Source organism: Semicossyphus pulcher, unplaced genomic scaffold (assembly GCF_022749685.1).
Source record: "Semicossyphus pulcher isolate SPU_LCO1_2020_fin unplaced genomic scaffold, fSemPul1.0.p SCAF_10, whole genome shotgun sequence".
Lineage (NCBI taxonomy): Eukaryota > Metazoa > Chordata > Actinopteri > Labriformes > Labridae > Semicossyphus > Semicossyphus pulcher.
In genome coordinates, this window is record NW_027211604.1 from 13,638,987 (window position 1) to 13,745,965 (window position 106,979).

Here is a 106,979-nt window from a genome sequence, read left to right on the forward strand (position 1 = left end):
CGACATGAAAACTGAGATGCAAAGCATTCCTCCATCCTCTACCCCCACCCTGACAGACTCTCAGCACTCCCCCTTTGTCACAAAGCTTTTTTACCACTGGAGACGGCTGCAGCCCGTTCCACCACAACCGAAGCCTAACCTTTCATTCTCAGCCATTTGAAGATTTGGTGTTTCTCCAGCCATCCTGTAATTGTACACTTGCGGAAAATGTCACGAAAATGATTTTTATAACACTTTAAAAAGGCACCAAAATGACTGTAAAAATGTATTTTTACACTATGTAGAGCACGGCATGACAGCATGACATGCATTGCAAGAAAGCTGTTATAGCGACATAAGAAGTCCTCCAGAATTCTGAGTTTTGCAGCTGGGGATTTGAATATGCAAAAGCAAGACTGCATCCAGTGTCTTATATTTCTGATGTTAACTTATACATTTCATTTTGACAGCCTCTCCTTGTATTCATTCCCCTGTTTGACTTTACTGTCAATCACAGAATATGGCCGATGTTTGTTCTGGGTGACAGCTAACCAGTTGCATGGCTGAATGAGAAGCTGCCAGCTATCTACACACAACGCCAGACCTCTCAACCGCTGAGGAACGAGCTGAATGCAAGTCTTTGCAGTCCCATCAAAGCACACAAAACATAGCTAAGCAGAAGAATGGCCTTTTTTTTTTTTACACATTCGTGACTCTTGGTCCTGTTTAGCTTGGCCTCGGGTCGCTATGGCGTGCCCAGCTAGATCTGCTAGATCCATTAGAGGGGATGGACGGAGGGAAGGAGGAGGGACGGAGATGGGAGGGATAGTGAGATAGAGAGGCCTGTTAAGAACTGGCACTGCATAAGGAAAAGCCATACCTCAAAAGCTCGATGTGACAGCATAAACACTCTCACACACATCCTCGTACACATGCTTTTCTGTTTGAGACGGTCCCGTCCTATAGAACACGCTATGGTTTTCTGTTATATGGCAACAACACTTACGAGTGGAGGCCCATGTTTGAGGCTTTGAGGCTAGCGCGCAGCAGACGCAGATTATGGGGGTGCAATGCCAGATAATAATGTGGCTGAGACTGCATGGAGCCCGCCGGGTCTGCCCTGCCTGTCAATGTGGTCGCACAGAGATGATGTCACTGCTCGTATGCACATGTGTTGTGCAGACGAGTTAATGCATAGACTTACCTATGCAACCAGACTAACAGGTGGAAACTTGTTTTAGCATTATGTTTGGATAAAATTGGAGATGCTTTAGTTCAAGTTAGGAACCAGAAATAGCATAATTATCAGAGTGTTTTAAAGCATGCCACTAGAGGGAGTGAATCAGGTGGATGTCTTTTACTCCACAGACCATCTGTTCAAGCCAGTTTCCTTTCAGCATGAGTTATATTTTAGCTCTCCATTCCTCATCCGATTGTGTTGTCCAGAGAAAACACAAGTGCATTACAGCACATGTCAAAAGGGAGATGATGTCATGGACTGACTGCTCATTGACATTGACAGATTGCAGCCGAGAGGTCTGTTCATCAATATAACCTTTCACTGACGCTCGACTGAAGTAATGAGGGACGGAGAGGACGTAAAAAAAAAAAAAGAAAGACACACGTATGCACCCACACACTTTAAAGTACACCCTTTCTGACTTCATTTTTCAATCGCATGTTTCATCTGCACCGCTCAGTGGTCCCCGAAGCCGCCAAGCCAAAGCAAACTGTAATCACTCCTCAGAATAAACCTTTTTCTATTGTGTCCTAGATCCACTTTTTCCATGTCTCCGCTTTGTTCTTTTTTTGTTGTTCTCCCTGGTGTTCTCAGTGGCTGTATCATGGCACAGAACTGTGGGTTCATGTCGTCAGAGCGGGGTCTCCAAAGGCTCTGACTCAGCAGTTGGGTCGTAGGGTTTCTTTTCATCATCACACCCTTAATTGTCCCTGTCAGACCTCTTCTTTCAACTGTTCTCCTTTTTTTCCCTTTGCCTTCTGCTCTTGTTTAAGACAGACAGCCCAATAGACACAAACACTCCCAACTACTTAGACACGCAAACAAACACAACTAGAAAAAAGGGTGTGTAGGCAGACTCGGGCTCGGTCTTTGTTCAGCTTCTCCCTTTTGCGCAGGACTGCAGCAACTGTCCAGAGCAGCCGTCTGAACCACATGTAGAGGTCAGGGGCCGGTATCAGTGTCCCACTCCAAGTCCCAGTGGAGCTATAGCCTTTATTAATCTCTCCTCCTGAAGGCCTCATAAACTACAGCAGGAGGTCAGGGATAGGGGAGCTGCTGGTGGGGGTGGATGATTGCAGAAGGATTTATTGGATATAAAATAATGTGTTTTTTATGGCTTCATACATCATGTAAACTCCGAAGAGTCTTTTAGAACCCGTGTGAATTTCCAATTACTACAGAAATAGCATTCACGCTTATGATCTGAAGATTTGTGTTGCTTATTCAGGAAGGAATTAGATTTACCCAAAAAGTTTTTTTAGACTGCAGCAGTGAGATGAAAGTAATAAGAAACCGGAAAATGAGCAAACTTTGATTAAATTAACCTCAAAAGTAAGCAAATATTTCAGCATGTTTATGTGTGTCACCATCACAGATGGGGCTATATACCCCTACTGCAGCTTGCAACCTCAATTCAATTAACTATTAGAAAGAAGCTTTATTGGTCTCATTCAATATGAAGTAGGAGTCAGCCTTTCCATTGCCCTTCAAGAAGGTCAGTCTATGGTCCTTTTGCACGTGTGAGTATAAACGCTTCAATTCAACCTGCAGAAAAACTGCAGCCGGCAGCAGGCTGGCTTTCTCTCTAGAGGCTGAAGACATTCCTGAAGTTAACTGTCCAGATTATACATGCACACGGGGAGTGATTGTCTGGGTGAATATGGCTGGCCTGCGTAGGCCAAAACCCTCCACTGACAACTAACCTCCCGTCTGCTACTGGCTCTTTGCCTGCATCCCACAAAATTAGAACATTTGTACTAAACATTGGCTCATAGAGATAGGACTCATTCGCTTTAATCTACGGATAGATGTTGTGATCAGTGTCAAAGATCATTAAAGTTGACTCCCCCTGGTCATTCATCCAAACGAGATGAATGAGTTAAGTCCGGGTTGGATGGTCCTTCTCACTGCAGGATGTTTGGAGGACTTATATGCTCACTAAATCTCCCTCTATAAAAACATATGTAAACAACTGATCTCATTTTGAACATTATCTAAATATTTGTGGACCTCATCAAGAGGTAAACTCTGCATCTTTCTCGTGAGAGTTTTGCAGGTTAAATATGCCAGAACACTTATGAGTGTATTTCTAAGATGTGTGGTACTATGCAAAAGTATGTGTGTCAGTCCTGGGTCAAATACCATTTGCAAATAATTACCAGTGTTTGTTTAACTCGCTTCAAGTACCAGATGGTGGGTTTGCTGCAGGATAATTTTGACAGTGTCAGGTGAGTTTTAGATAGCCTTTTAAACTCTTGTGATTTGCTTTCAAGGTGCCATCTGATGAGTCATCGCCATGCTTCTGGCACACTAGGCAGGTTAAGCAAACATACACAATTTATGGCAAAAAGTGTTTGACCCCGGCCCGATGCAGGACTCTGTGGACGGTTGCATGATTGGATCCAGTCTATGACTAATAAGATTGATTCAGTGTTAGCACAAGGACGATATTATCTTTATGGATTTGAGCATGATTTAAAGTTTGGCGATCATAAAGGCTAAGCTTTTGGTCTTAAATGACTGCTTTTCCCCATAAAGGCCCTGCTGAAGCAGCCCGAGACTTACTTTCCCATGCATTCCATGTATTTAGGAGGGTATGCGTGTAAGCGTTTGCTATCATGAAATAAAAATCCTCCAGCCTTAGAAAAAAAGATCTTGATGCCTATTTCAGTATTTTTAATGTGTTTTCCCTTGGGATCCCAGTGTGTGACTGCTCTTGACACATTGAAATGTTCTCACCCAGCGAGTAAAACTTGTTATCCTTCAGATAAATATAGTTTATGATTCTGTCCTCAGTGTGGTAGAAGCCAATGTGGATCCTGGACAGAATAAGACTTCCATTTTCATGCTCTTGCAAATCTTCCTGATCCAGCTGAAGAGTTTTTTTTCCAAAATGTTATATGTATCCCTTTCATGGGGATAAAGCTGAAACTCATCAGGCAGTATCTTTAATTTAAGTTCTGGATTGTAAAAATGTTAGCACGTTGTCACCCAAGGATTTAAGATAAATATTCCACTCTGAGGAAAAGAACAATTTATTTTCCTTTTGTGCATTTTAATTTTCAAGATGTTCTCCAATAGAGAATGTTAAAAGCTGTACAATTACTCAATTCACATGTCATAAAATGTTTCTGTACTTGCAGAAAAACATCTTTTCACTGGCTGACATTTTTTCTCTTTCTCTCTTTTTCCTTCTCTCTTTACTACCTTTTTTCTCTTCAGGTGTAGCAGAACCCAGCCATGCCGATAACAAGTAAAGGGTCAAGACGGAGGGCTTGGGTCAGTGGACCCTGTGTGAGCTCAAGTGTGTGGCGACGGTTGCCACTCTATTATTTCTGCATTGTCCTTGTTCTTGTTCGTTCTACAACCGTCCTTGGAGCTTTGGAACTCCAGCTGGATGAAGAGCAGCCGGCAGGGACCATTGTTGGGGACATCAGCGCTGGGTTGCCGCCTGGTGAAAGTGCAAGTCTTTACTTCATCTCTGACCATGAAGGCACAGGCGTTGGCAACGACCTCAACATCGATGAAACCACGGGAATCATTACCACCGCACAGCGTCTGGACCGCGAGCAGAGGGACCACTACAGCTTTATCGCTGTGACGATGACTGGAACAACTATTGAGGTGTCAATCACCGTTAATGACATCAACGACCATGCACCTGTGTTCCCTAAAAAGAAAGCTGTTCTCAAGATCCCTGAGCACACAGCAGTGGGGACAAGGTTTTCCCTGGAGCCGGCAACGGATGCAGACAAGGACCAGCTGACCACCCAAGGCTACGCTATTCGAGAGGGAAATGTAGGCCAGGCCTTCAAACTGGAGACCAAGAGAGCTGCTAACAAGGTGCTGTATCTAGACCTGGTGGTCAGTGGGCTGCTTGACAGGGAGAAACGATCGTCGTACTCACTCGTTCTTGAGGCCTTTGATGGGGGCTCACCCAGAAGGATGGGATCCATGAGCCTGGAGGTGACTGTGACTGACATCAACGACCATGCGCCGGTCTTCAATCAGAGCAGATACCATGCTATTATCTCTGAAAGTCTCCCACAAGGCAGTAGCATCCTACAGGTAAGCTCTTGTCAGTGTTAAGTGACTCATTTCTTCAATAATAGTTCTTGATTCTGTAGGTCAAGATGCTTCAGGTGATTTTGACTGAAGTGTTTGACTCTTTCATCTTTGCAGGTGTTTGCAGCAGATGAGGATGAAGGCGATAATGGTCTGGTCCTTTATGAAATCAACCGCCGTCAGAGTGACCCTGACCGCTACTTTGTCATGGATATCAAGACCGGGGTCATCACTCTGAATAGGCCTCTGGATTATGAGCTGAAGAGGGTCCATGAACTGGTGGTCCAGGCCAGGGATAATGCCAGCCACCCTGAGGTATGGTCATTCATTATAGTTCTTTAGCTAAACAAGTGCAAATGAGCTGAATGAGTGCTTGTACGGGGAACAATATGTTTCAAATGTCATTCCTAAATGGATTGGAATGAGCCATCCACTAGTATAATGTGACACAACTTGATTAGAGCACAAACTAATGTCATTAATGTATCATTTTCTCAGGTGACCAATGCGTTTGTGACCATTCATGTCCGTGACTTCAATGACAACCAGCCCACCATGACCATCATCTTCCTCAGCGAGGACGGCTCTCCGAGGATCTCTGAAGGGGCCCAACCAGGCCAGTACGTAGCTCGGATATCCGTCACCGACCCTGACTATGGAGAGTACGCCAACGTGAATGTGTCCCTCGAGGGGGGTGATGGGAAGTTTGCTCTTACAACCAAGGACAGCATCATCTACCTGATATATGTTGACCAGGTCTTGGACAGAGAGGAACGGGATTCATATGACCTCAGGGTTATGGCCACAGACTCCGGCACTCCTCCCCTCAGAGCGGAGTCATCTTTCACCATTCAGGTGACTGATGTCAATGACAACCCCCCGCTGTTCGACCAGCAGGCCTACAGACAGACCATTCCTGAGGTTGTCTATCCGGGCTCCTTTGTTCTCCAGGTAACTGCCAGGGACAAGGACCAGGGCCCTAATGGGGACATCCGATATACCCTCCTCAAGGGCAAAAACTCGCACTCTGATTGGTTTGCCATTGACCCTGTCACGGGGATCATTACCACAGCAATGGCTCTGGATTTTGAATCAGAGCCAGCCCCTAGTGTGACTGTTGTTGCGACGGATAGCGGCCGGCCACCACTATCATCCACAGCGAAGGTGGACATTGTGCTGCAGGATGTTAACGATAACACACCTGTGTTCTCTAGCAGCTTATACAATGCCTCTATAAAGGAGAATACCCCAGCTGGGACCTGCTTCTTGGAGGTAAGAGACTTTGAAGAAGTCTTCTCTTCAGCTTTCTTTCCCTTTACTATATCCAGCTCTCTTCAATTCTACTATTCTTTATGTAGTAGGGGAACCGCTGTTTTTAATTCTCAAGGCGCTCAATCTTGCAGGGTGTTGGCCACAACACCATTGTCCTACTTAGGCAGCCAAAACAAGTATTCACTATCTCCCTTGTACTCTCATCCCTTCCTTCACTCTCTCTTTTCACTTACACCCTCCCTGTAAGCCCTCTCTGATTACTCCCCTGGCAAAAGCCCGATATACATTATTTCACATGAGTCTGGAAATCAAAGCCATGTCTGAAGTGAAAAGCCGCTGCAAATTCCTATTTCAGAGGAGGATGGTACACTTGGAAGCACTGATGCATTGTGATGCGATTCATAAAAAGTGAGCTATGAAAGGAGAAGCAGAGCCATTCAACATGTCCATTCGGGAAAAGAGATTTACAAACGTAGCAGAAGAATGAAACAGAGAGAAAACGGCAGGGTGGGAGAGTTCACCTGCATTCCTAAAGCTAGTGTGAGGAGATTTACTCCGTGCCGCTATGCCCTCTCTCTCACCTCGTATGGTTGCCATGGTAACCAAGCCATCAGCGTCGGGTGAGGCATGGGTATCGCGGCACTATCTCACGGCAGCGCGGCTGTCTCGCTTTTATCTGGATTCCTGCAGCTCTCATGTGTAAGGAGGACCTCTCTTGAGAAATGAAAAAAGGATGCCTGGCTGTTTGTCTTCCAGCAAGGTCTTAACTTGGCATCATGAGCCGTTTAGACCAACTGTTTTTACAGGTTGGATTTGCCCCTCTGCCGTGAAGAGGATGAAAAGAAAACGAAGCATTTCTGTTTCTCAGCATTCTGAGGAAAGCCTGCTGCTTGAACTTAAAAGGGCAGTGGTTCTAATAAAGGGCTTTGGACCGCTCATCGTACCAACCGAACTGGAATTAGATAAATAGTTGAGCTTCACGTTCTTGCAGCTTCATTGAATATGTATTTGGAAAGGACGGCTGGATGGTATTCTGTGGAAACTGGCATATGGGCCTACTCTTTAGGGAAGACGGTAGATGAGGGAAATAGGGGAATGTAATGAAGATGAGTAATATGAAATGAAAGGAGGAAGAGAGCATAGTTGACCAGACTGAGGATAAATGTGGATAAATATAGCTATTGCATGATTTATTTCTGAGCTGTCTTTACAATCACAGATACAGACTGTCCGTTCGTGAATTATTGAACCTTGTAATTTGCTCCTAATTAGGCTGCTCTGTTGAATTATTGTATCCCTCAACCAAGTTAATCAACCCCCTGGACCTCGATTCCAGTTGTTGCAACTGTTGTAATCAACTGTTGTCGTTTTTCTAATCCTAGCCGGCAGTTATTCTGGCGCTAGGTGCAAGCGTAATCCCATGCCAGACATCACGGGTGGTTTTCCAGTACGCCAGAGTGAGTGAATAAGGCTTGATTTGCTCATTCCGGCACGTTCCTCAAGGCTCGCTCGAACAGAGCCAAGATTCTCAGGGCGAGAGTCTCCCCACAGGGACTGTGATTTGCAGGATAATTGTAGTTGGAGTAAACTTTTTTTCCTTCGGCCAATGGACTATGTGGCTACTCAGATAGGACACACACACAGAAATGATGTTAGACCTGACATCATAGCCTCTTAATGGTACCAGCTTTTTCTTTAGTTTCTCCATTTGCTTGCCAACCAACTGTCGAGATTTGTGGAGCATTTCACATTTACTCCGTCCAGATAGTGACAACGTGAAGAATTGGGTCAGCTGGTCCTGTAGGCCCAGCTCACATTTTTGTGTGATGTTACTTGGCATGAAAATGAGCTTGCATGGTTTTGTCATGTTCCCAACAGGGCGAGACGAAGGCACAATGTTCTCAGAATTGTACCAATATTTACAATAGATAACAATCACTACTTGGCTTGGGGATTTATTATACTGGCTTTGGCAGGCTCTGTTTGAATTTTGGACACTTTATGAAATAGAGTAAAATTAGCAAATGTTGAATCTCTAAACAAGGAGATAAAATACCAGAGGGTAGAGTTTGAAGGGATAGGACATATGATCACATAAGGTAAGGAGTGTTTTCTTTCTCTTTGCTGCCAAGCTTGTCCTCCCTAAGTTCAAGTTTCTCTTTTCTCATTCTCTCCGTCTGTTTTCCTCCTTTTCTTTTCCTTTTGTATTATTTCCACGATGCCTTTCTTGCACCCTCGACTCAGACACACACACACATATGCACATGCAGCAATAGTGTGTAGGAAGTTTCTTATCAGTTCGGCTACTACAGTAGTCTGAAATGTGCTGCAGTGTTTATGTAGTTGCAACACAAAGGAGTTATTTATTTCTTGGTTTCCCTGCTTTCGTCTACCTCCGCTTCCTTAAAGTATTTCCCAGGCAGGAGAGGTTATTGTGCCTGTGTGTGTGTGTGTGTGTGTGTGTGTGTGTGCACATCCATCTGATTCAGGTTCATGTCCTTTGAAGGTAGAGAGCATGAGAACTGCGTGAACTGTGTCCTGCGATGAAAATTGCCAAACATTTAAGCATGGCGCATTTTCATTGCTCAGCTTATTTGCATGCAGAAGCTGCTGAAATCATCTGATCTATGTGCGGTCTGTTTGAACGATCGGATGTGATTACTTCTTCCTCTTTTCTTGGGTAGAATGTCAGATTTTCAGAGTCTATATGCATATGTTCCTTCCTGTGTGGGTTGTGCCTCGCAGAGTGTCTTTCAAATCCAATGACATGCTCAATTCCGGCATGACCTGGCCGCTGGGAAGTCACTGCAGATCTCTCACACAGTGATATGCCAAGACTCGAATGCAGTACCAACGTACATGAATAGACGAGCTGCAAGCTAGAAGAAAAATGTATTTAGGGAATAAATAAAAATCTGTTTAAATGGAATACAGAGAGACAACAAGAAGGCAAAAAAAGATGTGTGTATATGTTGAAGTGCATACCTATACGTCAAACATCCGCGTATTTGTACATGTGTACACAACTGAAGGCATGAAACTTGCTTTCAGCAGGTGATGAATCTCCCCTGTGATGTGCAGCATGTGGTTTCCTGGTCAAGCCTGTTAAACAACAGTCAATCATCTTGACAGACACACAGATGTGCTCACCTGGGAGATGTACAAAGATGTAGAGAGCAGCTTGCTGGCATCGCAGCACAATAGTATGATGGTAGAGTGCAGTTTAACACCATGCTTCAAAATGAATAAGAATCTAAGAGGAAAAACCTTATGATTTTTCTAGGGTACGTCCTTGATAGTCTTGAGGATGGCATTCAGTGAGAGGGTTTGTCCAAATGAACCCCAACTGGCTCAGGAGAACCCAGAATAGAAATGGTTCATCCTCTGGCGAGCATGTGTTTACAATGTTCCCATTAACTTAGTGCCAATTTGGAGACCAGCACTCTCGGCACTGCATTTCATGGAAATCTGGCAGTCCTATTCAGGATATTTTTTCATGCAACAAACCACAGGTCAAATGGAAATTCTGACCTGATTTCACAATGTCCTTCTTGTCTCAATAGTCAGATATAGCAATGTCTTGTCGCCTACTGTGCAGGCATTGCAAAAGGCGATGTGAGTGTGCTGTAAAGGTGACTGAAATAGAGCAAAAGCATGTAGGAGACAGGTTTCTTTTGACAGGTGGAGTTAGTCCTCCTGAACTTCCCCCAAAACCGCTTATATAAACACAGCCCGTCTGCCTGTCGGAGCAATCAGCCCTTTCTGGTTTGAAGTCCAAAGTCTGGGACCCCTTGGCTAAACTCTATATAGCTCTATAAGGTAAGAGAGATCATATTTAAAACATACACATTTATACACAGTGAGACTAATAATATCTGATAAACCAAAAAAGCCGTAGACATCAGGTGACACTGTAAACAGGAAGGTGTACAGCTTAAGCTTCCTGTAACGCCGGTGCTGGTGTCGCGCTGAATCTGGCACCCCTGAAAACCGAGCATGACCAAACCAGAGCTTCCAGTTTAAGCTAGCACGCTCTCCTTCAGCCTGAAGACACCAGACTCTATTTTTTATTTAGCTTGAAATTGTGTGTGTGGGGGGAGATTGAATTTATCGTCCACTTGATGTCTTCCCGCCTGCTTGTTCTCGTACAGTGGCAGCTGTGCTTTGATACGGCCCCGCTCTGTTGAAACTTCATCTTGTGTGTTTTAATTAATCTGTCAGTGTGTTTAATTTGCTACGATCAATAAAAGAGAGAAGAAAGGCTGCAGGTTGGAACGATCCCTGTCACCACGTAAGCCTCGGTTGCAGCTAACAGGTGATCATCGATGACAAATGGTCGGGTTCACACACAAACAGACACCGGCGAGATTGAAAATTTGGTGAATCGTTTCATGCTGTTAACAGCTGGCCCCCTGTTCTGACACGCTTACTCTCTCAGGTTCTATATTTCAGTCTCTCGCTTTCTCACTGAATCTCTCAGCTGCCAGCGATGTTGACAGGAAGTGTGTGACGGGGGGATCAGGATGGTGTGTCTGCTATGTGAACTATTCTCATAACATCCATCAACACTCGCTGCGAATTCATCACCTGTTTGCTACCAGAGGCTCAGATGCCACGAATGAAAAGTAAATCTTGCCCCAAATATGCCCCAAACTTTTTACCTAATGAGGTGGGCTTTAGTCGTTAACTTTATGGTGTTAATGTCTTTCTTAAGGTCTGAATGTAATCAATCATTTCATTATATGTAACCCCGATTTTTAGTCAAGGTTGGAGCTTGCCTGTAGAGGTGGCGACCACGGTTTTTGCTAGTCTGTCAGTCTTCTACTTTGGACCAGACAAAACTATCTCAACAGCTATTTTTGGATTGATTTCCATGAAAGTTTCCACCAACATTCATTGGAGGATAAATCCTACTGACAACAGTCCCCTGACTTTCCATGTGGGGCCACCATGAAGGTGAAAGTTGTTGTTTTGATTGGAATACCTCTACAACGATTGGAGGGATTAGCGAGAAATTTCATACTAAACATTCTTGTCCCCTTAGGCCGAAATATAATAACTTTTGTGATCTCTTGACTTTTCATGTAGCGTCATAGTTAAGTCAACTCAGGGCTCCGACCTCATCACTCCTCAGAAATTTGAGGGTTGATGAGAGAAAACCTTAAACCCCCTGGCTGTAGCCTGCAGGTGGATGCTTGGTGGCAATGACAGAGCAGAGGGAGAGATCGGAAATCTTGCAGCTTAAGGGTCCGACCAGAGAGAACGCATTTTAGCAGTTAGGGGCGGCTTTTTTGTCATTGTTTTCAATGAGAGGGATGCTTTTTGCGCACTGCTTTTGAGCTGCAGAGCGCCTCGGGTTCCTAGTGTTTTGGAGGAAACGCTCTGAGAAAAAACTTCAACTCAAAGCAGAAAAGCTCCCGACGTCATGGGCGTTTTTTCTCATTCTCCAATCGGATGAATGTAGAGGCGGGCCTTCTGTCAGTTTACAATATAACTGTTAGGTTAATGACAGCTAATGATTCGGTGGTTGCCTTAACAAAAAGTAGAAAAAAAGGCGCAGTGAGCTGCTCTTTTGTTAACCGTAGGCTTCAACAAAAAAGGCAGTGCGGTGCGCCTCACATTTTAGTTTCTGATCAGATCTTAAATAGACCGCCAAATTGGGAGGACCTGTTTGTCAGGTGACTGTGCAGCATGTCAAGTGTGAAATCAGTGCCTGCCTGAACTAGCTCGCAGGCGTTGCTCCATTTGTTCAGTAGCTCACTCTTGTTTTGACCAAATAACTTCAAAGCTAACAACAACCTCAGCTGTGCTTTTAGAATCCTGACATGCTAAGGTGAACATGTTCTTGTATACATTACACCAGCTCAACATCAGGATGTTAGCATTCTAAATTTTGCTCAGCAAAAACTTTTCATTCTGTCTCATGTTTTTATGTTGTAGTTAAATAAATGAATTACTCTTCTTCTGTTTTACACCGGACCTAGCAGCCCCCTTAAGGTTTGCCCCCCAAGTGGTTTATTCAAACGCTGACAGGAACAGAGCTCTTGGATGCGATTAAGTAAAACAAACTAGCTGTTAACTCCAAAAACAGGTGTTGCCAATTCTGCCAGAATAAATCTACTCTATATATCACATAAGTGCAGGTCCCATATTCTCCACTGATCTCAACAATATCTCCTTTTCTGCTGGAGCGTGTTCAGCTGCAATCAGCTTCAAAATGCTTATCATAGAGCCACTTTCTGCCAGAGCATTTTTCTGTGCTTTGGTGGGTGTTTGGTTCGAAGCCCAGGTTGGATAAATGATTCCTTTTCCTTTCTTTTTCCCCTTCAGAAGCAGTAGTTTGGTTCCATATCACTAGCTGTTGGCATATGCTGTGTTTGAAACCTATCACAGTGTTCATTCATGTGTGATCTGACTGGCCGCTGCCTCTGTGGAGAGGATGGCCTTACGCCTCATTAAGCACAATACTCTGTACCATATGGCAGCGAGGGGTTTTCTTCTCTCACTCTCTTTCTGTCTCTCTCCTGTCTGACTGCTTTCTATTCCATTTATTCATCTCATCTGTTAGTGAATATCGCCCTTTCCATTCATTTGCTTAAGGTTTTTACGTCATGTCTCATGGTCTCTAACCGTAAGTCTCCTCCACTCGTCTCAATCCTAACTTTTCCTCTGCCTTTTAGAGGAATCAATCCCCTGTCAGTGAGTGGGACTAAGAATGGAAAGTATTTCTTTCTTTGTACTGTGCTGCTTTTCATTGTTGATCTGTTGCTTTGGACACCAGAACACACAATATTCTCTCCATCAGGGTGAAGTGGCGCATAGTCCCAAGAAACAACCTCTGCATCTTAGCTACCAATATTATATACCTAAACTCCACTTTTCAGTCTTTCTTCTCAAAGGACCTTTTCTTAATACCGTCACAATTTCCCCAAAGGTCAAGGTTGATATTTCGTCCCACCAACAGTACAATAGATTTCTTAACAAACCACAAAAAAGCAACAAATCCTCATATTTAAAGAGCTGGAAGCAGTTAGGAGGAAACATTTTTGGTCGATGACTTTCACAACTGATTATCAAAATTGTTGCTGATGACTTTTTAACAAGTCAATTAATCATCTTATTGTTTCAGCATTTCTAAATACACCGAACCACGCAGCACTATTGACTGTGTAAGACCGATGTAATGTAACCAGAAGGGTCACTGTTATTGATTACAGTGTATTGGAAATAAATTTGCAATTTGCAAAACTTTTGCTTAGTTTTGTCTTGTCATTTGCTAGGTGGACACATTCAGCTGTAGCAGGAACATAGTCTAGACTGTGTCGGGTAACAATGCTTTTAAAAGTAACTCGTTGATTATGAGATTACTGCCATTAAAAAGTAACTTGTTGTGTAGCCTACTGTACGTCTACCTTTCAATGTATTGACTCTACCATCATTGCATAGCCTCGTTTACGCCCCATACTCTGTAACTCTGCAGCCTAATAACAGGAATGAAAGACACAATATAACCTTTACAGCTCTTTGTTAAGCTAACAATCTAACAGTGAACTGGGCAGAGGCATACAGTATTAGGTACAGCTGTTTCAATGACAACAATACAAGACAGGCTCTTAGCGTCACCAGTGTTAGCTTGCAGATGCTTCTTCAAATTTGAAGTAGAGCTCTTCACAGCTGACGAGCACTTATTCTAAAGACACATTTTACATTTCACGTGATGTTGGTCTTTCCCTTTCGGCCAAAAATTCTAAATAATGGGAATATTTCCTTGAAGTAAATGCTTTCCTCTCTGCCTTCTCGCTAGCTGAGTTAGCTAGCTGAGTTAGCTAGCTACGCATGCGCACTGACACAGCTGTGTTTACCTTCTGCTGAAACGCAGCTACCTGCAAAGACGTAGGAGAGAAACAGAAACAGTGCTTCAGGGATTTTCTTTTTTTGTGGTGATAAAAGGAAAAGAGAAAAACTTTTCCAGTAGCGGATTACTTTTTATGAAAAAGTAACAAAATAACAGATTACTTGACTTGCAAAAGTAACGTGTTGCGTTACTCGTTACAACAAAAAAGTAATCCGAGTACTATAATGGATTATTTTGTAACACATTACCCCCACCACTGTTGTTAAAAACATATATCAAACAGCTGCAGGCACAGGCTGCTCCACACTCGCGTTTTTCCGTCTCTTCTCTTCGCCTATCTCTCTATTACAGCTCTCCCTTTCTGCTTTTGCAATGTGTTTCTTTATCTGTCGTCCAGACGTCATCCTTTCTCTGTCCGGCCTTTCATTTTGTCGCCGTCTCATTTCCTATTGCTCAAATCCTCCTCCTTACTCCTACGGTGGAATAAAAGGAACACACCCACATGCGTGTACACACACAGTCACGCATCGTAATTGAATGCACACACTAAATTGAACACTTGCAGCACACGCGAGCGGCAGGTGATCCCGGGGCCCTCCACAGTTCATTCGGTCACAATAATCTAATTTCATGACACATTGAGTTAAGTTGGTGTAAATTAGTATGCTTCCTGTGTTTCTTTAGATTGGGAGGGGTGGTGCAGTTTGGGACAGCAGGTGGTCAATAAGTTAGGGGTTGAAGGGCGGCAAAAGAGCTGGTTTCCCAGTGTATCAGATTCAAGTCGTTTTGGGTTTACAGAGCGATAGATGTTAAGATTTGAAGTCACAGTTGGGTGTGACCAGACATTTCTCTTTAAGTGCTGAGTTTTAGTGCGCTAAAAAATCTGAGTGATTCATGCCGTTTTATTTTGCACTAGTCCAAATCATGGCTTCAGCTGTTGTTTGTGTGTGTTAGCGTGTGTGAGTGTTGTAGCGGCAGCCTCGGAGCTGTTATCAGGCCGACTTCGTTCCGCTGGTGTTGTGTCTGTCCCGGCTCTCCCCACACTATTTATTTTTCCTCTCAGGGGTCAAAGACTGCGCAGACTCTTCAGATATTTGTTTTCTCAAATGAATCATCCATTTAATCATCTTACCCGTCCTCTTCTTCATCCCTCTCACCTCAGGAACTCAGGCATTGAGCGATGCTGCGAGAAGCGCAAAGAGTGGGAAACGTTAGTAATCCGGTTCTGGTGTTTCGTTTACGGTGCCAAAAAACACAGTATTAAACAATACCGCTGATCTCGCCTGGTCTATATATGAGATCACAGAAAAGGCACCGACTTACAAAGAGGATTTTATATTCAATATGGTCCACATCACGTCTCTCACTTTCTTTACATCTCCCAGATGCATTTCTTTCATGCGTGCACCTCATATTGTCTTTTCTTTAGACTTGAGCTTTTATAAGGATAGTTCTCACCGTGAGATGTCTATTAAAGGTTAGAGCAACACCAGAGAATGTGAAAGAAAGTTTCCACTCGCCCAGTGTGGAATATTTTAAGAGAATCTATTACTACTTCCCACCTGCCGACTATAACCTCCACTACTGCCCACTTTTCGTCTGCTGGTTTCCCTGAGCTCTGGATAGGAGGGTTGAAGCACTTAAGATCAGTCTTGGTCTTAAGAACAATCTCAAGACTACTTTTTGAAGGTCTCAGTCTACAACTAATTTCTACTCGGCCTTGTAAATGGATCGTACTCGTATAGCCCTTTTCTAGTCTTGTCTTGTGACCAATCAAAGCTGCTTTTACACTACATGTCACATTCACCCATTCATACACTAAAGGCAGAGGCTGCTACGTAAAGTGCCCAACTGTCAATCACATTCACACACTGTTGGCTATGCCACTGGGAGAAAATGTGGGGTTCAGTGTCTTGCCTAAGGACACTTCGACATGTAAACTGAGGGAGCTGGGGATTGAACCGCCAACCTTCCAAATGAAGGACACCCGACTCTAACCACTGAGCACCTGGTCTCGACTTCCAACAACCAGTTCATCCTCGCCAAGACTCGTCAATACCAAAACTGCTGAGGTATTTCTAAATTACACATGCTTTGTCTGATATAAGTCATCATGCAAAATGCTTCAAATTCAAGCAATAACTCGACTCATTTCTAATTTGAAATCTCCTTTGAAATTGAAATTTATTCGCACTGGTCTGATCTTGGTATTGATTAGTTCTGGCGCTGCCTTGGTCTTAGATCTCTCAAAGCCTTGGTCTTTTCCCGTCTCAACCCATTCTGGTCTTAGTCAGGACTTGGTCTCGTGTTAGGGGCTCTTGACTACAACACTACTACATATAATACATACTTTATAATGTACAATGCATATTTGTGTTAAAACAAAATTAGATATAGATGTTCAGATGCATATAAGTGCATGTACAATGGCAAACCAAGTACAGGATGAAACCTTGGCTTTAGGGATAAGAACCACAGAAAGTCTTATTTCCACTGTGGGCCTCCGTCCATGTGAGCGTACATGTGTGTTTGTGGTCGCTGGCTGTGGTCTGTCAGACAGCCCTGGAAGGACTACAGGAGTGGAAATAACTCCACTGTTTACATGGGCAACTAGTGTGATTTGTTTCGATGAACTGTACAAATCTCGAGCCGTGGGGAGCGACGGGACGAGAATGAATGAAAGAGTGATGACAACAAATGGAGAGGTGATCAGACGGGGGATAAAAATACTGGAACCGAAAATCAATTGACCGAAGAAAAATGATTATTAACTCGTTCTCCGTCCCAAACTTCTGTCGTTTTCCCGTCAGCAGAAGCGTTCCCATCTTCAGACACTTTGGAGGTTCCTCTGTTCTGCAGCCCTCTGGACTCAGTGAACCCATCCACGCAGAACAAACGCAATATTAATTTAATAAGCAGCATTCAGTTGGGGAATAAAACCTCAGAGTCTTTTTCCTGTCAAATTGACAACCGTGTCAGTGTGGGATGGACGATTTAGAAGCTACCACTGTGTTTATTACAGTCCCGTCTAGCCTTTCTCTAAATTTATCCTAATGGGGCCAAGGTTTAACATATCAATCATTTCAGCACAAATGGTGATGATATTCTCTTTAATGAATGCTCGCTGCAATATTTGTTAAACACCAGACATTAAGACTAATAACATACCTATAAATACATGCCTTCCAGATTTCCGCCATCAATAACGGCTTTGATTATTTCTCTAAGCTCTTATGTTAAACATGCTCGACAACTCCAGTCAATCAAAATTTAGCTTCAAGCTACTTTCCGCTACTTCAGGGTGGTCGATCTTTCTGACCGACCTTCCTGTAACTGGGTATTAAGGGAAAAGGGATTCGTCATCTTGCCTGTCACTTTGCCTTTGAGTATTCCAACCCTGCAATTGGGAGAAAATGCTTATAAGGACTAATATATGACAGAAAGTTATTTTTTATAAGAGCACAGTCAGATTAGTTTGTGTTGGAGTCGTGTAAGGCATCCAGGATGAATCCCTCTGACATGAAACAGAAGTCGCTTTGTGTTGTTTTAACCCCACACTGAGTACATTCACAGGCATTTGGCCCGAGCGATAGGTGTTGGCTGAGGTTATGTAAATCATATGTTTTGGCCTGTCTTCCATCCTGCTGTTGTAAGTGATTTAACTTTTACGGTAAGGATGTGTCAGATTTAATGTCAATTTAGGAGAACCAACATTTCTGGTGCATGTGGCCCAAATTCAGCTCTGTGGTTTTGGATCAGATTTACTGCGGCCTAACACACCCTGGTGTGCAGCGCTCAGCTTAGGAAGTTCTTTATACTACTTGGAATAAATCTCTTGGTTTTGAAATAACACGAACATCTTGCAGAATTTAGCAGTCAAAGTGCTACTACATGATGTTCTCAAGTCGAAGTGCAAGGTAAAGAATGGTTATAAACATGCGCGTTACTAAATGTACATAAGATACATTGATGTCCCAAGTCTGAGTCTTCATTTTGGAGCCATCAGACTCTCAGTTCCCCTTGCTTTAAGATGTCGATCTGCTCCCACTGAAGGGATCAAAGACATTGACAACAGGAGGGAGTTGCAGCAGCCATCTTTAAATGGAAACATCTGGTGTCCTAGCTGTTGTCACTCAGTGCCGCTTTATGTTTTCACATCACGGCTCAGCAGAGCGCGACTGTTGTGGCAAGAGGGAGCGGTTGGTTGGTTGGAAGATGAGAAGGGATACATTTTTCATTGAATCCGATGTCCTACTCGTGTATTTTTACCCCGGGGAGAGGGAGAAATGTTTTTGGTTCCTTGCTATGTAGGTGGAGTAGATTTGTTTTAGTGCTGCATCTTAAATCATATTAACATCAACTACCTCAGGTGTTGATATCTGCACCAATCTATCCCCAGTTAAAGGCCAATCACAGTTTTGCATCTGAAGAAAAGACCAGTTAAGCAGTCAGTGTACACAAACTTGAAGCTAGAAAAGAGCTGGATGTCAAGTACTCCATTATGCAATCTGCATATCGAATAAATCCAATACATATACTATTAACTGTGTAGATTAAATACCTTGTAAAACCTTTTGCAGATATTTAATTGGTGTTTTGAATGGCAGTTGAGGCAGCTAATTACAAAGTCCATAGGTTTATTAAGAGTATAAGAGTGGTGGTAGTTAAACACAAATTATACAGGATACGATATAAGGTGCGATACAATGCGATGCCATGTTATACAATGTGATACAGAAAGATACGATATGGTGAGGTACAATACAAATGTTACGTTACGTTACATACAAATGATACGATACAAACGATACGGCACGGTACAATACAAACGATACTATACGGTACAAAACAAACGATACAATCCTGTACAAAAAAAACGATACGATACGGTACGATACAAACGATACGATACGGTACGATACAAACGATGCCGTACAAAACAAACGATATGCTACGGTACAATACAAACGATACGGTATGACACGGTACAAAACAAACCATACGATACAAACAATACGGTACGGTACGATGCGGTAAAAACGGTACGGTACGATACAAACGATACAGTACAAAAAAAACGATACGGTATGATACAAACAATATGTTATGCTACAAACGATACGTTATGTTACAAATGATACAGTACGATACGGTACTATATGGTATGATACAAACGATATGATAAGATACAATATGACCTGACACGAAAAGATAAAATTTGGGAAATTTGTCTTGAATTTGAAAAAAATATATATATATATATGTAAAAAATATATATATTTATATATATATGTTATACACACACACATGCATACATACAAAATTGTATCTCTTACTGCTAAGGATTGTACTAACCGTTCCTCTCAGCATAGTGTCAGCCAGCCTTAGTTGTAGGAGTATCCCTGTTCTGTTGACATGCACCACCTTACTAGTGCTGTCTCTTTTTTTTTTCCAGTAGAGGCAGACATTTATATCTCAGCCAGAATCCTCCTCTCTGAAATATATCAATTTATAAAGCTGGACTGAATCTCTCTTGTTGTCAAGTGGTGTTACTCACTCACACGAAATCACTTATTCACATACAAACCCAGACATACACACACAATTATTCATGCCCAGGCATACAGGCTCCCCCACAGACACTCAGACACGCGCACATTGGTAAACACCCACACCACAGGCAAACTGTTGGGAGTATTTTGTGCTTTGCTCCAGGGGACGATTATAGACGAGCTGCCTGATTGCGAGAATCTTGGAGTGCCGGATCTGCCGCTCTAAAGCCGGATACAGGGCCTTAATGTGAATCCATCCAAGGGTCTTTTTCTCCTCTTGAGTCTTTGTTTCTTATCTAAAGAATGGTTCTTTTAAGTCGCCCAGATGGAGAAACTGAGATCACAGGAAGTGCACAACAGATGATACTGGTTACTGTGTGGATAACGTTTAATGCAAAGTAAGATATACACAGAATGTTGTAATAGAGCATGCAATAAAGGTTATGGATTGCAAGTGGCCTACATATGCAGCAAGTTTTTTGGCTCTCTTTAATAAATCATGTTAAATCATATACAAAAAATATAAAAATTAAGGATTTTATGGAGCTACAGATGCCTTAGATTTGCAAGGAATTCAACACTGTTGCATAAACATCTGAATATTTCATAATGAAGATCTTAAGATGCCAAATATATGGCTGATATATCGACGAGCTCTGCGGCGCACTTTCGACAGCGTTCCAGGGTACCACAGGAAAAAGACGAGGGAGTGATGAAGAGGACGGCTGCTGCATGCGGTGTGAAAGCATGAATGCAGGAGGTGCTGATGGTTACCATGACAATGAGAGACGTAGAAGGAGGTCAGAGGAGGTGGGGCCGAGCCAATTCATCACAGCTTACTCTTGTGTGTGAGTGCGTGTGTGTAACTTCACCTCTATCCGTCTGAGTACGCCCTTGAAACAGGCTATGTCTCTGTCACGTACACACACGTTTACACACACATTAGTTATATAAATGTAGTGCAGTGCAGGGGGGAATTGGATGTGGAGCAGACTGGTAGTGGGCAGACCAGCTGTGCAGGTCAGCTAACAGTGTTTCCCAGAGAGAGGAAGAGAGAGACGGAGAGAGAGAGAGAGTAAAAAGGGACAAATATTTCTTCTTCTGGTCTTTTTCACTGTTAAGCAGCCTGTCATTCCCTCCATTGTTTCAATACGTTATCTGCAACGACATGCAGGCTGAGAATTGTATCGCAAAATGCCACAATGCTGCACAAGAAATGCTAATGATTGAATGATTACGGCTGCAAATCTGCAAAGACCCAATGAGAATGACGGCAGAATGGACTGTGTGTGTGTGTGTGTGTGTGCGCGTGCAAAGGAGGAGTCTTCCATTGAAAGGTATTTTTCATGGCTGTCTGGGCGGAGAGCGGAGGTCATGTTATTGTAACTGGGCACAGAGACGAGCAGGCGGACTCCTCATATGAACACTGTGAAGGATGATCGCCATTACTTCATACAGATAGCGTGTGTGTGTGTGTGTGTGTGTATGTGCAGGGGGGGGGCGTGATGGTTTTCAAAAGGGTTGGAGCCAACATGCAGGGGTAACCATGGTAACAAGACTCACAGGACCACAGGGAGGGAGTACAGAGGAGGATGGGGAAAGATGGGGAGACAGAAGGAATTATGAGGGAGAGGGGTTGGCGTCTGTATCTCATGATAAGCGATGATGTAAATTTGAGGCTCACGGGGCCAAAATGGAGTCTAGTTTTGGTTTTCAGGCTACTTATGAAATCAAAGTACATTTTAAAGCTAATTAAAATCAAAGATAAATGAGACTTCAGAAGGAATCGCTTTAAAAATGTGTTTTAAATGTGAAAAATTACATAATCAGCGTCAAAAACCTGCCAAAAACACAAGTGATTCTGCCTGGATCACATGCTAAATACATAAAGATAAATGCATTCACTCCAGATGAGTTTGCAGTCCTTCTACATTCAGCTGCTTTAAACACGAAACATAATTACATCCAATTAAACCTTTTTTACAGCTCCCTCATTTTCTTATATGTCAGAGGGGAATTCTCAAAGCCAAAAAACAACTTAATCTACCTCTCGGCGATCCGGCTTTAATCCTAGGAAACATTCTGTGTTCGGTATGCATGTTGTTGTTAGTTTGCAGAACTTCATGCGCCATTTCAAGACAGATAAAGTGTGTATACGTGCGTAAGCGCACAGCTTGCTTTCCCAGCTCCAAAAGTTAGCTTAATGTGAGGTTAACGATGCTCTTCCAGCTGAAAAGAAACAACATGTGCGGGTTTTTTATTTGCATCACCTTTAAATCCCATGTGGTCCGCCGCCGCTTTGAGGTAAACTGAGGTAATGCTGCTTTCCAAAACTGTAAATACTCCGTGCATGAGCCAGATCGACTGGCACAGCAGTGGGTCCGGCCTGGTGGTTTGAATTAGCAGGAAAGTAAATTCATTCTTGTCTTGCCTGCTTTTACTCGCAGATTCTTTTCTCTTCTTGCTTATCTAAAGTGACGGTTCAGGTTTGCTTCAGCTTCACTTCCTCTTCTGTCTCTCTCAGTTCAGTGCAGAGTCTTGACAAGCTCACACGCAGCATATACGGCTTCCAAACGTGGCTCTAAATGGAGCCCTTTGTTTTCTTAATTGTCAAATTGAACATGTCACTCTTCTTGAATGGGACACTCACATGCCAGCTGCTCGGCTAACCCAACAGAGAATCGGGGCCCTTATTCATTTAATTTAAGACACGAGCCCCTTCCCCCGTAAAAAAAAAAACTACTTAAACATGCTTGAGAGATCCCTCTTTCTCACACACATATGTGCACACATGCACACACAATGAGGAGAGGATGGGGAGAAGTGTGTGCAATCTTTTGTCTGTCACAAAGTGAGGCTGGATGGACATCCCCCCCCCCACTTCATCTGGTAACAATCACCTCGCAGGCTGCCTCAGCCTCTCGCTTGTGTGTGTTTAAGCACGTGTGGCGCTCTCAAGCATGTAGATGTTAGGACAAGCATGTGTGTGCGCATTTGTGTGTGTTTCTAATCCCCGAGTGCCACTAGGAAGCGCCATCCATCCCTGCGCTGTCTGTGAAATATGAAGGAGGACGAGGAGGAGGGAGGGTCCTGCTTCTTAAATGGAAAGCTACAACATGGAATAGATTGGGCGCCTTCTTTCTTTTCCTCCTAGTGATTATTCTTTTATATTTATTTGCCCAGCAGACGTCCAATCACACATCCTCCATTTTGCACATTAGTGCTGCCTCTCTTCCAGCTGCCTCTCTCACACAGCGGAGTGGATTTGAACCCCGTAGCGTGGTCCAGGCTGCCCACAGCTCCACACAATGCACACCTATATTTCACGCCGCAGGAGCAAATTCTCCTGCTTGTTCCCTGATGAATGGTGCGAGATGTTTTGTCGAGGAGGGATCATTTAGCTTAATTAATGTCCTACTGCTGCCCGGCCCCGAAGACACGTAATTAAGGTCTCTGAATTCAGAGCTTTTTTATTCGGTTAAGAACTCAAAAGAGCGAGGGCTTGAACCTTGGCTTGAGGTCCAATGGTTGGCTCGTTTAGCGTTTCTGAAGCAGGTGTTGCTTCTCAATGGGAAAGAGAACCAAAGGAAAGTTAAGTCAGACAAATAAGTCATAGAATCAGGCAAAAGTTATTCATCAAAAGGACCCAAGTTCAAGTCGTATCCTTCAGTTAGATTTAGATTCACTCTATAAACAAAACAGGTTCTCCTATTTTTAGCGGAAAGCTTTCTATTTTCCAAACCGCCCATTTTCACATCATCTAATTTTGGTTTCAGCCATGGCTCCAATACCGCTCAGCCATGCGCACCGTGTAATAAAGTGATCTGGCTTCTCCTTCCTCCTCCTGCCAGTTCATCCTGATGATTTAGAGAACTCTAGTCTGGTCCACATTTACACAAGGTTAGGTTTTTGATGAATAAGACTTCTTCTGGCACGGCTCTCTGGGCGTCTCAGAGTGTGTTTTCGCCTTACATCAGCCAGGCATGATATACACCAGAGAGCATTTGGCTGAAATCCTAAATGAGATACATTGAGTCGCTGGGGTAACAGATAAAATTATGCGCTAGTCTCTTCAGGGCGAGTGCAAAGAGAAAAGGACGGATCAAAGCTGAAATCCTGATCCTGCTTTGACTCGAATATCTAACTTTGAGGTTTTAAAATATTCAACTTTGTGAAAAAGACTCCACTTACTCACAAAAAGAGGAAGAGGAGAGGCTGGAGAGATGGAAATGAGACGGACAGGCGTGCAGGTAGACTGGCAAACAAGCTACACACTCGATTTCATGCTCTTTCTGTCTCAATATCTCGGTGTACGAGGTTAACGCATTGCTGGTGGTCTGCATGGAGTTGGCGTGCTGAGTGTTCCATTAATCGCTACTGCTATGTTGCACGTTGCCCACACACACTCGTGAACACACACAAATTGAACATCCAACAGAGATCTCCAGCCAAGATAGAGGGGAGCTGTGGCAATTATACACCTAATAAATCAGTCATTCACTTATTTTCGTATGTATGCGCTCACTGTGCACCCTCACCCCTCCCCTGACGCCGCTGACCTCTACATGCACATTTGTACACATATAGACACATATTAATGCGGGCTAACAAATAAAGAGGCTTGTATAATGACGTTCATTTAGAGGTCACCTTGGCTCGTACATAAAAGCGCACTTTTTTTGTAGCTGACAGCCGGATTATGGAGCGACTTATCTTTGGTTCCAAAATGCCACAATTCAGGCTCCCTCGTCCCAAGGCCAAGACCGACTCCTTTGGATTCCACTTCTGGGTGGAGCAATTGGAGGAGTGGGTATCTTAAACCTGGATCAAGGGCGTAAACATACTGGCCTGGTTAAGCCATTAGCCTCACCCTCTTTTGGAAACCTACCATGAAAGAAAGAGGGGTGGGGTCCTCCCTGTGTCCCACACTAAGCCAGGGGTTTGGGCTCAGCTGGGCAAAAACAGGATGGCTGTGTCAGATGTGCTGGAGTTTCTCAGGTGTGAGAGACAAAGGGACTTTTACGTCCCGACACATGTGACAGAATTACAGCTGACAGCTCCATCCTCCAGGCTTAGCCGCAACTTCCACCCAGATTCATATTCATGCAGGACAGAAATAGAAATATGTGAAAGAATGCAAAGCTGAGTTTTGACTGACATGCAGGAGTTGGCAGGTTTAGTGTCAACTCAGACTAATAGAGATCTTTAAGGTAAATCCTGTATTAGTTATGACATGGAATGTTGGATTTAAAATATCATGCTCAGATTGATATAGAGTAAATCTGGACCTGCAGGGTGCAAAAATGTGCCTGCAGGTGAAAAAACACTATAAACAGATAGAGACTGATGCATAGATGGGCTTTTGTGATGTGATTCCAGGGTTGTGTTTTTGCATTCATCATTCATAATAATAAGAACTGATTTGAATATTTAGTGAAACTACTGCATGTAGTTAATTGTATTTATTAACTATTACTTATATTTTGTATTTAGTTCTTAATTTAGAAATGTTTAGAAATTTCAAACATTTAGAAACGTAGATAGGATCGATACGGTATGATACAATATGGTATGATACAAAATGATACAGTATGATACGGTATGATACGATACGATAAGGTATGATACGATACGGTATGATACGATCCATACGGTATGATACGGTATGATACGATACGGTACGATACGATACGTTATAATACGATACGTTATAATACGATACAATATGATACGATACGGTGCGATATGATACGGTGTGATACGATACGATAAGGTATGATACGATACAATGTGGTACGTAAAGTATGATACGATAAGGTACGATATGGTATGATAAGGTGTGACACGATACGATACGGTACGAGACAATATGGTATGATGCAATACGATGCACTTTATTGTCCCTGTAGGAAAATTTGTTTTGGACTCAAATGCTGCACTCATTCGTCATTTGTTTCCAGAGTAGCACTAATAAATAATGTAAAAAATGTAAACAAACAACATTTAAAATGCTGGTTTCCAATATAGTGCCCCAGTCATACCAATTAAATTGTTTTGTTGGACAGGCTTTTGCATTTTTTAGCCGATGACCATGCTCATTAGAGTCCATTGTGGCTGAGCTGATTGAATCTCAGATGTAAATTATACAAAAATAATGTACTGACTACAGAGTTGTTCATTTTAATAGCTGTTTTTTCAAATAATTTGTTTGGGTGTTTATGCCACTAGTACCTCTCATGATTCTTGACCCCAAAGTGGCTCCTGAAGCTACCCTTTTGGTGTCTGGACCCTAGTTTGGGTACCACCACCACCACCACCACCTCGGAGAGACAAAGGAGTTGGGAGTCAGTTTTGGTTATCCAGCAGACCACAGAGCCGGGACAGGGGTAATGTGAGATGCAAGCTATAGCAGACCTATGGAAACAGAGAGACGTCCGTTTATAGTCCAGCTATAGAGATTTAATCTGTGCTATTAAGCTGGCCGGCGGCGTCCCTCGGCTGCTCCTCTCTTATGGGAACTTTCAAAGAGAACTATTACTGTGATTTACTGTGGACGCGTCTCAAATAGTCCACACTCTGTCTCTGGGTCTGTTCTTTTTCCTCTTTTGCTCCTCTCCTTCACTTTGTCCATCTTATCGTATACCTGTGCACTAAGCCAGACATACAGTGTGCATGCATGAAACCAGCATGTACATACAGTACGGGGTGTGTTTATACATGCAGTAAACCTCAGGGTCTCTGTATACACACATGGGTCTGGGTAGCATTTCCCAGCAGGGTCTCTGAGGTTAAGGTCAGAATCTCATGTAACCTACCCCGCCTTGTTTTTAACTCCAGTGCCCCCCTTGACCTCACTCCAATGTCCTGATCAATTACAACCACTATAATCACATGAGGCACACCCCTCCTTTTACAACCCCCACCTCCTTCTCTTTGGAGCACTTTGGTCACGGTAAAGTTGGCATTGTAGCACAGCTGCTTTACTTATCTCTCTGTGGTGATTATTTCCGCACAAGACATCCATTTTTCCACTCGTCACGATTTGAATTAGTCATTTTCTTTGCCTCAATTATTTATTTTTTCAACGGGAGAAATTTCCTTTTAAGTAAAAAATTAATTTGTGATAAGTAGCTGAATATTTCAACCATCTTTGCCCCATTTTCCCTCTTGCTCGCACACTTGGAAGCAATCACACACAGCCACCCGAACACTCCCACATGTTCCATCACTCAGTGTTACTGTTCGTGTATTGAATGGTGGGAAAAAGTGAATTATCAACAATGATCTCAGCACCGCCGCACTGTATTCTCCATCTGGCATACAGTTTAATACTGACCACCTCTAGGGTGAGTCAGCTGTGAGGAAATTAGTCTAATTACTGGTCTGAAATCGCAGTAAAAAAGGGCACGAGGAGAGGAGACGAGAGGACTTTTATCTGCTTTGAGGATCGTAGAAAACTTGATTGAGTTCGTGCCTTTGAATTAATATTTCCCCGCTTTCTTTGGTCTTGGTTTGTTCCGCCAGTCATGTCAATCTATTTGTCTGTCCGTCTCATCCTCTCAATCCTTCCTCCCTGAGGGATAGCTTTAGCAGATGTATGTAAATACACACATATGTGTGTCTGGTTTATCCATCCCTCTGATTGGGTTAAGGCCTGGAGCCCGGGGCAGAGACCGGGGTGAGAGCTGGGTCTGAGGCCCGCTACTCACGCGAGGTGGTGAGTGTGGACCCTAAGCCATCTGTCAGCCCCCCGTCTCACTCACATAATGTACCGACACAGAGGGAAAGTGAGGGCCACTGAAACCTTCGGACAAAAACTGCTGTTACATAACGCCAACATTTACTGGAAAAAGCTCCAGTTTGTTCTTTTTCTTGGATCGCAACATCACACGCTAATTTATGTGCTGATTAGGTTTCACAGCCATAATGCCTGTGTAAATTAATTTTGGAGAGGATGTCATGCATCCGCATCGGGGGAAATTTTCACCTTTTGAGTGCTTGATGTTTGTTTTCATCCATCATCAGCGTTAAGATTCACATGCAGCACGTTCAAGTGAGCTGTCTGAACAACAACTACTGTAACAGATATGTGAGACGGTAAAGAAAGTTGGTTACTTGAAGTGTGCTTTTGACACTTTGGATAAAGTGTCGCACATGTTTCTGAGTCCCTGCTGGAGGGCGTCACAGGGTCACACAGGTCAAGAGGGTTGCAGCAACGTCAGTGGATTGGGAAACAGGCAAAGTGGATTTAAGCAGACGAAGGGGTTGCACACTTCTCTGCTCATACTCAGGTTAAACGAAAATGCTGCTTTGCTTGTCTTTATTTTTCTTTTGGAATTTAATTAGTCTCACCTGAGGGATTGTTTATAACCTGCCCGAAGGACAAGATAAGATCCAAATTTTAATAACCCAGAATTTTCCTTGAAATAGTAAATTCTTAATCTCCGTCTGCGTCTGCCTGGCTTCCTAAGCAGCTTCCTTTGTCATAAACACAGCCTATCATGTTCCCCCAGTCATAAAGTTTTGACTTGCATTCAGACCTAACTTCCCGTCACTCATTCCCAGCTGCCATTCAACACCGATCGTAACCTGAGGCCAGCTCAGGCCTGCTTCTGCACAACTGGTGGTACCTGAAGTATACACGCGTGTGGTTTATACAGTAAGTGTTTGGGTTTGAGTTCATTTTTGTGTGTATACATGCGAGTAAATCATGTGGAGCCTGAGCGTAGTGGAGTGTTTGTAAGTGCGGTTTAAGGTAATCTTTCATGTCATCAGCTGTTGAATGTTAAGCCTCACTTTTAGCTATGTAAAAGGTTCATAAGTAAACAACTAATACATAACTCTGCTTGAGTCTCTTAGGATACATACTTAACTGTTATTGCCTCTGACAGACACAAGTACTATTAACGAGACGATGCGATTTATCCTCTTATTAGAAAACCAACTGCTTACCAACTCTAAGATCCATGTAAACCAGTTAAGAAACTCTTTTCTGCTAACATTTACAACCCTTCTCTGTCTCTCTTTCATACAAACACTGGTGTAGAGTGACTGATAGTGCAGTTTATAATGCTGACTGGCTCTTGTGCTAATTGAATACAGTCCCTCCCTCATCCCGCAAGCTTGTGTTTCACTCTAACCCTTCAATATTTTATGCCCCTTGTAGCTGCCAGTGCTAAAACATTTACAGGCCTATTGATCATGGAGGGCCAGCTTAGGAGACCACCCTCCCAAAAAAACCAGACACAAGGCATCAAAGCATTAACCATGGATGTTTACACTATGTCTCCACTTCTGTGTAGCTCTAACCTCGTCAAGAACCGGGATTTCATCCCATCTCCACGAACTTAACCGCTCTGGAAACCATTACCTGGAATTGCCCTCGCTTCAAAGACTCGTCTCGCATCCCGAACCCTTCAGACAAATCAACCCGTTCAGTTCCTCCCGGCGCTGTGTGTTGACTGAGCTGAAAGGAGGAGGCAGACTTTTGGTGTTTGAAGAGAAAGTGAAGGATCATGGTTGTTCCCTGAGAGTTTTAAGGCAGCTAATCTGAGCTAATCTTTACCTTGGCAGGGTAGTTTGTTGCAGAATTAAAGATCATCCGAGGAATCAAAGTTGTGTTGCAGTTCTGTTTCGTATTTCTTTCTCTGTGAAGCTTTTTTTTTTTCACCAGCGTGAGGAGGCCTTTTGATTTGAAAGTATCACAAGTTGTAAGATCTGTCTTCAAACAGCCCTGTAGCTGCTTCGAAGAAATGACTCAGGGTGCTTTCACACCTAAAGTTCGTTTGTTTGATCTCAACCAAAGACCAAATTGTTACAATGTTGCATTTTGCCTTGAGCTTGGTTTGTGTTCACACGGCAGCTTTTACCAGCAAGTTTTGACGTGTGAGGAAACTGCTTTCTGATTGGTCGGACTTTAATGTCTTTTTTACACTGTTAACCGACATTGTTCCACAATTCGATCAACCCTATATTAGGTCTTACTTTAAGTCTGATAATGTTCTCACTGAAACGAACAGGACCCTGGTTCATTTGGAAACGGATCGAGTCCCGCCTTTTCTGGCAGCCCATGGTCCAGTGGTTAAGTCGGCACCAGAGTTCCAAAGCGTGTTCTCACCTGTCCTCAACCAACCAGACTTTCCGACTTAAGTTTGGACCAAGCTGTCAGATGTGAAAGCACCCTAAGGTGTCGGAAAATATCACATGCGATTGGAAGCTAATGAATGTTCAAATGCTAATGATAATTTGTGCATTGTGAGGGATGCATAAATAACAAAGTTTCGGTTAATGTTTTTCTACCATTCCTGTTTCACACACTGTTTTCGTTGGATAACAAGACTGACTGAAAACAGGAAACATAAATTCACACACGAGAAAGAAGGCCTTATATGAAGTCTATAGCTGTGTCCCAATCCAAGGGCTGCAGCCTTTGAAGGCCGTATCCCGGCCCACTGTATCCTGAGATGCATTGCGCGCCAATTCAAACCACATGGCAGACTTTTATGCGGCCGAGGAATACACTTTAAAATGTAAAAGTTTTTGGTTTCAACTCAATCGAATAGCTAGCGTTACACATGTCTAATAGAGTGAAAGGCCCTTGAAACAAATGAATAAGAGGTGAACTTACTCGACATTAGTTATGCTGGCTAGGTAGCCCTCTAGCTTCCTGTTGCTAGGCGACAGAAGCAGCGTTTGGTGATGCAAGGTTAGACCAGACCGTCTCATTTCAGTTCGGCTTTAACGGTCTATGCAGGCTATGAATGGAGCATCCTCCGTTGACCGCCTCCTTCGAAGGCTGCAGCCCCTGGATTGGAACACAGCTTATATTTGTTGCTAATGATACCTTAATACATTTTAATGTTTTTTTCTAGTACAAGATTTACACTTATATGCATCAAGGTTATTTAAATTGTGTCAGATATGTTTTCAAATGTTATCCCTAAATGAAATATCCAAATCTCCCATCATTCTTTAAACCCATAAACTAAGGAAGGTGAAACAACCAGCCAAAAGACATGAAATAAATCTGTTAATATATCTGATCCAGCTCTCTCCCATCAGTGGGACTCTCTCTTTGTGTCTGTCATGTTGCCATAGCAACAGCCACATCAGTGGGCCTTCTCTACTCTCTGTAAGATGACTTTCACCATAAATGTTGACACAATTAGCCTCATTAGCCTGAATCTAGCTGCAGATGCACACACAAACACTCACGCTGACATAAATTAACCTTGTACTGCTTCTGAAGAATCCTACGAGCAGCCAGCTGTTTGATTGAGGCTGTACGAGTAATCCAGATGTGTCCTCCTGCGAGTCGGCTCCCGTTATGAACCCATGAAAGGCCTTTTTTCGTCTCAGCCTCTGTCTGCGATGCTTTTCTTCTTTATTATTTCACACAGTGATTCGTGCAGTCGGTCATGGCTGCTAGAGATTGGTTTTCGCACCCTTTTCCCTGACGCCTTGTGCAGTCTGGCTGCATAAACACGCTTTAACATGTGCACACACAGTTTGTCTGTCGCTGTGGGTAGCATGCAAAAATCCCATTTAATCATGTTCTCATTGACAACCGTCGCTTTTGTCCTTGTTCATAATGAGGTTTGTGTGGTGAATAGAAACGGCAGATCTGGTAGCGCGAAGGCGAGCCAAAGAGAAAGACGCACAAAGAGAGCATGCTCAATGCAGCAAACACTGACTAGCTTGCAGCCATTTGAAGGCTCCACACTGCACGCCAGTTACATTTTCTACATGTCTGACTCTGCGTCTGTGTGAGAGAATTCAGGATGTAGATAAGGAGTTCAAGCACAGCCTAGATGTGGAAATCAATGCTATGCAACATGCGAGAGAAGAAATGTGTCTGTCACCAATCGTTTTATGTGTGTAACAGGAGGAATGAGAGGAGGAGGAGGGGTCGAAGAGCAAAGTAGAGGGATGTGCGTGCGTGTTTCTCCTGGGGTGTTACTGTAAAAAGGTTTAATTGAATCTGTGGAGGAGAGGTGTGAAATGTGTGTCAGCAAACTGTGGCGATTGTGGAGTCAGACCAGCGTAACGTAGCCGGGTTGTCATTATGAATCTGGAGGTTTGGACAAAAGTAAACAAAGACATGATTGTTGTTGTGACCTTGCAACCTTGTTGCATGTGACTTTCTAAAAATGATTCTGTGGTGTGAGAGAAAAAAGGAAATTTAATGTCTTTCCTTTTAAGCAATGCTACAAGAAGTCAACCAAACAATCATGAGAACAGTTTGCTTCACTATAATTGTTCAAGAACATTTATCATCCAGACAAAGGTCAAAGGTCAGCTATATTATATATGTACTGAGCATTTAATCTCTATTTAAAGATTCAACATAAAAAACTAGAATCTGTAAGGATGTGGATTTTTAGTGCGGGAAGTTTTCTGGTTTCAGTTTGTACTACGCTTGTAGTCCAAGTAGTATTGACCAATCACGTGTCAGCAGGCTGCGGCGTAGCAAAAGCAGGCGGGACGTAATGAAAGCCGTGATGACATCCCGGCATTCATCAGGGATGATTTAGCTTCTTATTAATCTCTGTAAACACACATCTGCATGCTAACAGCTAACAATCCACTTTAGATCATTTTTACTATTTACAAATCTGCATCATGATGTTCTAATTAAAGACCTTTTAATTAAAGTAAATCACAAGAAAATCTGTTTCTTTTTCGTGCTCAGACCGCAGTAGTTAGCCAGAGTGCAGCCTCTGAGTGACTTACTGTTTACGATGACACTAAGACTCACTACAAAACAGATGAACAGGCGCTCCTCCGGGGGATTAATTGAACCAAGAAATGAAGTCGTTTATTTTGCTGACATATCTAGAGGGTCGCTTCACTTCAATTCTTCAGTTTGCTAATTGGAGTGTAAACAATGCAGCACGCGGAAAATGAAGTCTTGGGTTTATCGCTATCTGCTGGCTAAACCGGACACGCCCGACATGTTCAACGTTGTCTCCAGAGACTATATCGTTGTCAGACTATAGGTTTTTCTATGTTTCATGTTGGTCAGGGTTTTAAGGTTGTTTTGAACAGAGTCCCTGTGCTGTTAAAATAAGTGTTGGCCCTATTTATTCGGAAGTTATAACCTCTTTTAACCTTGTAACCTTTCAAAGCCTGATAAATGTCAGTTAGTATCTCTTTCACAGCTGATTTTTTTTAAAATGTCTAAGTACAAGTACTGACTTTGTAGCTGCTAATTCAAAACATGCAGTCATGGTCCTTGGAGGAATGTTTTTTAGAGCATAAATCACTAATAGCTTCACATTCTTTCAGAGAAACAGTGTGTGATGGTGTGTGTGCTTTCTTGTGTGATTTCTGCATAGAGGTCCACTTCCTGAGCATATCGTTTCCAAGCAGAACTTCCGTTTTCTGGTCCTAACAATAGTGGCCACTTCCTGGTTTTATCGCATCATTTCCTGTCTCAGTTCTAATACCGTCTCACACCACAGCGTCCGGTCTAAGTGAGACTGGAAATCCACCCTTAACGTAACCAAGAAATCAAGGACAGGGTTGAAAGTTGAGGAATCAGTCAGAGCTAAGTTAGTTTTATGAATTAAGTTAAGCAATTTAATACGCCATAAATCACATGTTGCATGTGCTCCATCAACTGTAGGAAAGACATTCAGCCCCAGGAACATGATCCGGTCATCTTCATGGAATTAGCTGCCCGTTAAATTCAAATGTTATCCTTATTCTGTTCAGTTTCCACTGTGGATCACACTGAAAGGGCATGTAGCGAGGTTAAATTGTGGTGTGATTTAGGTCAACTAAATGGGGAGAATACGGCCGTGTCTCCTCTTTGAAGCCACATTTTGGAATGCTCGTCTGGCTTTGCAGAGTTTTAGGATTTATTACAATGAAATAAATAATAAAACAAACTATGTTGAAGTATAAAAATGGAAGCCATTAATCAATACAGAGCACTATACTGTATATGCGTGATTTATCACAAGAGTGACAGGTGTTATGCTCGCGCTCGTCTCTTGTCTCTCGTGCTGTAACAGTTATCCATGAGGTCATGTGACCAGGTAAGGTTGCCCTTCTCTGACGTCTGCTGTGCTTATATATGCACCTTTGTGTGTGTGTGCGTGTGTGTGTGCGTGCATGGGAAGGAACTTAAGAAGGACTTTGACACGCACTCTTCAGCCATCTTCATGTTTTTGTGGATCAAAGACCACAGGCCGGGCGGTCTGTTGTGACAAGAAGAACACATGAATCTTCTGGTCCAGCTCTTAACTGCTTGCTCCTTTCTCTCTCTTTCTTTGTCTATAGTTTTTGTCAACATAAGCCAAGCATTCAAAAATATCCAACAACATCTACTTTGCTTTGTTTCATCATTGTTGATTGCAGTCATCCCAGTTAGGCTGAATCCCTCTGTCGGGTTAGACTGGGAAGTCACCTGATACACCTGGCCTGGCGCCGTGTTTGAGCGTTATGCAGGCAGCAAAGACGAGCTGTGTGCTAGAGGACGTAATGCAGGCAGATCAGAAGAGGACAGGCTTTACTAACACATTGCAGACAAGTTCATCTAGTCCTGCTCTTCATCCAACACTCACTCCAAAGCCGGGGAAACTGAACCCAGAGGTAAAGAGGAGGACTTTCATGTTAAACTTGACCTTGATTTGATCATACCTCTCCTCAGTCTTGGGACCCCGTCTGATGAAACTGGTCTTCTAGGACCATGTATGACGCACTGATTTTAATCTTTCAGGCTGATTTTAGCTGCATGCAATCACTAAGTTTGGCATAATGTAAATGTAGAATTACTTTGGCTCGATCGAATGCTGGCTCATCAGAGTGGAAAGGCCTGATGGCTCATACAGTATGACAATGCATCAGATAGATTTTGGTAGCCATTTTTGTATAACAAAGTAGACAACAACTCCCACGATTCCTCACTAGTTCACAACACTATTAAAACTACATATTTTGTTGATGTTTTGATTGAGAGACCCCTGGTGCATGAAAATGAATACTGTATGTTTAAGTAAGTAAGTTCATGCAGCTCTCCCGGTCTGGACGTAGGGGGGCCTTTCTGTGTGGAATTTGTATGTTCTCCCCATGCATGTTGTGGGTTCCCTCCAGGTAATCCGGCTTCCTCCCGCAGTCCAGCTCGTTAGGTTCATTGGTGACTCTGAATGTGAATGTGAGCATGTCTGTCTCTATATGTCAGCCCTGTGATTGACTGGCGATCAGTTGCTTCTCGCCTAAATGACAGCTGGGATAGGCTCCAGCCCCCCTGCCACCCTGAGCAGGATATGCGGTATAGATAATGGATGGATGGCAAACAGGATATGCCAATGAGCATATTAGGTTTTTAAGTCTTGAATTTTGGAGGTCATTAGATGTCACTTTTTGCATCCATTGGCACTGAAATTGTGACTCCTAGAGTGATCATAGTTTCTGTTGTTGGAGGGATGCATTCAGCTTCCAGCCATGACAATCTCTCCTTATATTGCCGCCACAGAGTCCTTTTTGACAATGGTTTTATTAATACATCTTGTTATAAAAAGAAAGTTCTTCTTTGTCATTTGTATACTGTCAGTGCAGGAGTTGTAGCTGGAGAGAAGTTTGTTTCAGACTGTATGAATGTGCCTTCTTATGAGACACAATGACCAAAGGTAATCAGCTGTGTCTGAATGTGTGTGTCTGAGAGTGTGTCCACTCAGCTTCTCTTCATTCTCTGTTTTCTGAACCTGACCCCGCTCAGTTCACTGTTCTGCCAAAACACTGAGTGAGGGGAAACCCAGTATCCACCAGCAGAGCCAGTTCTCTAATGGAAGGCGCATTGCAGCTGGCGATCTGCTATGTAAGCCTAAATATGAGTCGTCAATATGCATTATGCTGATGGAAAGATCAGATTTTACTTCATTGTTTTGTACAGAAATCGTTCCGATGTGTGTAAGTCTGCAAGTATCCTCTTCAGAAGTCTCCGTTTACTCTGCTCGCTGTACATAATGTAGCCTGTTATCTGTTTGTATCCTTATCCTTTGTTCACAGCAGTTGCGTGTGTGCAGGACTGTGTACACATGCGGTGTGTACAGTCGCAGCTTGTGTAGCTCTGTGCCAGTATGTGCCACAGAGAGTGCTGAGGATTAGCGAGAGTATCAAAGCAGGGAATCGGTGTAGCTGCGTTCGAGCCTGAGTTTACTGCCCCCTAGCCCTCTGTCATCGGCCACACCTAGCGGAGAACAAAGGAAGCGGAGGCTGGCACTGGCTGGAGAAAACGAGGGAGGAGGAGAGTGGGAAGCAGAAGACAAAAGAGGAAAAACAAAGATTAAAACAGCTCGGGATAAATCGACCTGGCAGGGGAAGGAGTGAGAAAGGAATGAAGGCTTAACAGGGTTTTTCCTGCTTTAAAAGGCTTTTGGCTGTTCCTTTGTCGACCGGGGCCAGATGATGTCACAGAAAAATGTTCATATTAGTAATGGCATCATCTGCACCAGTGTTGGATAATGTGCCTCGTAAAGGTAAATCTAAGCCATTTCACAACCTTGTTAATGTCGCATAGATTGAACTAAAAAAGCAAAGTCACAATAAAAGGCTTTTAATTTGTAGCCCTGAACAGCTTAACAACTGTAACACGGAGCTACTGCAGGATATTCATTAACAGAGACATCAAAATGAAGCTTAAATTTGTGGGAAAATCCCAAACAAAGTTTCCCAATCCATTCTTTACAGCGTGTGTGTGGTTTATGTTTGCTATAAGTGTGTGTTGTCTGTTTTTGGATCTGGCTTGCGGTCCATTTACAAACCGCATCCCCATCCTTTTTTCACTTTCAGTCATCTCTGCATCCAGATACATAACACGCTGAAATGTTTGTCGGAATAAAGCACGCATATGAGTTCATATAAAGGCTAACAGAGCTCCTGCATATGTTTTCTGGGAGAGTAACGACGCTAAAGATTGTCTAATCCTTAAAACGTTGGTTTCCTTCCAGCAGTGCGGTGCCATCGAATGCACAGCAGAGGAAACACAGCGCACCCCAACATAACTGAAATAAAATAAAAAGCACCAGAAATATGTTTGGGTTTTCTTCCCTGGTCAAAACCAAAATGACAGTGGACTGTAGCAAAAACAGCCAGAAATGAATGTGACACACCCTCCTTGTGTAGTAATGGACAGTAAAGTGTAACCAAAACTGAAAACAGGAAAAAAAACCAGCACAAAATTAAATATAGGAGAAATATTGGAAGAAGGCCGAACTAATCATTGCTGTTAATGAAGTTATTAGCCATGGCTCACCAGGCTTTACTCTTGGTCTTGAATATTGCACGTTACCTTAAGACTTCAAGCCTAATGGGGACAAATTGTCAATAAAACAGAGTCAGCAGACAGAGGGAGGCCACGAGGTGACAAGGGTTTTAAAAAGGGATTCAAAGAGGTAATGAAGAAGGGTAAGGATGAGGTTAAAAAAAAAAGAAGCAAGTTTAGAGGGTAATACCCTGTCAGGGCAGAGATGGGCCTACAAGAGGGAACCAGGGGATACTTTAGGTTGGCCTCCACACACAGGGCGCCATTGTGTGCCTATAGCTGCTCTGTAACTGGGTTTGACAGGCCTGTTTTGACTGGCCCCTTGGGGAGCAATGTGTTTGAGATAGAAATGTACAGGGGCGTTTTGTATCTACGTCATCCAAGAAGCTGCTGTCTTTTCCTTCAGTGCGTTCGCTCTGCTTTCATGCTCCATTCATAAAAACGCAGGAAGGTATATTTACCTGGGAGTCGCATGGCGGCAAATCTCGGTCAAGCTAGGGGTTACTTTGTGTTTGCAATTAAAAGTGAAAAAGTGAGCTAAATGTATGAATATGCTCATGTTTTATACCCTCATGCTTGCTCCGTATGAGCTTGATTGTGTGTGTGCATGTCGGTCAAGGCAGCATAGTAAACCCACAGGAGACAAGAAGTGTGCCAAGTCAACACGGCGTGTGTAATGAAAGAGAAAACCAATAAGACTTTAAAGACAGGAGGGACCTCCTTCTCCTCTCCCTTCATCTCTCTGTCATTTTCATCCCTCCGTCTCTGCCGTAGTATCTTATCCCACTTCTTCTTCTTCTTGCAGGTGTATCAGTTGTCCAGCCGTCATCCTCCTTTGTTAGTGCTGTGCTGAGCTAAATGTGACCCCCAGTGTTGGGGGAGCTTTGCTGGCTAAGGTGCGAGGCTGCTATCTGAGCTGACGGGGTGGTGATGGGGGGTTGTGGTGGTTTAGGGGTGAGGAAAACAAAATCATGTGGATGCTTCGTGGAGGTCAAGTAAATACATTAAAGGGGAAGCAAACGGAGAGGAAGCGTGGGCAGAAGGTGTTTTTGGCAGCAGTGCATTAAAGTGGGGGTTGGGTTGGGGGTGCAGAAGGATTCAAATCTGTCGTAGCAGGTGCATGCTGAAAGAACTGTGGGATGGTTTAGTTGGGGTTTAGCTAGGATGGAAAAGTAGCCAATATAAGCCTATTTTTTTACCATGTCTCTGTCTTTTCGAGTTAGGTATAGTGTGAAAAATCCCGCTGTTGTTGCCCCTCTGCAGCTGCAAAATGTGCTGCTTCTGGAAAGAGAGCAACACATTTGGGGACCAGGAAGAACTACATCCGAGCTTTGATTTGTAGTCCCCGCCTTCATCGTATTGAAAACTAGCTAGCAAACTATGCTACATGGCAAAAACCCTAACCCTAACTATCTAGCAAACTATGCTACCAGGCAAAAATGGCCTCCCAGAGTGCTGAAGAGGTTGTAGACCAGGGTATATGGAGCATTTGAAGTGAGGAAGAAGCTGTGCAATGCATCCTGGTACATGCAGGCACTTCCATTAGCCAGACAACTCAATTTCTCTGGTCAATCTTGCACATAATGAGGAATTGATTGCTTCAATTGACTACATTTACCATCAACACTAATTGGACGTCCACATAATACACTGTGAGAATTCCCTTTAATAATATGGGCTCAGGTGCGTAATTGGAAACCAGTTCTGGGTTATGATTTGAGGGTAATTTAACTCCTTTGATATACAGTTGTACTGCATCGTCAGATCTCTGCCCCCTGTTCTCCCCTTTCCTTTCTGAAACCTAAATCCACTCAAATGTGGCTTTGATCAGGGTAATAATCTACACCACCCCCCTCCTCCTCTCCCAGGCAGCCTTGGTGTGACCAGCCCATGTGATAGCTGGGACCCCATCATTTCCCATTACTGTGTGGCTTAGTGCATCTAAGTCCTGGCCTCCTACCTTGAACCCCTTGGCTTACTGTGTTGGAGGTCTGTTTACCCCGTGACTTTAAGCTAATCTCCTCGCTAACTCCCAGCTAAACCTCACAACCCTTCATCGCCTATCCTCCCCTCATTCGTAGGTGGAAATAACTCCAAAATAGTCGACTGTCATCTGCGAAGAAAAGTCACAAAAACAAAGTGTTAATTCTCCTTTAGTCTCTCTGACTTTCTTCCCCTCTGCTTTGTCTTCCTAAACCCTCCGTGTCATATCTCTAAAACACCACATTAGTTCAGCTCCGTCTCCTCCTCCCTTGCTATCCACCTTTCCTCACTCACACTTCTTATCCTAACAATTTCCACTCTTCCCAGTACTTACTGTACGCAGCACTTTCCCTGCACATCACCACCTCATCTCTCAGAATCAACCCCATTAGCGGACTCTCTCTTTCGTCGCTTCTTAGTCCTGACTTCTCTTTACACCTCTTGTCCAATGACAGGTGCATCGTGATATGTGTCCGATGAGTACTGACTATCCAGCTTTTAGCATTTTCTACATAGTGTGTGGCTTGTGTCAGCGTATATTTCGATCTACTGTACAGAAAAAAAGTTAGCTCAAACTTTCCTCATGAGGTAATCAGTCTGCTTCCTGTAATGACGTCAGAGATGCTGTTGTAATGACTCAGCACAATGGGTGAAAGCGGCAGATGCAGATAGCACGAAAGATGGAGTGATGAAGATAGCAATGGGCCTCAATTAATCAGCCTCGCTCGAGACTCATTAGTTTGTCTTTGAAGCTTAAGTCTCTCTATATGACGACTGTTCAGCTTTAAATTAATCTTCATTCCTGCTTATCTCGGCTTCCTCACGTCTGTTTAAGCAATTAAGACTTCCACTTTCCCAACATTCAGATAAAGCGACTGTCTAAACATTCAACATTCCTCCGAATACCTGCGGCGTGCTTTTATAGGTCTTTATTGGAGACAATGGAGTAATCTGTGGCTCCGGCCTTGTCTGCACAGTTCATGTCTGCACTGTTTGTGTAAGAAGCTACTACTGTGCTGTGCGGTGCTTGCAGCGGCTCTCTGTGTTGAGAAGTCGTTTCCCAGCGAGTTGACTGATGAAGTGCGGACGTGCAGCTGATTTAAGACTTCTTTCCACACGTCCGTAGGTGTGCAATGCTAACCCCCTTCTCCCTCCTCTTTTTTTTTCTACTCTCCCACTCTCTCTCTCTCTCTCTTTCCTGCCTGATTTGCTCGCTGCAGGAGTTGGCCGCGTCTCTGACCCCAGGGCTGCATCATGCCTAGCCAACCTGTTTTTCTTGGAAATTCCAGTTGGCTGAGCTAGCCGTGGAGGATGGGATGATAGTGGGGAGGAAGACCTAGCATATGTGCACTACCTCTGCACATGAGTGTGGCTTTAATTGATGCTCTACATCGATGAAACCCTGGTTTACAAAGAGTGCGTTTGGTTTTTATGAGGCCTCCGTAGCTCGCTTTAATCTGATTGGTCCCCTGCTGTTCGGCTGTCCACACGGACTGTCGTTTGTTTGTGCTGAATCACAGGGAGAGAGCAAAAAGGAACAATTTAGTGTGATCCTCTCTTAGGAAACCGATCAGAGTCAGATGAAAAGCGCGAGGATCAAAAAAAAGGGAAAAAACAACAGAGGAAGACAAAGATGATTTAAGCAGCCAAAGTAGCTTCGGACAGAACAGTTTATCCCGAGAATAACTTGGCTGCCACTTCTAAGCTCGGTCAAAAAAATCCGGCTTTGGTCCCACACGAACTGTGATTTAACAGGTGCTTTAGGAATCAGGAGTGACTTTCTCACCACTTCCTCGTCTTCACCTCGCATGTGCAGAGTCAGGAAATTAATTTAACAAGGATAAGCTGCTTTTTCACCACCTCGGGCTGTGTATGAATATGTAATCGCAGTGGCTAATATCCTCTCTGCACACATAGGCCGGCACATGGAGGCTTTTTGTGTCTCCGTGGGTCAATTAAGCAGATCTTAGTTATACTGTGGGCACATGTGTGTTTGGTGTGTGTGTGTGTGTAAAGCAGACAAGGGCTTGGCTCCTGAACCTTCAGCAGAATGAAGTAAATCAATAGACTTCATTAAGATGTAATTGCCTTGACTTCAAGTTGACCATTCAGCAGTTTGTGTGTCTGTTTAAGTGCATAGCATACAAGACAGTAAGTGTGTGTCTTTGTGTGTGTGTAATGAGAATTACGTGTTTGAACAGAACCTTTAGTTAGACTTTGTGACCCTCAAGACCTTCCAGGTAGTTTAACATTACACACAAACATTACATTTGCTAACTGTGTTTAGCTTCATCTCACACTCGACCCCAATGCTAATTAGCATTAGCGCAGACACTAGCATCTATATGTTTCTTTAAACACTCACCGAGCGAGTGACCCATCTCTGACACCGGCTGAGGTTCAGGCCCGGGTCAATGAGAGGCTAATCCAGTTATCATAGCCGCCTGTTCCTTCTAACCGCACAATCAACTCAGCTCCATTGTCAGTCTGAGGTCCTATATTACTGCAGTTAAGCTTGGCTCCACGTTGTTTGACCTGTGTCATGCACATGACTGTTGAAAATGCAAAAGGGCGAGGCCGTGTACAGGACGGCACAACACTGCAGCGTAAATGGAATCGCCTATGCATGAATGCACATGACTTTAGTTCAGACAATATAGAGCGGCCATTTTTATTTACAAGGCTCTGAATTTGTCTGGAAATTTGTGCATTTTGGTTAAAAAATTTGTTTTTGCTTTTAATCGATGGGTCAGCTGAAGAGAGACAGGAAACGTGGGGAGTAGAGAGTGAGGGATGACATGCACCAAATGATCAGCAGACTGGGAGTCGAACCTGGCGAGGACTGTGGCCTACATGGGGCGCCTGCTCTACCAACTGAGCTAAACCGGCGCCCCTATATTTAAACTCTGACCTGTCTTTATTTGAGTATATAGATTTGATTATCTAGTACTGACAATAGAAGGCTGTTTGACTTAACTCAAGGAACTCGGCTTGTCCTAATTAACTATTTTGGTTGGGCTAAAAGTCTGCTGTGTGTTTATCTTGAGCCATGCCACTAATTTTATTTAAATAGCCTGTAAGTTAATTTTGTACAATGAACCTTAAAATGAGCCTTTTTGACCTTAGTTTAACACGTCTGGTAGTTGCACATCCTGACTTATTTTAGGTTATCTTATCAAGTTAGAATAACTTCTTAGTGGTTTACTTATTTATCCTGACCTGTGTTTCACCCTTCTTTAAGTCACTTTCACAGAGAGAAGACAAGTCTTTAAAAATACAGATTCTACCTTGCTGTTTTAAGTATGCAGAGTGGGTATAATACTCTGCACAAACACACACATGGACCTTCTTTTTTGGAGCTGCTGTGCCTCCCCGCTGTCAACAACTATCAGAGTAACCCAACACTGCATGTAAGCTCAAAGCTCAGGGGGTGCTCCTGCTATCTGTTACTGTTGTCACATCCCTGAGGTGGAGGTCGCTAACTGCCTGACCTGGGGCAGAACAAATACAAGATGGAGCGACATGGAGAAAGTACAGACGTAGACGAGGGATTTAGCTGTAAAAGCAAAGGTAGACAGAGAAGAAAGAAAAGCACAAAACAGGTTAAATCTGTTCTGTGTGGTGATTCGACAACACATTTTAAACTAAAAATGTACCCTTGTACTTTTGTACAAAGTTAACAGGTGTTACTCCCTCCTATTGCGTCATGTTCTTTAATGGATGACGTGTTACAAACAAAGAAACAAACTTGTCTCCAGGGGTCAAAGAGGGAGAGGGGCAGCTGGAAGTTGGGCTGACCTTTGACCCTGATTTGAGCACACACACACACACACACACACACACACACACAAACACACACACACAGTTTTTAATGACCCTCATCCCTGACACTAATATTATCAGATGAGTAACGGCTCTTTGTAAGACCACTTCTAGAGGGCAGAAAAGTTGGTTGAGTCTGTCCCTATGAAACCCTAATAACGATAAACACTCTCTGCCTTATTAGCGTGAACCTCCCACATCGCTGCGTGTTGGTTTACAGATCAGGAAATAAAATGACACTGAAACATAAATGTTTATGTGGAGAAAAATCAGGCTCCAACAAGCCTGGAAGCCTGTATGCATTAAAAAAAAGCCCTCTGCTCCACAGAGGGAGACTTGGTTTCATTCAGATTTACTTTATAAACCTGTGATTTAGTTTGCATTGGAAACATGTCAGTGTTGAATCCTTTAACGCAACTTTGGCTAGATTTATTGTATTTTTAGCCCCCGGGCTCAGATAGTAATAGATAAATAATGTAATAAGTCTTTGAGTTAAAGTCTTCCATCTGGCAACTTAGGACAATGCCCTGACCGCGGTTGAGCAGTAGGCGGAAGATACATGGGATTGTTGTGGCAGTGACGAATGATTTTTGGAGTTTACCTCTTTGTTTGTAAGTGGTCGGCCATTTTTATCTGCCATGTTTTCAGCTTCTGGGGGCGAGTGGTAGAGGAAGTTTGTGGCTTTTCAGTGACTATTGTTGTGGTTCTCGGCTCAAACAAGTCTGTCTCACGAAAAATATATTGAAAAAACTCCTGAGTTGCTTTGACACTTTACTGCCAAATTATATTGTAAAAGTGCAGATAAAAAAAAAAGAACATTTAATACTTATGGACAGTAAAAATTATGATCACATCATCACAATATGATCACTAAAAGTCAATTATTAATACTGAATTATGGCCAGGCCTTTAAGGGGGGTTTATTATGCTAATTTCAAGCTTCATATTTCACTCTGTGATACCTGTGGAGTAGCTTAGCAAAATTTACAGTTATAAAAACTCTGCTGCAGGCCCTCATACAGCCTCTGCCTGAAACAACTCAGTCAGCTCTGTCCCTTTAAGAAACCCCCACTTTCTTCTGATTGTCCAGCTCTCCAAAGCCTGCTGAGGCTGCACTTTGTGACGTCACAAAGCGCAGCGTGTAGAAAAAACTGTGTGAAACCTGGCGTTCACAGCAGCCTGCAGACTGAGCTGAGAAGCCTGGGGATTACTCCAACATACTTTGACCTTCAGATTTGAAACTACACCCACGTTTAGTCTGGACATCCAACATTGTAGCATTATATACATGTCTTAAAATAAAAACAGCATAATACCCCCTATTTAATCAAGAAAATGATGATTTACATGAAGTGCACTCTAAGTATCTGCCACAATCAAAATTCAGCCTTATTTGACCGAAGTCTGGTGTTAATTAAACTACATCCGTTGTTTTTATTATTAGAGCCCAGCGATGACATTGTGACTGACGAGACCATGATGAAACTGTCCCCTGACTTCAGGGATCACATTCAGGAAGCATGACTGAATGGGTGGAGGGCTACAGAGGCTTAGAGTCACTATTTTGGTTTAGTGGAGCGAAGCCGTGCAATCAACAGGGATAAGCCTGAACCTTTGTACAGCATGCTAATAAGGTATTGTGTAGATATCTATTTGTGTGTTGACTTGAATCACGTTACTGAGTGGGCAGGGGTTTAACATTGGAACATTAGCTCCGACTAATATATTTAAAGACTTAAAAGCTTTATTAGGCTTCTTGCTTTGACAGAATCTTACTGAGAATATTTTACCTCTAACAGTGACTTTCTCCTCTCCTTCAGCAGCTGTCTTCCTGATAGATTGTTCAAATCACACCTATTGATTTCCTCTTTTGTGTGCCTTTTGCTCTCACAGATGGACTAATCAATACCCATAATCAGAACTGTTCACTGTGTCAGCCCACACACACACACACACGCACTGGGTGTCACAACAACATATAGCATTTTGCAATGTCGACACACTGAAACATGTCTAACAGAGTAGATAATGGAGTTTATTCTTGTACTAGTCTCTCATCCTCTTCCCTCTTCTCTCCCTCCCTCTCCTTCCACGCAGACAGACATGCTTTCAAAATAAAATACAAATTAGAAACAATAACTGTCTACAAGATTGCAACCCTCAAATTCCACGTGCCCGCTCTCAATGATATACTCTTTATGGTGGTCGTGGAGTCACGCTCTCCTCAAAGAGAGACTAAAATCCTGTGGTGTTCTCGTGTAGGAAAAAAACTAAGCAGATTCCACACTCGATCCATCTCTTTGTCATGTTTGTATTGGATAAACCACCAAAATGCCCCAAATTTATACATACACACACACATGTCTGCTCCCATCTTCGGAGAAATGCTGCAGCAGAAACACAGACACACAGAACACATACGGCTGTTTGAGCTCGTTAAAGGATTTGAAATTACCCCAAGTGGTGTCCCCCAAGGCGACCATGGGCCACATTCACTCCCATCATTCATCCTCTCTAAAAGCCAACAGCTCAGACAGTCTCAGACAGCAGACCCTGTCTGAGGTCCAACTCCAGTCCGCCTTTGTGCTCTCTCTCCCCTTTAATTGCTGTTTTCTCTTCTTCTCTGGAGCAAAATTACATCTGGAAGACAATACGTGATAATCAACACTTCTATGGGAGGCCTGACTGTGTGAATCGGAGACGACGGCTCGGAGGAAACTTTTCTTTCTTGCCCTTTTTTCTCATGTTTCTCGCAGCTTTACGTCACTTTGTCGGTATTTTTATATGTTCCGAAGACATTAAACAGATCAGCTGTACGCCTCGGGAACAATGTAAGGGCGTTGAGCTTCATTAAGCTCACAAACGGCGGACTTTGATTGCCGAACAAGGATCATTTACAAGGGCGCAAAGTTAATTTCCCTTATTATAGCATAAATGAACACTGCTTCTCAGCTGCTGTTGAAAAATCTTGATAATTGTGCTCCACATTGCCTCAATCATATCAAATAACCAAAACAGTGAACATATAGTGACAGTTTTATTCATCTCTGTGGGTGGTGAACTTGCACACTCACCCTTCAACTTTGACCCCTGACCTCAAGCCCTTCATTAGCTTCCCTGTTAGCGCAGAGCGACAATATAATCCCTGGTATTTCACAGCTATGCAGATCTGTTGCTGTCAGGTCACTAAGGCCTGAACACCGACAAAGAGGCTGGGTTTTAACGGCTATAAATATTTAACAATAAGTAAAAAATAGGGTTGATTGTTTGCCCTGATTATGCCAGCTGTCACTCAGGGCCCACTGGGTTCACTTTGAAAGCCTTTTAAGGGGTAGATGACAGGGAGGCAACAAAACACACGCATACATTTGCACACCCAGGGTTAAGAGTTGCCACATTGCAGGGCTTTGCACAAGATAACATCACAACCATCGAAATCCCTTGCATTTCTTATCGCTCCTCAGAGTCCAGTAAGGTGATGTCATCCCTCACTCTGCTCCTCTATCCCTCTGTCCATCCCTGTAACCAGCTTTTTATCTCCCCCTGACCTCACTCTTCACCTCCATTCCCAGAGGACTCCCTCTCCTTTCTTCTTCTACCTGTTTTCAGAAAAGAGGTGACAGCTTGTGGAGCTGGTAGTGACAGATTTGTTATAGTTGCTGGGTTGTATAGTGCTGTGGATTTGTGGTTTAAAACTGATTGTTACTCCAGATACACATTTAAATCTAAAGGATTGTTTGGATTGTTTCTGAAGGGTACAACAGTCTCATGTAAGTGCAAAAAAACCCCAAAACATAAAAACACATACTGATTATATGGAAGCATATTGCTGCCAACCCACTAAAAAAAAATGGATCAGTATCATGTTAGAACGTGAAAGTGTATTGTTCTGACAAGAGGTCATTTCAAGATATTTCTCACACATATTTTTAATGATGATTTAAGTAGCTACGATGAGACAATTTGCTTCCTTCTCATCTCTGTTGAGAGTATATATATGTTGATAATATATCTATGGTGTTGATCGTGTGATGACAGAGGGCTACGGAGACACAAGCTACACCGTGCTAGTTTAGTGTAAAATGTGCCAGTTCACAGCCGGAGAACATCTAACAGGAAGTCCATCTTTGCTTGAGACTAACTTATTGTGTTACAAAGTGAAACGTTTCATTTGATAACAATATAATTACAATGTCTTTACAAGAAGCGCTTCATGTAGGAGATACATTGTTACATGATAAGTTTGTATGTCATAGTAACATGAAAATATCTTGAAATATCTAATTAAAATCTAGTTTGAAGAATAAACTTGTAAAATTCTAACATTTTCTTTGATGGCAGGACTAGGCTTCCGTAGGAAACATCAAAAATACACATGAAGTGATTCACCTTTGGAACCAATTGTGAATATGCCCGAACAACGGCTCCTGTGTCCTTTAACATGAGATGCATCCCCAAGATAAACTTGTCTAACGCACACCACATGTCTGCATGTTAAACTCTGCAGGCTAAAGCTGCAACTCTATGAGTGTTTTACATCTCTGTGTGAGTATGTGAATACAACCACGCACATTTGAGTCAGACAGAAACAGAAAGAAGTAGGGAAACGTTTTAGTGGCCTTCACCCCTTATTATGTTCATTAATAACATTAGCGTTCTTTCTTCCAAATATAGAAGTCAATCTCTCTCGCTCCGTCTCCTTCACCTCCCTCCCCTTCTCTTCCCTTCACTGGTTTGATGTTCCTAATCATTTCCAGCCGTGAACTCCACATGAAAGACGACGAGCACTTGCCGTAATAGGGTGCTGAAAGCGAGCGAGGGGAGAGGACAGAAAAGAGGGGAGACGCTAGAAAAAAAAAGAAAGAAGGGGAGGTCAAGGGAGGAATGGAGATTGAAGGAGAAGTGAGATGAAGCCTCGGTCCTCTTCGCTCTCATTTCAAGGTCTCATGTTATCATTAGCCCTGCCTTTTGTTCCTCTGCCAAACTATTTCCCCCTCCTCCTCTTCCTCCACCTTCCACCTTCCCCTCCCTTCTTTTTCTTCCCTGCCATATATCTTAATTGTACCCATAGTGCCTCAACTTATCGGCAACAGAGAGGCAGAAATTGATTTGGAGATCTGAAAATGTCTAATGGGAGGAATGCAGCTCACTGGAGAGTAAAGGAATGTGTGAGTGGAAAAAGAGGTAAATGAATGTTTTAGCTCTTTTCGACACTCCGACACAGTTACTGCCTTTAAATCCAGAGTCTTATTTCAGTCTGTGGTAAATAACTTCAGCTTGTGTGCAATTATCCAACAATGATGCATTCCATTCACAAGCTCCAGGTCTACTTTTTATGTTCGCTGCTGCAGCTTTGAAGGATAATTCAGTGTACCTTTTATAGTTTATTTATATCAGTAATGATAAAAAGTGTGGTGCTCAATTAATTTTCTGAGACCTTGGAATTCACTTCGTAAGATACATACAGGCTAGAAACACAATAAACATGGTAATCAATCAACCGGGTTTAAAAAAAAAAAACAGCCACATTTGCCAAAGTTTAAACAGAAAATGAAGGAAAACAGCAAAAGAAAAGAGTCTAAACTAGAGAGCAGACCACTGTAGATAACATGACTCAACCAAAGAGGAATGCTAACCTGTAAACAAGCAGAGCGCCAAGAAACAAGTTTAGCTAACGTTAGCAGTAGCTAGCTTGTAGCCCCTTTGGACAACAGATTTTAAACATGACACAGCTTAATTCATGGTAGCTGTGACAAAAATAACATTCTCTCCTAGGACTGCACTGTGTTTGTTTGCTATCATAACGTAATAAAATGGTAGGAAATCAGCTGCTGCTCTAAAACAGTATTTACCGGTGGCAGCCATAATACCTCCATGGTGGCAGCATTAGCGCAACTTGTCATGTAGGCTACTGTTTTGAAGGGGCAAGGGATAAAATGACTCGGGTAAAATGATTGGTTGTTCTCTTAGCTAATAAGTTACAGCATCAATAAGCTCCAGTCTAAACTGACCAAACTATGATTTAAATGAGGGAATATCTGTTTAAAAGAAAAGTAAACGAGACGACTAAATGTTATTTTCATGCGAGTACAGTGTCATAACAAACCCAAATGGCAGGACATTTGTAATAATAGGCTTCTTCTTTTTGACCTTTTTGACCTCCGAGATGATGATTGCTTCAGAAAAGCCTGGCACCGGTCACAGCAAGAGTAGATTAGGGAAAACTCTCTGTGTTTTACAGGTTTTCTAAGATAGCCTCTAGAATCTCTTTCTCCCTCTCTTTCACGAGGAGCTATAAAAAGTCCAGGGCCGCAGCAGAACTGCAGCTGCATCCGAGAAGCCGCGCGCAGGCTCCCTCTGACACTAACTGATGTTTTACAGAGACAAACTGCAGAGAACAGCAGGATCCACCTGGACCAGAGCCCGCATCTGGGGAATGATGAGAAAAGAGGAGAGCAGATACAGCGTAGCAAAAGGAAGAAAGCCATGAGTGTAATGAAAGAGAATAACAGAAAAGGGTAAACAAGGGCAAAAAAACACAATAGAAGTATGAAGCCTGGAACAAGTCAGGTGATGTCATACCTGTCACTTAGTAATTTAGTATTATTAGACTCAACCTTTTAATCTGCACCACATCCAAGATAAAAGACCACTCCTCTGCAACATTAAACACCATCTAAAGATGACTTTAGGGGATGTGTATGAGCATCAAGTTGAAAACATATCTGACGAAGGAGTATGGGAGTGACACGATAGAGAAAGGATAAATAGAAAGCCACAGAGAGAGAAAGAGAGAGATAGCCTGCTAAGAAGAAAGTGAGGTAAATGAATGATGAGGTCTGGATCTTTTACTAATGCTCCAGTGAGCGATCGCTCCCCTACTGTCCAAGCCAGCGATGAATGGCCCTCTGTGGACAGAAAAGCTCCAGGCCTGAGTCTTGGCTGAATCGGATCCTCGGCACGCTCTTCCTGACTGTTTTTCACATAGTCCTTACCAGGCTGACGTGTGCTCTGTGAGACTGAGGCTGGGCCCTTGACAGATATATTGTAGCTGGACATTGAACTAAACGACAGGTAAATCTAAGTGCTGAATGAAAACTGAGTCCATGCTGGATGGAATTCATGTTTCATGTATTACAAGTTCAGCTGTTTGGCAGATGCTGGAGTAAAACAGTGTATTTTGAGGGACGTTTGTTTTTTGATGATTTTTCCACTGATAAATGCTCTAAGAGGCCACAAATCAGATCATGCATATTTGAAGTGATAATGAACTTTTAATGCATGGCTTGCTGGTCATTAAAATGCAAGACAGACACATTTAAGCCTTGTGAATATCATGGTTCACATTATCTTTACTGACAGCGCTAATATGTAAAATATATTTTATTTAGGATCTGAGGATCACAACAAACTAATATGGAAATATCCTGGTTTTTTCACAGCAGTTGATTTCACTGGACTGAATATAACATTTTAAATTTTTCTCACCTTGATCACTGACTTCCTTTTAGCTTGGTTATCTTAGCCTGCTGATATCGATTCTTTCCCTGCCCTCACCAAATGTTTTTTCCCACACACTACTGCAGTTCTTGACATCAGGTAGGAAATCCGAGCTCCCACAGGAAACAACCACATTGGTGGTTTTTGCACGTTTAAGCCCATTAGCTACAAATTGTGTTTACTTAACATTACTGCAGACCATTTTCCGAAGTGAACCGCACTCCAGGCATTCACCACCTTCCAGGCAGCCATTAGCTTTTAGTTGTTCATGCCAATAATGTATGAAAATCTACTCAAAAAACCACCATTAGGTAATATAATAAGAACCACCATTGGATGTGAAAGGTTTTTTCTTAGCTGCAGTTGTATCTGTAAATGCTGCATCATCCAAAATAACCCAAAGGGGGTAATGGTGCACTGAAGAGGTTACGTGTCTTGCTCTAAAGCATAAAAAAACATAGGACTAAACTTTTGACCTTTTAGTTAAAAAAAAAATTACCCTTCTAACAACTAGACCACCCTGCCATCAACAAAAAACATGCATCCGAAAAACTGCGGAAATGCTCATGAACAAGCTCTATGCAAGCGTACACTTAAGAGCAAGAGAGATTTACATGTTGAAAGGTGTGGGCTTCTGTCTCTGTATGTGTTGCTATGTAGTTGTATGTTTATCACAGCGGGAAGCCTCTTGAGAGTCCGATGAGGAATAGGTGTGCAGACCAGAGCCAGGCCGGCTGGTTGGCTGGTCATGGATCAGAGAACGAGCTCTCCGGTGTGTGGGAGGAATTCCTCTCTGGCAAACACCCTCGTCTGGCCTAGCAGATCTATAAATTTAAGAAGACATGTTGAGAGTGTGTGTTTACTAGATTATCTTATTGGCTTTAAAACCATAGACTACCTTTTCAATTGGGATCAGTGCTGTAAAAGCATTGGGAGAGAAGTTTTTGGTATGGGATCAGCATGTCAGTTTAATCCAACCTTCTGGCCTATATCGTGAAGATGAACTGTAAATAACCCAGTTTATGTTTAAGCTCTAGAGAAGAGATAGCCTCATAAATGTATAATCTTTTATGCTTTTACTTTGCCTTTGTTACTTCTTTAAGCTTAGTCCTCTCATTTTCTGTTTGATGAAAGGTGCTCTTATTTTGAAACGACTCTAGAGAGACTTCCTGTCAATCGCAAAATTAACGTTGGTGAGGAAAAACGGTAAAATACAAGGTCAAAAAGCGAAATGTTTCATGTTTTATCAACCCCTGAAGAGGCACAAGGTTAGTTTCTGCTTGAATATACAATTTTTTTTATGTAGTTTGTGTTTTAAATAAGTTTTGAACTACAATAACTCCGGCTAACTGGCAGTTTAATCGTGTAAGCTAGTTTTGCTCCAATTAACTTTTCCTTTTGTGCGTGTAAGCAGCTCTTACGTTGGTTTTGGGATTATAAATGAACCTTAAAAACGATCAGTTTAAGTGTCAGACCATCTTTCGGAGGTATATGCTACATGCACATTGGTGCTGTGCTGTCAGACGGATTGACAGGAGGGAGATGCTCAGATGACAGACTTGATCCGAACAAGCTCCTGTCTTTTCAGGCGGGTTGGTTTTCCTCTGCTACACATCTCAAACTCTTGTGCTTTGACAATACTGTCATGTTTTCCAGCTTTGAAGGTTTGTCTCTCTCTTTTTGTTTTATCCTGCTGTTCTTTTTCGGCATTTCTTGCCTGGAACCACATAAATACCGTGCTGTATATAGTATGCTGAAGCACAAACACTCTAGTCATTACATCTTTTATTTTATAGCCCCCAAGGCTTCCATAAAAGTGTGCAAGCATAGGCTCCTTCTTATTGTGTTTGTTTTGCATATTTATTCACAGCATGAAGAATACATACCATACTGCTGGTGGTTTTTAAATTTTAGAGAGCGTGGAGAATCAATGTCCTGCTCTTCTTGTTCCCAGCCCATATGCCTTTCTCGTCCTAGCCTTCATTCAAAATTACTTTCAAGTGTATTTATGTTCACGGTGCCGAAAATATATATCATATAAACAAACAAAGTCATTTCTCCTTTGCTGCTTTATCCAGTGAAAAACACCTTTAACTCGTACTGTGTGGGGTAAAGATGGAGGTGACGATGAAGTCACCCTATAACCAGGTGGGCGGTCATGGGTGTTTAAGCCCCTTTAATTAGATTTAGTGAAAAGAATGGGGTCATCACATATGTCATTGTCTGTGTGAGCATGTACACGCTCCTAAAGTTCTCATCACCACAGGTGGCTAATCCATCACAGACCGCCAGAAAGATATGAGCCACATCCAGACATGAGCCCAGATCCCAAAGATAGTGTTAGTCTCAACACTGTACTGTCTAGGAAATCCCACCAATGACCTCCAATCCCCAGCTGTAAACACTGACCAGAGGCGGAGGTACAGTATGACCCATTAAAACCATAACTGTCTAGCCACGGTAAAGCTACGACTAAAAATCCCTGAAGGGGCCTTTCTTATATTCCCATGTTTAATATCCTATAGGAGCAACGGTCTGAATAAAGGTGGGATGTTTCTATAGCCGGTAGGTAAGTCTGATGGTGTGCTTGTGGGACGAGGGAGGTCTTTGCCGGATGTCTGCTTCGGTGGTCCGTTGCTCTGTGAGGGTCAGGGCCAGGAAGAGTTCAGATGTATGGTTGGACACAGTAGAATACCCTTAATTCATTACAAGATTTTAAACAGTATTCTCAGAAAAACAAAATTAAACACTTTGAGTTTCTAGGAAAACGAACACTTCATATATTCATATACCGCCTTGTGAGAAGACAGTGTGACAGAGGGGGAGTGATGTCATGAAGCCCCCTGGGTCTTGGCTCGGCTTCAAGGCTTCAGATCTGAGGGTGAACGCTCCTTTTAACAAGCTCCATAAACGCCACCAAACAATGTAATGGCTCAGTGTAAAGCTTCAGTCGGAGGCACAACCCCGGAGCACGGGACATTTCCTTTTTGTGTTTTGCAAGGAAACCTTTGTTGTATTATGAGATTTTAGTTTTAATAGATTTCGTTGAAGCATACAATGAGTATATGTGTGAATGTGGAAAGATTTTAAATGAATGAGACAAATGAGGTCAAAGGTTGGGTCAAGGCCTCTGTATGTTGTGTGTCTTTGTTTGGAGAGTTTGAAGTCATTTGTAGGGGATATAAGGAGAGAGGATTAGTGTCGGAGGTGTTATTTTAAGTGTTATTCTCCCTGTCAGTCAGTTTGTATCTCATCTAAATCCCAATTGAAAACCAGTTTAGGCCTCTTGACCTGCTAACATTAATTTAAGTGCGTCTGTTGACTGTTGAACCAGCTTACAACCTCTGTCTCTCCTATCTTACCCTCTACCATCCTCTTCTCTCCTTTGCTCTTCTAAAGGTTACCTGTCACTTCCGTCCCTTGGTTTCCAAGGTTACGCCGCACCACCTGTCCCTTTGCCAGTTTCTCAAACACACCACAGGGGACATCTATATATTTTTTTTTTACATGCAGTATATGTGTGATCCGTAAAAGCGAATTGCTCTCGCAGATGCTCGGTTTTTATAGTAGTCTGGAAATCATAACAAGTAGTGCTATGGTGTGTGATATTTGGACAAGTGCAGATGTATGGGCCTGTGAGGTGACTATATTATGGGACATTGCTGCAATAACAGAAAGGCCCTTAGCTCGTATATAATAATTATGACAGATGTACGTGTCTTTCACGCAGATTTCAGGATCCTGCTGGGTGTGTTGATGCGATGAATCCTCGTGTCTCACGGGCTGTTTGGCGCTGGTGGACCGTCCATGTCTTACCACATATTTCTTTTCCCTCAGGTGTCGGCCGCAGACCAGGATCGTGGTTCCTTCGGGGCTATATCCTACACTCTGGGTTCTGGCTCTGGAAGCACAGTACCAACCCACTTCACCATAAACAAGGAGACGGGACAGCTTTGCACCAGCACAGCTCTGGACCGGGATGAGGGATCGGATAAGTTTGATTTGACCGTCACTGCAACGGATGGCGTAAGAACACTCTGACCATAAGCTAGTTGTTTGCTATGTAACCCATTCATGTTGTCCAACAAGAATTCTTTAATTCTTTTCAGGAAATGTCCTATTTCTTTCTCTTGCCAGGAGTAAGACGAGAGGATTGATACCATTCTTGCCTACAATTAATATCAAGCTATAGCAAGCAGACTAGCTTAGCTTAGCTTAGGTTAGCGCAAAGACTGGATGCATAGGAAAATATATCAGATCAGATAGCCATGCATTCATAAAGAGAGAAACCTCGTAAAAACAATACATTTAGCTTTTAACGCTTAGATTGTGTTAAACCAGGTTATCTGTTTCCCCTTGTTACAGTCTTTATGCTAATCTCAGCTAACCAGCTGCTAGTGATAGCTTCCCATTTAACTTACAAACCAGGAGTGCTATCTGTCATCAAACTTCCAGCAAGCAAGCAAATAACCCTATTTCCCCCCAAAAAAAGATTTTGAAAACTTACATGCAATCAAAGCCTAATTTATTATAACTGAAAAAGACTTCTCAAACAGATCAGAAAGTCACACTACTAAGCACGATTTCTTCTGGATGCTCCATGACCAAACACATTCCCTGCTGAGGGTGTAATGCTCCCGCTGATCAAAGCTTTCAAGCTCCAGGCAAATTAAAGATGTGTACAGCTGCTCTCCAATAAATCTCAGAGAGACTTTCTGGACATGTTTGAAGAAGACAGCGTCCTCGTCTTCTAAAAAAAACGAAGGGGAACCGCAACAGCATGGCAAAGCAATCAGGGCAAACATACAGGAGAGAGAAGGGTTTAGAAGTAAGGAAACAGATCCAGTTTAAATATGCTTTCACTGTAGGATAGCATGTAGTTACTCACAATGCCTTAGTTGACCACATTTACACACTCCTTGTTCTTGCATCTTCCCAGTAGACGCGCATTTAAAGCAATCTCATTAGAGGCATCGATGGAGCTTTCTCATGTTAATACTTTGCTTACATAAATATAAGACGCAGTGCTGTAGAATGGCAGAAGTGTTCATACATTTCAATCTCTTTATTCATACTTTCTCAGGTCTATAATTTACCACCCAAACCTCCTGATGCATCATCTCTCCAACCCCCAGATAAATTCAGCTGGTGTCTCTTCCCTCCGTCTCAACCATCCCTGGTTTTTTAATGGTCTCATAAAACTAAGCCTGCAGATACAGTTTAATGAGGGCAAACTCTTCTCCACGCTGACAAATGCATACAACGCTTGATTGGCTCCATATTTCGGGGATCTTTAGCAGAGAACTCATCTTGGTGTGTTGCTCTACAGCTGTTTCCTCTTTGCAGGGCGACATAAATCTATTGTCTAAGTTTGAAAACATGAAAGTCCTCGACTGTCGCTTTTCAGTAAGGGATGGAAACAAACTGAATGTTGTTTTCAGGGATATACAATGCAGAAAAAAGGGAGGATGTAGGTTAACGTAAATAGCTTTTGTTCTGATTTAGCCTCTCGTCGTTTCTATAGACAAGTCAGTTAAGGTCTATAACAGTATTACAGTGCTGGTGTCTGCTGATGAGACTTTGTATAATCTAATCTTATCCAATGTTTAATTCCAGGGTGGTCTGAGCTCAGTAGCCCGTGTGCGGGTCTCAGTAGTGGACATCAACGACAACCGACCAGCCTTCTATCCAGTCCTCTACACAGTCAGTCTCAGTACCCACAGTGCCCCGGGAACCTCTGTCGTGAAGGTCACGGCGAATGACCCAGATGCTGGGGAAAACGGCAGGGTGACCTACCGCACGGTACCCGGAGGGGGCTCTGCCTTCTTCACTCTCAATAAGGACACAGGTATGAGTCTGTTTTGTGCGTCACATTTTTTAAATGCTTTGAAACAAACACTATAGAGTCTTTTGTGTCCTCTGCAGGTGTTATTTCTCTCTCGCGCTCCCTCCATGGCAAAGCCAACACGGTGATCTCCATGGTGATATCAGCCGAGGACGGCGGCGGCCTCACGGCGCCGGTCAACGCTCGGGTAAACGTGAGTGTGGTGGGTGGATCCGTAGCGTCTCCGGTGTTTGAACAGGCCCAGTACTTCTTCACAGTGTCCGAGGACGTTCTCAGGGGGACGGCGGTGGGAGTCGTTCGTGCTGCTACCAAGACAGGTGAGGAACTCGTTGAAGCAGTTTGTTTGCATGCCTTCTTTTTCTAAATCTACTCCACATGATTTGCCTTTGGGAACCGTCTTCATGTGGTTTACCTGGTTTCATCTGTCTAACAAGTACCAGCACAAAAATGCACTCATGGGCTGCAGAGTGTGTGACGTCTTTGTACAAATAGCTGTAAGAGCATACACTCCATTAAGAAATCACATCCATCACACAGCGTGGGCTTTACTGGGGATTATTTTCACTCTGGCCAGACTTTTATTTCCGCTCAGTTTTAATGACAAAGGTAAAGATTTAGTCTGAGTGGGAGTCTGAATGAAGTGTTCATAGTGGTGTAGTGGACAGAGGAGCCATTATCTCTCTGTCAGTGGCAGCTGTACAAGGCTCTCAGTGATTCTATCTTTTTTTTTAATGATATTTTGCAGCCCTTTTCCCAGTCTCACTCTGATTTTCTTCCTTTGCTCCCTCTGTGTGACTCCCATTTAGGTGCTTCTGCTAAAGATATCTTCTACTCCATCTCCTCCGGGGATCCAGATGGTTACTTCACAGTGGACAGTGCCTCCGGTACCATTCGCACTGCGCTTCCGCTTGACCATGAAACCTGCTCCAGTCTCGACCTGGAGATCCAGGCTCGCTCCGGCTCTCCTCCGGCGTACGGAACCAGCCGGGTACGAATAACCATTTCAGACATGAATGACAACGCCCCCACCTTTCTCCCTTCCTCATCGGAGTCCCTGCTTTTACCTGAAATCACCAAAATGGGGACTGTAATCTACACCATTCAGGCAACAGACAAGGACTCGGGTCATAACGGTCAGCTCAGCTTCGACCTGGTTTCTGCCGGGGCTGCAGGCAGCAGCGGCCAGAGGACGTTTGGTGTAGATCGAGGCAGCGGGGAGGTGCGTCTGATTGGTAGTCTGTCTTACGATAGTGTCCCACGCTATGACCTTCAGGTTGTTGCCAAGGATGGCGGAGCACCTCAGCTTAGCTCCACCTTCACCCTCGTGGTCCACATCCAAGCGCAAGATGCACAAGGCCCCAACTTTGACACCCTGACCTACCGTGTGGAGCTTCGGGAAAACACTCAACTCAACACGCGTTTCCTTCAGGTTCGAGCTCTAAACATAGAGGCTTCTGGGAATGGTGGAAGCTCCTCTTCATCTTCCGCCTCCTCTATATCCTACCGCCTCAGGCCTGACGGTGACGCTGCTGGTTTTGGCATCATGCCGGATAGCGGTTGGCTGTTTGTGCGCAGCTCTTTAGATCGAGAGGTCAAAGACATGTACCTGTTGACCGTCCTGGCCACTTCAGGTCCTGGAGGAGTGGGGAGAACCGGCAGTGCAACAGTCAGGGTGACAGTGACAGACGAGAACGACAATTCCCCGAGACTGAGCCAGGAGAGGGTCTTCCTGGCTGTCAGAGAGAACCTGCTGGCAGGGACGGGCTTCGGCAGGGTGTCTGCGACAGACAGAGATGCAGGACTGAACTCTCGGCTCACCTACAAGCTGCTGCACACTGACAGACACTTTCAGATTAACTCGCAAACAGGTAAACGCCATGATTAACTTTTTATTCATTTGAATCAAGAACAGTTAATAGTACACTCGTAGCAGTTTGTCGTAATTGTGTTGAGCTGGACAAAATGTAGTTACTTTATAAACAGCGCTGATACCAGCATGATTTCCCTTGAGGAGTTAATGATTTGCTGTTTGTCACTTTAAATTAACATGGTAATGACCTCCTAACTATTTCAAGTAATGAGCGCTCATGCCTTCTCTCCTTAGGTGAGATCAGCACCCGCCTCGCCCTGGACAGAGAGCAGCAGTCCAGCTACCAGCTCGTCGTGGCCGTACAGGACGGCGGCACGCCTCCTCGCAGCGCCACTGGTACCGCTCACATTACTGTGCTGGACGAAAACGACCACACGCCCAGTTTCACTCATGCCAGGCCTGACAGGGAGCTGCTGCTTCAGGTGAGAGTGGACAGAAGTTGCTGTGGTGTTAGCTTCCCCTCTGCGTATGTTGGAGTTTCTTATTGTTAACTTCTTTTTCCATATAATCACAATCAAAGTTCTAGAAAGGAAATAAAGACATGATAAGGGATAGATTAAGACGTTATTATAATAGGATTCTCTACATAAAAAAGGCTGTTGCAGAAAGATATTAATCCTTAGGCACTGCAGGTGATGGAGGGTCTCCCATCTGGGACCGTCGTAGGCACAGTGACGGCTAAAGACCCGGATGAGGGAGAGAATGGAACCGTATACTACTCTTTGTCAGGTAAGAGTCATAAATCCCCTTACACTCTCTGAAGTAGGTTTATTTTTGGTTTCATGAGCATTACCTTAAGTTCAAGCTAATATCCATAACTGTTACACCCTTTGTAGGTGCCAGAGCCGAGCGCTTCTCCTTCAGCCCGACCAGTGGCGAGCTGAGAACCGCCTCCCCTCTGAGATGGGCGGAGCGATCTGAGTACGCCTTCACCGTGACCGCTGCTGACCACGGCACACCAGGCCTCAGCTCCACCTGCCAGCTACGGATACAGGTACTAATAATCTGTATACCTTCATATCCTCACCCATCCCCAATTTGCACGTACTTTTTGGTGTCTCCAAAAACATTTTTAAAGGCATCAGCCAACTAGAAACAAAGGTTAATGTGGTGACCTAACCTAAAACTGTCACATCCACTCATTACCTCAGTCCCTTTGCATTCCTCGCTGCGAGTAATTTCCTCAAACTGTGCACAAAGTGAACAGTATAACTGTCGCAGGAACGGGAAAAGGAGGTAAATATGAGAAGGAGAGAAGCTGAACCTGTGCCTGTACAAACACAAGCATCTCTCCAATCTACTGTGTGTTTCCTGCTCCAAAGGTTAGTAGGGAAACCAAAACCCAAGGTGAGAAACCCAGAGCTGCAGGAGGGAGCTGGTCTGGTCTGAGTTATTGCCCTGAACTTTCTGCAGGAGGGTCAATCCTGCATATCGGTGTGCAGCATCAGGAATTCGGTGGGAAAAAAGCCACAGAAGAAGCGCGGTGGTTTGAGTTCACTGTTTTTATGTGATGTGATTTCAGAAAGGAAAAGGATGCTAATTACTGCGAGGGAGAGTTGCCTAGATATCGCCTGCGCCCTGCTTGTGCGACTCTGAGATTAGACAGAGGGGAAACAGGCACCTTGGAATCAAACGCTCCCAGATGAGATTTGATGAGAGCCAGCTGCATCAAATCACAGAGAGAGGGAGAGGGAGAGGGAGGGAATACACCGCTGTACGGTAGCAGGCAGTAATACATACACACAGACAGGCACGCTCACTGCATCGACACATTCAAACGCTCTCATGAGGTAACATTTCCAGATAATGATTTCGAGATAACATTTCACATAGCTGTGGGTAAAATCAGACGCAGGGTGTACCACAAGTACTACAGCGCATGCACCACCGTGCCTTCGAGGAAAGAAGAGCATTGGGGGAAAAAAGTAATGGCTTAACTTGAGCATATGACTCCTCGGAGCTGTAGTCCTGTACAATTCGTGCAAACATTTATACATAAAACACTCTGAAGGTACCATAAATGTCTTGGTTTACTGGTTGGTTCCATTTTTCTAGCTTTTCCAAGGTTTCTCGAACATTTTAACTGCAAGTGTCCGCCCGTGTTGTCTGTGTTTTTAGTCACGTAAGGCTAAATTATGCACATTCCTCCTTCCCTCTTCCTCTGCGTTTATTGTTGCTTGTCGTAAAGATGTAGGAAGGATGCATTACATTGGTAACAAAAGCGAGGGATGGTGCGTGCGTGGATTATGTGATGATGAAACCAGAGCTTGTTAAAATGTGCGTTTGTTTGCCGTCTTCGGAGCTCTTTGATCCGTCCCCGAACAACATTGAACCCCGAAGCTGCCGCTCAGAGCGAAAAAGCAAAAGCCCTCGGGCACCGGACTGCAACATATGGACGCTGCACTTACTTGCTCTGCTGGACTATTTACCCCTCCCATTACACCCTTCATTATTTGGTCACAGGTCACAGACTCTGCCTCTCATCTCGGAGCAAGAACGCTGCAGTGTAGAGATATGTACTGGAAGGATTGTACGTCATGTTTTCATGCACAGTGAGAATGCCTGTTAGGGTTATTATAGTAACAACAAAACTGAAGCAGACTGCAGCCCAAGGCTATGTGTAGGGATGGGCTGGAGTGAGAGCTATATGGCTTTATTGTTCAAACAAACCAGATCCATTTCGCCCTTTTCTCCTATGCGTTGATAAAATAACACAATATAGTTTGTTTCAATATGTTCCGGAGAGATGCGTTAATGATTAGAGCAAATAAATTTAACCAGATTTTTGTGATGGACACAATCTGAATCCTTAGAAGGGAACAACAAATCATGCGAGGAAAATGAGCCCTCTTTTACTCTTGTTTTCTTTCCCTCAGGTTCTCAGCTCCTCCAGGTCCAACGCAAAGCCCAACATGCTCCAAATGACCCTAAACACAGTCGAAGGGGCTCCTCCAGGCTCTGTCATCGGCTCCGTCCGCCCACCCGACCAACATGATTCTGCGTTATTGGAAGGCCAGGTGACCTACCTGGTAGTGGGGGGCACGGACCGAGACGGGACTTTCATGGTGGACCGTTTAAAGGGCGATGTGATTCTGGTACGCGAGCTGGACTTTGAGAAGGGCTCGAGGTACACGCTGCAGATCGAGGTGTCCGACTTCTCCCAGGCGTTTCCCAGCAGCCACTTGGTGCAGCTGGATATCAGCGTGACGGACAGCAACGACCACGCTCCCCAGTTTACAGAAGACCCTGTTACCATAGTGATCCCAGAGAACATAGAGCCGGGGGCCTCCATTTATACCTTCCAGGCTTTGGATCAGGTGGGACACTGAATTATCTGCTACTTGATTTTGTTGCATTGTTTAAGATCAATAACCCAATACTATACATTTAAGCGACATTTTGCCAACAAAGCATCTGTTTTCTTTTTTACAGGATGGCAGCGGACCCAACAGCGAGCTACTCTACTCCATCGAGCACTACTGGCCTGACACGCCTGACCTCCTTGCCCTCGACCCCTCCAGCGGCATCCTCACCCTGGGAGAGAAGTTGGATCGTGAGTCGACGCCATCGCTCTACCTCGTTGTCCGAGCCACAGACCAGGCGGTGGATCCGTCTCAGAGACGCTGGGGTTCGGTCACTGCTCGAGTGTTTGTGACGGATGAAAACGACAACGCTCCGGTGTTCAGCTCTCCGTCTGCGGTCAGCGTCATGGAGGATCAGCCTGTGGGGTAAGCGCCATTACTGTTTTAATGGCTTTAAATTAGTGATCGTCATGTTTGTTATAATCTGATGTTTAATTTCTACCTTTATTGTCAGGTTTGTGATTCTGTACGTGATGGCTCGAGATGAGGATGAAGGCGAAAACGGCAGAGTGTCTTACAGGATCCAGGCAGGCAACAGCGCTGGTCGCTTCAGTCTGAACCCAAACACTGGTAAGCGGATTTTTATGGATAGACATGTAAGAAATATCATGGTTAAAGGGTCTGTGCAGACTTGGGATTTTCCATACATACCCAATTTACACTCCATCAAGAGATGATTAGGGTAAAGCGCACATCATTCAAAGCATTAACAAATCCTGCTTTGAATGATTTAACACAGCAGCATGTATGTGGCCTTTCACTGTAAGGTTTCATGATTGATTTATAATCGGCATCCCACCAATAAAAGCCCCCTGGATGAACAAAACTTTCCAGAAGATCATAATTACCCACTGAAGTGCTGCTAAAACACTCATACCCTCTTAAGTAGATGATCTTTAAATGCCTCATAGGGCAATATTTCACTCGAATAATGCCTTGGTTTTTCTTTTGGACGAGTTCGTTCATGGGAACTGATTTGGGATTTGGACTTGGCCTTTGATATCTTATATATATGTAAGTGAAATCTCTTCATCGGCGGGGCTGGGTGATGTTGGCGAGCTCAGATATGGCTGAGACGGGATTAGGAACCGGGAGACGGACACTTGATGCAGCTTCCAGATGGAGGAAAGTCTTTAATTCATTACTGTCAAGTGTCAGCTGTAGCAGCAGGGCTGGATTTTTACCTCTGGTTTGTTTCTCAGACTGTGTGGCGTAAAGCTAACAGTTAATAATAGCTGTAATAGCGGATTAGCATTGCATTGAGAAGACATTAACCAAAGTGCCTGGCTCGAGTGGGGGGTATCATTAGCCTGATTACTGCTTATAAATGATATGACTGCTCTGCCAACATGAACTTTCTGTTATTTCACATTACATCTGCTTTACTGCTACTTTTATTAACCACTTGAAAGCTAATGTTTCTAATGTTTCCCGCCATTTCGCCACGAGTAGCTTCGAGATTCAGATAAAAACATGGTGTTCATGCTGTTTGAGAGCATTAAAACTGTACTTACAGTTTAAGTAGACACAGCTTTAAGGCTGCAGCACTGCAATAAATGATACAAAACAGCCGGTCTTGACACCTTGAAATCTTAAGGAGAACTTGAATACAAGCTGAGAACATACCACTACCTTTATCATGCGGTTGACACTGTATCCGTGAGTATAACTAGATTGGCTACACAATATTTGTGTTTGGCTGAAACATGGGAACTAGCAAAACCTCACAGGAACATCAGAGCCTAACACACGATGTATGTGTTTGGCATGCTGCTGCATTATTAAATTACAAATGTCTCTTGGGCATCACATGCCAGCGAAACACACACACACACACACACACACACACACACACATATTACCTTTCATTTGGCTCGCCATGCTTGTAGTCAGGGTGATGACAGGGATGTGGGGTGTAGAAGAAGAAGCGTAGGAGGTGTGGAAGAGATGTGTTGGTCTGATTCTCTTTGCTGTATCTGATTTACATAAAGCACACATAAAAACACCAACTAATGCCTTCCAGATTTAAAGATACTTAGACTTTGTAAAGAGAAAAGACAGTAACCTAATTTAGCTGATGTCATATGTTGATGCAGCCAAGTTGTTCTGGGTTTTACCCAAGTCTGGTTTCTTCTTGTGTTTATATTTTCACTGATGAAGCACTGCAGAGTTCTGTTACCTTTTGGATATGTGTCCGAAGTGCCAGAAATGACTGGCTGAGGTAACTGTATTCTTGCTTGCTGTGGAAAGTCTCATAAAGCAGACCTGTAAGAAACAGTTTGTTTTTACTGGTCCTTTAGGAATGCAAATACTGCCTCTCTCAGGTACGCAAAATTACCGAGATTAATCCAAACACACCAACACTAAACATCTCTTTATATCTCTTCAAGGTTCTCTCTCCATCCTGAAAGCCTTAGACCGGGAGGAGCAGGAGGTCTTCAATCTGACCATAGTGGCAGAGGATCACGGGATACCTCAGCTGTCCACCTCTCAGGTGCTGTGCGTGCAGGTGATTGATGTGAACGACGAATCTCCGGTGTTTCAGCGAGCGGAGTTTGAGACCCAGGTGATGGAAAACCAAGGGCCGGGAACCACGGTGTTTAAAGTGAGCGCAAGTGACCGGGACCAAGGTTGGTCAGAGTTTGATATTTCAATATGCAGAAAAAACATGTTGCTCATGAACAGAAATGGGGTTATGTTTTAGGTACGACAAGACCAGAGGCGTTTTTTGCTTTTATTTTGAAATCGCACACTTATTTTGCCAGATGTTCTGCTTCATTCCACAAAGTATTTAAGTAATTAAGTAGATAGTTACTGTGGCTGGAACACACATGTTTCTTTCAGGCAGTAGGAAGGGTTGTTGTAGGTGTAGAACATCATGATGTAAAAGGAAAAAAAGTAGAACGGTTCTTAAATTCAGTGCAGGGGGATGACTAAAAACGTACATCTGATACGCAGTACACATGAGTGCAGTAGTTAGGCCAGCGAACAATAGAGACAATAGGGACACATAAATGGTTTTGAGTAGCCAAATGACTTTAAACCCAACCACATGCTAATGAAAATGTGTGGTTACAATCATCCAGAGCCTTGTAATTCTGCAGCTTTCATTTGGACTGCCAGCGGCTCTCTGCCGCTTTATATTTGTTAACATCACTTCCTTCTTACTTTGAATGTAGCCTATTTTCTTTATGGCTTGTTTTGTAGCGTGCGTAGCCCTATTTCTTATTTGTTTCTGTTTTGCATTTTTAAATGCAGGATCCAATGGCCAAGTGACGTATGGAGGTGTGACCGAGGAAGGCTTCATTATCAACCCTGTGACAGGAGTCATCACCACCACGAGGGAGCTGGACGCAGAGCTGCAGAACCACTACACGCTCACTGGTACTTCTATAACCATTATGTTTTCAATGCATTTAATTCCACAGATCACCTCAAGTGCTTCACTTTAAAATATTGCATAGCATCTCATTAGCTGAACAATTTCCATCTCTCCTCAGTGTATGCCAGGGATGGAGGGCTGCCTCCTAACTTTGCCAAGGCTGTAGTCCGTGTGGAGGTGCAGGATGTGAACGACAACACTCCCATCTTTGCCAAGTCATGGTACGGACTGGAGGTGCCGGAGAACCAGGCCCCTGTCGAGCTTTGCTTTCTCAAGGCCACTGACCCCGACTCTGGTCCCGGTGGAGAGCTGGAGTACAGGATCACTGGTGAGAAACTGTGCTGTCTCATTCAAGTATTTTATGAGGAATGATTTAAAGAGCCGTTTAACTGCACCACAATTGCTGTAATTGCTGTTTCAGGATGTGTTGAATGTGAAAATGATCATATTTTAGGAGAGACAGGGAATTTTTGTCATTTGGATGTTTTTTAGGCGTAAATAGTCTCGTTTAAATGTTTGCAGATTATCGCAATTGGCATTCGGAGCGTACGCGTGTGATGATTGCATCTTGTATTGTTTAGGCCGTTTTTGGTCATATTCGCAGAGTGTACTGACTGCCAGAATAGATGCAGTCTTACCTTGTAAGGAGAGGATACATGCAGCATTTGGGACAATGTATAGCAGAGCTCTATTACTCCCACATGAAAGATGAGATCTGCATACAGCTATCCTCAGCGTTCTTACTTTAAATTGAACCTTTTCCCTATACCGGTCTGGATCACATTCACTCTTCAACTTAAGTGCAGAGTTGGCATGTCTTCTAAGATTATTCTTTCTTTCTTTCTGCCACGTGACCTCTTCATCCAGCCGGAGACCCCGATGGAGATTTCCAACTCCACAGCACCACAGGAGCCCTCTCCACCTCTCGCGGCCTCGACAGAGAGACGAGGGCCGAGTATACTCTGGTGGTAGTGGCGACAGACCGAGGCAGCCCTGCTCTCAGCTCCACTGTCACAGTGGAAGTCAAAGTGCTGGATGTTAATGACAACAGCCCGGTCTTCAATAAAGGAAGCTACTCTGCAGAGGTGTCAGAGGATGCTGCGGAGGGAACCCAAATTCTGGAGGTGTGTAGAAATAGAAATTTTACAGATCAGAGAAACAGAGTTCATGTTTTGTGCGAACATCTCAGTGACATATTGTGTATCTCTTATTTACAGGTGGCAGCCGTTGATGCTGACGATGAGCTGAATGGTAAGGTGCTGTATTTCTTAAGCCGGGAGGCGCATGGAGCGTTCACTGTGGATGAGAACACAGGAGTTATTACCACATCAGCCCCACTGGACCGGGAAAAGTTGGCATCATACAGCTTCCAGGTGTTTGCTGTTGACCTTTCACCTGCTGCACCCAGGAACTCCTCTGCTCAGGTAAATACAGGGTTAGGTGTTTAGTTGACCGATTGTTTAAAAAAGCTTATGATTAAAACTTTATAGTAATAGGAAGGCATTTATCTTTGTTATCTTTAATGCTCATAACATTATGCTATAAATTTAGCATTTAACCCCTGTGTGACCACTTCCTTTGTAGGTGACAGTCACCGTCCTAGACGTCAACGACAACACTCCCTTCTTCATCCAGGATCCGCTAGTCATCGAAGTGTCCAGCAGGCGCACGCAGCGGGTTCTCGCCACCATGAAGGCCGAGGACAAAGACTTTGGAGCCAACGGTTCTGTGTTTTACCGTTTCGCCATGCCGGTGAAGGGCTTCAGCATCAACTCCCTGACTGGGGAGATCCAGGCCACAGAGCCACTGGGGGATCTGACCCAGGCTCAGAGGACCCTGATAGTGGAAGCCATGGACCAGGGCAGTCCGGCTCAGTCTGCACAGGGAGTGGTGGTGATATACGTGAAGGAGGTGGAGTACAGCGGCATTCGCTTCTCCAGGAATGCCAGAGATGTCAGCATACAGGAGAATGCCTCAAAAGGTTTGACAGTGTTTTTAGTGTTAATATTGATCTCTGTCAATTTATACACTTCTCAGATCTCTCTGCTGTCACGATTAAGAAACATTTTCCCTGCTCTACTTCAATATTCAGGCACAGCAGTGGCTCAAGCTCAGGCTCAACACCCAGATGGCACACGCAGGGGTATCAGCTACAGCCTTTTCAGTGGGAACAGGAAGCAGGCCTTCACCATCACCTCCTCAACAGGTGACACTCACAATAAAACAATCTGTTTTGTTTAAATAATATTTCATAGATTTTTAATTACATTACTTTAATATTTCCCATTTTAAATCTGTTTGTCCTCCAGGTGAAATCAGGGTTCAGAGCTCAAAGGGGCTGGACTTTGAAGACACCCCCAGGCTCCGTCTAGTTATAAAGGCTGAAACTGTGTCCTCCACGTCCTTCATGGCTATAAACCTGATCCTTCAGGACGTCAATGACAACCTTCCTCGCTTCCAGCTGCAGAATTACGTGGCCTACATGAAAGAAGCGCAGGGATATGAAATGCCAATCATACAGGTATACTCAGCTGTAAAAACTACAAAATATACAAGTTTATCCAGGTACCTCCTCTACTGCTGTTTCATTAGGGGTTAAAAAAAAGTCTAATTTTTCTTCTCTTTTTCATCATCAGGTGCTGGCTGAAGATGTGGATCAGGGCCAAAATGGCCAGGTGACCTACTCCATCCAGTCATCGGGCATGAGCGGCCTGTTTAAGATCGACCCGGTGACAGGAAGCATCACCACAGCGGCCATCATGGACCGTGAGATCTTTACCCAGACCAAGTGAGAACACATCTGTGGTCATTTTGGAGATGGATATACAGTATATGTTTTGGTCTGAAAATTTGCAAACCAATATCTGCATGCCAGATGTGTCAAAGCTGCAATTTCAACTCTTGTTCACAACTTTTTATGACTCCTTCATAACTAAAAATAAAACAAGTAAATGTGTCATATTCTATTGTTTTTAAGTTTCATCTGTCATCACCAACATTAAAATATAACTAAATGTCAACCTCTTTTTTTTCTACCGCCCACAGGCTTGTTGTTACAGCAACTGACAGAGGCAGTCCACGATTGGCTGGTTCGGCCACATTGACGGTGATCATTGTTGACCAGAATGACAACAGTCCAACGATTCCCCTGCCAAAGGAAGTCCGCATCCCAGAGAGTATGTACTGTAATTTGCAGGAATTTTGTGCTTTCTGGTTGTGTATCTTGTGTAAGCCAGAAGAAACTCACAATGTGTTTCCATTCAATCTCTTTCTCTGTCCATCAGATATGCTGATTGGCACAGAGATCACTCTTGTGACGGGGAACGATGTCGACTCCAGTCCTGCTCTGTCCTACTCCTTGCAGCTGGACCCAACCGCTTTAGGCAAGTTTGGAATTCACCGCTACAGCGGAGGCGTATCGCTCACGGCCCCTCTGGACTTTGAGGAAAAAACGTGGTACACCCTGACTGTGAGAGCCACCGACAGCCAGCACCAAACGGAGGCTAACATTACAATACTGGTGGAGGATATTAATGACAATGCCCCTGCATTCACCCATGATCTCTATCAGGTAGGGTGGCGAGTTGATGTTTTCCACTCGTTTTGCAATACTTGTACCTTAAAAGACAGCAGCATCAGTTCATATCTCTTGTAATTGTTGTGTACTATATTTTCCTGTGCACAGAAGCTGCTGTGTAAAATGAAATCTATTACTTTGTACCTTAGTGTGATAAAAAAAAAAGTGTTTTCTGGTTGAAATGTTCTGATTGTATCACCATGAAGGAGAACATTGCACTTGTAGACATGCCTCTGTAAGAAACACACATGTACATTCCTGTGTTCACTGTGGGGGTGATAAAAGTTAACAGCCTAATATAGACTGGGGAGTGGTTGGGGAGATGAGCCGGTACTATATTTACTTCTCTGTCTCGGGAAAAACAGGGGAAAAAGTGCAATTTCCCCCTCAGTAAGTTTTGTGCCTGTGCACCTCACCGTGAAGAACTTCACTACAGTATTTTTGCAATACAGTGTGGGCTTATTCATATCTTTTACCCTAATGCTGAAATGTTGTTATAAATATCTCTGCACCACAGGTAACTCTGCCTGAACACACACCACCAGGAAGTGCAGTTGTCACAGTAACAGCAACTGACAGGGACTCCGGAGAGAACGGAAAGATCACCTACAGAGTGAAGTCATCAACCCAGGAAGGTTTCTACATTGACCCCAACAATGGTAGACAACCTTGGCTCACCTCCCTCTTACAATTTATTCGCCCAATTAAAGTTTAAAAGTAACCCTCCAAGCTGAATGTCTGACTCCCCGTCCTTGCCCTGTCTCCAGGAACGCTGTTCATCAATCACAGAGCCGAGTTCGACCCTGAGCGTCCGTCAGTCAGCGTTGTTATTGAAGCTCTTGATGGAGGTTCTCCTTCACTTTCCTCCCTCACCACTGTCCAGATCCAAATCTCTGACGTCAACGACAATGCTCCTGTGTTCCACCAATCAGAATACAGGTCAGTCTACTATCATTAGATTCTAGATGTATTATAGTGTAACCTTCATTTCAGGCCTTACATATGTAATGTTCTTCCGTCTGCAGGGCTACAGTCTCTGAGGATACCATCCAAGGGTCAACCGTTCTGACTTTTGAGGCCTTCGACAGCGACCTTTCTCGAGAAAACTGTGGCTTTGACTTTGCTATCGCCAGCGGAAATGAAGGCAATGCATTCCAGATTGAAAGCAGCGTGCGGTTTCTGGAAGGGCGGGGCTTTCAGACGGTGGGAACTCTGCTGTTGGCTGAAGGGCTTGACTTTGAAACAAAGCCACTTTACAACCTCACCGTGGTGGTGTCAGATCGTGGCGTGCCCCAGAGAAGCTCCAGTGTTGCTGCGGTGATAAATATCGGTGATGTGAATGATAATCCTCCAGTGTTCAGCAGAGCAGAATATACTGTGTCACTGAGTGAGGGGGCTGCCGCTGGGACCGAGATTATACGACTGACTGCTACAGGTGTGTCTTCTTTTTTTGTCATCCTCACTCTTACTTTCTTTCCAGTTTTTCACCAATTCTTTTCGTGTTTTGTCTCTCAGTTCATTCATTGTACTGTTGTCTTTTCCCAGACCCAGACTCAACTCCCAACGCTGAGGTCCAATATACCATCAGCTCTGGTGACGAGGTGAACTTATTCACCATGGACCAGTGGACTGGAGCCTTACGTCTCCAGCGAGCACTTGACCGTGAGCACCAGTCCACGCACATCGTCATCATCCAGGCCACAGATGGACAGGGTCACTTCGCACTCGCTCCAGTCATTGTTGACGTTAAAGACATAAATGACAATCATCCATTCTTCCCCGTGGAAGTCCTGACCGCAAGTATCAGAGAAAACCAACCAGCCAACTCTGCTGTGACTGTTCTACATGCCATTGACCATGACACAGGGGTTTTTGGCCAACTGAAATACTACATGGCGGAGCGGTCCGGGGCAGGAAAAGACAGCTTTGCCGTGGACCAGAACTCAGGAGAAATCAGAAGCAAAATCCCCTTTGACTTTGAGAAAATCAACTCCTTTACCTTTGTAGCAGTGGCAGTCGATTCAGGCAACCATTCAGCCACCGTAACTGTTCAGGTGTTTGTCACAGGTTTGGATGAGTACGACCCACTTTTTATATCCCCTGATTTCTCCTTTGAAGTCCCGGAGGCAGCCAAGAAAGGCCAGAGCATTGGCCAGGTTCAGGCAAATGACGAGGATGGAGGGGTGGATGGTATCGTTCTCTATTCTATTCCAACAAGTTCCCCGTTCTTTGATGTAAACAAAACCACCGGGGTGATTTTCCTCAAATTGGACAGTTCAGGCAGCAGTGGTAGCAGTGGCTCGGGCCGGTCCAAACGGGAAACCAGGCTGATGACCCTGGATGTGAAAGCTCATAGTCCTCTAGATGCATCTCGCACCACGACAGCCCAGGTCTCAATCGATGTCACGAACACCAACTTTGGCCTGGCCCCCGATGTCAACGTTCTAATGATTAGCATAATTGCAGTGTCTCTTGGTTTTATCGTATTACTGGTGGTCATGGCTGTGGTGGTGTTCCTTGTCAAGTCACGCAGGAGGAAGAAAGCCCAGGATGCAGGAAATAGAACTGTTGCGTCAGGAACTGCTCTGCAGAAGTTGGATGATTGCAAATCGGGACAAGGAGGGGAGAGGATCTACCACCAGGCCCTGCCAGGCTATGCTGGAGATCAAGGAACTGGTGGTGGTCCCTACACTAGAGGGGGCTCTCTGGATCCTTCTCACTCCAGTGGCAGAGGGTCAGCAGAGGCAGCAGAGGATGATGAGATCAGGATGATAAACGAGTACCCACGAGTCGCCTCCATTACCTCGTCCATGCAGGAGCACATCTCAGCCAGAGGACCCGACTCTGGAATTCAGCAGGATGCTGACCAGCTCTCTGATATCTCCTGTGAGCCTGCAGCTTTGGAGGGCAGCACCTGGTTCAAAGGAAAGAAACTGGGAGGCAGCCTGAGTGGGACCTTGCTCTCTGGCCAGCTCCCAGTCTATAGGGATGAGAGCGGTGGATACTTAGGAGCAGGCCGTGGCCTTAACATCTCCCTCCCCAAGGATTATGCCTTCCCTGAGGACGGTAAACCTTCAGTGGATGGTTCCCTAACAGCTATTGTTGCCAGCGATGAGGAGCTCCGTGGAAGCTATAACTGGGATTACCTGCTCAACTGGTGCCCTCAGTTCCAGCCTCTGGCTAATGTCTTCACAGAGATCGCCAGGCTGAAAGACGAAACAGCCCAGGCGAGCCAAAACCCTCGCCAACCCTTCCAGACCAAGCACAAAATAGATCCCAAACCTAGAATTGACCCTCCACCGCTCATCACATCAGTAGCCCACCCAGGAGCAATGTCAGTTCCCCCAAAGGTCCCAGTGATTGGACGGACATTCCCCCACTTGGCCTCACTCCGAAGGTCCCCTATCAGTCATGAGGGATCCATTTCATCAGCAGCAATGTCCCCCAGCTTCTCACCATCCCTGTCCCCTCTGGCAGCTCGATCTCCGGCTGTTTCGCCATTTGGAGTCAACCAAGGGCCCTCTGCATCCATGATCAGCACCAGGGAGCCCTCACTGGACCAGAGTCCGGATCATGAGATGAGAATATGAAGGAAACATTAGCAAACTATTTAACGAAGAACTCTGAGACAAGACTAAAGGAACAAAGCATGGCAGAGAATCGCTTTGGTTGTTCTTTTTTCATGGAACAAAATGAAAGGAGGATCCTGTTTTTCTGTCGTTGTTTTCTTCATGAGAATGAAGGTTTCTCAAATGTCCTGATTGTGACATTGAAGTGTCCAAACATATGACGTTTGGACAATAAAGACACAAACCTTCTTCTGGTGGAATATTTGCATTCTTAAGTATTTCCATTGGTCGGCAGTGTTACGAGATTAAAGTGGAACATGTGCCTGGGTTGACAGGACTAGCCCACCCCTCCATGTCAACAGCGACGCAGGTCTCCGTGAACTGATCGGGGGTAAGAGGTAACCTGACCTCTTCATGGGAATGTGCACTTACCATGCCCTGCAGTCAGAGATCCCTTAGTGTGTAGATAGGTAGATGTGTAGTTTTCATGTTACCTCGCTGGCTGGCCAGAGAGCTAAGGACCTTGTTCTACTCTTTGTGTCTGTGGACATTTTTACACTCCAGTATTAAATGTCTCCGGTGGCTGCTTTTAAAATAGCCTCTGGATGTGTGTGTGCGTGAGTGTGTATGAATCCCATGGACATAAGGATGGTGTATGTTTGCAAAGACACTGACTCATTGAATTGCCATCACATAGTGTAGGAGCAATGGAGATTATTGTTTTTCTCACCGATTCTTTTGATTTTTACTTTTATTTTTATATATTTTTATATGAAATTATGATTTCAGACCCAGAAATGCCATTATTCCACATGGAAAGGTTTTTTTGTTTTTGTGTATTTGCATATGTGTATATTTGTATGTATGCAGGCTATGCTATGTAACGTGTGTGTCTCATAGGTTTTTAGAGACTCTTGTGACGGTTCTGATGTGAGTGAGAGGACGACTTGTGTTTTTAGCATTATTTATATGAAAAGAGGACCTGCTGCCACGTTTTGACAGCAGGAAACCAAGCGCAGCTCGCATTACGCCGTGCTCCAACTGAAGATTTTTTCTTTTTTTTTTTTTTTTGTCAAATTGTAGATCATCCCAAATCTGAAACAGCAACTGGATGAAAACCTGTGATCACTCTGCTCCTCCGGCCGTTCAGCGCTCTGTAGTGTGCAGTCACGCACAACAGCACATTCCCTTTGTTATTCAGGGACTGCCTAATTTGCTGATCACCTCTGTGTCTTTGAAAGAAAGTGCTTCCTAAAAATCAATTACACCGGTCATTAACTTAAATGCATTTTACTGTGAAGTTGTTCATCTCAGCACAACAAAAATAGCATGCTAAGAGTGGGCTGGGATTCTCATAGGAAAGTGGCATAACTCGGACAAATGTAGCACATGAGCCTGAACGCATGAGCCCTGATGAATGTACAAAGATTAAGCCACCAGTGCGGTATTTATTTTCCATGTTAACTCTCAGCTCTGCGCATTTTATTTCTATGATTCAATCATGTAGATCATCACCGACTTGATGAGGTGTTTTTAGGTTCCATGTGTTTAACTCATCATCTGCACCTTCTTTATTTCCACTCTTTGTTCAGATCCAGTTTTAGCACTCTGCTAGTGAAGCAAGAGGCTGAAGGCTTTAAGATTGTCATTCCTCATCATGTGTTATCCTTCTGGTCTGTTTCTAATCTTTTCGGATGTCCTCTTATTTTCAAAAGAAGGTCTCTACCTCTGTTTTTTTCTTCATTTAACATAACTTTACAACTCGCCTCTCGCAAAGCTGGCACTGAAAGCTACACATGCCACGAGCCGAACTCCAGCACAACATGCTCTCGACTCGTAATTATGCTGTTTCTGAAACATTTCTGTGTTGGAGGACCTCCATTTGGAGTTCAGTTTGGAATGACTGCCAATGACTGATCAGTGGAGCGATGGCAGAAAAACAAGAGCTGTTCATGTATTTAAAGCAAATAATAAATTCCTACTGATCTCTTTTGACAAACTGGAGTCAGACTTCATCTTTTTTCACAATTCAAATCAAGACTTTAAGGGAAGAACTGAACGTGATTAAAGTTTCACTGCGCTCCAGTTATCTGTGCTTTGACTGGTAAGTTTGAAGAGCTGGAGGTAACTTCAGTCATTTATGAGGGAATATTAAAGGGAAGGGCTGTCTTGGGTTTGGGAGGAATCACAGACCTTATGAGGACAGCGGTCCAGGAGACATAGACCTACATTAATAAAGGTCACCATCTGGATTTCAAGAACAGCAAATATTCACATGAAGGTAAAACCAAATAGTAGCTTCACATGCAAAACAGGCTAACACGGTTATTATCATTTTTATAACATTTATCTGGTTTGGTTTGGTTGGATACTAGAAGTAATATTTAAAACATGGAAATAAACATGGAGTCACAATAAAAACCTTTAAATCAACTGTATGTATTTGCAAACTGATAGTAATTTAAAGCTCCTGTGAGGAGTTTTTTGCTGGTAATGAAACGGACTGAAATTAATTCTGAATACTCTCTATGACCTACAAAAGCCAACCAGACCATCAGCAACAAGACTGATTATTTCTGTATAGTTATTTAAATGCCTGAAACTGCTGGCGGGGGGGTAGGCCTCAGACAAAGCGATTAACTGCACGCTGCCTTTGTTTACATTTTCCAGGGCAAAAATTTAAAGTGAGTGATACACATGACTGTTAAAGAAAGCAGGATGAGATTTTTAATTAAAAACCACCACTTAAGCATGTACAGGACAAAATCAGCAAATAGGTAAGAGGCTTTGTCCACAGGTGGCGCCAAAATCAAGCTTCCTCACAGGAGCTTTAATAAAAAGTAAAATGTGTAGATTGTGTAAAACACAACTATGACTGGGAAGTACATTGAACCCTGACTAGACAAAATATGTTTATTTCATACCACAGACTCACAAACAAAACATATTACAAATGATTTTACATTTATTTTCCATGAATTCAGATATCTAATTCTAAAAAGGCAAACTACCAATACGTATTTGTTTCTTTGTTTTCTGACAATTGTCTTAATTGTTTTTCTCTCACATGATACAGTAAAAGCCTTACAGTAAAAGTACAAGCTTGAGTTGTATTGAGAAACCTGAGATCCAGCCAACATTCGATTCCCTTCCTCCAGTACATATTAAGGCATATGATGTTGATGCAGCTGAATAATTGCAGAAAATGTTTATTTCATGTAGAGCACGGACATGTTTGCATAGCTGCTGAGGATTTCTGCCTCATTTGGTCATCACACACGGCCGTGCAGTGTTTCTCTGTTTTTGTTATGTACAGAAGGAGCTGGATGTGCATTTTGACGAGGTGCAAGGGAAAGAAACAGAAGCTTCTGCGGTACCAGAGAGACGTGCAGTGCTTAGTGCGAAAAGAAGAAACATAAACTATATTTCAGTGTTGATTGTGGTACAAAGTTACAAATATTACATTCATTGCAAAGAGAGGAGTAATCGCACAGTTTACAGGAGAATTACAAATCAATATGTGTGCACTGCAAATACTATCCAGCCATTCTAAGACTGTATTAACTAAAGTGGGGTCTCTTAACTGCAGAAGAAAAAAGAAAAGGTCTTGCTGCCCTCACTTACACCTCAACACACAGCTGTGTTTACAGCCTGCTGTCCCAAGACTCCATTTGCAGCCGACTCCTTCACTAACCCCACACAACTCACAATAATCACCAGCACGCACGCTGAGAGGCTACTACACGGTGACACACAAGGCCCACAACAATCTCCCCAGCTGACACTGGCCCCGGTCCAGCTCCTACAGGCACAAACTTGGCAGGTCTTTTAGTTGCAAAATCTGGGAGAAATCCGTCTGGAGCAGAAGTCTAACCCCGGAGGAGGTTGTAAGACATGTGAAATACTTGGTGTGTGTGTGTGTGTGTGTGTGTTTGTGTGTTATCATGACGTATAGTAATGTTAATCTGTGAGACAGTGGTGGTCATCTGGAAAGAAATGATGCAATGCAATACGTCCCCATCAGGTATTCAAGTAATAATCACCATGTTACTGGAAACCTCTTGAGCCCTTAAACGGATAAAAGATAAGTGTATCAAGACACACGATGGACCCAGTTGAAAGTCCACTAAGAATTTCCTCAACTATAAATCTTACTCTGAGGGATGGGGTCCTGAAAGAACATAAAATAATGTGCCAAAGTCTAAGAGATAACTGTGTTTGTATTTTTGTTTGTGCTTTTCTGGTTGAAAGTGTGCATGGCTTATTTTGACAAAAAAACAATTTCATAGTTATTTGGACCGATCGGAATAGAGCAACACTTAAATCAGAAAGTAATGACAGGTGGTGGGTTGTTTGCTTACTTTACAGGGCACTGTTATTCAGGCTCATTCAGGCAACGCCTTTCGGGAGCAATTTGGGGTTCAGTGTCCAGCTGAAGGACACTTTGACATGTAGACTGCAGGAGCTGGGGAAAGAACCAACTTTCCAATTGGGAGATGATCGACTCTTCCCCTGAACCGCAGCCGCCATGTGTAAAATGTCTTATTTGGTATACGTCTAGTACAATGACTGTATATATAGTCGGATGACGCATCTCCATCTACTCTCATTGTACAAAATTGATGCCAAAATAGCCCGTGATAGGCGCTGCCATCTTACCATAGTGATGTCATTTGGAGCCAGAGTTGTGCAGTAGAGATCGGCGGGTGGAGCCGCCATTCCCACTTCCACTAACCAAAAAACACACACTTGACTTACTCAAAACAAATGGCAAGGATCCTGCACGCCAGCGTATTTAACAGCAGAAGCAGACGTTCACAGATATGAAAACTTCAGTGACTGTAGTGATTGTTTTAGCATTGTTTTTTCTTCTACTCTGCTAATCCAGAGCAGATCGGCTGCAAGAGCCATATAAGTCATAAATCAGCATAAGAACTAACTATAATGACAGAAACCATGTTTGAGAAACATTTATTTGACGTGTATTTTGATTTTATAGTTTGACTCATGTCCCATCTGTTAACATGGAGGAGGCGGGCTTTATGACCTATACTGCAGCCAGTCAGCAGGGGGCTTCACTTTTAGGGGGCTGACATGTCGTCCATCTTTTTATAAAGTAAGGTCTAGTATAACATAATTTATCTTCTTTTCAGTGTTTGCACTTACACATATGAAAGCAAATAGAGAATCTCAGTGTAACCTTCGCATGTTGTGAAAGCCTCACTCTTACTGACAGCTTTTGGAATGTCTAAAGCTGTAGTTGCCAGAAAAGTTGTCCCAAGAGCTTGGAGCAGAAGTGACTGCTTTGGAGAAACTCAATTATGTAGTTTGATGAATTTTATTCTCCATAAATGTCAGTCTTTGAGAAGGACAGCAAGGAAACACACTCTTCTAAAGAGCATGTTTTCTTTGCAGTGGGTCTGGTATTCTGCAGCTGCACACTCTGGGAATCAAGCCTGTAAACATCATATTAGACTTGGCCCCCGCTGTAGGTAGTATCCAGGTGCTCTTTCATTCTGACTTTGATCAGTCCAACATTATTAAACGGTGAATCAGTACAAGCACATAAATACACAGCTACCAAAACACACAACATACTTGCAGATGTTAAAGCATTTTGTACTGTATATTTAGAGACAAATATTGAATGTAGGTCAGTGCACAGTGTGAGCGAACAAAGAGAAAACCTATTTATTAAAAAAGAACAAAAATAGGAACAGCTGCAAGAGTAACAGTTTTTATGGTAACTTTTCTGAGCTTGAGATACTGCAGGGATGTTTAGAAGTGCTTATGTAGAAGAATTTATCAGAGAAAGAGTTAAGTTTATTGTAATTTTCTCTCTCCTGTGAGTCCACTAACTTTATGGAAGTGCACTACTAAATCTACTGAGTAACCCTTTCAAAGTCTTTCCCATAAAACATGTTTAAACATTTAATGAAATCAAAAGTATCAGTTGGGCCGACATGCATTCACAACAAAAATCCATCATTTTGCATATCACTGTATTTACGTTAGCTATATTACATTTCCATGTAAGGTTAGATAAGAGTATCTCACTTCTAAAATCTATTCATAGTGTCCTTTTCACCCAGACTTTTCTTTGAACCGATTCCCAGAACTACAAACCGGACCTGTGAAGTTGGCTAACACAACTTCTGCTCCAAGGTCAGACAGGCCCCGGTGAACCTTTTACCCCTCTCTGGTGCTCCTCTTTCCCAGGAAATTACCATGAACACATACATCCCAACACAGTGACACTCAAAGGCCCTCAGCAGCACCTGTGGTGCCAAGATCCAGTTTCATGCTGTTTGTTAGTTATCATCTCTGCTGGCGAAGGAAAAGCCTCTCACCACTGACCATATTCACATGGCGGCCATTTTCCTCTGATGTCACTCATGATGGAGAGCTGTATGTCCCATAAAGTAAGGGTATCGGACAAACGACTGTCATGCCATCGCCTCTCGATTGCAGCAATTCAAAAAACAGTGAACAGTTAAAAATCTGGAAAGACATTTTGCCATATGTTAAGTTAAAAGAACATATTTTATAATCCGTTAGCTAGTGAACAGCTAACATTAGCACTCAGCTACTTACTAAATCATTGGCGTTAGCATTGAAGTGGCTTAAGGCTAAGATTACTGTTTGATAAACGTTACAATTGGAAAATCATTAGCCAACGTATTGTTAGCTAACAATTTGCTTCCTATCTAACGTAATGTTTGCTAGGAGGTGGTTGTTAACATCACGTTAGCTAGGAAGTGGTTGATAGCTATCGTTAGCTGTAGCTAATGTGTGATACAAAAAAATGTTGCGCATCAATGTTTCATTGATGGCCCAATGGCGCTCCACATTTTCCACAAAGGATGCTCATCAATTGAGACGCAGTGAATGATAGATATGCCTACACTACATGTGTATGACTTTCAACTGATATATCAGATTATAACATCATCTGAGATTAACATCAGAGGAAAATGGCAGCAGTTCGAATATGTTAAATTGCTATTTTGTTTGGGAGATGTGTGTTTGTATGTTCTGTAGACGTGTGTTCTGACAATGTGATGTTTAAAGTCGAGCTGAAACGGCATTTCGAGAGTATCTAGCTTCCGTATCGTGACATATTTCCGAGTGAAACAGGACGTGCAGGCGGGACATATCATTAGAAGGATTTGATTTGATCGTGGAGAAGTGGGCGTAGACAGACGTTCTCCACAGCGCAGTAGCTAGCTAACTGACCGAGCGTTCTTGGTGCTCTGCGGCTAAATGTTGCAGATTGATTGGTTGAAATTGTTTGGTGCTAACTTACGTAAGCACGTGTGAAATTTAGTTTTACCGGAAGAAAAAATGATCGGATTTTGATTTAGGAATACGAAGAAATTGATTTTCTGTATTTTTTTTGGCCTATATTGTCAAATAGATGCACAAAATTACAGGGGATTTGATCTAAAAGTATTAAAATGACATTTTTCATTTCACCTCGACTTTAAGCGTGTTATACTCCCTGTTTATGGTCTCTTGGCATACTGATACTGCCATGTGGTTCCACATAACAACTTTTCACAAGCAGCCTTGTTTAAAGTTTACCACCGTGGTCAAGTGTCGTAGGATTTTCTTGACCAACAGTGCAAAAAATAAACTTTACACTTACCAAACTTCTTCCAGTTTCAACCAAAACTGAGTTAATTTCTGCCTCCTTTTTTTATGCTGTGCATCTCGCGTGACCAGCAGGATCCACGTAGGAAAAACAGTCACTGGGGCTCTTTGGCTCATGGCCACTGAACTGCTATTTTTAGAGAGTTTTCACTTTTTTTTCTGTGGTGTCAAGCTGAGAAAAAAATGACAGGAGAAAGGAGCCAGCTGAGTCAGTGTGAGCCTGGTTCTCATTTGTGCTGACCTTGCATTAGGACTCCCTCACTAGTGTCACTCACACTTCAGGCTGCCGAAGGGAGATAGAGGGAGGAAGGCTACAGCAAGTATGCAGCTTACTTCAGCATTTGTTTGGATTTAGAAAAGCAATCAGATTTTGTATTATAGAACCCATAAAGAATTGGCCGGTATTTGAACTCTGCTACAGTGTTAATGAGTGAGAAATTACAAGACCTGAAGGGGATTACTCCACTGAGAGTATGCTGCCGGTTTCTGATTCCCATTTTGAATAAAGATTAAATTCACATTGTTGGTACAAAGTTTAAAAATAGCCCCATTAATCAGGTTTTTAAATGTTAAAATAATAAATTGTTCTCTGGACGGCAGCACTGAGCAATCAGTCCCCAAAGTATGAAAGTAAGAAAAATATTATGTGCTTCTAAAAAATGCTAATTTCCCCACAGCACCCGAATGTTTCGTGCGAGAGTGTGCAGGTGTCAAATATTCTGGTGAGAGGCTAAGTATTTCAGTAAATGATCAGTCAATCAATCTATACCTCAGGCAAGACAAAAATATATGACCTACACAAATTTTTGTACATTGCACAAATGTACAGATGTTACAGCTATGTTAGGACTCAGGCTAACATGTTGGAATGTAAATATCAAGTGTCACTGCTTTTGGGCCCTCTTTCATTGTGTTAAACCAAACCTGTTACTAGGCAACATTAATATGTTAGCATGTAGGAGTGTAAATACTTTATACGTTAATAATTAACTTTAGCTGAAACAAGCTAATACAACAATCGTGTGCTGTGTGTTAATGATGGCGTAGAATTAAAATCTCAGCCAGCTGGAGAGAGAGAGATTCTCTCCCCCTGCATGACAGACAGGGATAGGTTTTTTAAAAGACATGTTAATGCTTAAATAGTCACAGTACATCTCGCTCGTAGCGCTGAATCTCCATTCTACTGTAACCTAACTATTTTGTGTTTATTTTGCAAGTTGTAGAAAGCCTATGTTGATCTTTTACAAGGCATGTTTATGTTTAAACAAATATATCTTTGCAAGTACGTTTGTCTCGCGTTGGATTGGTATGCCTTCTCGTGGATGTATTGCGCAAAAATATTCGAATATTTCAAACGTCTGTGTTTTTGGCTGACTGCCTGGGTCAGCCCTACACACGGGTCTGTATGTGACTGACTGACTGACTGAGTGAGTGAGTGACGGTACTTTCACAGCCGTAGAGAGAGAGTTGCGACATCGCAATGGCGGACCATGGAGCATATTGGACCTCTGGCTCTGGATACTTTTTACAGGAAGTAGGCGGGGCTGCTCCTCTGCTGCTCGTCCGCTGTCCTCATCGCGCACATGCTTTCAAACACGTGTCATCGGCCTCATAAGGACAATCCTTGTAACATATTGCCCACAAAAGCGCACACTTACCCGCGGTCAGCCACATACTAGATTTTGACCTAGTCTTGTTTTTAGAAGGAATAATCGAACGTCGTTTTTGGCCAATTTTGACAGCACTACTGTGATTCAGAAATGCACATATTTCTTTCTAAACTACATCTTAGAATCGAACAGATCTAAAAAATCCATACATATAAGGTTTTACATTTTATAAACAAATTATGAGTCTTGCTAAAAAGTTGCCACTGGGATCACAAGTTACAACTACAGAATGAGATAAATCAGAACGAGTCAAGAAATCAGTGGATCTAATCAGTAGTTTTGGTTTCCCAGCAATATCTTACAGTCTGCCAACATCAGAGTAATGGTTATACCAGCCAAGCGTGGCTGTGAGTTAATTTAACTTTATTTGTGCACAATTTCTTATACAAGATGACAAGATAATCACTTGGTGATCTTGAAATAATAAACCTTAATAAATGCCGCGGCCACTCTCAGACTCCACGGTCTGCTGATAATTAGACCCTAATAACTTCACTTGATTGGTTACATTTTTAATAATCATGTGCTAATGTTGTTTCTTAAACAAAGCTGACTTATTTCACTGGTACTATCTTTTGGTTTTGTATCTGATGTATGATGCTAATTGATTGGAATAATCTCAGTAACCGAACCCAACAGCAGAACGTTAAATAGATTAAACCTGACGTCTCAGTCCTGTGTTGTAGCCATCTGCTGTCTTCACTAATTGTAAAGAATGAAGAGCAGTAACACATTTATTCATGATCTCATCCTCTGAGCCTGAATGGGCCATTCAACCCTGAGCAGGTTGTGGTGTCGCCAGCAAAACGCATTATAGGGTGAGGTGTCCTTTGGAGATCGAATTTGCATGAATTACAACAACGGCAATGGTGACTCAGACGCAGGTCAAAGGTCGCGTGGATGGCAACCAGATGGAAAGTACAGAGGAAAAGGAAGAGAGCCAGGATTATTCCATCTTCCCTCCCTACCTCTCTCACCCTCTTCTTTTCTCTCTGCTCACTCTCTTTGTGTTTCTACAGAGGGCGACTGCAGCAGGAGAGCTGGTCCGGGTCCGACTGCCTGTCAATGAGGATTGTCAGTGTCAGCACGGCTTGGTCTGAGTTCACAATAAGGTTTCACGTCCTGATTTGCCTCTTTTTTCGTCATTCAAAAACCTTATTTCACCGTCTTCATCTCCTCTTTCCATCCCACTGTCACAAACCATCCCCCTCCTTTGTTCTCTCCCAGCCTCGCTTCTTATTCGCCCTCTATATTTGTGTCCGAGATGTGAGCCAAAGGTCCGGCAGAGATACCGAACTTAAGAAAACACTCTTGGCCCTGAATTTGAAAGGTTAAACCAACACCAGAGGCAGTGAAGAAAAGCAACAGGACAACTAAACCACTTATTTTCCGGCTGCAGTGAGGCTTTAAAAGGGAAAAATCAATTGTGGTGGAAATATGTTTCACATTACAAGCCATTATGCTGATTTATGATTGATAGATTGATAGACTGTGAGTGAAGCCTTTTCTTAAATGGAAAACTCTTTATTCTGCAGTGATTTTAAAACACCACAGTTGCCCATGTGTTCCCCTGCACGTCACGTGCACACCTGATGTTTTGCAGCGTGTGTGCATTGTTTCCCAAAGCTCTATAAGGAGGTGTAGGTCACCGACCTCTCACTGTCAAGGAAACGTCAGGCATTATCCTCTGCAGATTTTTCAAATAAAAACAATAACTGCAAGATTTACTCGCGGGGTTACAGCCGGCATTCCTTCCAGAATATTCGTCGGATGCTCACTCCTGGGCAAAATCTCACGCATGTTGACATAATGGATTCAATAAGAGCAGAGAAAATCAGCTGAGGCGTCCCATCTCAGAGCATACGGATGTTGTTTTGCATTCTGGCCTCATGAAAAATGAAAGTTATTGTTTTTCCAAAGCCAGATTGTTCATTCCTTAATTAATTTCCCATTTTATTCTAATCTCCAACAAGACTTTATACAAGAAGAATGTATTCAGAGGAGCCCAAGCCATGCATAATTATCTTTTCAACCAGCTTACAGAGCTGTTTTGAGGCAACTTTCCTACATTTATTTCCTCTGTAAACAGCTTCTCACTTCCTGAACTTGCTTGTGCCTGCATGTGCCCATCAGCCTGAGCGTCTCCGTGGGACTGTGAGAGGCACAGCAGCTCTATGTTTTGGATAAAAGCGCATGTGTGCTGTAAAATACAGAAGCGGTATTAAGTTTTACCAGAGACAGTCATAAGTTCAGCCTGTAATTAACATAATTCATAAATCCAATAAATATTCCTTGATAACAGACCATAATGTGCATAAAGGAGAAGAACCCAGAGACTCTACTTTTATGAATTATAAATTTCCACTCCTTCAGAATAAAACCAGCGGAACCACATGAAGCCTAACTTTGAAACCAACTTATTTCTGATGATTGCACTCAGATTTACTGAAAAATAACAGCTAAAGCAGATGTTTTTTTTTCTATTCATGATTTCTCCTTCATCCCTCTCTCCCCCAAGCCATGTCTCATATGAATTACATCCATATGAAGCTATGCTGCAGCAGTGATTTATGTTCGGTGGCAGCGTTCACTGCCTGTGCAGGAAGTAGTGTGATGTTCGGAGAGCAAAAGAGGAGGATGGTGAGCTAGGAGGATGTTTAGGTAGAGATAGACCTATATGTTTTTTTCAGGGCCGATACCGATACCGATTATTAGTAGTCAAGGAGACCGATAACCGATATTTGGAGCCGATATTCATTTGCAGTAAAAGTTAAATTATTGGCGTCAAAATTTTGAATAATACAAACTCCAACACTTAACTTTGTTTAAATGCCTTTAAGCATATGTTTATTAAACAAACAAACAAAAAGCGCAGGGTCAGCACTATCTCTTATAAAGTTAACTGAAAATTTAAATTAATAAATAAATAACTTCCTGAAGTTTTATAAAGTAAATAAAACAAAGTTAAATAAAATTTGCAAAGAAATGAACTCTTATCGGCCGTCAGATTTTAAAAAATTAAAAAGGCAGATGCCGATATGCGTCAAAATGCCGAATATCGGCGCCGATAATCGGTCTATCCCTAGTTTTAGGATTTGGAGATGCACTGCAGAAAAGAAGCAAAGTCAGGGTGGTTTAAGTCGCCCATGTTAACTTTAACTCAACTGTAGTACAGGTACCAGGTTTCATTATTTTTGTGTACGTCCTGTAAATGAAAATGAAACTTTTAACAGATTAAAAAAACCCCTCTGATCCAACCTCCGTCCGGGGGCTGACTGGAGAAGAGCAGCTCCATCGTCCTGTCTTCCAGTCTCACAGTAACTCCACATGAGTCTGTACAAAGTGGAGAAGTGAAACAGGGAATTAGGGAGTATTTAACATAAGAGGCAGATCAGTTGTATGAAACTTTTTTGGCCAAGAAGAGACGTGGATCAGGCTTATCATTGAGACAAGCCAACTGCTTGTCACTTCAGCTTTAAGCATGTGGCTGCTTAAGAAGTCTAGGCATGAGAAATTTGCTCAACACTTTGTTTAGATTAAGTTGGAAGGGAAAAGTATTGCTAAGCAGCATGGCTTATATCCACATTATGTGTACTTACATAAATTGACTTCTAGTCTTGTGGAGTGTTTTGACAGACACAAGCAGGAGCATCATGGGCCTTTGCGGAACGACTGAGTCGACAGATGAGGAGATGGAGAATGATGTGTTAAACATCCCTATTATTAAAGGAAGTGTTTGGAGAAGCCGTCCGAAATACCGCCACAGAAGCTAAGCTATGTACAAGTGTGGATTTATCAGTTTAAATGTAAGCTTTATTTTTTTAATTTCAGAGCTTTGGCCTTTCATCAGACAGCAGTTACATTTGGCACTCCTTTTTCTCAGCCGTACAACTTCCCCATACATACGCGTGTCTCACTGCATGCGCTGCAGATCAGCTGCTCGGTCAGTGTTAATGAAGGAGACAAAAATACAAAAAACATATTGCAGTTACAATACAGAAGAATAACCTTTACTAATGAGGAGGCAGGCAGGGAAAGGAGGAGAAAAAGTTATGCGGTTGTTTGCTAGCTAGCTCCATTTATTTAGCATTAGCTTAGCTGATGGTTGGGTACAGCAGTGTCCTTTCTAAAAGCCCTTTCAGAAAATGTATCACTGCAAACGTGGAGTTTTCTGAGGGTTGTGCAGTATGTTTATACTCAGAGCAGCTAGCCAAAGCTGTGCAAAGCTAATATCACTCGACAGAACACGATAAGTGCATGTATTGAGATTTTTAGGTTGCCCCTTCCACGGCAGTACATATGTAGCTTAGCTTCTTTGTTGGTACTCTGGTCAGCTGATAGATATACACCCAACCTGTCATGTTCAGGGTTTGAATACAAAATGGGGAGGACCCACGAGCAGACTACATATTTATTTAAACAAACAAAAGGCTAAAAAGAGAAGTAGCAAGGTCCAGAAAAACACTGAAAACACTGGTAGAGCCATGGGAAACATTCACACAAGGAGCAAGGTTACATGGTATGACTGAAAACCTAGTGGCACAGAGACAGAGGAGGCTGTGTCTCAATTCGGGGGCTCCGCCCTTCGAAGGACGTGGTCTGCTTAGTATAAGTCATTCTTAGCCTGCGTACAGACTGAAATGAGACAGTCCGGTCTACCGAGGATTTCCTGTTTGCATCACCAGCTGTTCCCGCCCTTAACCTTGCGTCATCAAACAACGCTCCTGATGCCTAGCAACAGGTAGCTAGCGGGCTAAAACTGACTTAACCTACTACTTTAAAGATAATTTGAAGTTTCAAAGCCCCTTTCATTTTTGTAACACATGTAACGCTAGCTATTCAATTGAGTTGAAACCAATGACTGTATATATACTGTAGATGGACGACGCGTCTCAATCTGCTCCCATTGTGCGGAATTGAAGCCAAAATAGCCCCCTTGATAGGTGCTGCCATTTTGCGATAGTGATGTCATTTTGAGCCAGAATTGCGCAGTAGAAATCGGTGGGTGACGCCGCGGTAGCAACTTCCGCTAACCAAAATGCACACTTAACTTACCGAAAAAACAGCAAAGATCCCGAACGCTGGTGTGTTTAACAGCAGAACAGCTTCTTGTGTTGGTCTGAAGCAGACGTTCACAGAAATGTAAACTTCAATGACTGTAGTGATTGTTTTAGTTACGCTTCCTCTCGCCGTTCCTCCTCTACTCTGCTAATCAGGAACAGATCGGCTGCTGGAGCCTTATTTGTCAACAGAGAGGTGTCAATCATAGTTTTGTTTGAAGTGACGCGCAATGAATCTCAGGATACATTGGTTCGTGAAGGATGCACCCGACGGATCCATTGTGGCCCAAGGAAAAGGAGGCCGTATATGTATATGTCCTCCTTTTCGGCCACATCTGTCGGCTGCATCTGAAGGAACCTTCGAAATGGGACAGCCTTCAATGCGACGCAATCGGCCTTGAAATACGTCCTTCGAAGACTGTAGTCCCTGGATTGGTGAAGACAGTCAGGGCGGGGCACACAATCACACAGGCAGGAAAAGAAACAAAGGCAGGAAGTAGAACATGAAAAAATCTAAATATATTAAATATAAAACTTAACAGGGATGAATCATGACACAACTCTCCTTCATAAAAGACGTTTGAACTGGCTTTTAAGTGGTTTGATGTTTTGCTGATCTCATAGAACCAACAGAGCATGATTTGGCTTTCAATCGGTAAAAACCCAACGTTTCTCCATTGTTACCATTTTGTGGCGTGATTGTTCGGTTGGCAGCATCAAGAGAATTTTTTGACAATTCAATCAGGCTTCTGGGACTTGCCAGGAAGAAAGCTGGTCCCCATCCAGCTGGTGGGTGTGGTCATGATTCATGGAAAACTTAACCAAGGCTAGATCTGGTGATTATTATCAAAGCACATGAGCATGTCGCTCTCCAGTCTGACGTTATTGTTTTGTTGCAGGTATAAGACTGATGAAACGCTGAAATGTGAGACCACCTTTTAGAAACTCAGCAGGGAAGCTGAGTGATCCAGGATGTCCATTCTTTAATAAATCATTTGTGTTAACGGCAGCGTAATGTTTCTCTGAAAGGCCTGAGTCACTGCAGCTGTCGGTAGTAGTAGTAGCTGAGTCAGGACACTTTGGCTCCTGTGTTTTATTATGACCTGGTGTCTCAGGGCTCCACATGTCTCCCAGGGTGTCTCCTCAGGCTGTTTCTGTGAGAAAAACAAGGAAAACAGGACAATCTGTTTTGGCCTGCATGAGTAATGAAACCACAATACTTCTCTCTCGCACGAGAAGGACCAAAACAGAGATAGAGAGAGAAAGAAGCCGGATAAATAAAAAATATTTAGGCTTTGCTTCGTCCAAAAAATGTTGTTTTCTTCTTGATAAAAATCTGGATTAGTTTCAGAGATTGTAACTTTTACGGCTTATTCGCGGCCATTTACACGTTGACAGGTCAAAATATCTGAATGGAGTGTCCCTGTCAAAGTGGGTGGTGTGGCTGCAAATAAAATGAGTCACGTCTAAACAAGGTTGTTTTGTGTTTCACTCTGATAATAAATGGTCAGATTCTGGAGGAATCGGTTTGGCTGCTTCGCCGATGACAGCCGCAGACCACATAATAGAGATATCAGGCGCAGGGAGCTGTGAATGATGAAGATTTATGGGGGCGGTGTGGATATCTCCGAGATGTCCCCCGTGGCTCCCACATTTCCTGTCATGTCCAGAAAGTAAGACTCCCTCCGTAACCTCAGCGCGAGAGTTCATTCTCATCACCGCCACCTCCCCTACTGCGTCCTCTGCTGCGGACTCCCCCTTACGCCTCCCCTCTCCCCACACTCTGATAGTTATAGAGATTTAGATGCATCAGGGTATTGCACCTTTCCAAAACCCTTTTCTATCATACTTACTCTGCTCTGTCATTTTGAGTTATATGCAGTGTGGAAAAACACAGGCTCAAGCACATGCTGATTGAGGAAAAACAAGCGCTGGCCTCAGTCCGGCTGCAGGAAGGAGAGGAAAAATCTCTTTTTATCATCTCCATCTGATTCACTGCAGTCGCTAGGCACTAGTTGGCTTCTTCTCACTCATATCAGAATTACATTTTTTTGCAAACTGAAACATGGTACCAGGTTTGCATTGCAGTTGTGTAAAAGATGGCTGCACAATAATTACTTTCCCTGGAAAGACGGGGGGAGATCTGGACGTGTGCTTCATTGGGTAAACAGTTAAAGTCAAGCATAAACAGGACTTAATGCCATGGGTGTGGACACACAGTGCACCAAAGTCTACGTATCCATTTCATATTTCTTTAAACCATGTTTCAGGTCATACTGACTTTTAGAAAAGAATATTATTTACTCATCTGACAAAGTCTTTATCTTGTAATTTAGTCCTTTAACATCAGCAAACAACTGGCATCCACCACAGTCCAACACAAAGCATGCACAGCAAAAGTTTTATCCAGTAAGGCTTGTCTGGGCAAAATGCATCTCGGATCCCATCGGCTATAGTCTCAGACGAAGTAGCCTCCGGGGACCCCGCTGAATGTGCCGAGCGGTATGCGGTAAGCGACTTCCCGTCAAGACTTCCTTTTCCTCGTGCTGCATTGTTACAGAAGGAGAAACTGTTTTCTTGGGATTGACTTTAATTAACGGGTCTTACCTTTGCCGAAATTTCAACATCTTGATGCAGATTTGTAAGAAGTAAAAATGTAAGCTTTGTCAGGTCTGTCCTCAAGAGGAGAAGAAACGTTTAAAATGCTCGTTTGTTGAACGGAGGTCCGATTGATCTGATGCATTCGAGAAAATCGGGAAATCTGAACGCTGAACAAGCCGTTCGCACAGCGTTAAGGGAATTCATCTCAAGTTAAATTTTAGATCTAGAACCGATTGTTAGCTGAACTTGCTGCAGATGTCTGTTTATAGAGATTCATAAAAAGCTAAATCATTGTCAGATCACGCTGATGGGATCAGGGATGTCATTACGGCGCATTACGTTCTGCCTGCTTTTGCTCTCCTCACGGACTGTTTTTCCTGCGTACGCCGCAGCCTGCTGATACGTGATTGGTCAACATTGCCTTCCCGGACATCCACGACCCTGCCTACACATTCTACAATACTATGTATAATCTGTAAAAAGAGATTAGTCAAACTCTAATGAGAGTGTAACTTTGCTTATCTCATCCATCAACATGATGTATTACTGCTTTGGTCATTGCCAAAGCAGTGCTCGAGCGCCAGAAATAGGATGCTAACTGTATTTAGCTTAACAGCCACAAGCTTCAAATGTAGCAAGGATATTTGGCCTGGTCTAAGTTGTGTTTGTCAGAAAACTACATTAGATAAAATCTTGGTGCCTGGTGCTCCCATCACAACAGGGCCCTAAGTTGCTCTCTAGACTCTTCTCCTCTGTGGTCCCCCGGTGGTGGAATGAGTTACCAAACTCCATTCGAGTCCCTTTCATCTTTAAGAAGAAGCCCAGCTCTTTCATGAACACCTCAGCATTTAATGATATTGATGCTATTAATGAGCGTCTGCTAAATGAAATTATAACCATTGTCTTTGATATAAACATGAAGAGAAAGATCTACTGCTGACATGCGAGGTCAGAGATTTGAACATTGTTTACCAAGGAGGGTCAGTGAATGCATCTTTGTAGTTAACAGCCATATATTCAGCTGAAAAATCAGGACACAGCATGATCTTGAATCTCTATTGCCATGGCACCATTTACATCATACAGTAGCCCAGCTGTAGAAGCATCTCTGCCAGCCTTCTCTCTCTCTGTTCAGCAGCAGTCAGAACACCATCACTCAGCACATGTGGTTGCTATCTGTAGACAAACTAGTAAATACCAAACACAGTCTCCCGTCATATTTCAGAGGAGCTACAAGGGGGATTTCTGACAGGAGGCAGGTTTAGCTTTGGCTCTTCACCCCCCTCTTAGCTGTGAACCCTCCCTTCCTCTCGGCCCCTGCTATATGAGTCGTCCAGGTTGTAACGGAAACGGTTTGCGGTTGTACATAGCTCAGATGAACTGAATTCCTGGCTGCATGGCATGTCACACAGAGGAACAGTAAGATGTCAAGGCCAGCGAGCCATGAATGAAGGAGAGAGGGAGGGGGGTGTGCCCAGGATATGCGAGTTGGAATAAGATGGATGAGGTGAGAATTCCTTTTCATTACAGAAGCCGAGGAGCAAAACAGTCTCAGTCTTTTCTCTGCTCTTTTGACATAAAGAATTTTCTGCTTTCTGTGAAATTCTTTTCCACATCTGCAGGTTGTGAACGTGTAAATCAGCAGAGTTTCAACATCAGGCAGTTTCAGCATTTAGACAAACCAGCCGCTGAGATGTTTTGTATTCTTGCAGGTGGTCCGCTGGCATTTGTGATGACTGCGGTGTAAAGGAATAATTCACCATTTATAGACACACTCATTCACTCTTGTCATCGGTTCAGTAAGTATAAGGCGACAGCCGGGAGCCATTTAGCCTAGCCTAGCTTAGCACAGAGACTGAAAAGAAGAAGAAACGTTGTACCTCAGTGCTTCATTTGAATACAACAACATGTGTAGCACATGTTAAGATGAAATATTGTGTTTGGCTAATGTGTGCAGAAGTATTTCTTGGCAGAGAGTGGTCACATCTTTGAGCCTCCATTGGTTTTGGGGCGACTTCAGTGACAATGAGACAAGCTAACCTGCTGCTGCCAAAGCCTTACATGTACCAGACGCACATGAGAGTGGTTTCAATTAGAGCCCTAATCTATCAACTGATTATTATTAATTAACTCCAAATCACAACACATATAGAGCAGGTCTACACCTTACTCTTTGTAACATTTTCTTACAGAGGCCCAACAATAATATCTATATGTATATATATATAGAGAGAGAGAGAGAGAGAGAGAGAGTAAGAGAATATAACGCCTTTATTGTCATTATACAATGTACAATTACTTTTAAGAAATGCTTCACAGCAACTGTGCAGTAAATGTAGTTAAAGTGCATTTTAAGTCGAGTTTCATGTTACGGGTCATATTTTAAGCTGCACGGTGGTGCAGTGGTTAGCGCTGTCGCCTCACAGCTACAAGGTTCCCGCTTTGAATCCAGGTTCAGACGTAGGTTTACTTTCTGTATGCAGTTTGCATGTTCGCCTCATGCATGCGGGGGTTCTCTCCGGGAACTCCGGCTTCCCCTGATATTCCAAAGTGACTGACTAGCGATGTACCCCGCCTCTCCAGCTGGAAATGTTTTGTTCTAAGGACGTTCTGCGAATGTTACGTGCGATGTTGTGGTAATGTTTTGAGCTGGAACTTTTTATTTGGTTCCCAGAATGTTGTAGGACAACGTTCTCTGAAAACATTTTTAAAAAGTTGCAGTAAGAATGTTCAAATCACATTTCAGGAACGTTGTATGAATCACGTTCTGATAGTTGAGGCCGTACTAACATCCTGAAAAGATCCTCAGAATGTTGCAGTCAGCATGTTCTACCTTTGTTTTTATGTAACATCAAGCAAATGTTTTATAAAAGGCGTTCTGACATCCTCAATAACATCCTGAAAATATCTTCAGAATGTTTAAACGTTTTGTGTTAGTTTAAGTTTTAACGTTACAAGTACTTTATTTGAAATGATAAACATCCTTAAAACTTTCTTTGAATATTAGATTAAAACGTTTCCTTTCAAACGTAATTAGAACTTGAAGTTAACGTTAGCCAATGTTGGGAACGTTCCCTGCTAGCTGGGTCTCACCCAATGACAGCTGGAAAAGACTCCAGCCCCCTGAACCCTGAACAGGATAAGGGGTATAGATAATGGATGGATAAGTCATGTAGATACCGTAATGTGAATTTTAAAATACCTGTGTGCATGTATATAAATGTTTGCCAAACATCCATAACTGTGGAATGTTGGATAAAGGTTGAATGATTGTTCTATGTTGGTTTAGTTTGGGTTTACATATCTAAATCATTGCTCCAGATCCTTCAGACAAATCTACTCTACCACTGCATCTTTGTAAACGGTAGATGTGCAGAAAACAGATCAAACCGAGGACGGCATCACACAGACTCCGGTCCTTTGACATTGAAAGATTAGCCGGTTGAGGACAATCTCATCCTTGTGTCAAATGCATACCATGAGGTTGATAAAGTAGATCCAACTAGTGAATGGTCTGCTGCACAGAAGCGGGATTATTTTATATCGTGCTTTTGTTTTCCACTGAATAATGGGCACATGGGCGGCTGCTCACAAGAGAATCGCTGGTTCCATTAATCATTAGCTAAAAATAAAACTTTTACACGAGCACAACTCTTAGTGATGGAGAAGGTGACCAAAACAGAGGCTCTCGGGAGAGTCCCGGCAGAGATGTTGAAAACAGCTTAATCATGCGCTACACTGTATGTGTGTGTGTTTTTAAGTGTGTGCAAATTGCTATACAATGCACACAGAGTAAATGTGTGTAGAGTGAGACCCAGCCCAGCCTGTGTGTGTTTGGACAAGCCAACAAGCACTAATTGTACTTGACTTTAAGGCTCCTATAAATGCATATACAGATCTTTAAAGTGATTGCACCCACACACACTTCACTCGGAGGATGCACACAAAGGATGTATTATAGACAGTTGTTTTTGGTACTTTGAGCTGAGATCACACATTTGGCTCACATATTCTCCGCAGTGCAACGCCAAAGAAGTTACACAGAGATAAATACTACGCTCGGTTATTTCCCTCTCTGTGCTTCTCACGGTCACATTACACACGTGCATTTTACAAACATCATTCTTGTCATCTAATGTGGAAAGAAAATAAACTTCTGCAACATTGTAAGCTGTGACTGTCAGTTATTGTCTGCCAGTGCTGCAAACACTGTCGACTGACCTCACTCGGCATTGTTTAGCCGCAGTGTTGAGCCAGACATCGTATTGTTTTTGCTTTTTGGGGTTGCTCTCACGCTCGCCCTGTCACTGCGGAGGGTCTTTCCAACACCGCTCAGCAGCTGACCTCACACGGCGAAATCCGACTTTGTTATGAAGCAATATGCTGCCCGAACATCTTTGTGCACATTACAGAGAGCGCTCAGATGTCTGCATTCTTGTAACACAGGCAGGATAAACGTATGTGCGTTTATGTCTGTGGTTCGGAGGCCCAGAAACGCAGGTTGAAGAAAACTGGACGGCGCTCAGAAAACAGCGAGCGGAGCAAACACGAGTCCAAGATTTCGAGTGGAAACTATTCCAGACTGAAGTCCCATCTGCTTTCACTTTAGAGTCTGACTCCTAAACTAAATAAAGATCCCTCATGAACACTTTTATTGGCCTTCTCTTTCTATCCATCCTACTCTCTCTGGTTCGAGTCCTCTCTCTGTATCTGCTTTCCCCAGCACTGATTCTCTTTATTGTTACTTAGTGGGAGCTTCAGAGAGCTGACTCCAATGTGAGGGGTCTATACTGTATTTATTCTCCCTCCTACTCTCTCTGGTTGCAAATAAAACTGTCCCACGGTGTTATAAGTTAAAATGTCGCCACTAAAGTCGGGATTGGATTCCCTAAATGTATATTTTTAACCATCTGTCTCCTCCTTCTTGTTGTTATAGGTGCATCTTGGATGACTAATGTCTGCTGATTTTTTTGTCCAGTTTGGACTTTAACTTTACGGTCGCCTGGTCAATTGGATGAACAACTTTTAAAGACCCCTTCAGTGAAAATTGAAAAAGTGTTTAACCTTGTAAACATCTCAGTGTGGTGTTCTTCATGTGCTACAAGACATATCAGGGACAACATCAGCAGTCATCTCCATGGCTGGGCCTGTCTGCTTTTAAACTGCAGTGTACCAAGGACAGGCTGATCAACACGTTTTCAGATTGGCAGGTTTGTGACATCACAAACCTAAGGAGCCAATCCAATTAATGGACGGGGTGACGCTATGCATATCATTATGTGCAACCTATGGTAACCACTTATGGCTCTAACTGTCATTTTTGCAAACTCACTACTGACTGCTAGCGTTAACGTTACTACTACTAATTTCTACATTTCAAGCTAGCTAAGTTAGATAACTTGTCAGAGCTGGCAATCTGGACCAAGGTTTAGCTAACATTAGCAACACATTACTAGCTGACTGATAATGTAGTCGCGCCGTTGCGTTTCTAACGGTAACGTTGTAACAAGTTAGAGAGCGTCCACTTGTTTGTGACCTTGTCCAATTTGCTCCTCTTCAGTCGCTTTCCAACTCGAACATGTATGGCTGAATTATCCCTATATTACCACTTGCCTTTGTGTAGCGTACAGAAGCTAACAATAAAATCAGAACAAACATTCAGCTTTCCGAGTTTGATGGGCAGAGTCGAAAGGTTAGCTACAGGCGCATGATATAGGGGGCGTTTGGAAATGTGCATAGTGGGCCGGGACTATGCAAAGTCAGGAATCTTTAATGAGGGAGAAGGAGGAGACGCCTTGGGAGGTACTTAAACGTATCTTTCAGAAAAAAAACATATCAGACACAATTTATTATTTCAAGCAGAGCATTTTAATGTCTTAAAACATGACTGGAGCTGATCTTTAAGTGGGATCATTATGACAAAAAACAAACAGAGCAACTCGAGGAGACGCTGCTTGTTAACGATTTAAAACTATAAATATGTCTTTTGTAAAAGTGATTTTATTTGGAAAAGAGCATCATACTTATTATGTTTTTAGTTGCAGGAAATATTCTTTATTGCCCACTTTTAATAGAGTCAGTATTTGTGCATGTGTGTTTCCCATCAGGCCTCTTGCTCTCTCTTCCAATGCTAAACACTCATTGATAAATGTGTTGTTGGAAAAAGTATGGCAGAATAAAGGTGCCAAAAAACATCTGACTTCTTTTATGTTTATGAAGTCTGAGTCAAAGGAAATAAAGAAAGCATTATTTCTTGGACAAAGGCATGATTTACTATCCCTTCATTTAAGGGTCTTGATTATAATCATTCTCCTCGCGATTGTCTGAGGTTGCATCATATAAAAGCTCGTCTCAGAGGCCAAGGCGACATTAATCAAAGACATATTTGTTTTTAACTTTGTGCACTTTCCAGCAGCGCAAACAACCGCAGAGCAGCACAGCGGCATTAAATATTCCAATCAATTCCACAAACAGAATTGTTGAGTGCACTCTGAGCTCGCAGGACCCGGACATAATGAATATCTGCCGCACTAAAACCGAGGCAGCCCGACTGAGTCAACACCCCAACGTTGAGTCCCATTAAAGTGCCGATAATAAAAAGCACTGCGGCTGTGCTGCTGCTGGAGGTCGACCAAGAGCTGTTTGAATCTACGTTTAAGTGTTTGTGTGTTCAGTGTCAACCCGGGGAGCTCCTGCACAGTGAATCACATCCATCTGCTAATGTCATTCCAGCGTGCCGCCTCTCCCTGCCTCTCTCTGCGTGGTATGGTTTGGATTGTCACACTCGGCAGCCAATGCAATCACCGGGCTCACTCCGAGGCATGCGCTGTAGCCTGCAGCCGACGGAGGCCATGTTTTTGTTTGTCTGTGCAAACACTGTCCATTTTTGATGTGAGGTTTGTTTTAGTTTTGAATAACAGACACCAAAGGGAGGGAGCGGAGATGTTGGGCATTGAACAAAGACTTCCTCATGCGTACAAATAATCCATAAAATGAATGAAAGTCCGCATGGATCCTGAGAGGCATCCGCTGAACAAAGAGATGATGATGAATTAGTGCCTGACCGCAACCCAGCGAGACATTTACTGTATATTTATGCTGTTTACTGATGTGCAGTCTAACTGGCTGTCTCAGGTCACACGGGGCAGACTGCACTCAGAAAGCCTTTGCCTACTTGCTGCGGGGTCACGTGACCTCACGGTGCTGGAGACATCGACAGGCCTGCCTCCCGCCTAACTCTCCCCGTGGGACTCTAACCAGCTACACAGGGTGCATGAATAAGTCATGAAGTAATCTTTTTTGTCTGAGATAACGCTCTTCTTTCTGATTGCTATCCCGTCTCTCTACTTTGAGCTTATTTAGATTCAGAAAGAGAGCTTCTCCTTTTTAAGATAAAAGCAGCCTGTGCATAGATGTGCGATTCAGGTGCCGTTTTCTTTCTCTCTCCCTTTCCTGTATGTCTCCTTTGGGTCCTCTTGTGCTGAAGAGAGCAATTTATTCATCTATTGATTTACTTGTTTGTATGTTAGCCCCATGTGAGGGAGGAGGGGTTCTCTGGAGGGTACTCGGATGGCAACAGAAAGCCGAGAATCTGAACGACTAACAAGAGAAGAAGAAAGAAGGTGAGAGATTCATACATTCTTATGGATTTAATTTAATTCTTGTGGCTGTTTTGGGTTTTATATTTCAGCTCAGCCCCCAGGGAGCGACATGCGGGTTAAGAGGTCAAAGGTCAAAATACAAAGTGCTTAAGAGGGGTGAGAAAGGCTTCAAGGATGATTGACTATGAGAGGAAAGAAAAACAAACTAAAACAGTAACCCGACGCCCTTTGGAAGTAATTTATGTATACAATGAGCAGAAAGTCACAAAAGGCATTAAACACCTAAAGGTTCAGAATGCAGCATGACTGAGAAGCAGAGATGATGCCCCCGTATGTTCCTCACACACCTGGCTTCTCCTATCACACAGTCCGCCTCCGCTCGGCAGGAACGAGCGACTATGGAGAATTTGTTGGATTAGCGTCGGCTCAGACACGACTGTGACATCTTTGAAGCTGCTAGAACATTTTGTCAAACCTAAAACAGATGCACGTTCACTACTCAGGATCCTGCACCGAGCAGTTTCCACATACAAGAATCAAACAACTCACTGTTGGCTTTGTTTCCATCTGCAGCCCCTTCAGTTACACATATTAGCTCAGACAGATGATGTTTTATTAGAGACATATACACATTTATTCCAACTGTGCCGTCTTTTTGTCTTAAAACATGATTTTATTTATCTGAAAGGATCAAATTCTGTGTAGAGCGACAAGAAACAAAACTCAATTAGATATTTTTTGATGAATAAACAAGAAAATATGGGCTTGGCAGACGGAGATGAGAATGGAAATATACAATCACGCGGACAGGAGGTAGTAAATCGGAGGGAATAGTAAGACATGTGGACAAGCTGGCACAAATCTGCCCATCCTAACTTACATTCAGAAAGAGGACTCATCGCTCAGGCAACACGTGCGTCTATTTAAGGTGGAATGTTTGGCTGGAGTGACTCAAAAGACTCAACACAACCTGTTTTTCATATTTATGGAATTCAGCCAGCTGGGAAAAGACAAACTTGTTTTGGCTGATGTTTGTGTATCAAAAACATCCTCTTTCACTAACAAAGACATCACTTTGTGTGCGTGCGCATTTTTCTAACATGATGTGTTTCCAACTCAAAAATATCAACATATGGATGATGATGTACGAACACAACCAGTGAGCTTCTGCGATGTGTCGGTTTGATAGGAACCAATCTCGGAACCCATCGGCTGTTATCTGATGATGATATAGTCTCTGGGAGCGTGTCCAGTTAAGCCAGCGTTCAGAAATAAAGACTTCCTTTTCTGAGCACTGTTTTGTGCACAGTTCAATTAGCAACTTGAGAAGCGACCGTGTGTTGAGATATAAAATAAGGCGAATTTCGCCCCTTCAGATATGTCAGCAAAATAATAGCCATCATTTCTTGGTTCATTAAATCCCCCAGACAAGCGCCCATTCATCTGTTTCTGGTGAGTCTCAGTTCTGCTGTAAACAAGAAGTTACACTGAGTCTGCACTCTGGCTAACTACAGCAGTATGAAGCTGAAAAATAAACCGTTTTTCTTGTGATTTACTTTATTTAATGGGTCTTAAGTTTGCTGAAATTTGAACATCATGATGCAGATTTTTAAGAGGTAAAAATGAAGCTTTGTCAGGTCTGTCCTCAAGAGGAGAAGAAAACTACTTTTAAAGTACTCATTTGTTGAATAGAGGTCGGATCGATCATTTCTGATGCCTTTGAGGAAGTTTGGAAATCTAAACATTGAACGGCTTTCGCGACACAGCGTCAAGGGAATTTATCTCAAGTTGAATTTTTGATCTAAAACGGATTGTTAGCTGAACTTGCTTTCTGAAGTCTGTTTATAGAGATCAATAAGAAGCTGAATTGTTGTCAGATGACGCTGATGGGAGCCGGAATGTCATTACAGCGGATCTTTTACTCTCCAGATGTTTTTCCTGCATACGCCGCAGCCTGCTGACACGCGATTGGTCAATACTCGGACTACAAACGTACTACAAATGTAGAATCTTTAAATAGAGATTAGATAGCAAAGAAAGTGTCACTGTGATGTCTCTATTGTTGACAAGCTTTTATTCTGAAAAACGAACAGGGAAACAGAACCTCCATGTTTCCGCACCAGCTTCTCTTCAACGGGGGAATCAGAAAAAAAAAGTACTTCTATGTTAATTCTACTTCCTGCTAAAGCTCCTACAAAACAAAATTAATAAAAACAGACGTTAGCTTAGTTTGTTGCAAACTTTAAGCTAGCAGCATTCAGTCTTCATGGAACTATTTTGCAGTGCATGCCAGCGAGGCAAAACTAATATACCGACAGGTTAGAACACATATTATCACATTGTAGGATACAAACTTTTAAAAGACAGAATATGGGGGGAAAATAGGAAAGATTTGGATTACAAGAAAGGCTACAAGAAATGACAGCCACCTGTGCAAATTTGTAGAAGGTACCATAGAAGAAGAAACAAAGCCTTGAACTTCAGCACATATTCATTCATTCAGTCAAAAATAAATAGTAAATGAATGGATTTTGTGTAATTATAATAACAGTGGAGCAAGATACCAAGACAGTCATATATAAGCAGTCATCTTCTTCCTTTCCTTTGGGCCATTTGACCCACTTTTTCGGCTGAGTGGGAGAGAGAGTTCACAGAGGGGCTTTGAAAAGAAGACATTGAAGTTTACTTTGCACATCCCGGTTATAATTCAGGGTAAAAACCATCTATGCTGTATCTCAGCGCTGGCAGGCTAAAGCTAGCTGAGCTTCCAGCAGTCAAAGGTATTAAACTGGTCCTTAAGCTTCCACACATGGATATACAATGGTAAGACCTTTCTCTGCTTTACCCGGGGATATACTGTACACGCTCTCAGACGAGGAGGATGTAACTGGAGGGCACAATAAACACTGGGCTCAGTGTGATTTTTAAATATGAAGGACGGATGTCTTAGTATCATCAGCAGCAATTGCGCAGCTAAGATGAGCAGCTCTCACTCTAAGCCACAATGAAAGGCTCCGAGACGCCGCGATGAGCGGAGTTATAAGCCGCGAGCTCGGACAGAATAAAGTTAACGCTGTTTTCTTGGACTTTTTTTCTTTAGTGGGATGAGGATTTGTTAGGGAATGTGGGGATCGCTCTGGTTTTATGGCTAGTTTCGCTTGGTTTTAAGCTCTATGGTTGGAGAGTAAGGGAGAAGTTGTAAGCCCATTGTAAATTTCCCTCCATAAAAAGGTCCCTAAAAAACCAATTTGCTAACTTTTCACAGGAATTTACCAGAAAATGTGACATAAATGGGTGCACCTTAGGTTTGACAGGGTGCACTGAAAGCATTTTTGCAGCAGGAAGAAGATTGGGTGGATTTGGACACTGCAAGAAGCCCTAAATCAGACTGGGGGCCTTTAAAAGCCAAATGTCACAAATGACATGAGGTGGGGTTTTATACTTATGTGCAAAAACTCTATACAAGTTGACTCTGAATGTGCACGCACCTAATGGAAGTAATTGTCTCCAAAAAAAAAGGAAAAAACTTCTAAGATTTCAACAAGAAATCAACTCAGGTTTGATCAGCTGTTAGATCAATGATCCTGCAACAACAGTAAACACAGTGGCTGCGAAGGAATCGCTTGGAGGAGCTGCTCTGGTTTCTTGCGCTCCTCTGAGTCTTCAGCTTATCCGACTTCACAGGTTTTCATAAACTCTGCAAACACTCTGAGATTCAGTCCAGCCAGCAGAACAGAGGGAGAAATTACACCATATAAGGACACTGTGTCTCCTGATCTGCAATCTCAGATGGAGCTGTGTGTGTGTGTTGTTAGTGCAAGTGTGTGTGTGAGAGAGAGAGAGCAGCAATTTGAGTTGTGAACCTTGAGAGTGAGGATACTTTTGGAAAGACAGACATTTTCACTCCAAGGCTTAAAGTCACTGGAAACCTGAATCTTATAAATCCTGCATACAATGTAAGTAAGACCTCAGTGAGCATCTAAAGAGTTTAGAAACTAAAATAAGAAGCATTGTCATTTAAGTCTCTCTAAACTTTCCGGATGTTGGGTTGAAATATGTGAGTGGTCACCACAGACTGTGTAAAAAGATGGACGACATGACAGCTCCCTATAAGTGAAGCCAAAACATCTCTATCGCCCCCTGCTGACTGGCTGCAGTATAGGTCGTAAAGCCCGCCTCCTCCATGTTAACAGATGGGATATGAGTCAAACTATAAAATTAAAATACACGCCAAATAAATGTTTCTCAAACATGGTTTCTGTCATTATAGTTAGTTCTTATCATGCTGATTTACGTCCAAGTGTTCAATTTTCTGACAAGTTTATTTTTAATTAGTTATTTGATGCTGCAGAAAGGATGATTGACAGCTCTGTTGACAAATACAGCTCCTGCAGCCGATCCATTCCTGATCAATCTCGGATCCCATCGACTATAGTCTGAAATGACGTGCCGGGCAGTAAGCGGTAAGCGACTTCCTGTCAAGACTTCCTTTTCCGCGTGTTGCATTGTTACAGAAAGAGAAACTGTTTTCTCGTGATCGACTTTAATTAACGGGTCTTACCTTTGCCGAAATTTCAACATCATGATGCAGATTTGTAAGAAGTAAAAACTCAGGCTTTGTCAGGTCTGTCCTCAAGAGGAGAAGAAACGTTTAAAATGGTCGTTTGTTGAACGGAGGTCAGATCGATCTGATGCATTCAAGGAAGTCGGGAAATCTGAACGCTGAATGGCTTTCATGACACAGCGTCAAGGGAATTAATCTGAAGCTAAAATTAGATCTAGAACAGATTGTTAGCTGAACTTACATGCAGATGTCTGTTTATAGAGATTAATAAGAAGCTAAATCGTCGCCAGATGGCTCTGATGGGAGCCGGGTTGTCATTAAGGTGCATTAAGTTCTGCCTGCTTTTGCTCTCCACACGGACTGTTTTTCCTGCATACGCCGCAGCCAATCACGCCTGATGATACGTGATTGGTCAATATTACTCGGACTACAAGCGTAGTTCAAATGGATACCAGAACACTTGCCTTCCCGGACATCCACGTCCCTGCCTACAGTCGATCTGTGAACGTCTGCTTCAGACCAACACAAGAAGCTGTTCTGCTGTTAAAAGCACAGACATTTAAGATTAAAGAATAAATAAATAAATAAATAAATAAATAAATAAATAAATAAAAATAAAACTGAGGCTTAGAAGATTTAATAATAATAAAGTGCAAAAAGAATTAAGAATAAATCAATAAAAATATTAGATATTAAAAATAGAATAAAATAGTTAAAAGAATAGGATAAATCAGTTAAAAGCCAAGTTGAAAATGTGAGTCTTGGGCTTCTTTTTAAAAATATCAACAGTCTCTGCGGTCCTGATGCTCTCCGGCAGGCTGTTCCACAAGTGTGGGCCACAGTAACTGAATGCTGCCTCACCGTGGGTTTTTGTTCTAACTTTAGGAATGACTAAAAGGCCGGTGCCGGAGGACCTCGGGGTCCGCGAGGGTTGATAGGATAAAAGCAGCTCAGATAGATTTTTTAAAATTTAACATTTAAAAACTAATAAAATAACCTTAAAATCGATCCTGAAACACACGGGGAGCCAATACAGCAACTCAGGTAGTTTCTTCCGGATGCCCTGGACTGTGGCTCCAGGAAAACAGTGTGTAGTGGCATTAAAAAAGCGAATGTTCCTGGTGATGCTGTCCCCCACTATCAAAGTGGTCGGGGGGAGAAGGGGACGAAGAGGAGACAGGTGGGAGGACCTACATGAGGAAGGTGCACCCCCCACAGTGCGTGACCGGGCAGACGACCGTGGCGAGCCAGCCACCGCCGTGTCGACGGATGCTGAGCCATCGGATTGGGAAGCCGCAGGGTGTGGCTGGCTGGTCATGACCGGGGACCTCTGCAGTGAAGTGATGGTTCCTTTCCTAGCAGAGGGGACCCCTGATGCCTTCGGATGGATGAGTCCTCCGGAGTTTCTCTGTGATTGTTATTGTGATGTTCCAGGTTAGAGTTTGGGCATAGCAAATGTAACATGTAACACAAGTGTTTGTCCAGTTTGCAGATTCCTGACACTGAGTGTGATAAAGAGACAATAAGTGACTTTTCCTGACTTGCTATTTAATCTAGCTTGCAACTTCCCCAAATAAAACATTGGGGTAAACCCCAGCCTTTAAGTGCCCAAAAAGGAATCAATAAAAACTCTGCATAATATAATTTCTCCCTTTTACAACATCACATGTGGCGCTTTCAATCCAAACACGTCAGCACCAGGCTGCAGCGCTCCAAAAATGCAACAATATCTCTTCCACTAGAAGCTTTTCTGGATCCTCTGCGCTCCGAGTTTCTTAAAGGAGTCCATCAGGGATAAAACACGGAATGGCGGGTTTGGAGGGAACACAAGAATGAGAGCAGGGAAAACTGAGAAAGTGTAAAAATCTGCAAGTTGGAGGGAAAGCAGGTGGGCTGAGCGCACACGTCTGAGCTGTAAAACTCAGTTCAGGGTATCGGCAGCCTTTACTGTGCCAAACCTGACTCACTTTCACTTCACACTGAGGGTGGCGAGGGTCACAAATGTGCGCACTCTGGAATTCATTCAGGACAGACATGCAGACAGGAGCAGACACAGCGATACAGAGAGAAACACTTTGGAGGACTTAAGTCTGACCCATTGTTGGCCTCCTTTTTTAATAGATTCGACAGGTAAGTTCAGTCGTCTTATCCACTGCAGAGAGGCTCAGGGAGGGACTATTTTCTGTGGCTGCGGCCTCCCGCACACCTAAATCCTCATAAGCTCTCTATAAATTAACCCTCTTGAGAGATTCACTTCCAGACAAGCTTGTGAGTCATCCAGAGTCTTAATTTAAGGTCCTTCTGTCCACAACAGGTAACTGAATGAAACATTCCCGCCAAATTTCTGTACTTTTTGGCCTTTAAAGAAGTGGTGATTGATTTTTTTCAACAAAGCCATTAAGACAGCTTCCTGTGTCTGCAGATGGATGCGAGAGCAGCCACTTCCTCTCCTTCCAATCACTTCAACAGCAGCTAGAAGGCCAACAACTGGCTTTCACTCTTTGCGTTATTACCGTAAAGATGGTGTCGGTGAAATTAGGACGACAGAAGAGGAAAGTAAAGGAAGAGCAGGAGATGTTGTTTGCTTTCTTTTGCAGGAGGGGGGAGAAGAGCTGGTCTTGTCATTTTAAAGGGCTGCGAGGGGATGTTTGCTCACCCTCTTAATGGCTTAAAAGATCTGGAAGCATCTATCTTTCTTTCTGCGCGTTTCAGGGAGGGAAAGCCCAGGAGGAATGGACCAATTCTGCCCTGTGACTGATTGCACCAAGTCACACAGATATGCCCCGGCAGCACACATGGAAAAATACAATTATTAAAGTAAATATCACAGTGGAATTTCCATTACGCTGACATCAAGGAGGGGATATACGCCATGTTAATGTTATTCTGTGTTTTAATACACTCATCAAAAGCTCAGGGCAGCCTTCAGCCTTAGTCTTTGGAAATACTTGTAGATAAACAGAATATTTTGCTTATTTCAGTGTGGAACAATGTAAGCAGACTTCGGCTGTATTAACATCCATCTTCAGTGTTTGCGTGTGAGTATAAACTCCATATTTACCGGACGTTTTTTCTTGCGGTAAGACCAACAAGTATCCAGAGAAAGAAGTACTCCAAAGGAATGTCAGCATGCATGTTTTGTGTGAAAAAGAATGAAAGAAATGCTGCATAAACAGGGAAAAATACTGCAGATAGAAATAGAATCGGAGGCTGTGTAATCACCCTATAAATCATGTCCGCCGGCTGCCAGTGAGCGTGACCAGTGACAGCGGCCTGTCGGCCAGGCCTCCGTCACGTGGAGCCTGGCACTGGGGTTGACAGCTCGCCCTGAAACATGAGGGCCAAATGGACTCTGGGAATCTCTCGAGGGCAGCTGGATTGGATCTCTCCGCACCTCCGGGTCCTTCACATCTGGTCTGCTGCACGGCTGTTGTGACTGGAGGGGGCTGCAGAGGCGCGGTAGAGGTGAGGGCGGGGGGTAATAGTTGTGTGTTCTTGGGTAAGGATGAGGGCTAAGAGAGCTGCGCAGCTGTTCTGTGGTTTCGTGTTAATAAATATGTGAGGTTTAAGTTGGCATTTATTAAGTGGTTTAGGATTCTCCGTCATTATTTATGTGTTTATATATCTGTGCAGATGTATCAGGCTTGTTTGGTGCCTGTAATCACATCGGGCCTGTCAGTGGTGTGTTTGAGATGGATTTGGACGTTTTCCTCTCAGTGAGGCTCCGATTGTGCTGCTGCCTCGCAAACAGACACATTGTTGGCGTCTTGGGCACATTACCTAATGCAGCTTTGGATTCAATATGGCTACAGTGCACAAAGGAGTATATCTCAATCTGGACTTAATGCTGACTTTAAGTTAAGTTGCTTTTTCGTCCAGTTTAAATAATTAATCATCTTGATTTAGCGTCAGAGCTACTCCTACTGAAGTTGAGGTCATGTATTTAGTCAAGACTGAAAAACCTTCGAGAATAATCACACAAAACTTTAAGATGTAATACTCCCCTTTTCACCATTGGTCATCCGTCCTATTTCTGTCATTCTCTTTCCATTTTTCCCACAAGGGGATCCCAGTTCCAGCTGACCGGCGTAATGGAAAGCTCCACAGCGATCCAGGCTGGACTCGACGCTCAGTGCAGTCGGCCTAATGGGTCTCATAAGGCTGGATAAAATACACGTCAGAGAGGAGCTCAGACAGAACCACAGACAAAAGCATAAGTGTCAGTGTGTGTGTGTGTGTGTGTGTGTGTGTGTGTTAAAGGATTATATAAGAAAAAAAGATGGTTGCAGAAATTCTTAAAAACAAAGGCGAGCATGGACTGAGTGAGAATAAAGGTGTTTCCTCTTTCATTGTTACTGGCTGCCTCATAAACCCAGTGAACGCTTGGTGTTTCTGCGGCGGCCTGTTTGATTATTTCCCCTCTCCCACAGCCCCACCAGGTGGCCGCTCGGCTCTCCTCCTCCGTGAAGCGAAACCACCACTGCCATCCCGCAGAGCTCAAAGCTCCTGCAGGCACTGAGGTTACTTTAGGGGCTTTTGGGCTCTCTGGGTTCTTCAGAACTGTTTCACAGAGGATCAAAGTGGTGCTTTTAAACTCCTTGATTTGAAAAAGGATTCGTCAGAATACACAAAATGTTGGAGGTCCAAGAGGTTCCTAAACATTGGATTGAAATGTGGGTCTGAAAGGAGCCCCAAAGATTCTGTTTTTAAAATGATTCTGGTTCGATGAATTTCAGAATAACTCCGTGATTTACAAGATTCTGCATGACTGCATTTCTTTTCACCAAATTAGTTACAACTGTTTATTCTTATTTTTAGAGGTATTAAGTTCTTGTAAGGCCATGCTTTGAAATCAATTTTCTATTATTCTGATGTGTTTTTGAATCACGTTGGTAAAGTTTGTTTCGTTTTTAAAAGTGTATGCATATTTTAATTTAAGTATTTTCCGGGGCCACTCCTTCCTCCTGAAACCAACAAGCCGTTTTGCCATTCAAAGGTCAGACCAAAGTTGTTAAAATCAGGCTGCTCAAGGATCGGTTATTCGGCCTTATATGTACGAGTCAGAATCACCAGGAGGTATCGGAATGGGAAGTTGACTTGACAACAACTTGACTACAAGCTGGTGCAAGAAGGCAGCCTGAGGTGAATGACAGTGAATGACGATTGGTCAATTTCAGCAAAAGCAAGGTTCTACGTAGAAACCTGCAGCTGTTCTGAACGGCTCATTTCAGAGGCGACCTTTTTAACAAGACCTAGTATGTGGCTGACCACATCAGGTCAATGTGCGCTTTTGTAGGCAATGTGTTACAAGGACTGTCCTTATGAGGCCGATGACAATGTGTGAAAGCAGGTGCGCGCTGCGAACGTAGGTGAGGACAGCGGACGAGCAGCGGAGGAGCAGCCCCGCCTACTCCCTGAACAAAGTATCCAGAGCTGTATAGACAGAGAGTCGCGTCAGTGGAGGTCCAATATGCTCCATGATCCGCCATTGCCAGTTGCGCCATGTCGCAACTCTCTCTCTCTCTCTACGGCTGTGAAAGTACCGTCAGTCAGTCAGTCAGTCAGTCCCATACAGACCCGTGTGTAGGGCTGACCCTGGCGGTCAGCCAAAAAAGTAATTCTGGAAAAATTACATTTCAAAGATACGGTCCCTTTAATGTGTTTCTTCAGGACTTTCTGTGAATCTAA

General features: G+C 43.2%; 1 protein-coding gene across 1 annotated transcript; it reads left to right on the forward strand.

The window, feature by feature from the left end:
• Nucleotides 1-4,582: 4,582 nt before the first annotated feature.
• Nucleotides 4,583-74,126, forward strand: dchs1b (dachsous cadherin-related 1b; the record flags this gene model as incomplete). The annotated part of the gene is made up of 29 exons (XM_069672040.1): nt 4,583-5,287; nt 5,402-5,599; nt 5,783-6,556; nt 54,375-54,563; nt 56,154-56,385; nt 56,463-56,699; nt 57,189-58,250; nt 58,487-58,680; nt 58,885-58,981; nt 59,089-59,246; nt 61,129-61,569; nt 61,685-61,980; nt 62,069-62,184; nt 64,005-64,244; nt 64,873-64,998; nt 65,115-65,324; nt 65,864-66,120; nt 66,214-66,420; nt 66,581-66,977; nt 67,089-67,202; nt 67,306-67,517; nt 67,633-67,784; nt 68,042-68,172; nt 68,281-68,567; nt 69,091-69,232; nt 69,341-69,512; nt 69,599-70,008; nt 70,119-71,794; nt 71,837-74,126. Coding segments are annotated over 29 exons (9,759 nt in total), but the record flags the coding sequence as incomplete, so codon positions are not given.
• Between the last annotated feature and the right edge of the window lie 32,853 nt (nt 74,127-106,979).